At 58.9% G+C, this 112,665-nt stretch overlaps 4 protein-coding genes and 1 long non-coding RNA gene across 11 annotated transcripts; 3 read left to right on the plus strand and 2 right to left on the minus strand.

The window, feature by feature from the left end:
• The first annotated feature begins 4,430 nt into the window (after positions 1–4,430).
• CORO7 (coronin 7) lies at positions 4,431–62,896 on the plus strand. Its single transcript, XM_077141935.1, has 28 exons — positions 4,431–4,533; positions 6,629–6,725; positions 7,599–7,670; positions 14,250–14,320; positions 15,003–15,186; positions 16,879–16,955; positions 22,395–22,445; positions 28,968–29,054; positions 31,850–31,932; positions 50,815–50,869; positions 51,373–51,430; positions 51,521–51,666; positions 51,749–51,841; positions 54,753–54,878; positions 56,085–56,211; positions 56,835–57,010; positions 57,453–57,561; positions 57,646–57,732; positions 57,818–57,960; positions 58,034–58,138; positions 58,215–58,300; positions 59,155–59,296; positions 59,399–59,488; positions 60,000–60,116; positions 60,375–60,510; positions 60,876–60,967; positions 61,339–61,425; positions 61,513–62,896. The coding sequence occupies exons 1-28, from the start codon at positions 4,474–4,476 to the stop codon at positions 61,516–61,518; spliced, it is 2,763 nt and encodes a 920-aa protein (XP_076998050.1). The 5' UTR covers positions 4,431–4,473; the 3' UTR covers positions 61,519–62,896.
• Positions 35,192–46,065, minus strand: VASN (vasorin). The gene is made up of 2 exons (XM_077141936.1): positions 45,961–46,065; positions 35,192–38,799 (listed from the first exon to the last, which is right to left on the minus strand). The coding sequence occupies exon 2, from the start codon at positions 38,787–38,789 to the stop codon at positions 36,759–36,761; it is 2,031 nt and encodes a 676-aa protein (XP_076998051.1). The 5' UTR covers positions 38,790–38,799; positions 45,961–46,065; the 3' UTR covers positions 35,192–36,758.
• An 859-nt stretch (positions 62,897–63,755) lies between the features above and the next one.
• PAM16 (presequence translocase associated motor 16) lies at positions 63,756–73,208 on the plus strand. Of its 5 annotated transcripts, none has more exons than XM_077141960.1 (5): positions 63,756–63,883; positions 68,082–68,166; positions 68,936–69,072; positions 69,429–69,494; positions 70,832–73,208. In XM_077141960.1, the coding sequence occupies exons 1-5, from the start codon at positions 63,881–63,883 to the stop codon at positions 70,868–70,870; spliced, it is 330 nt and encodes a 109-aa protein (XP_076998075.1). In that variant the 5' UTR covers positions 63,756–63,880; the 3' UTR covers positions 70,871–73,208. The 5 variants fall into 5 exon arrangements, with proteins under 5 accessions (XP_076998075.1, XP_076998073.1, XP_076998074.1 ...); XM_077141958.1 differs by lacking the exon at positions 70,832–73,208 and adding an exon at positions 69,978–70,132 and having other exon boundaries at positions 63,756–63,938; XM_077141959.1 differs by lacking the exon at positions 70,832–73,208 and adding an exon at positions 69,974–70,132.
• On the minus strand, positions 70,114–89,548 carry GLIS2 (GLIS family zinc finger 2). 3 transcript variants are annotated; one of them, XM_077141937.1, is made up of 7 exons: positions 89,499–89,548; positions 76,054–76,291; positions 75,376–75,548; positions 75,110–75,286; positions 74,892–75,025; positions 74,675–74,793; positions 70,114–73,623 (listed from the first exon to the last, which is right to left on the minus strand). In XM_077141937.1, the coding sequence occupies exons 2-7, from the start codon at positions 76,223–76,225 to the stop codon at positions 72,824–72,826; spliced, it is 1,575 nt and encodes a 524-aa protein (XP_076998052.1). In that variant the 5' UTR covers positions 76,226–76,291; positions 89,499–89,548; the 3' UTR covers positions 70,114–72,823. The 3 variants fall into 3 exon arrangements, with proteins under 3 accessions (XP_076998052.1, XP_076998054.1, XP_076998053.1); XM_077141939.1 differs by lacking the exon at positions 89,499–89,548 and adding an exon at positions 85,889–87,278; XM_077141938.1 differs by lacking the exon at positions 89,499–89,548 and adding an exon at positions 78,388–78,899.
• A 4,938-nt stretch (positions 89,549–94,486) lies between these two features.
• Positions 94,487–99,239, plus strand: LOC143667586 (uncharacterized). The gene is made up of 3 exons (XR_013168104.1): positions 94,487–94,572; positions 95,143–95,611; positions 96,890–99,239. It is a non-coding gene; the product is annotated as an uncharacterized LOC143667586 (long non-coding RNA).
• The last annotated feature ends 13,426 nt before the right edge of the window (positions 99,240–112,665 follow it).

Genomic DNA, 112,665 nt, shown 5'->3' on the forward strand with positions numbered 1-112,665 from the left:
GCCCTTTGCAGCTGTGACAGCTGGCAGGGGAGTTAAGTATGGTCCTCTGGGGAGCCTGGCTCTGAGAGTAGGAGGGAAACAGGAGGATCAACTCTTGTATTGTCCTGCTGATGCCCACTATCTGAGGTGTAATGGGGCTGGCCAAGTCCATAGCTACTGCCCTCCCCATGTGAGTTAGGAGCCTTCCCAGGGCAGGCAGAGAGCCCTGAGCCAATCTCTTCTGAGGTGATAAAAGCTAGCTCAAGATTTCTGTACTTCTAGCATTTCCTTTCCTCAGGATTATGGCACAGTCCCAGGGGGGTATGGAATGTGTGATCCAGATGTTCCTGGGTGTTCTCCCTGCAGCAGGTGCCATTCCCTCTGGAAGAAGAAATTGTCACCTTGCCTCCATAGTGAGAACTGTGTTCTGATGATTTCCTAAAAGGCCCTTACAGAAACCACAGGTGGCTTTGGCTTGCCTCTCCATTATACCTTAACTAAAAAGGTGATATCTAGGTAATGCGTAAGAATAACCTCCAGGATAACCTCTCTACTCTGTTTGGAATCTCTCAGCCATTGACACTTTATTTTGTCTCATTTTGCTCTTCCCCCTTTTGGTTGAGAAGGTTTTCTCAATCCGTTGATGTTGAGTCCCAGCTCATTCTAGGATTTCTGTCCCACATTGCCAGGAAGGTCCATACCCCTGGGAGTCAAGTTCCATGTGGAGAGGGGGAGGGCAGTGAGTTTGCTTGTCGTGTTGGCTGAGAGAGAGAGAGAGGCCACATCTGAGAAACAGAAGAGGTTCTCTTAGGGGTGACTTTTAGGCCTAATTTTAAGTAGGCTTAGCCTATCCTTTTACGGGGTTAAGTTTCTTATGAACAAACCCCAAGATTGGGGGGTCAATCTATTGCTTTGGTTGTCCCCACTGCTTGTGAGAATATGAATTCTCCACTTAGGGAAGTTGAATTTTCCCCCTTTCTCACCATTCCTCCAAGGGGACTTTGCAAATACTTTTCTATTTACTGTTTAAATCATTCTGGGATTGAAAATGCCCTTTAGTTTTCAATGATCATGACAAAAATTAAATTATGCATTTATAACTGGGTAAAATATTTTCTGCTATTGTAAAAAAAATCAAAACAAATCACTAAGTGCAGTAAAACTTCAAACCTCCCACAAAAACATCAGTATATCTCTATTTGGGAAACAATAAAATAATAAAGCAAGGCACATTGCCAAGCTGGGAAGGGATACTGAGTGTTTTGCCCCAGTTTTGAAATTATTTTTGTTGCATAATCATTCATTTCCTGTACTGAGATAACTGAATGTGTCTTTCTGCACCAGCTCCTAAACATGGAGCAAGGCATGGTTTATGTGTAAAATGTTTTCAATGTGCATTTTAATAAACAATCATTTTGGGGGCAGAAAACTAGATGTTAGGAATTTGACATTGGCATCGAAGCTGGCCTCATCTATCCCTCACAAAATCTGTGATTTGTGGAAACTACTGAACTGGCTTCACAGAAGATTAAAGGCTTGATCTTACTGAGAACTTCTTTTCTTTGGCATCCAGTTTAAAGTTGGTTTGCATCATAAGGCCTTCTAAAACTTTTTGGCAGTGTTTTGTCCTCTTTTTCCCTGCTGGTCCCTTTCTGCTATTGTTCCTTCCTTCGTTAAGTGTAGAGTTTTCAGTTTTTCCCAATGAGGACTTTTCTACATTGCATTCCCAAATTCTAATTAGTTATCAATCATTCTTGAAAACAGGACTCTTGAAATCTAAATCATCACGCCAGGCTCCAAGCTAAGCAGACATCCTTATTTTGCTGAAATTTTCCTGCCTTTTAAGGCAGAGAGGTATCTTCCAGTATTCTTGGAGACGAACAGTGAAGTTAACTGCTTTACTAGGAGTTTAAGGAACAAAGCTGGTAATTCACAGGCTTATGGGAAGGGAGGAACCTCAGAGGCCCTCGGGTCCAACTTTGTAATTCACACAGTAATTTATTCTGTTCAAGTGTGCGGCAGCCTTAGGACTCTGAACTCTACCAGAACATTCCTTCCAGTCAGAGTGAATCTGGGAACACATAAGTTGGACAGTGATTCTCTGGGCCTTGATGTCCCTCTGTCCTTCCCCTCCTCCCTGTTCTGGAGCACAGGCTAATCACTGTGGGGATGGGAAAGATGAAATGTTTTTGCTCTGCTTACACACACACATCTTTGTTGAAACACAATCACATGACCCGGCAGAGCCAGCTCCTGGGAAAGGAGTTCACTTTTGTCTAGGCCAGCTGTCTTATACTCAGATGCCAGGGCTAGACAGGTAAAGTGTATGAGTGTGGTGGCCAGGTGTAAGGTGATGGGGGTCAGTGGGGTTGTGGCCAATAGGAGAGCACCTGCTTTAAGGGTGGCAGTTGCTATCCAGCTCCAGCCCACTGACAGCATGTGGGGATATAAAGAGCCCAGTGTTACCAAATCTTCCTGTTTTCCAAGAGAGGCTGAAATCCAAACTTTTATGATATTTCCCAATATTTAAAACACGTGAACCAAATAAAACATCATGCCAGATGTGGGTCAGATTTCGCCCATGGCATGTTCATTTGCTACCTCTGGTGGGCTGATGGCTTTCTTACTGCCTGACCAAACCCTCTAAGGCATCCAACCTTCTAATAGATTAAAAAAAAAAAAAAAAAAAAAAGCTAACCCAGGGATAACAATGAAATGACACCAAGGAAATTTAGGGAGGTTTACATGTTCCTTTGTATAAGAGTACAATTGATTTATCATTGGAACCATAATGCATAATGTCTGTATGTCCCCTCATTAGAAAGTTAGAGGTTGAGAAGCCATGGAGGTTTCCTGGAGGTTCCCTTGCTAAAAGCCTCCTTGGGGACTGAGTTGGTCTGGCTAATGATAGGGGCCAGTCAGTGTGTGACCAGGGAAGAGATGGAAGAAGGGACCTGAAACAACTCCAGGAGTTCACCTCTGTCCTTTGACAACTAGCAGAGGGGAGTGTGTTATTGTTGATGTAAATAAGGGTTCCTGCACTCAGTGGAATTTACCTAACAACCAAAAGCAACTAAACAATGATGGTGTTAAACTATCAGTAATCATGACTTATAAAGAAATCTGCTTTAACTGAGCATCACAATCAGCAAAAGGCAGCACTAATATTAGGCTCCTTTCCAAAATCTGCCAGAATTCCAGAGAGGAATTCTGTACAAGTGTGGCAGCCAGACTGCTTAGAATTCCAAATTCCAGGCCTCGGTCCACTCTAATGTTATCCTATTCTTAATTTAGGAAAATCACATCTAGCTGCCCTTATGTCCTTTAGTAGGATACTGGGCAGTAGCTCTAACTGTGAAAACCAATGAAATAATTAACATTTCCGGGTCCATTCGGGCCCATCAGGAGGCCAAACTTTCATTATCACCTTCTGGGCAGCGAACCTCGGCTGCTACTGTGGCCAGACCACCCATAGGGAATTTTCACAGCAGCTGACATTCCTCAGATCAAAGTGCATTCATTATTTTCCAACAAGCCTGAGCAGGTGTTCTGTGCGCTCTCAAGCAGGAAGTGTATTCTGGAATCACGGACTCAGTTTTCAAAGCTCAGAGAAGCGTTTGTGGAATGAATGGCCGGCAGCACAGTGAACCTGCTCTCTCGCCCAGCCAGGTGTGGCGGCGCTAAGCCAGGCAGCGCCCGTCGCGCAGATTCCTGGTTTCAGGGATTCTTGGTTGCGCTTACTTGCCTTTCCCCCGTTCCGCGTCTATGAATTACCCCAAAGATCTGCGGGGGTCCTGCCCCACCACATCTAGAACTGCCATACTATGAGGTTGCTGAGGACCCCTCCTCTCCCCACGAGCTCACCTGGGCTAAGGAGGGTGAGTGGGATGCAGAGAGGAAGAGGAAGTCGAGTAGGCCTCAACGGGCACGAATTTGTGGCTAAAGACCTCGGCTCCTGTTTGCGCTGTCATTTCCTAGGGGTGTGGCCTGGGCAGAGCGCCTTCTCACTCCTGGAGCCTCAGTTTCCAGTCTCTGAAAAGAGCTAATTAATCGCTGCCCTCCCTATCCCGCGGGGAGGCGGCCAGTGCGGGACGGCGCGCCTGCACCCCTGGAAACCTTCACGGGACAACTCCCCGCACACAAAACCCCCAAGGTTGAGTTCTGGTCCCCACGCGCCGTGGGGCCGTGGGCGGACTGACAGCCGCCCCACACGTGACCTCCCCACCCGCGCTTTCCGCCCCTCCGGATCAGGGCGTGGCCTTTCGGGGAGTGGCCTCGCGGCGATTGGCCGGCGGGCGGGGCCGCTGGCGCGCGCGCGGAAGAAGAGGGGCCGGGGGCGTGGCCACGAGGGCCGGAGGCGGCTGCGATTGGCCGGGGGGCGTCCCTGGGGGGTGGGGCCGTGCGGCGGGCGGGGCCCCGAGGCCGCGGGAGCGGCGGGCGCTCGCCGCGCACCTGATCGCCGCCGCCCGGGGCTTGGGAGCTGCGCCCGCCGCCATGCACCGCTTCAGGGTGTCCAAGTTCCGCCACACGGAGGTCCGGCCGCCCCGCCGCGAGGTGAGCCCGACCCGCGGGGCCCCGCGCTCGCCCTTGGCCCTCGTCGGCCGCCCCCATCCCTCCCTGGGCCCGCACGGGGACCCCCGAGCTCCGCGCCCCCGAGCCTCCCCTTCCCGGGCGCCCCCTCCGGGCCGGGCCGGCGTCCGCTGGCGGAGTCGGTAGTTTGCGTGACGCGTTCCGGCCGCTGGGGATCCCGGCGACCCGCTCCGCCCCACCCAACGACCCCGGAGCCGCGCAGCCCACCTCCCCACCCCCGCGCTCGCTGCCTGGGGCTGCCCGCCTCGCCGGCTTCCGGCGGCCGCGGCTCGGGGCTCTGCTGGCGCCCAGCAGCTCCTCCCTGCGGCCTTGGGGCGCCCCTGCCCGGGGCTGCGGCTGGCAGGGATGCCCGTCTCTGCCCTGGCCTCGGCGAGTCCCCGGGTGTCCGCGGAGAGGCGCGCCCCTCCCTCGGCTTCCGCCGGCGCTTCCTCCTCCCGCGTTTGGCTAAGCTCTTCTCCGACTCCTGCCGCCGCGATGCTGCCGAGCGGCTGGGTGTGGCCCGGGGACGCCCGGGCAGGTGGGGCCCAGAGGAGGACCCGAGCTGGGGTCGTGGGCGCGCCTCAGACCCCCGGAAGGGCAGCGATACGGCGAGGGCCGTGCTTCCGCGGTGATGTCTTCCCGGGTTTGCGGCTCCCTGGGTCACTCGGGAGGCTTGGGAGTGTCCTTGGATAACTGAGTCTACGAGCTGACCCCTAGTGACCCCATGACAGAGCGCGTCAGGGCAGGCCGGGGCAGGGCCCTCGTTTTCTTTCTCTTGACAGTATTTCCTGGGCACCTACGACGTGCTCTATACCCAGTGTTAGTCTCGGGAGGGGACAGCCACAAAGCAAACCAAAAGAGAAGGGTGCTTGCACGTTGTAATGAATGCACTAAAGAACACATGCAATCGGTAGCCACGGGGCAGGGGTGGAGAATGGGAAAGTGGGGGTTAGTGGCTGCTGCGAATGGGTGATTTTAAAGCATTTTAAAGGGTGGGAGTGTGCCAGCTGTGACCAGAGTGGGACAGGGGGAGCAACTTGTACAAAGCCCTGGGGCTGGGCTGTTCATAGCCTAAGGTCCCAGAGTTATTTTAAGGACAGTCGAGAGCCCTGGAAAGGCTGAAAGCAAGGGAGGGAGGTGTTCGGATTTGCATGAAGGCAACTTCTCTGAGAGCTGTGCATCCTTCTGGAAGGGGTCTGGAGAGTAGGTGAGGGGCTGCACTTGCTCCAGGTGGGTCTGGGACCACGAATTACAGGGAGTGCCTAGAAGAGTTTATGATAAGGAGGTGGAGTGGCAGGTGGTCTTTCTCTTTCAAAGATACTTAGAAGTGGGGTGGTGGGTGGAGTGGAGGCATAATGAATGTGGTAGTGACCCCCCCATTCATGGCAGGAGGACATTGAAATGGAAACCCTAGATGATTGGAGTGGTTTTTATGACTGTGGGTAGGGTGGACAGGGAGATACGTGTGCTTTGGTCATCACATAACAGGAAGGAACATTGCATGGCACATCCATGCCAAGAGAGAACACATCTGCTCCTCGGCCTGCCTGAGCAGTGAGGGGAGCGTGGGGTGTGCCCTGCACCTGCCTGTGGGGTTGTGTGGAAAGACACATGCTAGCGGGGCCAAGGCTCTGCATTTGGGATGTTTCTCCTGGTGCCCCTGGACTCAGCAGTACCACTGAGGAAGTCGTCTGGCTTCTGACTTTGGAGCTCACTTCTTCTTTTTTTGCTTTTTTCCCTCCCTCTGAACAAAAACAACACCCCTCCCCTCTGCCCCAGCTGCCTTCTAACAGCTTCCTCTGCTGCCTTCTGACAGCTTCCTCTCCCGTATTAGGGAACTGGTTTAATAAGTGAAATCACACCGTTAGTGACTGAGGTTATCGTTTCAAGAACTTTGCCTTTTCTAAGGGAGTGCATGAGCGGGGTTTGATTCAAAGGAAAAGATCTCTAATGGAGCAGACTGGAGACATGAGGGCACCTTGGGTGAATTTACCCCCCTGTCTACTTAGGCGCGAGTGAACATTTGTCCGTCATTGCCATAAAGACTCGTCTCTCACTGCCGCTTTCTGCTTTTTTCCAGGCCTGGATCAATGACATTAGAGCAGGGACCACCCCCTCGTGTGGGAACCATATCAGATCGAGCTGCAGCTTGATAGCGTTTAACTCCGACCGCCCAGGTAGAGGGGCTGGCCACAGGGGTGGCGGTGCAGACATTGTCACCATGGGTGGAAGGGGGGCAGGCTCATTGCAGGTGGGGGGCGTGGAGGAGCCTGGGGGTGCTCTGGTGGGAGCAGCCACCCCGAGCCCTAGAAGCCTGCAAGCTGATCAGGATGCAGTCATGAGGTTGATTTTGATCGGGCCATGGCTGTCCAGATGCCTAAAGTGGGTTAGTTGAGGTCTGTAAGAGCATGGCCGAGGGTGGAGGAGGGCAGGGCGTTCCGCCATCACCATGTCCCGATCTCCTTGTCTGTGGGCTCCGTGGTGGCGGGTGGGCAGGAACACAAAGCACTTGCAAAGCTCCAGTGGTCTGGGTGGGCCCTGCTGGTCGCAAGTGATATCTGAGACCTCAAGATGTCTTCAGCAGAAAGTGAATCCCTTTTTGGCTTCTATACCTAAAAATCCAGGGGTTTCAGGCAGAGCTATGTCCAGAGGCTCACACGCACTTTCTGTCCCACCCTCTGCTGCCTTTGGGTGTTGCCTGCCTTGTCAGTCCTCTCCACATGCGGGAAAAGTGGCACCTGGTGGTCCCAGCTGATCTTTTATGACCTGTGATCTAAGAGAGAGACAAGCTCTTTCCCCAGTGCCTTCTATACCTCTGATCTCATGGGAGGCTCTTGCAAGAAGTAAGACCCTAGCACTGGACTAACCCCCATGTCCAGAGCATGCCCTCTTACAATGGGCGGGAGCTCTGTGGTGGTCCTTGCCACTCCAGGAATCCAGGGTCATGTGCTGGTGCCGGCAGGGCCTGGAGTCCTTGGGGGGGAGGGGGGTGGATAAAGTAGATGTGCTCCAATAGGCCCAAAGTCAGTGCCCCTGTGTTTGTCTAACAGGTGTGCTGGGCATCGTGCCTCTGGAAGGCCAGGGAGAGAAGAGACGTGTGACCCACCTGGGCTGCCATTCGGGTGAGTGGGTGCTTTTCCTGGAGGCCTCAAGCCTGCTCCTCTGTCCCCTACTCGCCTGGTCCCCGTGGCATTCCAGTCCCCGCCCTCGTCCTCGCTGGGTGTTCTGATGGACATGGTCAGTCCCAGGCTCGGAATAGTCCAGCCTGGGCAGGGGGCGTCCTGGGTGCCCCGAATCATGGAGCCAGGAGGAGCAGAGGTGTGTACCTCGTGTCTTTCCTCCGGCCCCAGCCTCCAGGCTGAGGTTGGCTCCCTGCCGCTGTGGTGGGTCCTCCGAGGAGGCGGCTGGGCCGGGCTGCAGGCCCGAAGCCGGGGCCTCACAAAGAGCTTTTGTCTGCTGCAGCTGCTTCTGGGGGCGCCTGGCATCCTGCCTGCTCCCAGAGAACAGCTTGCTCTCCTCCGGCCGCCCTCCTGGCCTCGTCCCCTGTCCAGCTGCAGCAGCTGGAGGCCCAGCCCCTCCAGGGGCCTTGGGGCGAGGGGAAGGGGCTGGGTGGCCCAGTCCTTGGTCCTTTCCCAGTGGTGGCTATAGGGCTGCATCAGGCGCTCCCCGTCAGACACCCTGCCAACCACACTACCTGCCTTTCGCATCTCATCTTTTCTTAACTTTCTAAAACCACGTCAATCGTGGTGCCGTCTATGTACCCTTAAACGTTAACCTGTTTTAAGTGAACAGTTCAATGGTTTCTATTGAACTTACAGCTGTGCATCCACGCCGCAGTCTTTGGATATTGCTGTTGTCCCAAAAGGCCCCCTGCTGCCCCTTGGCAGTTAATCCTGCTGTCCACCGCCCGGCCCCGGCAGCCATCCCTTGGCTTCCAGCCCTGCAGCACCGCTGCCACGGGCCAGCTTGGCCTGCTGCCTGTGTGTGTGTGTGTGTGAAGAGTTTTGTGGGCTCACAGCCACATCTGATCATTTGCTTACTCGCCGCAGTGGCAGAGGTGAACATCTGTGACCGAGCCTGTGCGGCCCCCCGAGCCCCCCGTGTCTGCTCCCTGGTCCTTTCCAGGAAGCACGTGCTGCCCCCTGCCCCCTAGACGTGCTTTTTGTGGGCTTTTCATATAAATAGAAAAATAGGCTGTGTAGCCCTTTGAATCCAGCCTCTTTCAGTCTGCAAAATGAATTTGAGTTTCATCCACCTTGTAGCGAAGTCTGTAGAAGTTTGTCTTCTCATCTAATCCCACAACATTTTAAAGGAAGCTTTTAAATTACCCCTTAAAAAAATACACTTTATATTTCAGGGCAGCTTTAGGTTTATAGAAAAGATGCACAGAAAGAGAGAGAAAATGGAAAGACTTCCCACATATTCCCCTCCCCTGATACCTGTCCCCCAGGATTTCCTGTAATTAGGGTCTTACATGAGCATAAGACATCTGCTACATTGATGAACCAGTACGAATACGTTATTACTAACTGGTGCCTGCAGTTTTGTTAGCCTGTGCAGTGCTTTTCTGTGTTTTGACAAATGTGTTGTGTTGTGGGTCCATCGTGGCGGCATGGTTCAAAACGGCTTCCCTGCCCAAAAAATGCCCTGGGCTCTGCCGATTCAACCCTCTTCCCTGCATCGCTGGCAATCACTGATCTTTTCAGAAAAGCAGAACTTTCCTCTAGTTTTGCATTTCCTAGAATGTCATCTAGTTGGATTCATACACTATTTTGGCTTCTTTTGCTTAGCAGTATTCATTGACGGTTCCTCCATGTCTTTTTGTGGTTTGATAGCTCATTTCTTTTTTTTTTTTTTCAGAAAATCTTAAGCATTTTAGTAACAATACAAATGAAATACAAAGCAAGAAACAGTACAAAATCTCAAAGTCATCTACAGGCATAGTCTGTCCTAAGTCAAAATTCCTCTGGCTCTGGACCTGTAACACTCAAAGCAAGCTATTTCTGCCAACATGAAAGGAGGGACAGTCATAGGATAAATATCCCCATCTCCATAGGGAGAAAGTGGAAGGAACACAAGTCTCACCAGACCCATACAGTTCCCAAAACCTGAGAGGCAAACTTCACTAGATTTGAAAGACTGACAGTTATGTATCATTAGGGGATAGCTCATTTCTTTTTTGTTTTAAACTTAAATTTTTTTTTAATTAGGGAAGTTGTGGGTTTACAGAACAGTTGTGCATAAAATTCAGGATTCCCGTACACCAGCCCCCACATTGCATTGGTGTGGAATGTTTGTTACAATTGATGATAGCACTTTTTAGTAATTGTACTGTTAATTAAAGTGCATGGTTTAACTTAGGGTTCCCTGTGTGTAGTGTAGTTCCATGGAATTTTTTCAAATTTTTATTCTGTTACCATATATGCAATCTAACATCCCCCCTTTACTCACATCCAGGGATATAGTTCAGTGCTGTTGTGTTCAGTGTTGTGCTGCCATCACCACCATCCATTACCTAAATATCTCCATCATTCCAAAAAGGAACTCGGGGCATTTTAAGCCTTAATTTGTCATTCCTATCCCCACCTTGTCCTCTGTATTCTAGGTTCTGACTCTACGGGTTTGCTTATTTTAATTGTTTGAAGTAATTTAGGTCATACACTATTTGTCCTTTTGCGTCTGGCTTATTTCACTCAACAGGATGTCTTCAGGGTTCATCCATGTCGACACATGTGCACGTTATCAGGACTTCATTCTTTTACGGCTGAATAATATCCCATTGTATTTACAGATCACATTTTATTTATCCATTCATTGGTCGATGGATACTTGGGTTGCTTCCATCTTTTGGCAGTTTTGAATAATACTGCTATGGACATCGGTGTGCAAATGTACTAGTCCCTGCTTTTAAATCTTTGGGGTTTATCCGTAGAAGAGGAATTTCTGGGTCATATCATAGTTACATACTTAGCTTTCTGAGGAATCACCAAACTGCCTTCTGAAGTGGCTGCGTCATTTTACATTCCCACCTGTAATGAAGGCGTGTTCCTGTTTCTCCACATCCTGTCTGACACTTGTAGTGTCCTGTTTGTTCAATAGTGGCCATTCTAGTCGGTATGATGTTCTATCTCATTGTGGTTTCGATTTGCATTTCCCTGATGGCTAATGATGTACAGCATCGTTTCAAGTGTTTTCTGGCCATTTGTACATATTCTTTGGAGAAATGTCAGTTCAAAGCTTTTGCCCACTTTTGAAGTGGTTTATTTGTCGGCTTACTTCTTTTTATCCCTGTGTGATATTCCATTCTGTGGGTGGGTCACAATTTGTTTATTGATTCAAAACTACCCATTTTACTGATAAGAAAACTGAGTCCAGACTGGAACCAAAGTCTGCTGGCTGTTATGGTCTTAACTATTGAGTTATTGGCTTGTCGATACTGTTTGCTTGTGGTGAGGTCACCCCAGTTGATGGTGTTTGCAAGGTGGTATGCCCTGGGAGCTGGGGCTCCCTGAAGAGAAGCTGGAGCAGCTGCTGCTGGTGTGTTGCGGCCTCGGCTACTCACAGCCATGCCCCGTGGAGCCGCCTTGCCAGGAAGCTGCCGTTGGGGTATCTGAGCTCTGGCTCCCTTGGAAGTTGGAGGTACCAGGTAGCATCCTGCCCTCTGAGGTCCCCGGGCTTACAGGGGCACCTTCAGAGCCAGTCCAGGGGAGCAGAGGGGTGGAAGCCCTGGAGGGTGTTTGCACATGTCTAGGCTGTAGGGGTAGCAGCAGCCTATTCCCATTTGTGATGAGCAGATTGGCGTGGAGCTGAGGAGTGTGGGTTCTAGAGCCAGACCAGGGCCTGAGCCCCCTGGGCCTTTATGGTCCTGTACCCTCGGGACCTGGTGTCCTTGTCCTGCATGGGGGGCAGCACTCACGGCTCCACCCGCCCAGCCCTTGGGAGAGCCCAGGGAAATGCCGGAGCCTGAGGGGCCCTGCTGTCCTGCGCGGCCCCTGCTGAGCTCCTGGGTTGGGGCCTGTCACCCTGCTTGGCTGTGGGCTGCCATGCCATGTGGCTCGGGACCTGCCCTGCCCAGGGGGGCCTGCAAGGTGGGGGGACACGGTCTGGGCACCAGGCTAGTGTATCCCAGGGGTATGCCCATGGCCACCACCTTCCTTTTCCTTGTCTTGTCCCAGGGAGTCCCAGGGTCGGGGATTTGGGCCGGAAAGAAAATAAATCTGCTGAGTGAGCCCCACTAGGAGGCACATAGGAAGTATGGCAGCTGTGCTCCTCATTCTGTCCTGTCACCCACCCCCACCCCCAGCCTTCCATACTGCCAGCCATGGGACTGGCTCCAAGCCCCGTCTCTTCCCCCTAACCACAGCCTTGTTTTCACCCCTGGGCTCTGGCTCACTCTGTCGTCCCCCATGACCCCTGTCCCCCAGAGCTGAGCTCTTCAGGGTCTTTGGTCACAAAGAACTGAAACCAAGTCCAGCTATTTTAGCCAGAAAGGGATTTATTGGGAGAATCCTTGGAGCTTCCAGAACTGAAGGATGTGAGGCCTCGGGGGGCCAGCAGGCGGCTCTGGGGTCTTAGCCCCCTGCTGTGCACCAGCTCGGGCCCTGGGTGCCTGGTTTCTGGGCCCTCCCATCCCTGGTTTAAATCCCTTGGGAGGGAAGCCAGCTCATCGGGCTCGGCCAGCCCTGGCTAGGGTCACTTCCTCTACCCAGCCACAAGGGACAGGAAACAGGATCACTGCCGAGGGCCACAAGGAATCTTCTTGGTGTTCTGGAAATGCTCCCTATTTTAAGTGAACATTTGATGATCTTTACTGGAGTTATAGAGTTGTGCACCCCACTGTCCGGTTTTAGCACACTGGGCAAATATGCTCACTCATAGACTGCGTGCCTCCATAGGAAGAGGGGCTCACGGTCCCCCACTTACCTCCCCCTTGTTCCAGCCTTCCCTATCCTTCGGGGTCTGCCGTGCTCCTTCCATGAGGCCCTCCCTGACCCCCGGCTCTCCTCAGCCCTCCATGTCCAGGCTCTAGGGCTCTTATTCATCATTCCATAGCTACGTAGGGTGAGCCTCTGGAGGGCTGTGCCTGGCACTGGGAAGCGGGGGATGCAGGGGCTTGGGGATTCCGGGACCCCCTGCCTGTCTCCTTCCCTGCTGATCCCCCAAAGCCACCCTGGGCCATCCTGGGTTAGCTGGGCCCCCAGGCATGTGAGTCTCAGCGAGGGGCCGTGTTGCTGCTGCTGTGGTTTCCAGAGATGTCCTGGCCTTGGAGTTTCGGCCTGTGTGTGGAGCAGATACCACCCCAGAAGCCCGAGACCTGTGTTCTAGTCTGCTGGCTGCCGGAATGCAATATACCAGAAATGGAACAGCTTTTAAAAAGGGAATTTCTTAAGTTGCTAGATTACTGTTCTAAAGCCGAGAAAATGTCCCAATTAAAACAAGTCTACAGAAATGTCCAGTCAAAGGCATCCATCCAGGGAAAGATACCTTGGTTCAAGAAGGCCGATGAAGTTCAGGGTTTCTCTCTCAAGTGAGAAGGCACGTGGCGAACACGGCGTCATCTGCCAGCTTTCTTTCCTGGCTTCCTGTTTCATGAAGCTCCCTGGGAGGCCTTTTCCTTCTTCATCTCCAAAGGTCAGCTGGCTGGTGGACTCTGCTTCTCGTGGCTGTGTTGTTCTGCTCCTCTTTCTCTCTGAATCACCCATTCTCCAAAATGTTTCCTCTTTTATAGGACTCCAGTAAACCAATCAACCCACCCAAATGGATGGAGACACATCTCCCCTAATCCAGCTTACCAACCACTCTTGATTAAATCACATCTACAGTTTCAAACATACGATATTGAATAGGGATTAGAAGAAACAGCTGCTTTTACAAAATGGAATTAAGATTAAAACGTGGCTTTTCTAGGGTCCATACATCATTTCAAAGCAGCACACCCTGGCACTGTGGGTCAGGACTCTCAGAAATGAGCCAGGACCCAGCATCATGGGATTGAGAAAGCCTTCTTGACCAAAAGGGGGAAGAGGGAAATGAGATAAACTCAAGTCCCAGTAGCAAAGAGATTTCAAATAGAGTAGAGAGGTTATCCTGGAAGTTATTCTCACACATTATGTAGATATCCCTTTTTAGTTTATAGTGTGTTGGAGTGGCTGGAGAGAAGTACCTGAAACTGATTGGTTCAGTAGCCTAGATTCTTATATAACTGTATATAGCTTTTACAGTGTGACCAAGTGATTGTGAAAACCTTGTGTCTGAGGTTCCCTTTACTCAGGATATGGACAGATGAGTTTAAAAAAAAAAGATAATAAATAAATAAATAATGGTAGGGAAATGAAAGGTAAAAAAAAAATGGGTAGACTGATGTACCATGGGTCATTGAGAGAGAAGGATAAAGGGTATGGATGCATGGTTTTTTTCTTCTTTTTCTGGAGTAATGCAAATGTTCTAAAAATGATCATGGTGATGAGTACACAACTATGTGATGATATTGCAGCCGTTGATTATATACTTTGAAGGGACTGTATGGTGTATGAGGATAGCTCAATTAAAAAAAAAAACAAAGACCCCCCCTTTCCAGATAAGCTCACATTCACAGGATAGGGCGTCAGGACTCAGTGTCCTTTTGGGGGGGACAATTTATCCCATAACAAGCTCTCCAGGTGGGTACTTACTGGTCTGCACCAACCTCTCCTTCTTTGCAGACCTGGTCACAGACTTGGACTTTTCTCCCTTTGATGACTTCCTCCTGGCCACAGGCTCCGCTGACAGGACGGTGAGTGGTACCAGCTGGATGAGCTCAGCCCCATCCCAACCCGCCCCAGGCCCGTGACCTCTCTGCCGGCGCCCAGGGCTCTCTGGGGTGGGCCCGGTGGTTTCGAAGTTCCTCAGCCCACCCAGGCTCCCCTCGGCTGTCTGGAGCCCTGGTCGTGTTGTGGCTCCCTAAGGAAAGCAGGGCTGGGTGGTCTGGGGGGCACAGAGGTGACAGAGGGGGGCCCTCACTCTGCCTGCTTACATGACTTCCCTATCAGCCTCTAACCAGACCCTGCGATCCTTGAGTTGGGTGTCCTTTCCTTGAGCCAGATCTTGAGCCCTTTCCCTTCCCTGACCTGGGGTCCTGCAGCCCCCTCCCTTCCCTGACCTGGGGTCCTGCAGCCCCCTCCCTTTCCTGACCTGGGGTCCTGCAGCCCCCTCCCTTCCCCGACCTGAGGTCCTGCAGCCCCCTCCCTTCCCTGACCTGGGGTCCTGCTTCCCCTCCCTTCCCTGACCTGGGGTCCTGCAGCCCTTCCCTGCAGGATACTGCAGCTCCTAAGCCCCAGCAGCCACGCGGGCAGGACACCCACCAGCAGGGGGGGACAGCATTGTCCTTGTGGAGCCTCAGTCCACCGCAGGGCTTCGTTGGGGCAGTGCTGGCTGGAGTCCCAACCAGCCCTGGTCTGACATGGTCTCCCTGGCAGGTGAAGCTGTGGCGACTGCCAGCCCCTGGCCAGGCCCTGCCCGTGGGTCCCGGGCTGGTGCTGGGCCCCGAGGAGCACCCAGTAGATGTGCTGCAGTTCCACCCCACGGTGGACGGCATCCTGGTGAGCACGGCGGGCCTGGCCGCCACGGTCTGGGACGTGGCCAAGCAGCAGCCCCTCACAGGTATGGGCCTCCCCTTCCCGCGGCAGCCCCTCCACCCAGCTCAGTTGATGGTGTGTGGTTTTGGTAATAGGAATTTTTACATTTGTACCAAACTTCGCCATGTTTGTGGTATAAAAAGCCATAAATTCTACAAGGCTTAAAATAAAATAACACTTCACCTCTCTCCACTCCCCTTAGGCACCTATTTTAATCACCCTACACATTTTCTTCTGCTGTCTCACTCCATATTTCTAGATAACTTCCTGAGGATGTTATTTCTTGAAAAGTTTTTCAGTTTTCAAGGCTAACAATGGACTTGCCAACCTGGGAGCCGAGGATTTTACTTCCTTACGATGGCTCGTGCACACGCACGCATGCTTCTCCTCTCTTTTTCCCAGGACACCTGATTGCACATCTGGGGTCCGGGCACCCCATGTTTAAATGCCGGAAAATGCACGTGTTTGACCCACAGCTAGGCCACGTGGAGCTCATCACAAAACACAGTCCTTTCTGCTGGGGTCCCTCCTGGCATGCTCATCCCCTCTATTTATTTACTTGCATACTGTATGGTGGGGTCACATTTCATTCTTTTTCCATGTAGAATATCCCGTTATTGCAGCACCATTTGTTGAATTTTTTTTATTTTAATTTTTAATTTTTTTTTTTTTTGCTCATCCCCTTTTGAGAGATGAGGGCACTGGGCCCAGAAAGGTGAAGGCCCTGGGGTGTTGCCGAGTGCTGGCTGCTGCCTGAGCTCACTGCTGTTGGGAACGCACTGCACCCGGGGTACTGCAGGGCTCCTGCTGCAGCTGGGACCAGCCCAACCCTGGACGCTGTTTGTGGCTCGTTGGGGACCTGTAGCAGCTGCAGTGGCCTGTCCTCAAGGCGCGCCAGCCCTGCTGGCCCAGGAGGGTCTGTGACTTGGCTGGGACCACGGTTCCCACAGAGGGCAGAGCCAGGCTTCACCCCAGAGGAGTAGCCCCTGGCGCCGCGGTTTCCTATGGCTGCAGCACACATCACCCCCAGTTAGAGAGGCCTGAAACATTTTCTTGTAGTCTGAGGGCCGGAAACCGTGGAGCAGCTTAGCCGGGTGGCTGTGGATCGGGGTCTCGCAGGAGGTGGCAGCGAGCCATCGGCCAGGCCGGGGACCCCACTCCAGTGGTTTCTCGCTGCCCCACGCTGCCTCTTCCTCTCCCTGGAGTCTCCCCAAGGGAACGGTCCTAGCTGCGAACGCAGGGAGGAAGTGGCACTGTCTTTCGCGGCCTGGCCTTGTAAGTCAGGTTCCGTGGCTCCTGCCAGATTCTTTGTTAGAAGCAAGTCACCGGGTCCTGCCCACACTCAAGGGGAAGGGCAGTGGGTACCACGTTTTGAAGAAAGACGTGAGCTTGTGGGTGCATTTTAAACCCCATGGGGAAGGAGAATGGAGAAGGCAGGAGCAGAGGGCCCAGGAGGGAGTGAGTGTGGCATGGGGGGGTCACTGGAGGGGGCCTGGGTGGGCGACAAGAGCCAGGCCGAGGAGCAGGGAGCCTCAGATGGTGTTTGAAGGAAGCGTGTCCAAATGCAGGTTGGGTTGGAACAAGATTCAGGTGGGCTGTGGCGGGAGACAGCTGCTGCTTTTGGCCTCCCCTCCTGGAACTACAGCCTTTGCTACCCAGGCTGCCTGCATCCGCTTCCCTGGTAGGGGTCCCCCTGACCCTGGCTGCTTCTCCACAGAGCTGGTGGCCCACGGAGACCTGGTGCAGAGCGTGGCCTGGAGCAGGGATGGAGCCCTCGTGGGCACGGCGTGTAAGGTAGGCCTGCGGGTGCCCAGCCCTGGGGCCCTCGCTGCGCTCCTTATTCTCGCAGTGTTTGTGGGGGTGAAGGGCGAGCCGTCCTGGACCCCTCCCGCCCTCTGGCTGGGACCTACAACCTGGAAGCCTCCCCTGAGCCCTTCACGCCTGGGCTTGGGGTCCTGGTGAAGTGGGGACCTGAGTCGAGCTCCCCACCTCCTCCTCCTCATGCCCTGCCTGGGTATCCATGCGGCCTGCCCTTCCTTGAGGGTCTCGTGAAGCAGCCTCTGCCCACAGACTGGGCCCCACGCTGCAGGCGTGGCAGACACAGGCCATGGTTCCCATGGTGGAATACCGCGCACTTTGAGGGGTCTAGGGCTTGGAGCTGGCTAGAGAGGGCCTGCGGAATGGACAGAAAGCTGGCCCCGCATGCTGGGGGCGCTAAGTGGAAGGGGGCACGTGGGGCGGATGAGTGTGGGGAGAATGGGTCCACAAAGCCTGCACATAGGGCAGTGATCGAAAATGCTCCTAAAGCAAGTGAGACCTGGTGGTGGCGTGATGTGAGCAGATGTGCAGCTCGCAGACCCCCCTGAGCAGAGCATTGCAGGGCTGGGGCAGTGTCTGGAAATAATGCGGGGTACCCTGATAGGGATTGGGGGACACCCAACCTCTAGAGTTGCAACGTGCACTTGATGGTGGCTGTGCTCGGGCATGAGACTTCAGGCAGGTCCCAGGCCCTGGACTGGAGTTGGGGGCTGACACGGAGGCGTGCAAGTGACCATCCCCTGGAGCCACGGGTGGATCCAGGGCTCAGGAGGTGGGAAGACAGGCGTGGCACTTGCATCTGCTGTCCTCGTGGCAGAGCCACCAGGAGAGCCAGCGCAAGCCTGTGAGGGAGACAGACTCTGCGGTGCTGCAGGGAGCCGAGGTGGGATCGGGCCAGGGCCGAGGGTTCTCAGCAGCCCGTGGGCAGCACCGTGGCGCGGCCCACACCCGCCCAGACCCCAGGGATGTGGGTGTCCGTCAGCTGCCAGGGTCTTTAGGGTGGTATGCCTGGGGACGCATGTGAAGCACCGGTGGCAGGAGGGCCACCCCGAAGGGACAGGGCTGAGGGTGGGAGGCGGTGGGGTTGGAGGGCTGTGGTGTAGGAGCCCAGACACAGCTGGGCCCAGTGCTCTCCGGGCCATCGAGTGAGAACGTGGGGTCTCAGTGTTTGGAAGGTCTTCTTCCCAAGATTTCTGGGAAACACATTTCCCAGTCTTTATTAGCAACTATGTTGTTTTTGTTTTCTCTGTTGTGTTCGTTTATCAGTCAGTTCCAAGCCCTGGTCTGAGCCCCGGGGTCTGAGGTGGCTGCCCATGGGGGCCCGGCTTGGGTGGGTGGGGGTGGGGCAGTTACAGTAACTATGGTTGCAGTAAGGGGGCTTGGAGCTGGTACCCACAGGATGAGCCCTGACCCAGGAATGGGCCCAGCCCAGCCGATGCGCCTGGGAGTGACTCCCCCCAGGAGAGACCCCTGCCCTGGGTGTTGGGGGCCACCGCTCGAGGGAGGGAAGGAGCTGGAAAGAGGGCGTCCGGCATCGCTTATCATTACCAAGGTACAGCCCTCGGTGATAGTTTGGGAAATTTTGGAAAGCAGCATAAAAACGAAAGTAAAGAAGCAAAAAACTTAAAATCTTGCCACCCAGGCACAACTTCTGTCGCCATTTGACATCCTTTTCCATGTGCTTTCTTGGGGCTTTTTCTAAAATGCATTAAAATCATACAGAACATGGTCCTCTCCTGCATTGTTTGTTCACTACAATAAGTCCTTTCCCGCGATGCTTCAAAGGTCTCCCGCATGTCGGGGAGCGATTTGTCGCAGGGATGTGCCATTTACTCAGCCCTGTAGCTGGCTGTCAGGCTGCTGCTGCTTTGTGCTGCCGCTTTGTGCTGCCGGGCACTGCAACACCTGGGTGGCCTTGCCCGGACTTTTCTGTCTGCTTTTTGCCTTTTAGACGAGCCACTGAGGCTGCATGAGGGCTGGTCTGTGCAGGGACAGCAGTGCCTGTCTTTGGCCCCGTGGCCCTCCCAGCTGCCCTGACCTAGGCACATCCTTGGGTAACAGGTTAAGGCACTGGCCTGGCTGGGCTCCAGGAGAGCCGCTTCCCAAACCAGGGGCGTGGGCCAGCCGGGAAGGTGGCAGGAGGACGCCTTCCATTTCCGTGGTAGCAGGGCACCCCGGGCTGAGCTCAGCAGCATCCTCACGGCAGCCCGGATTTCCAGTCTCTGGAGCCAGAGGGCAGGTGTGGCCCCAAGCGCTCACAGGGGGCCCCAGCCCTAGCGTGGGGGTTCTGCTGCCTGGGTTGCCCTGTCCCCTGTCTGACAGTCGGGCAGTGGCTTGGCAGGGGGGTTCCTCAGGGAGTCGCCCTCAGCCCTGGCCTGTGTGGCTCCCCAGGTAGGCCGAGCAGGTGTGGAGCTGCACCTGGGCACACTTCAGGGACAGGTAGTGAGGCAGGAGCCACCAATGCAACCGCTTCTCCTGAGCTCGCCGCCCAGCAGGGACACACATGAGGTCCCCCCCACCCCCGCCGCCCTGGGACAGGTGCTGTCAGAAGCAGGGGTGAGGCGCCTCGGGAGCAGCCTTCCAGCAGGTCCGTGGCCGTGGGGCCTGGGCTCACCACAGAGGCGAGAGGCTTGAGCTCCCGGGGTGGGGGAGAGGGCCGGGTCAGAGTCTATGAAGGGGCTGTGGGACCTGCTGGCTGCCGTGGTGGGCGGGGGATGGGGGTGGAGTCCGGTGTGTGAGGTGCTGCCCAGTGGGTGGCAGGAGTGAAGTGGGCAGCGATGGCGCCCACAGAACCCTCACCAGTCCCTCGGCGCTGGCGCAGGCCCTGCAACGTCATGCCGTGTGACCGGGCCCAGCACTGACCAGCCCCAACTGGGGCTGGTCCTGGGTGGGGAGAGACCCGCCGGCACCCCAACAGTCAGCTCCGTCCAGCCCTGGGGCCGCTGGGGTTGCTTACCCCTTACAGCAAGCTCACCCCGGGGAGCAGGCTGTCCGGTGTCCGGGGTTCTGACAGAAGTAGCAGGGGCTGGGGAGGGCCGCCCCTACAGCCCACCCCCTCAGCAGGCCCTCCCGGCTCCTCCCGGCTCGCTCCTCCGCCACCAATGTCACCCAGAGCCCTTTCCCGCTGCTCCCTGGACCCTGGGGAAGGGCGTGGGCGGCCGCTAGAGGGCGCGCTGACCCTGCACTGCCCGCCGCCCGGCCTGGCCCGGGTTCCCAACTCCCAGCTCCCTCCGCCAGGTGGCACTGGCTTCCAGCCCCCTGCCCAGACCCACGGCCCCAGACCCCCAAGGCCCAGCCAGAGCGCTGGTCCAGAGCTACTTATCAAGTGCTGGCTGGCCCATGAGCCGTGCTGCAGTTCGGCTCCATCCCCCCCTACCCTGGAGGAGCCTGTCATCCTCAGTGGGTGACACTGCCCGAGGGCCCAAGACCCCAGTGATGGAGGCCGGTACAGGCCCAGGCCAGTCCCATCGTCCAGGGGAGCCCTCCAGGCACTTGGGGCTTCTCTCTCGCCCACCCCCACTTGCTGAGCTCTCTCATGCACCTGGAAGGGACAGAGCTTCTCTTAAGAGTCCCAGGCTCTCCCACACGTGGGGCTACCAGGGGAAGGAGAGGGAGAGTACAAGGACACCCGCGTCGGAGCCATTACCTCCCAGGGAGGCCCCCGCGCTAGGCAGCCCCTGGGAAGCGTCTGCTGTTCCCCCCTGATTTAGTCCCGAGTCAAGCAGGGGCCCCCCAGGCGCACACTTGGTCAGGGACTTCCCCAGGGATGTCCGAGTTTGCAGACTGACCTGCTTACCACGGGGCTGAGGGAGGATCGGGGCACCCTGGAGCCCCTCCCTGAGGACTTCCCTCTGCCACAGTCAAGTGGGGAGAGGGCTCTGTTCCTGGCCTCAGCAAGGAGGGGACAGAGCAGATGAGCTGCAGGTAGGCAGGCAAACTCTGTCTACGTCTCTCTGTCTCTCCCTGGTGTCTCTCTGCCTTTCGCTGTCTCTGTCAGTCTCTAAACGGCCTCTTGACCTCGAGGCTAGTGAGGGTGTTAGAGCTAAGCCCTACACAGTGCCTGCCCGGCTGCAGCAGGTGCTCAGTAGACTGCAGTTGGGAAGGATTCACCAGGAGTGGGCCTGTGAACTTGAGACCCGCTAAAGTGTGCCAGGAGGGCCTGGGGCTGACCGACCAAGGGGCCTGGCTTCTGGGGCCCTCTCTGGGCTGGCCCCTTCCCTCAGCTCCTCCCAGCTGTGTGCTTGCCCGGTGCCCCCTCCATGCCTGTCCCTCTCCCTCTGATAACCACCAGCTCCACCCATACTCCCAAGACCCCCACTCCCCACTATCCTCACACGGTCTTCTCTTCGCCTCCATGTCACCCGCAGGCAAGTCCCCTCCTCCACATCTTAGATCTTGTCGTTCCACCATGTGACTGCCTTTCCTTTCCCTTCCTGGTTCAGATCAGGTCGTTTCCTTCTCAAGTCTGTGACCGCTGAGCTTTAGGTGTCTCCCCCTCTTTTTGGTGGCAGCTGGACTGCATGCTCTTTGTGGTGTCCCCAGCACGAGGCCGGGCCAGGCTCACTGCAGGGACTCAGGTGGTCTTCCTCTATTATCTGAAGCCTGAGAAGGGTGCGTGCGAGTGATACAAGGTGAATCCGAGCTAAGATGCACAGAGGAAAAGCGAATGGCCCCATCCTGCTCCCCCGTGCTGCCAGACTGGTGGGGGCAGCTCAACACCCCCCTTCTTGCTCTGCAGACAAGCAAAAAGACTGGTCACACAAACTGGGTTTTGGTTTGTGGTCACCATGGGGGAATCACAGCACATCACATTCTTCTGCAGCTTCCTTTCGCGCCTAATAGTTTGTTGTGGCCAAGCCTAGAAATGCCCGTGGGGATGGGTCCTGCCTCATCTTTGCCCATGTTGTTATGGGTTTGTGTGCACACACAAGGGTTACGGACGCTAGGCCTTACGAGGGACCGGCGTTTTTAGTTTGGTCCTTTTCTTCCTCTTTGTTACTTCCATCCCTACCCTCGGTACTTGGAATCGCAGTGGCATGATGATGGGGGGTCATGTCTGAGCTCTCCCTGATTAGACGGGGAACTGGCATCCTCTGGGGTGCCCTCGGTACTGGCCCTGGCCCTGGCAGGACACCCGTCTAATTCAGAGATGGCGTTTGGTTCCAGGCCTCCATGCCCCTGTCCCTGCAGGATGGTCACAGTGACGGGTGGTTGGAAATGCGAGGTGGGGTCCTGCGGGACGCTGCCTGCCTGGAGCAGGTGCTCAGCAGGTGTGAACTGTCGCCAAGTTCTCCCTCCCAGATGGTGGGGCTTGGGAGGGGTCCCCCGATGGGGGGTTGGGCTTGGCCTTGGGGTGGTGGGTGCAGGCTGGCTCCTGGGCACCCTGACCTAGTTTCCTCCTGCTTGCTTTGCCAGGACAAGCAGCTGAGGGTCTTTGACCCCAGAGCGAAGCCCGAGGCTGCTCAGGTGAGTGGAGTGGGCCTGCTGGGGGTGGGGCCTCCTCAGGTGGAGGGGAGGCAGGCAGGTGGAGGTGGGGCAGGTAGGTGGAGGTGGGCTGTGAAGGTGGGGCTGGTGGAGGTGGGGCCGCTCAGCCCCACAGACATGTTCCTGGCAACAGGCTGTGCCCCAGCCCACAGCTCTGTGGTGAGGCCCAGGGGCACGTGGGGTCACCTGGGAGTCAGGAAGCCACTTCTGGGAAGGCTTTCTGGGTCCTGGAAGGCCTTGGCCCTGATCCCAGGGTGGGGCACAGCTGGGCTGCCTGCCGGCCTTCACAGAGGAGGAGGCCTGTGGCTTTGGGAAGCTAATTTGAGATTTTGACTTCCTCCCTCCTTTGGGACCCTGGCCCCCCACACTCCTTCCCGGGCACAGCCAGAAGGCCAGCCCTGGAGGAGCCAGCAGGCAACAGCAGGAAGCAGGATTGTGCCAGCCCCCTCCTCCCCCTTCCCGGGCCCTGTGGTCTCTGTAGGGCACAGAATCCACGTTTTGTTTGTTTGTTTAACAGTTTTATGCACACACCATACACTCCATCCAAAGTGCCTAATCAGTAGCTCTTGATATAAACAGAGTTATGCATTCAGCACCATAGTCAATGTGAGAACCTTCTCGTTACTCAAAAAAAAAAAAAAAGAAATCCCATACCCCTTACACCCACCTGTTATTGACACTTAGCTTCTCTATAGTACCTTTGTTACAACTGATGAAGGAATATGGCAACCCTACTGTTAAATGTAGTCCTTAGTTTGCATTAATTATATTTTTCCCATCATCAGCCTATTGTTAACACCTTGTAATAGTGGCCTACATTTGTTCTAGTTTTTGTAAGAACTTTTTTATATTTGTACAGTTAACCACAGCCATCGTCCACTCTAGGTTTTGCTGTCATACTGTTCCCTGACTTACCCTCTAGCCTTGCTTCAGGTGACATACACAGCTCTGGCCTCCCCCTTTCAGCCATTTTCACAGCAGCACTGTAAATTGCACTTGCAGTATTTTATCTCCTGGTAGCATTTACTCTAGATTTTAACTCCCAGAGTTTGCTCTCTATGCATCGTTCCTGTCAGTGAGACCGTACAGTGTGTGTCCTTTTGTGGCTGGCTTGTTTCCCTCACTCTGATATCCTCGAGGCTCATCCACGTTGTCGCGTACATCAGGACTTCGTTCCTCCTTACAGCTGAATCATATTCCATCCTGTGTTCACACCACATTTTGTTTATCCATTCATCAGTTCATGGGCGCTGGGGCTGTGTTCTGGTTTACTGACAGTGCCGGAAATGCAAGATACCAGAAATGGAGTGGCTTTTATAGAGGGGATTTATTAAGTTGCAAGTTACAGCTCTAAGGCCATAACAGTGTCCAGCTAAGGCATCCAGAGAAAGATGCCCTGGCTGAGGACAGGCCGATGGATCCAGAGCAGCTGCATCAGCTGGGAAGGCACGAGGCTGGCGTCAGCTGATCCTTTGGCTTTTGGTTTCAAACAGCTTCCCCAGGGGCATTTGCTTTCTGCATCTCCACCCGTCTGGGTCCCCTGTGGACTCTGTCCACTTCCCTGTGTGGTATTCCCCTCAGTGACAGCAGCTCGGGGCCCAGCCCTTGGGAGCCCTGGAGCTGAGGCCTGGGCACACAAAGGGAGCAAGTGCCATGGAGGGGGACATGTGGGTCCAGGGGCCGAGAAGGCTGGGGGGCCTGGGCTGTCCTGAGCACAGGGCCCTGTCGCCCCGACTGTGGGGAGCACCACAGAGCTATAATCAGCAGGTGAAATGAGGATGTGCAGTTTTGAAGAGAACTTTCTGGAAGCCGAGGAGCCTTCTTCCCCAGGGAAGGCGAAGCTTGGGGACCTGCACGCCTCACTACAGATGCCCCCTTCCCCCTCTCCTCGGACAGGGGCCTGGGGGGAGGTGAACAAGAAGCCTAAACCCACCCTGTGTGGAAGCAGCAGGATGTGGGGGATGGGGGAGAGGGGGTGGCGCTGAGCCACAGCCCACCCCACCCCCCGCCAAACCCCACTCTGTAGCGTGCTGAGGGTCCCATCTGTTCCCGTTGGGACCCACTGAAGGGCCAGCCCCGTCCTGACGTGTAGGCAGGGCCCACCCGGCAGCCCCTCCCGGAGATCAGCCGCCCCTGGGACAGGTGGGTCCTGGCTGCCGGGTGCCCAGACTGGGCAGGCTGACCTCAGCCACGCGCTTCCTTGGGCCAACCTCCAAGCTTTGCCCAGAAAGGGGGCTTCCAGGGGACTTTGCCCGCTGCGGCCACAGCTCCCCACGCTGGAGGTCCCGCCCCTCGCCCCTGCAGCGCGGGGGGGTTGGGGGGGGCGCAAGGGGTGCAGGGGGCGGCGGCTGGCCGAGGTAGAGATAGGGTGGCTGCGGTCCAAGGGGCTCTGAGTGCCTTGCAGAAGGAGGAGGAGGATCTGGTTCTGGGGGGAGCCCCCCTGGAGGGGCTGCTCGCCGAGGAGACCTGGGAAGAGCGGGGGTGGCTCTGTCCCCCAGCCGCGGGTGGGGGCGCACGCCTGGAATGCTGCCCTCCCAGCCGCCCTGCCCCCCCGCTTCCGCCCGGGGTATCTGGCCCACACCTGGCTTCCATTAGGAAAACCGCTGCTGGCGGCCGGGCCGGTGTAAGCCGAGGGGCCAGTTCCGGGGAGGGGCCTCCCCCTGGAGCACCTTCTCGGGAGAGCCTCCTTCCTGCTGGGGTGGGGGCGAACAGTGGGCACTGGGGGGTCCGGGAGGACACCCCGTCTCCCCCAGGCCTGCGAATCACCTCACCCGGCTCCTGACTCAGGCGGGTCCCAGGGTCTGGAGGAGGCGGCCGGTGAGAGGGGCTCCCTCCAGGCCTCTTTTGGGCCCTGCCTCTGGCCACCCAAGCCTAGAGCTGGCAGCCTCTGAGAGGCCCCTTCTTGTTCACATCCTCTACTCTGTTTTTTAATATTAAAATTGTTTTTAAACAGTAAACTTTATTTTTAGAGGAGTTTTAGCTTGACAGAAAAATTGCACAGAAAGTAGAGTTCCCCCCAGCCATGCCCCCTTCCCCCCAATTTCCCCATTTAACGTCTTTTCTTAATGTGCTGCGTTTCTTACAAGCAATGGGCCTGAAGTGATCCATTCTTAATAACTATAGCTCAAAGTTCACGTTGGAGTCTGCCCTTTGTATTGTATAGGTCTGTGGTTTTCCCTTTTATTTTTTATTAGGTAAGTTGTAGGTTTATAGGAAAATTGTGCAGAAAATACAGTTTTGCACTTACCCCTGTGGGTTTCTCCAAATGCTCAGTGTCCAGTTTCCACCATTGTGGTGTCATGAAGAAGAGTTTCTCAGCCCTCAGATGCCCTGTGCCCACCTGTTCAGCTGCCCCCCACCCCAACCCCAAGCCCCTGGCAGCTGCTGACCTTTTCACTGGCCTCATAGTTTTGCCTTTCCCACAACCTCCCATTCTCCCCTCCATGATGCCCCCAGCCCCTCAGCCATCCTGGAAAGGTGGTTTTTTGTTCTCCTGTCCTGCAGGAGGGGGCGCTGGGGGTCTGACCAGCCCAGTGGAGAGCCCAGGTCAACTCCACCTGGCCCACCCCAGCTCCTGCCCCCGGGTGGGTTGTTGTCCGAGCTTCTGGTCCCTGCCGTTTCAGCACCCAGGCTGGGCCGTCTGAGCCCTGGCCCCCCACCCTCACCATGCCAGGCCCGGGGAGGGTAGGTTGAGGTGCTGCACCTGGCCGTAGCCAGGAAGGGCAGCCCAGCAGCAGAGGGGACGCCCAGGGAAGAGGGGGCCTGGCACTGAGCCCACCGGCCTCTGCCTCCTGACCACGCTGTGGGGAGGTTGGGCCGGGCCTGGGGCCTGGGTGCCTGGAGCCCAGGACCAAGCCTGGCAGAGTAAGGGAAGCCCAGCAGCAGAGGGGACGCCCAGGGAAGAGGGGGCCTGGCACTGAGCCCACCGGCCTCTGCCTCCTGACCACGCTGTGGGGAGGTTGGGCCGGGCCTGGGGCCTGGGTGCCTGGAGCCCGGGACCAAGCCTGGCAGAGTAAGGGAGTGGGTGGGTCGCAGGGAACGTCTCGCTTTGGAGGCCGGGCAGGACTCTGCGTGCCGCCCAGCCGCCCGCCCCCCACAGGAAGCGTCGCCATGGGGACGGGGATCGCAGCACCGCAGCTGGAATGCAGGGTATGTGCCGCTGCCCTGCGGCTGGGCTGGCCCTGCTGGCGGTAGCCCCCCACTCCGTTCTGCGGCCAGGGGTCAGGGACCCCTTCCTGGGGTGCTTCTCTATGGGCAGGCTATCCCCTGCAGTACCCAGGGTGTCCTGCTCCCTGGCCTGGGCCTCTCCGTGGCTCCCTGGGGGCCTCTGTGACTGCAGGGCAATAGGCTGCCCAGACTGCTGCTTGCAAAAGAGGAGGGTCAGAGAGGTCAGGGAAGAACTTGTGAAAATATTTTTCGGACTGAGTATCACCCCAGTGACCTGGGTATAGTGGGGGTGGGAGGGGGTCAGTGGCCACCCCCTGGACAAACTGAGCTGGGCCCCCAAAGTGGGGGTGCAGTGGGGGCTGCTGTGGCCTGAGCTCTTGCCTGGGCTCAGTTTCCCCGAAGCTGCCCTGCCCGGGCTGAGGCTAGGATCAGGACCTGCGCCGCCCCTGCTGCCTGTGCCCAGGGCCTTGTTCTCTGCCCCAGGGTGAGGGCTTCCAGGAGGGCTGCTGGCAACCAGAGGTGCTGGGGAGAGGGGAGCGGAGAGAGGGGTGCTGCCCCCTACCCTGGCTGCTCTGAGCTGCAGGGCCTTATGCAGGCTGAGAATTACACAGGGGATCCCTCTGCAGGTGACCAGGCTTAGCTCCCCCGACCTGTCTTGCCAGGTGACTTTGGGCCGGTGACGTCCTCTGTCTGGGCCTCTGGTTCCTCCATGTGTGAAAGGGAAGGTGGGAGACACAGGCCTAGGTACCTTCCACCTCCATCCTGAGCCGGACCCAGGTAGCGTCCATCTCCAACCTCAGCTGTGGAGGGAAAAGGCTCGATTGCAGCCCCCGGGCACCGGCCTCCTTCAGGCTTTCCACCACCGCCTCTGCTGGCCACATGGCCTCTTCCTCTTCCAGTGCAGGGAACTGCCCTGGTTTTGAGACTCTGGAGGCATCAGACTCCGTGCACGTCCTGATGGCTGAACTACGGAGGGCTTTGTCCCGTCAGGACAGGGGGCACAGCCAGGCCTACTTTGCCCTTGGAACTGCAATCTTATCCTACCCTGCTCCTGCCCTTTTTAAAAACACACATCTGATGTGTGCCAGGCACGGTCCTGGCCCTGCCGAGTGTGAGCACTTTTACCTGCCTCCTCCCGAGCCCTCTTGAGTAGGGGCTGTTAGGTACTCATTTCACAGAGGAGGAAACTGAGGCACAGATACCTGGGCTGGCTCCCTGTGGGACAGGAGCTCCCCCTAGGCAGTCTGATGGCGAAGCTTGCATGCCTCACCTCTCCTTTACCACTTTGTGATGATGTGTAATGACATCATGATTTCTGGTGCATCTACCCTCCCCAGCTCCTATTTTCTGTGAGCTCGGGGACCTTTTCTGTCTCGGTTGCCGCTCTCCCAGGCTGGGGCACTTATGTTGCGAAAGCCCATTGCCTGCCCTTTACCCTGTACCTGGCCTAGGTGACACTGTCCAGTGCTGGGGACGGGCTGCCAGTGACCCATCCCTTTCTCTGACCCCACAGCCCCTCTTATGTGGGGCGAGGGGCCCAGGGTCCTGCTTCTCAGGCCCCGGCCCCGACTTCCTGTGCGATCCGAGGCGGGGCTGGGTGGGAAGTAGCAGTGAGAAAAGCCCCTTGAACGCCTAGGTCTCCCACGCTGGACTCGGCCTCCGCGGGGCTTCCAGGCCCCTTCCCGCCCTCATTCATTCCCAAGGAGGCCGTGGGAAGCTGGGAGGGAGTTGGCCACAGTTTGGGGTGAGCTATTTTTAGTAACAGGGTCCTTCCTCCCAGGCTCCAGGGGCCAGGGTTATGGGAGGGAGCCGTTCGCATTTCTTCCGGCCCCCTCTGCTCCCCCACCCACCCCCACCACCCTGGGGGGACAGGGCCACTTGGTGTGAACTCGCCTTCCCTCCCCGGGGTCAGTTTCCACCAGGCCTCCTGCCCGGGGCGGGGGTGGGGTGGGCTGAAGGGGCACTTCCCGGCCCTCCCTGTGGGGGCTGCCCCCCACTCCAGGCCTGGCAGTGGCCCCTCTGCAGCCAGTGGGTGGCGCCCAGGTCAGCTGTGCTCTCCCTAACGCCTCCGTGTGTCCCGTTTACAGGCAAGAGGAATGCAGACCAGAGAGAGGCTGGGGGCAGCTTCTGGGTGTGAGGCCTGGGAGCCGGACCTGGGGCTGCTGCAGAGGAGGGGGCTCAGAGCCCGGTTCAGGGACTCCTTGCTCCCCCCCCAGGCAACCTCGGGGGCTCCTGCCCTCTGGGGGCTCACAGCAGGCCGGCAGCAGGACTCCCCACCCAGGGGCCTCGTCCCTAGCAAGGACCGGAAGGTTGAGCCCTGTCTCTTGCCCCCTCCAGAGCACACTGGCCCACGAGAACAGCAGGGACGGCAAGCTGGCGTGGACGGGCGCCCGGGAGCACCTAGTGTCCACCGGCTTCAACCAGGTGGGTGCCTCCTGGGCACACAGCTGGGGGTGGGGGTGGGGAGGGCGTCCATGCCTTCGGCACCGGCACCCAGGGGCAGGGGGAGGTCCTTGTATAGGCCCAGCCGGTCAGAGCCCCAGGGGAGCAGCTGCCTCTGGGAACAGCACATTCCTTTTGCAGTAGCTAAGCCTGACCCTGGGAACTGTGGCGGCCCGCAGAGGACCAGGGTCCGTGGAGGGAACTGCCTCTTGTCCCCTGTCACCTAGCGGTTCTTTTTCTTTGTTTTTGTTTTTGTTTTCTTTCTTCATATTTTTTTTTATGGTATATTCATTGCCTTTTTTTTTCATTTTTTTATTAATTAACGGAAAAAAAGAAATTAACCCAACATTTAGAAATCATACCATTCTACATATGCAATCAGTAATTCTTAACATCATCACATAGATGCATGATCATCGTTTCTTAGTACATTTGCATCGGTTTAGAAGAACTAGCAACACAACAGAAAAAGATATAGAATGTTAATATAGAGAAAAGAAATAAAAGTAATAATAATAGTAAAAACAAACAAACAAACAAACAAACAAACAAAAAACCTATAGCTCAGATGCAGCTTCATTCAGTGTTTTAACATGATTACTTTACAATTAGGTATTATTGTGCTGTCCATTTTTGAGTTTTTGTATCTAGTCCTGTTGCACAGTCTGTATCCCTTCAGCTCCAATTACCCATTATCTTACCCTGTTTCTAACTCCTGCTGGACTCTGTTACCAATGACATATTTCAAGTTTATTCTCGAATGTCGGTTCACATCAGTGGGACCATACAGTATTTGTCCTTTAGTTTTTGGCTGGACTCACTCAGCATAATGTTCTCTAGGTCCATCCATGTTATTACATGCTTCATAAGTTTATTCTGTCTTAAAGCTGCATAATATTCTATCATATGTATATACCACAGTTTGTTTAGCCACTCGTCTGTTGATGGACATTTTGGCTGTTTCCATCTCTTTGCAATTGTAAATAACGCTGCTATAAACATTGGTGTGCAAATGTCTGTTTGTGTCTTTGCCCTTAAGTCCTTTGAGTAGATACCCAGCAATGGTATTGCTGGGTCGTATGGCAATTCTATATTCAGCTTTTTGAGGAACCGCCAAACTGCCTTCCACTCTTTCTTCATATTTTTATTAAGATATTTTCGCACACATACCATCCATCCAAAGTATACACTCCGTGGCTTACAGTGTCATCACACAGTTGTGTATTCATCACCATAATCATTTTTAGAACATTTGCCTCACTCCAGATAAAGGAAAAAAAAACATATCCTACACTCCTCACTCTTCCCTCTCACTGACCACTAGTTTTGCAATGTACCTGGGGTTTTTTTAACCCTTATTCCCCCCTATTATTTAATTATTTTAGTCCTTATGTTTTTACTCATCTGTCCATACCCTGGATAAAAGGAGCATCAAACACGAGGTTTTCACAATCACACTGTCACGCTGTAAAAGCTATGTAATTACACAATCATCTTCAAGAATCAAGGCTACTGGAACACAGCTCAACAGTTTCAGGTACTTCCCTCCAGCCACTCCAATACACCATAAACTAAAAAGGGAATATCTGTATAATGCATAAGAATAACCTCCAGGATAGCCTCTCAACTCTGTTTGAAATCTCTCAGCACTGAAACTTTATTTTGTCTCATTTCTCTCTTCCCTGTTTGGTGAAGAAAGCTTTCTCAATCCCACGATGTCAGGTCCTGGCTCATCCTGGGAGTCCTGTCCAACATAGAGGGGAGGGCAGTGGGCTCACCTATCGAGTTGGCTTAGAGAGAGAGAGAGCCCACATCTGAGCACAAAAGAGGTTCTCTGGGGGTGACTTTTAGGCCTAATTTTAAGTAGACTTAGTCTGTCCTTTGCAGGGATAAGTTTCATAGGAGCGAACCCCATGATTGAGGGCTTGGCCCATTGAATTGGTTGTCCCCACTTCTTGAGTGGATATCAGGTACTCTCCAGGTAGGGAAGTTTAATATTTCCTCCTTTCTCCCCAGTCCTCGAAGGGGACTTTGCAAATACTTTTTTATTCACTGCCCAAATTACTCTGGGATGTATCCGGGCATCACACTCCCTATTCAAGATTCCATGTAATTACAGTGTTCAAATAAACAGATCATACAAGTTAAATTAGATAGTGTGCTACCCAAATATAAAATTTGCACCAATTAAACATCCCTTCTTCTGGTCTCACATAGAAGTTGAAGTTTTAAAATAGGGACATATCATCCTTTACCCTGTATTCTAATCTACCTTAGTCCTTTCCAGATCAGCTTCATTCATACCTCTAGTTGAAGTCTGATCACCTTTCCAGTATTTTTTAACAGTTGCTCTACGTGGTAATACTTCAGGGCTCCAACTCTGAGTCTCGGGTGTCAAATACTGCAGGTCCAGGAAATGTCCAGGTTCCACACAGACAGCTCAGCATCTCAGAATTTAGATCTATGAGCTCTAGCTCCTGAACAGACGTGACTGCTTTGTAAGCGCTTACAGTCTAGGAGCCATTACCACACACACATGCCTTAACCTGATAACCTATGCCCTCGATTTCCTTTCTCTGAGTCTGTATATTATAGTTGGTCCATGAGTGAGCCATGAAAATATTTCTTTTTGTTTCTGACATCTCATCGAACATACCATCCTTGATTCATCCGTCTAGTTGCATGCCTCACACCTAAGGGCTCTTCGTGGTCTGTGCTCTGGGTCCCCGGGGCACCTAGGGACAGGCCTATGTGGGCCCCTGTGTGCCCCCCTACAGATGCGGGAGCGTGAAGTGAAGCTTTGGGACATCCGGCTCTTCTCCAGTGCCCTCGCCTCCCTCACCCTGGATACCGCGCCTGGGTAGGAGCCCCTGGGCACACTGGGCAGGGTAGGGTGGTCTGAGGGGGTGGGCGGGCATGCGGGTAAGCCCTGAGGCTGCCACGGGGCGGGCTGGTCCCTCCTGAGTTGCAGCCCCCACCCCCACCCGTGCAGCAGGAGGTGGGTGGCCTGCCCGGCACAGACTGGACAGAGGCAGCCGTGGTGAGGGTGCTCCCCTGGGACCTCGAGGCGGCTGCTCGGGGCATTTGGCATTTGGGGAAGGGCTTGTGACCAGGACGGAGTGTTACGGGAGGCACAGGAGAGCACGGGACTCTGTGGTGGCGTTTTGGTTAGGGCTGAGAAGGCCAGTGACATTGGGTAGCTGGGGACAGCCCAGCTGGTGGGCCCGGGGGCACGTGGCTGCTCCAAGGGGACCTCGGGTGCTGCTGCTGTGTGCCCTCACTCTGTACTTGTCACACGGCTGTCCCTGCCCACCGCCGCTGCACAGCCACTTCCCCCAGGCAGGGTGGGTGCCCCTCACATCCCAGCTGAGGGGTCTGAGGCTCGGACAGGTTCCAGGCATGGATTGTTCTCATTCCACAGCCTGACTCAGCCATGCTCAGGGACGGGGACTGTGTGGGGCTTTCCCAGACAGGGGATGGGGTGGGGGGGTCTGGGACCTGGACATGTGGGAGCTGAGTCTGGGCCCTGGAGACTCGCCCATTTCACAACTTAGGAGACTGAGTCATGGAGGACGCAGTGGCCTGTCCAAACCCCAGGAGCAGCAAGGGTGGGGCGTCCAGCAACTGGTGACCACGCAGGGGCTTCCTGGGACCCTCCCCAAAGGGGTCCACCTGAGGACCAGTCATTGCCGCAGCTGGGCCGCCCGCTCAGAGCCCCCTTTTAGGGGTTGCAGGGAGCAGTGGCCCCCTGTCCTCCCAGGGCCCAGCCTGAGGCTGGGAGACTGGCCAGGCCCAGCCTGCAGATGAGCACCTGCCCTAAGACCACTCCACGAGGGAGGGGCCGGAGGCTGGCCAGGCCCAGCCTGCAGATGAGACCTGCCCTAAGACCACTCCATGAGGGAGGGGCCGGAGGCTGGCCAGGCCCAGCCTGCAGATGAGTACCTGCCCTAAGACCACTCCACGAGGGAGGGGCCGGAGATTGGCCAGGCCCAGCCTCCAGATGAGCACCTGCCTAAGACCACTTCATGAGGGAGGGGCCGGTTGGGTTCTGCTCTCAGCCTGCTCTGGGCCCAGGGGCTTGGGGGAGCCCACTCTGGAGGAACTGGAAATTCCAGTGCACTCCGGCCCCAGGCCCATCCCTCTCTCAGGCCCTGATACTGAGCTGGTGCCCCAGCCTGCCTGCCTTCCTATGGTGCCGGCCCTCCCTCCAGGGCCCCCCAATGCGTTGTTGGGGTGAGCTGGCCAGCCCTGGCCCTCAGATGCTCCTTCGCCTACTGCTTACTGCCTTCCAGGCTCTGCCCTGCCCTGTGTGAGCCTGTGCCAGGCCCTCAGCCCACAGGGCAGGTCCTGGAGGACCGAGGAGATCTAACCCCACGGTGCCCCTAGCCAAGGCTGACCCTGTAATCACGGTTGTTGAGAACAGCCGCGTGGAGCCAACGAGGCCTGGAATTTCCCAGATCACTCCCAGATGGGTGGCCAGGCCCATCGCACACCCCAGGCCGATTCTGGTCCTGCCCTCCCCCCGAGGCTGGCAGTGTGACAGTGCAGCAGGCATCTCAGGCCCCCACAAAGCTCGCGATGCCAAGCCACGGATGCTCTGAATGGCGGTGCCTCCCTCCCCAGGCTCCCAGAAAGCCCCTTGCTGGCCCCTTTGCGTCCCGGGGCGGGGGTGGTGTGGGGTAAGTCTCGGCTGCCAGGGTGGGGGGGGAGGGAAGGACACAGCCCCGCTGCAGGCATGATCACAGGAGATCTGGCAGGCATCTCCCGCTCCGTCCACCTTCTTGACTGCGCCTCGTTCACAGACTTTCCCCTCGGCTTGGGCAGGATAGCTCTTGGAAGAGCGGGGGGGCAGGGGCAGGCACGTGTCCCAAGCCCCTGCCCCCAGGAGCCTCTGTGGCACCCACTGTGCCCACGGCCTGTCCCTTCACGCGTGCAGGGAGCATGCCCACCTCACCAGGAGATGCACTGCCCGGGACAGGGTCCACTGCCAGGCCCACCTCGGGTGCCCGCTTCCTCAGCTGGCACGGTGGGGGCATCCCTGGTGGTCCCCACAATCGATGTGCTAGGCCTGGTGCACGGCGTGGGGGTGGGCAGCTGGGGGTCTTGGACTGGAGTTGCAGCTCGTGCCCTGCTCTAGAGTGCGTGTGAGAGTGTGGGTGGGTGTGAGGGAGTGAGTGTGCAAGCATGCAGATGAGTATGAGTCTATGGAGTGCCGAGCAGCCGCCTTTTCCGCCTCGCCTGCTCTGAGCCCTGGGACCCACGTGGGGTGGATGGAGGGATCTTGATCCATTTTTCTGCAGAGGCAGCTGAGGCCCAGGTGACCCCAGCGAGCCCATGCAGGGTGGACTCCTGGCCCCGTCACCGGTGGGTCCCTGGAAGTGGGCGCCTGGGACAAGGGCCTTTTGCCTCTGGCCCTCATAAGTGCCCCAAACCCTCCCCCAAGACCAGCCCTTCCAGCCACGTCCCCTCCACCTCCCACGTGCTGCCTGAGCAGGTTGCCTCCCTGCCCCCCGTGAAGTGGGTTTGGTGGGGGACAGAAAGGAGAGGCTGTGTGTGGCCTGCAGGGCGTGGAGCCCGCTGCCGGGAGGGCATGGCGAGTGGGAGCAGGCACCCCAGGCCCCCTAGTCATGCTTGTCCTGGGTCGGGCACATCTTGGCCCTGCCCTGCGGGGCGCCCCCAGGCCCTTCCATGGGGGGCTGGTGTGAGCCTCCAGCCCCTTCGGGCCCACCGCCCCCCCACACACACACCCTGGCCTCCCACTGGGCCACATTTGGCTTTTCAGCGAAAACATTTATCCAGCCGCTGCCGTCTTCGCGGGGTGGGGGTGGGGGGTGCCCATGGCCCACAACAGCCCTTTTGACACAGCAGGGCTGGGGGGTGGGCAGCCCCACCCCAGCTGTGCCCCTCCCGGCACTCCACCTGGGCTGCGGCAGGGCGGAGGGGCCGCGCCGGTTGCCCCTTCCCCCTCCCCCACTCCCCACCCTGCCCTGTGCCTGCCAGCCCGCCCCACCCCACCCCCACACCAGGGCCTCAGGCCGCTAATGGGAGCCAGAGCCTCGTGTGGCTGCGCTGACATCACTGCCCCAAGCCACAGGGCCTGCTCCCCGCCTCCAGGCTGGAAGGGGGGGGGTGACCCATGGAGGGCAATGGCCTCGAGGATGCTCCCATCAGCCTTTGCTGTTTCACTGGGCCCCTCCACTGGCCCCAGAGCCCCCTCCTCCCAGAGTGGGGGTCACTGGAATGGGTGCTGTGTATCTGTGACTGCCCCCAAGACCCAGGGTACACCTCTGGCCCTGTCCCCTGCCCTGGCCTATGGCCTTCCTGGAAAACCCTCCTACTTCCGAGGTTTCTGGAAAGCCTGGGTACAGCCCATGCACAGGGGTCAAGTGGCACCACAGGGCCCAGGTCTGGCACCACCTGTAAGCCGACACAGGCCCTTGGTCCTCTCCCTGGGCTGCCTGCTCCCAGCCACCTGGGCTTGGCCACTGCCCACCCTACCCTAGAGGGTCCCTGCCTCCCCCAAGGCTCCTGTTCTACAGCAGGGGGTGGGGCAGGAGGCAGGGAGTAGGCGTTCCCTGCCTGAGCCCGAGCCGTGGGGCCATGCATATTGCCTGGCCAGCCTGAGAGCCTGCAGGAAGGTTCTAGAAGCCTCCTGGTCCCAGGACCTTCCAAGAGGGCCCTGGAAGGAGATGGGTAAAGCCTCCTCTTCCACAGAGGATGGTAGCACAGACTGACCATTAGACCTGCCCCGTGAGAGTGCTCTAGCCTGCCCCTGGGGATGCCAGAAGCACCACCCAGAGCTGGACCAGGGTTGGCCCCAACCTCTGCCAGCAGTAGACTGGCCTGGGCAGGGGGAGGCCACCCTAGCTGTGCCCATTTCCTACTGGAGGTAGCCTGGTGCCCAAACTCCGTTCCCATACTGAGAGGCAGGACCAGGCATCTCTGGGGTCAGGAAGCCTGGGCGGCCCCCTGTGGCCTGGCCTTCAGCAGCCCTCCACCGGCCCAGGGTTGCTGGCCAGGGCCTGGTATCACCAGGAGAGCCCAGCAGGGGCCCAGCCCTGCCTCCCTCCCCTCCTGGCCTCAGCACTCGCCAGGGCCCTGGCCTCCCCACCTCCCACTCCCTGTACCATGGGGCCATGTCCGAGAAAAATACTCTCATTTCATTTTTTTTTTCATGTTTCTTACAAAAGATCTTCATATCATTTGTCTTACAAAAGCCAAAGTCCTTGTCTTAGAGTTTGAAAAACATTTTCCCAGAATAAATGGGAAAGGATCACTTATAAATATATTTTTCTTTAAAAAAAAAAAAGCAAAACATGTTCCTAAAGCATCTTTCTTTCCAGTTTGTTTTGTTCCTTTGCTCCTGAGCAGGAGGCTGGGCGGCCCTGCCAAACCCCCCTCTCCCTCTTTATCTCTCCAGGGACTTCCTCTGGTAGCCCCCAGACTCGGGGTGGGGGGCAGGGCCTGGCCCTTGTGTTGCCAGCACACAGGTGGACCCAGACATGTGCCTGCAGATTGCACATTGCAGAGGACGGTGTGGCTCTGCGGCCCTCACGGATGAGGAGCCTGAGGTCCAGGGAGAGCCAGAGACTTGCCTGCAGCCAGGCAACTCCCACTCCTCGTGTGTCTGCCCCAGGCAACCGGGGGCTTGTGGGTGGGTGGGTAGGAGGCCCCGCTGCCTGGGGCTTAGGTATAGGCCTTGGAGAGGGGTGGCCCCTGGAGGCTGGGCCCGGGGTAGCCCATGAGCGGCACTTCGCACTCAGGCCCGCCCAGCGGGGCCTCCCCACCCACCTCAGCACCCTGGGGGCCTGACTCCAGGGGCACCTTCACACCCTCTAGCTCCAGGGGCCCAGACCCTGGCCCCACCTGCCCTTTGCCACGAGCCCCTGCGGCTGTGGCCCGCCCCCGCCGCACGCAGTAGGCCGTGCCCACAGCGGCCAGCGCAGCCAGGAGCAGGGCAGCCAGAGCAGGCGCGATGAGGAGGGGCAGGTGGCCTTCATAGGTCTGGGTGACGGGGGCATGGCTGGAGCGAGTGGCAGGGGGTGTTTGGGCCTCCCCACAGGCCTCCTCGCCCTCAGGCACCCACGCGGTCCCCAGGGGCTGGACGCAGATGGAGTAGGTGGCATTGGGCTGCAGCTGGGTGACTGTGTACTCGGCGAGCGAGGCAGGCAGCCGCAGCATTACCAGCCGCTTGTCAGGGCCGGACAGGTTGCGGTAGGTGAGGCGCAGGCTGCGGAGCGGCACGGGGCTCTGCAGGTAGCGTTGGAGCCCCACGCGCAGGGAGGTGGGACTGGCGGGCTCCACGCGGAGGGGCAGGGCGTGGGGCAGCCTGGGCGTGGCCGGGGCACGGGTGGGATGTGTGCCTGGCCCCTCCCGGCCCTCGCAGTACAGGCCCACGAGGCCCTCCGGGCACAGGCACTCCAGGTGTCCACGCGCACTCACGCTGCAGGTGCCCCCGTTGAGGCAGGTGGAGGCTGGGCAGTCCTGGGGCGGGGACGCGGGCCCTGTGGTGGGCTGGGTGGCGGGCGGAGGGCTGGGCGCCTCGGTGGCAGGCTCCGTGGGCTGGGGGGGTGTGGGCACTGCGCTGGTAGGTGGCGGCGTGGGCTCCCGGGCAGCGGGCCCCACAGTGGGCGCAGTGGCTGTGGTGGTGGTGGCCGGGCAGCCGAAGTCATGATAGTCGAGCTGCAGGAGCAGCCGACCGGCATTCTTGGGCGGGAAGTGGCAGCGCGTCTCCTCCGGGCTGGCCAGCGTGACGCGGCTCTCACGCACCCACTGGCCGAACCAACTCAGCGGGCACACGCAGTTGAAGGGGTTGCGGGCAGCGGCCAGCAGGCGCAGGCGGGGGAAGGGCCCGAAGAGCCCCGGCGGCAGGGCCTGCAGGCTGAGGTTGCTGAGGTCCAGCTCCTGGAGGGCCGCCAGGCCGGCCAGCTCCTCGGGCCGCAGCTGGGCGATGCGGGTGTTGCCGGCCAGCCGCAGGCGTGTCAGGCCCCGCAGAGCCCCGAGCACGGGCGGCACGTGCTCCAGCTGGTTGTCAGACACGTCCAGGTCGTGCAGGTTGTGCAGGTGGCCCAAGAGCCCATCATCGAGCCGGCGCAGCCCCAGGCCGGCCAGCCGGAGCGCCTCCACATTGGGGGTGTCCAGGACGCCCGGCTCCAGCCCCGAGAGGCTGTTGTGGCTGAGGTCGAGCAGCAGCAGGCGCGGCAGGTGCAGGGCGGGCAGGCCCCGCAGCTCGTTGTCCTGCAGCTTGAGCTCCAGGAGGCGGCCGAGCCCATCGAAGGCCCCTGGCTGGATGTGGCGGATGCGATTTTTGCCCAGGTAGAGGCGCTCGAGGCCCTGCAGGCTGCGGAAGGTCTCGTTGGTGACCTCGCGGAGCCTGTTGGCTGTCAGGTCCAGGTTGCTGAGGTTGGCGAGCGGCTGGAAGACCCCACGGGGCAGGCTGGCGAGCTGGTTCTGTGACAGGTCCAGGAGCTGCAGGCCGGGCAGGGCCACGAAGCTGTCCACCTCGAGCGTGGTGATCCCGTTCTCAAAGACGTAGAGGCCCACCGTGCTGGGCGGCAGGTCCCGGGGCAGCCTAGGGTCCCTGCGGGCTGCGCAGAAGACAGTCCCTGGCTGCTGGCACTGGCAGCCTGCCGGGCAGCCCCGCAGCACCCCGGGGCCCAGGGCCAACAGCGGTAGCAGCAGCGGCAGCAGCAGGGGCGGCAGGATCCTTGGGCACATCTTCCAGTCCCTGGTCGCGCAGAGGAGACAGAAGGAGAGACCGTGAGTCAGGGTCAAGGAACTGCCCCCACGTCCGGCCCAGCATGGGTACTAGGAGCCGAGTCCGACCCTCTGAGGCAGCCCGTGACTCCGGCCATGCTGAGGGTTGAGGCCTAGAGCAGTGGGCCCCAGTGACCCGCAAACCGCGTCGTTTTCACCCAGGTCCCCAACTGTCCTGGTGGGTCCTACCTGGCTTGAGCCTTAGGAGAAGCACATGGTCAAGTGTATCCAGCCTGTGGCCTCCCGGCCCCTAAAAAGGCTGTGCTGAGGTGGGCAGGGGAGGGAGAGTCCCGGGATCCCAGGAGAGGCCACCCCACCCTGCCGTGGCGGGTGTGCCGTCAGCCTGGCGTGTAAGCAGAGGAGCTGGCCACCCTGGCCAGCCGCCCCCAGGCCCCACGCCCGTCCTCCAAGCAAGGGGAGCCCGCAGCCAGCACAGCTTCACGGGGAATCGGTGTTTTTCCACTTGTGAAGTCAGACCTGCCTGGGGCGGGAGCTGGGGGCCTGCCAGGATGTGGCCAGCGGGAAGGCTCCTGGGGAGGGGCCGCAGAGGCCTCAAGCACTGGCCGGCTCCCTGTCCCTGCCCAGCAGGGAACCCTTGTCTTCAGAGACCCCTCATCTCCAGGGCAGTGACGGCAGACCCAAGGGTGAGGTCCCAGCCTCCCTGGGGAACCCAGGGCTCAGATCGGGGGATCCAGAGGCCTGGGAAGCTTCCTGGGCTCACTCGTGCCTTTAACATTTCTTGGGGTCTGCCCTGGGCCGGATGCAGAGACGGCCGAGCAGCAGCCCACCCCCGGGTTGCTGGCCATTACCACTGCTGGGAACAGGCTGAAGGTTTTACAGGCTTCTCACTTAGCGCCCCCGCAGCTGTTCCAGGTAGAAACTATTCTCAGTGTTCCCAGGTTAGCAAGCGAGGCTCCCTGGAGGGGCAGGACTGCTGCCGGCCGCAGAGAGTCTGGGAACCTGAGCCAGAGCCAGGCCTAGGTGCCATGCTGCCGGCCGTGGGGTCTGCACCCCCTCCCCACGCGGGGCCTGGAACTCCAGACCCGGGGAGTCCAGCCCCAAGGCAGGGCCCTCCCCCAGCCACGGCTACGGCTCTTGGCTAGAAAGTTTCATCAGACAGGAAGGGCCCAGGGCATGAGCCCCAGCCCCTTCACACAGGTTCCAGGGGTGCCTGGTGGCCATACCCAGGGGCAGTCCTCACCCTTTGGTGCCCCAGGCCCCAGAGCCCCTAGAGGTACCCGCCTGGCCCTGGGAGGCAGTCTCGCCCTGTGCCTGGCATCCCCTCCCCCCAGACTCCTGCTCACACAAGGGCCTTTTGTGCCGGGGCTCAGACCTTCCCCTCCCCCACACCGCCCATCCAGCAACGCAGGTGACACCGCCCCTGGCCCGGCCTGCATTCTGCCCCTGTGGCCCAGACTTGGGGAGAGCCCCCTGCCCCATCCCGGGCCCTCCACGACCGGGGAGGAGGAACCCGAGGCAGATGAGATGAGTAACTGGTGAGGCTTGTCACCTGGAGGCACGCTAGTGCAGCCCCTCACCCTGGGGAAGCCCTCAGGGAAGCCTTCCTCGACCCCAACCCCAGCCAGGCGCCCCCCCCCACCCTGCCCGCAGCTTGCTTGCCGGGGCTGACTTCTTCAAGGAGTGCTTCCCTTTATAAAAGTGCCAAGTAAGACCCTCTCCCGGGAGCCCAAGAACCCTCCTGCCCTGCCCCTGGCACCCCACAGCTCATCTTTGCTAAAGGAAGGGCCTGGCATTGAGCATCTGCTGAAAGTGGAAGCACGGGGTCTGTGAGGCTGGTCCAGGGGGCCCCTGTGCCCCCCCCCCAGCCTCCTCTCCTCCTGCCTTGTGATCTGCTCCTCTGACTCAGAAGCGCACGGGCGCGGCCTGGCCTCCAGATGTCGGCTCTGAGTGACCCCCGCCCCACCCCGCATCCAGCGGGGGGTGCGGCTGCCTGCCCCTGCGTCAGCCCTCCCGGCCCAGCCGGCTGAGGTCAGGGCGGGGGCAGCCTGGCTCCCGGCTGGGAGGGGGCTGCGCGTGGCCAGGGCTCACCCCCCGTGGCTCCGGGCTGGGAGGGAGCCACGCTTAAGGTCATAGTTAACAGCCCACGCCTGAGGCAGGCCACCCTGGGCTCAGAGTGTTTGCGTGGTGGGGCCTCAGTTTCTGCATCTGTAAACTGGGGGTAATTGTAGGAGGTGGGGGGCAATGTGTGCAGACCCCGCCGGCCGTCGGGCACCTGGGACCCGTGCTACTGGGTCTCCCCGTTCTCACCAGGGGCTGGGGGCTTGGCTAACCTCTTAGCCCCTTTAATCAGCAAAGTCATTAAATGGGGGAGGGGCCAGGGGCCCACAGGCTGATGTTTCACAAGCCAGGGAAGGTACCGTCATGGTGTGGGGAGGGCCTGGGCTGCCAGCCTGCTTTCCATCCCCAAGGTGCAGGAGGGGGGCTGGGGCAGGGGGGAGCACTGGGGCTTTGGGGAGCGGCCAGGCACCGGCACCGCACCAGGTCCAGCAACCCCAGGAGGGAACACAGAGGCTGCCTGTGGCGGGAGGATGGGCAGCAGGCGCAGGGGGGGCCGGGGCTGGAGCCAGGCCCCTAAGTAGCTTTGCAGCCACACTGGGCAACACCCTCCTTGACCACTGGGATGGGCGAGCAGCCTGCCCTCCCCACCCCCGGAGGTGCTCTGACAACCAGTGTTGTCACTGGCCTTGTTTTTGTCTGACTCTAAACAGGGAATTTACAGTCTGCCATCGGGGCGCCTGCCTGCGGGTGGCATCCTGGCTTTAAGGTCCCGGCCGCTGACCCACCTCTCCCGGAGGCTGGGGAGAGTTCTGGGGGCAACACTGAGGGCCAGGTCCCCTTCTCCCCCTTGCTCCTGCCCCGGGCTGGACTTAGGTGGCACCGACATGCCCTGGCCCATGGCTCTGCCCCAGCCTTGCTGTCTCCGCAGGATGGTGGCTGGGGTGGGGGCCACACTGGGCTGGCACCTGGTCCTTGGGGAGGTTTTGCTTGCACCCAGAGCTCATCCTGGGTGGTCAACAAATATCAGCTTGCAGCCTGTCCTCACAGGGTCAGCCGGTCATCGCGCCAGGGGGGCTCAGGGTCAAGGCCACTACTGAGGCAGCCCTCAGCCCTCTGGTGAGGGGGATGCAGGAAGAGGAGCTAGAGAGGGGGCCTGTGGGGTGGGAGCTGACCTCTCGCTCACCCTCTTCAGGACATGACCTTAGGGCTGGGCCAGGGCCCAGGGAGGGTGTTAGGAACTAGGAAGACTTCGGGCCTTCCTTGTCTCAGCTTTTCAGAGACCCCACCCACCACCCCAAGTGTGCTGGGGCAGGTGGGGAGTGGCGCGGCTGAGTGCAACCTCAGAGCTGCTCCAGCTCTTACTTCTGGGGAAGGCCACATGCCCGGCTGGGCGGGTGCTAGGCTCAGACAGACAGACAGACAGAGGAATGAGTACTGCAGGGCGCACCCCTGAGGCTCCGAGCCCTCTGGCTGAGCACCACGGGCCCGACCTGGCAGCTACTCAGCCCCAAAAGGCTGCCAATCCCCCACCCCACCCCAAGGCAGGGCGGGATGGCTGCCATCGGCCAGGAGGGCTGGCTCGGGTTTCGCTGACGTGTCCGAGGAGGCTTGGGCCCCTGGCTGAGTCTGCCCTGTCTCCCTTCCCGGGGCCATGCCGCCCCTAGTCCAGCAGGGCAGACTGGCAGAGGGACAAGGACAGGCAGAGGATGCTGGGCCTCAGCTCCTCCCAGCTGCCCTCAAGACCCTCTGTCTAGTAACCCTGACAAGCGATGAAGCTGCCCCCCACCCCATCTCCAACTCTGCTTGCTCCCCCTACAACCCCCCAGGAAGCCAGCCCTGCCCATTGTGCCGACAGCACCAGGACTATGAGTTCTGAACGGCACTCGCCTGGTGACAGCGTCCAAGGTCCTCTTCTCCCCTCTGGGCTCGCATATCCCACCAGGAATTCTAGAGTGTTCTCAACCCCAATGGTACATGACAATCACCCAGGATGCTTTCTAAAACTCCTGAGGCTCTGGGTCTCACCCCCGGGCCACTTAAGACAGAATTTCAGAGCCAAGGCTCAGGCAGGGTTCCGAACCCCTCCAGGGTTCCGAACGCAGGGTGAAGTAGCCACCAAAGGGAGGTCAGGACATCAGCTGTGGGTGCCTGTCCAGGTGAGGACCGGCTGGCAGCCAGGACCCACCTCCCTCTTCTACCCACACCGGCCAGCTGGCCGGGCCCAGGTGGGTCTGACAGCACCGTGGGTGACTTGGCAGCCGCCCGACCTGCCTGCCTAGGGCAGGGAGACCTGTGACTAAGGCCACTTTGCTGGCTCAGAGGAGCCCCAGGGCCGCAGACATGCCCATGTCAACCAGGAGAGGTGCCACCTGTTTGGGGAGGTGCCCCATGGTGGCTGCGGCCCGACCAGATTCCACCATCGGCACACGGCCGGCGTGACGCCGCCAGGGCTGGGCTGGGGCAGGCCCCCTGGGCAAAGCACCCACCTGGTGGGGCCCTCACCCTGCAATTAACCCTGCACTCACCACAGTCAGACTTTAGTCACCAGGAGGGGTGGCCCTCCAGCTCAGGCCACTGGGGCCCAGGCTGTCTGGGGCCCACTAGATGAGGTCAGGAAAGGGAGTGGCCCCAGCAGGGGGGTCTTGCCCGTCTCACTTTTATGATATTGCCAGCCCCCTGGAGCAGCTGGGGCCCTTCCTAGGGTCTGTGAGCCAAAGGATGGGTAGGTGGAATTGATGGAGAGAGCTCAGGGGCCCAGCTCCTGAGCCCCAGCCCGGCCCCCGCGGCTCCTCCTCGCCTCCAGCCTTCCCAGCCCACATCCTGCCCCTTCTCAGTACCAGCCAGCTCTCTCCTCCTGCCTTAATTAAATCTCTCAGGCAGCCTCCGAGGAATGTCAGAGGCTTATTGCATCGAGGGGGTGCTTTCCCCAACCTTGGAGAACTGGCCCCTCGCCGGCCCTCCCACCCTCCACCCAAGGTGGCCCGAGGGAGCCGCCCCCAGCCTCCTCACACCCAGGGAGGCTGGAATGAGGAAAGGCCTGGACGGACGGCTTATAGGGAGAAAGCAGTCCGGCTGTCTCTGGAATGTGGAACCCGATAAAAGGAAGGAGGCTGAGCCCCCCCCCGCCCCTCCCCAGTGCACACATCCCCACCACAGCACCCCCACTCCACCCCCAGACACACGGCCCTGCACCAGTCACGTGCACGCCCACGCCAGACACACGCCCCCTGGGCCGCGCTCCTGCCCGACACGCCCCCTCCCCCTTCTCCAAGAACTCACGCAAATTCCATAGCAGTGAGGGGAGCTGGTTTTCTTGGCAGCACGGAGCCTTGGGCTCCCCAGCCCAGGGAGGGGACTCAGAGGAGAGCTGAGGGGGCTCCAGGAGGGGCCGCTCGCCTTGAGGTGGCCTGGCTGTCTTTCTCTGGAGCTCAGGGCCTGCCACTGGGGAGGGGGCCTCCAGGCAGAGGCTCACCCAGCTTCTGTCTGGTCACCCAGGGGATGGACCAGCCGGCCTGCAAGGTGGGAGCTGCCGCCTGGGCCCGGCTAGGGCCTGCTTTTCTGCTCCCAGGGGCTGTCCAGCTTACAAGTCCCCATAAGGCCTTAACTCGCGTGACTCAGGACTTGCCCCAGATCCCCCAAGGCCTCAGTGGGGATGGCAGTGTCAGGAGTGGGAGCAAAGAACTGCAGAGCTATCTCTGTCCAGAGACCTCCCTGGCCCTGGAACTGCCTGTCCGAGCAGGGCTTCCTGGGGCGTGCATAGGTCTGGGCGGGAGGCTCAACAGGGGGCTCTGTGCACTGACCTGTCTTTTCCCATTTCAGAGATGGGAGAGGGTGGCACCTCAGGGCAAAGGCCCTAGGGCCCCAACTCCAACAGAGTGGCTGCTCAGGTACAGGCTGTGCCCAGGTCTCCAGCCTGGCACATGCACACTCACCCCCAACCCCTGGCCTGGAGTGAATCCAGCCGGGCTGCTCACCACCACAGCCCTCTTCCTGCTTCTGACACTCTGTTTACTGAGGCTCCTGGGCTGTCTCCCACAGGGAGAAGAGGGCAATGTGGGGGTTTCCCTCTCATCCCCCACCCCACAGGGCCCTGCCCACAGCTGGGCCACACTGGCCTTTATTGCCTGCCCACCAGGCTCAGGCGGACCCCCACTCTGAGGGCACCAGCCCAGGCCACTGCTCCCTGCCACCCACAGCCCAGCCTGCCCTTGTGGGGAGGGAACTTTGGAGGCTTACTCCAGTCCCCAAACCCCTCCCGGCAGAGGTTCTAGGTGTGTAGAGGGGCTCCGGGCCCTCTTTCTCCTTCCTACTCTAAAGGCAGCACCCTGAGCCCCCGCAGGAGAGCGGCCAGCAGTCCTGGGTGGTAATCGTTAACGAGTGGGGGCGAGGCAGAAGGCCTGGCACCAATCGGCCGGCCTGCCAGTGACCACAGGGGACCTCGGACACTCTCAGGCCCCAGGGCAGCCAGTCCAGGTACACAAAAGACTAAGCTGGCTCCAGGCCATGGTGCTCGCAGCCCTGAGCAAATCCCCTAGCTAGGCAGCGGCAGAGATGGGGGTCCTTCATACCGGGAGCGTCCAGCTCGGCCAGCCAAGGACTGCCCCCGCCTGAGAGCCGGGCCTCGGATACCTGCCAAGCACCCGCGCCCCCTGGCTGCACGAGTGACTGACGCCTGTGGCTGTCTGCTGTGGGGAGGTGGAGGCAGGCCCAGGGCCAGGGCTCTCCGACCCCAGAAGGGAAAAGTAACCCAAGACGCCCGCTCGGCCATCCCCTCAAAGAGATTTGATTCATAAAACTGGTCATGCCGGAGGGCCCAGCCGTGGGAGGAGGAAGCGAGGGAGGGATGTTTATTTTGTCTGCTCGCAGCCCGGCCGGCCGGGGAGTGCGGACACCCGCGGGGCTGGGGGCTGGGGGCTGCCGGCGCCCCGGGACACGCCGGGAAGCGGTCAAGCACGGGTGGGGGGTGGTGGCCAGGCGCCCGACGCGCGCCCCTGGGTGCGGGCGACGGCGCGGGGCTGGGGGCTGGGGGGCTGCGTGCCCCACCCGGGTGTGCGTGTGCGCGCGGGACACGGCGCGTGTGCCCCGGGTGCCCCCCACCCCGGCGGACACTCACCTGGAGGCGACGGCGGAGGGAGGCGGGCGGGGCAGGCGGCGGCCTCGGTGCTTCCCGCCGGCCGGCCCGAGGGGTCCTGGGTGCGGGAGGCAGCCGCGTCTGCCGTCTCCGCGCTCTGCGGCGTTTCCCCGCCCCGGGCTCCAGCTCCGAGTCGATTCGCGGGGGGCGGGGCGCGCTTGGGGGGGCGGGGTGGCGGGGCGGGGCGGCGCCCCATTGGCCGGTCGCGGAAGGGGCGGTACCGCGGGTGCCAGGCCCGCCCCCGCCCCGCCTCTCCGCCGAGGCTCGGCCGGCCCGGACGGGCGCAGAGACCCCCGGCTTCCTCGGCGTCCCGCGGTCCGCCGGGCCCCGGGAGTTGTGTCTGCCCTGCCCCGGTAGCTGTGTGACCTTGGGCAACTCGCCTCCCTCCCGGGGTCCCTGGGTTCCTGTGAACAGCCAGCGAATTTTGAGCAAGATCAAGAGCCAGGAGGCGCCCGGGCCGCACAGATGCAGAGGCCCCCAGCCGCGGGGAGACGCTCCCCGCGACCCGCACGCACCCGAGCCTTGGGCTTTCCAAGAAAAACTGGAAACCCCGAGTTTTAGGCAACATTTCCCAATGCGGTGGTGTCGACAACTAATTCCGATTTCACAAAATCCTGGGCAGGCCCCACGAAGCCCTTTGGGGAGCCTCCCAGCTCCAACCTGTGATGCGGAGTTTCGGACCTGGGGTCCCCTTACCCACGGCGGGGGGATGGGAACATCCTCGGCCCCTTTTCCGGGTGGCAGATGCGGGGAGAGTCACAGGAAGGGGGAGTAAGCGCTGCCCAAGGTCGCACAGTTACTGGCAGTTTCAAGGCCGGACCGTGCAGGGGGTGGGCGGTGGGAGTTGGGGCCTCACCCTGTGTGGGTGGGGCCTGGGCTGCAGCTAACTGTGGCCCTTGGTTGGACATGAGGGGCGGGGTACCGGGGCTGAGCTGGCCAGAAAAATCCCCTGCCTTGGAGGATTCCAGGAAAGCATCTGCCTCCCCCACCCCTCCCCCTCCACCCCTGCGTTTGTGGTCCGAATCGGGCCTCAGAGCCTCTGGGGACCAGCTGAGCTCTGGACTTCCAGAGGGCCCCAGGACACTGCCAGCCCCTTCTGCCCGGCCTGCAGCCAATCTCTCAGGCTAGGCTTGCCCTAGTCTTGGGGGTCCCTGGTGGCTTGTCCCAGGGGGCGGGGCCACACCATTGGGGGCTTGGTTAGTCTCTGGGGGACTTGCTGTCCTCCAGCAGGCTGCACAGCCTCCATGTCCGGCTGTGATCAGGGCTGAGGAGGCCGCCCTCTGCTCCCAGCCTGGGCCAGGCACCTTCTAGATGTTCCAGCTTGGTGCCGCAGCTGGCTCGGGCCCTCTCCAGGACAGGCAGCACCCAAACCCCACAGGCTTACCACGTTCGTTTCTCAGCATACGTGCACGCAGGGCTGAGGTTGCAAAGCAACTGCCTCTGAGCTGGACCTGGCCCCAGGTGGGCCTCACTTGGCCTACACATGAGCTTTTCAAATGCCTGAAGCAGTGGCTGATATTTAAGAAATCAGGTGGTTTCACCTTAAAACGGGGATTCCTGGCTTGAACAGGAATGCAGGGCCGGGCTGAGTTGCAGCTGCCCCCTCCAGCCACCCCAGACCCTGCCACCCACCGACATCTTACCCCGCTGCTGCTTCCCTCATGAGCGCTTCCTGCCTGGCCTTTGGAGCTCCTGCTCAGACTGCCCCTGGGCCCCTGTCCCTGGGGCCCTGTCCATGAGGCTCTCAGGAATGTGTGCAAATGCCCTGAAGCGAGGAGGCGGGAAGGGTGATCCGAGGACCTGCAGCCCAGCTTTCCCCAAAGAACAGAACTTGATCTCAGAGTCTCCCACCTTTTCGCCGGTTTTCACTACAGAGAGAACCTCCTTTTCTGAAGCCCTGACCCTGTGCCCTGGACTGACACTGGCCTTGTCCCCCAGAACCAGAGGTTCACGTTCAGGCTTGAGGCACCCAAATTCTTAAAACATAGAATCTCTATTAAGGTGGAGGTCCTTGATTGCTCAGCCTGGGTGACAGGGACAGATCCCAGGGACCTGGCCTGCCAGGAAGAGAGGGACTGGTGGGGAGGGCCAGGGATGAGGCATCTCGTAGCTGCTGCTCCCGGCAGGCACATCTGGTTGGGGGAGGGGGGTCTCCCACTGCATGCTTATTACAAGAGCACCAGGAGACCTAATGGGGTGCTTTAGCCCCCCCGCCACATGGCCCACTTGGTACCCCCACTCTCCTCCTCTTCTGGGACCTGAGCTGGGGTTGAAGGGCAGATCTGGGCTCTAGAACTTCCATGAATTTGGGCCTGGGCCCAGATCACCTCCCCACAGCAGGCATGATGCCCTCATGCCCTCCGCTGTGGTGTGGGGAGTGGCGTCTATGCCAGCCCTCGCCACCTCTGTCCTCTTCCAGGGCCAGCTCACCTACTGCATTCCAGACCCACACACGGCTTGGGTCTCTGTAGGAGGCCTGGGGTCAGGCCCGTGCCAGCTGTTGGCCAACCCTTGGGGCCAAGTGCCCTGACCCCATTTCCCCGTCCCTGCTGCAGCAGGCAGGATGCTCTTACCTGGCAGAGCTGCCCAGGTGGTTCTGCCCGAGGCAGGGAAGACTGGCTTGACCTGTTGGAGGAGCCAGCCCTGCCCTCCATGACTTCCTGCCCCTGCAGCCCCAGGCCTGAGTCAGTGGGCCCAAGGGCCAATTGGCAGAGGCCAGGGGAGGCCCAGCTGTGTATGGAGAACAGGGGAGCTCCCAATGCCAAGAGGGACCCCACAGTTCCCCAATTCTCACCAAGGCTAGGGAGGGACAGCAGGAGCCCCCCCCCCAATCCACCTGCCTCTCAGCCCCTACCCTGAGCCTCCACTCCTCCCCACAGCAGCCAGGGTAATCTCCCTTCAGCTTGAATCTGACCCTTTTCCTCTCTGTTTAAAGGGTATCATCGACTTCATTGCTCATGTGATGGTGCCCCGGGCCTCAGGAGCATTCGGGGCGGGGGGTGGGGGGGGGGCAGAGGGCAGACTGCTGCTCTGCCCACCCTACCGGCCCCTCCTGGAACCCCCCACCCAGCCAGCGTGTCACCATCTTCCTCCTTCCTCAAGTGCATGTCACCATCTTCCTCCTTTCTCAAGTGGGCTGTACACCCACCTGCCACTGGCCCTTTGCCTGTGCTGCTCTCCTTCTCTCAGGAACTCTCTCCCTTTGACAGGTTTGAGTCCACTTTAATGTTTAACTTATAGGGAAGCCCTCCTCTCCCCACAGTGGGGATCCCCACAAATCAGGACCCTGGAGACTTTTCCTTCATTTTTCTGTGGCACTATGTGATGGGCTGTTGTCTGTCTCTTTTTGGGGGGGGAACGTGCACGGGCCGAGAATCAAACCTGGGTCTCCTGCATGGCAGGCGAGCATTCTACCACTGAGTTGTCTTTCTCTTGCACTGGGCCATGAGCTCCTCGAGGACAGGGCAGGGCCTGCAGCACTCTCCACCGGTCACCATCTGGAGGCCCACCAAGGGAAAGATCATGAACAAATGAGCGAGTGAAAGGGACCTGCCAGCAGCAACGTGGAGGGCACACAGAGGTCACGCAGCACCGTCGTCCCCCGCCCCCGGCTGGCAGTGGGCAGGCCTGTCAGGAAGGGACCTGACCAAGCCTGGCTCACCCTGCCTGCCTGAGGGAATTAAAAGCCTGAGTTTCTCAAGGGTGACGGGCCCAGGACTTTCCAGGAAGCTGCGGAGATGCTGAGCCCCACGCAGCCTCCAGCCCCTACTCTGTCCTGGTGGGTGGGCAGGCGAGGGAGGGGACAAGCGAAGGGGGAGGCTGGGCCCTCAGTTGCCTGGGTGAGGGGCCAAGGCAGCTGCCACAGCTGGGTGACCTCTGACCACTGGCCCTGCAGTGGGGACGGGTTTTTGTCCAAGGGTGCGTATCGGTTTCAGGATAGGGGTCTGGGAAGGGTCTTGGGGATGTGACTCGTGGGCCAGGAACAAGAAACAGGAAAAGCCGCCTGTGAGCCTTCCCTCCTGGGCCCCTGCACCCCACCCCACCCCCAGACCCCAGGCAGGAGGTGACACTAGCAGGGAGGGCAGACAGTTGCATGGCCAGGCCTGGGCGAGTCCCAGGCCGAGAGGGCAGCTAGCCAAGGCTGAGACTGGCGAGAGTGGCAGGGGCTCCCGGGACCTGGCCTCTCACATCGCCCCAGCCGCCATCCCTTCCCACTAAGGGCACTACCTGGGGAGCAGGGAGGGGACACGAGATGCCGCCCACCAGCCCAGCCTGGCTGCAGCGGTGGAAGGGACAGGATGTAGAGCAGCCGAGGACGCCCGTCCTCCCAGGGTGCCTGGCTCAGGCTCGGGCACGGGGGCTCGGGTTGGAGCCTGCGCCTCTGTGTACCTAGGAAGCCACCACGACTGACGCGTAGCTCCTGGGCTCCGGTTAAATGACCGATCCCTGGACCCCACCCATAGAGAGGCAGCACGATGCGGGGTGGGGAGGGGGTTAGACCCACCCCCACCCCACCCTGTAACACTGACCGGGTGTCCAGGCTGGCCGCGATGGGTCTGGGGACAGAATGTTGTTGGGGTCTCCGCGGGATTGGGGCACCTGGGGCGGGTATCTGGCCTGGGGTGCAGGGCAGGAGGGACCTGGGGAGAGAGAGGGGCTGGCATGTGGGGATGTGGGCGTTGAGGCCCAGGAAGGGGAGGCTGGACGCAGGGGGAGGGGGCATCGCTCTGGCTCCCTGTGGGGCCTGCCCCAAACCTGGACTGGGGTCGTGGGCTCCCAGTCCTGCCCTCTCACCCAGGGTCGGGTAGCATCCCACCAACGGGCCTCTCCCCGCAGGTCTCTGATGCCCCTGCTGGACCCCGACTCCGGGCTCCTGGTTCTGGCCGGGAAGGTAAGTGAGAAGCTGGAGTGCCGCTCTCTGTGCTGGTGGCCAGCACCCCCACTTCTGCCTTCCTGTGCCCGGCCCCAACCTTCCATCCCACTAGCCTGCCAGGAAAGGGGAATGTGCAGGAACACTCACCCGCTCTGGGGGGAGGGACAGGAGCAGCCTGGCACAGAGAGCACCGTGCCCCAGCCTCACACCCCATGCCAGGCCTAGCGGCCTCTCATGGGGTGTCCCGTGGGGCCCAGAGAACCGCAGCCCCCAAGGTGTCAGGTTGACCAGGCCCAGCCGAGGAGCAGGCCTGGCTGTGTAGATGAGACCCCGGCTACCAGCCCCAGCCGCCTGCCCCCCGGTGCTGAGATGGTGGACGCTAGTGAGGTGGAAGCCGTGGGGGTGAGGTCAGGGCCTGGCAGGGCATGTGCTCAGTGGGGGGGGCGCCGAGACTCTTGGGCTGAGGTCCTCGGGGTGGGTTGGGTGTGGTTAGTGCGGAGCTCAGGCCGGGCTCATTCCAGGGCGAGAGTCAGCTGTCGTGCTACGAGGTGACCCTGCAGCAGCCGGCGCTGAGCCCTGGTGAGCCCCCACCCGTTCTGCCCTCCCCCACCACTCCCCCGAACCGCGCCCCCCTCTGACCGCCCCCTCCCCCCATGCTGTCCCTGCCAGTAAACCAGTGCGTCCTGGAGAATGTGCTGCGGGGCGCAGCCCTGGTGCCCCGGCGGGCGCTGGCCGTCTCCAGCTGCGAGGTGCTCCGTGTGCTGCAGCTGGGCGACACGGCCATCCTGCCCATCAGCTACCACGTACCCCGCAAGGTCAGGAGCCTGGTTGGGGTGAGGGGTGCTGGGGGGTTCTGGGGGCCCCAAGGCCTCACTGTCGCTGTCACTCTGCTCCCAGGCTGCAGAGTTCCATGAGGACCTGTTCCCCGACACCGCAGGCTGTGTGCCCGCCTCTGACCCCCAGGCCTGGTGGGCAGGGAGCAATCAGCAGGTAGGACCAAACCCTGGCTCGCGGCTCTCTGCCTCCTCCAGGAAGCCCTCTGGGCCTTGCTGGAGGCGCCGGTCAGCAGCTCCTAGCCCTGGCCCCACAGCCCAGCTCGGCGCTCACTCAGCCGGGCTACCAGACAAAGGCGGTGGAGGCTTTTGCCCAGAAACCCTCAAATGACTGATTCCTGAGACACTGGAGTTTCAAAGAGAGAAAAAGTTTATTGCTAAGCATCAAGCAGGAGATCAGATGGCCTGTGGGCTCCAAAACCTGTCTCCCTGAACTGCAGTGATTTTGATGGTTTTATAGTATCAAAAAGGTGAGCAGGCTTTAGGATAAATCAATATGATGTCAGAGGTGATGTAATTACTGAGCGTGCGCAGATTGATTACATGTCCAGTCATGGGACGTAAGTAAGAATGGTGGCCTTGATTTGAGGAGGGGCATGATTTTTAGGATTAAAATGAGGTCCAGGTGACCTGTAGGTTAAAGTCTAGGCTACTGCCCATGTCAGGCAGCCCCACTTTGGTTAGATCCAGTCCCGACTATGAAGATAACTTTGGACTTGGGTGGGTTAGTTCTGGCGGACTCAAGATTCTTCGTTAATAAACCCTTAGGGGCTGTCTAAGGTGATCACAAAAGTCTGAAGTTGAAAAACTACAAAATGGGTACAAGTGAAGTCACAAGGTTTTTATTGTCACAAGGGCTCAAGAGAAAGGCTATACAATCTTCATGAGAGATCAAGGCAGCTGGGTTACAGTTCAGAGATTTCAGATATTGGCTACTCCAACCTACCAGAAAGTGAAAAGGAATGTGTATATGATGATTCAGTAATCACAGTCACTCCTTAGATGGTGTATAGGAAGAAGTTCAGTCAATGCAAGCTAGGGTCTATAGTCAACAGTAATACTGTAATATGCTTCTACTGAATGTAACAAAGGCATTATGCCAAAACCAAATGTCAACAAGCAAGGTTGGGGGGTGGTGGGGGAGGCGTATGGCAGGGAGGCGTATGGATTCATCACAGAAGAAAAGGAAATGTCTTCATATAGATTATGGTGGCAGTGTTCAAGATTCGCAATGGATGGAGGTGGCCTAAGGGTACAAAGACAGGAATGGAAGGGGGACGTGTGGGGTATACACACAACAGACTACCGAGTGACTGCAAGAAGGAATGAAGTTGTGAGACGTGCAACTAGGTGAATGAACCTTAAGGATGGTATGTTGATTGTAATAGCAGAAACAGAAAGACAAATATTATCATGCCTCACTTATATGGACTAACTGTAATGTATAAACTCAGAGAATTGAAGTCAAGAGCATGGGTTATCAAGTTGGGGCCTACTGTAGAGGTTCCCAGACTGTGAGCTCTTACAGCAGTCATAGCTATTCAGGAGTTGTAGCTGACATTTCAAAATTCTGAGATGCTGAGCTATTTGTAAATGACCTGGTCGTTCGCTGAAACTTCAGGTATTTGTGTGACATCTGAGACTCAGAGTTGGAGTCCTGAGGCTACGAAAGTCAGCACTACCCCATACAGGAACTGTTTAAAAATGTTGAAAAGTGATCAAGACTTCAACTAGAGGTATGAATGAAGCTGATCTGAAAAGGACTAAGGTAGATCAGAAAACAGAGTAAAGGATGATATGGTCCTTATTTTAAAACTTCAACTTCTGTGTGAGACCAAAGGAAGGAATATTTATTTGGTACAAAAGTTATATTTTGGGTAGCACATTATCTAATTTAACTTGTATGATCAGTTTATTTTAACACCATAATGGAATCTTGAATAGGGCATGATAGCCTGTTGGTTTGTACAGGTCAGTGTGATGCCGCAATATATCCCAGAGTAATTTGGGTAGAGAATAAAAAGTATTTGCAAAGTCCTCTTGTGGGACTGAGGAGAAAGGAGGAAATATTAAACTTCCCTACCTGGGGAATTACTAATATTCTCTCAAGCAGTGGGGACCACCAATTCAATAGGCTGAGCCCTCCATCTGAGCCCTATGAATTTTCTCCTCCAAAGAACAGGCTAAGCCTACTTATAATTATGCCCAAGAGTCATCCCCAGAGAACCTCTTTTGTTGTTCAGATGTGCCCTCTGTCTCTAAGCCACCTCAGCAGGTGAACTCACTGCTCTGCCCTCCCCCCCCCAAAGTGGGACATGACTCCCAGGGGTATAAATCTCCCTGGCAAAGTGGAGAACACCCGGGATGAACTGGGACCCAGCATCATGGGATTGAGAAAGCCTTCTTGACCAAAAGGGGGGAGAGAAGTGAAACAAAATCTCAGTGGCTGAGAGATTTCAAATAGAGTCGAGAGGTTATCCTGGAGGTTATTCTTATGCATTATAGAGATATCCCCTTTTTAGTCTATGGTATATTGAAGAGGCTGGAGGGAAGTACCTGAAACTGTTGAACTGTGTTCCAGTAGCCTTGATTCTTGAAGATGACCATATAATTACATAGCTTTTATTATATAACTGTGTGATGTGAAAACCTTGTGTCTGATGCTCCTTTTATCCAGAATATGGACAGATGAGTGAAAAAATAAGGATAAGAAATAAAAATACCCCCCTTTAAATAAGGGGGGGGTAAAGGGTAAAAAAATTGGGTAGATTGAAATACTAGTGGTCAGTAAGAGGGAGGGGTAAGGAGTAGGGGATGTATGAGCTTTTTTTCTTTTTATTTCTTTTTCTGGAGTGATGCAAGTGTTCTAAAAATGATCATGGCGATGAATCCACAGCTGTGTGATGAAAAAAAAAATCATCCCTTAAATCCTAACTTCTCGGTCATAGCTGGGCCTTCCCTGTGGCCCCCCTCCCCGACGCTCCCTTCCCACAGGGCGGCCCAAGCGCCCCACTTCCCCAGAGCCCCACGCCCACTCCAGACTCCTAACTGCCCCCTTCTTTGCACAGGTGCAGCGCGTCAGCCTCCACCCAGCCCGCCGGCCTCACAGCAGCTTCACTTCCCGCCTGGTGCCCCCCACGGAGCCCTCCCCTACCCCAGCTGCAGGGACACCCGTGGGTGACACAGACCCAAGCGTAAGTGCCGAGACTGTCCCACCCACCCCACTACCCACAGAAGCACTGGGACCCCTCCAGAGTAGACAGTCGAGTGGGGGCCCCCCTTCTCCAACGCCAGGGTTTTGGGGGGGGGGGTGCCCGGGGCCATGCTGGCAGCAGCCTGCCGAATGGCTTTTTGGTTCTTTAGTTTTATCGTGGTGACAAAAAAAAAAGTGAAACTTCCCATTTTCGCCGTCTTTAAGTGTGCAATTCAATGGCACTCATTGCATTTACAGTGTGCTCCCATTGCCGCCCTCAGTTATGGTACCTTTTCCATCTCCCCCTGACAGAAACTCTGTCCCCACTCAGCAGCAGCCCCCCGTCCCCCTCCCCACCGCCCCTGGTAGCTTTCTGTCCCCGTGGTTTTGCCCAGTCTCAGTTTGTGCAAGTCAATCGTACAATATTTGTCCTTTTACGTCTGGCATCTTTCATTTAGCATAATGCTTTCAAGGTTCATCCAGCTTGTAGCATGTGTTAGAACTTCATTCATTCGTGTGGCTGAGTAACATTCCATTGTCTGGGTAAATTCCTCCTTGTGTTTCTCCATTCATCTGTTGACGGACACTTGGGTTGCTTCCACCCTTTGTCTACTGTGCATGACACTGCTGTGCACATTGGCATAAGAGTATCTGTTTTGAGTCCCTGTTTTCAGTTCCTGTGGGTCTGTACCTAGGAATGGAATTGTGGGGCCACACGGCAGTTCTGTGTTTAGCTTTCTGAGGATTGCCAAACCATTTCCTGCAGTGGTCAGTGTTTTTTTTTGGTTTTTTTTTTTTTTTCCACCTTTTGTAGTTGCCAAGTAACACAGAAACTCGGGAAACATAAAGAACCTATGGTATTTTTTTCAGTCGAGCAAATAGTTTAAAGGCAGGACTTTTGTATATAAAAATTGAGATTGCTGGATTCTGCTGAATACCGGATCTTACCTTGCTCCTGACCTCCCCAAAGCCAGGAGGAGCCAGCAGCCGCAGGCCCCCGTCTTCAGGCATTCACTTCCTCCATGCGGCGCCCCTCACCCATGTCTGGGTGGAGCCCCTGTCCTGCCCACGCCCCCTCCCTTGCCCCCCAGTGCAGGGTCCTGCCCGCCTCGTGTCCACAGCCCGCAGGAGCCCCAGAGGCCTGGGCCTGGGGTCTGGCCTGGTGCCCCAGGGCCTGCCTGCCTGACCTGGGGTGCTTCTCCCCCAGGAGGGCTTCTCCTCCCCTGCCAGCTCGCTGACGTCACCCTCCACGCCCTCCAGCCTGGACCCCTCGCTCTCTAGCACCAGTGGGGTCGGTACCAGCCCCAGCCAGAGGTCCCTGCAGAGCCTGCTGGGTAAGCGGGTCTGAATGGCGGCCAGCCCACTCGAGGCAGCCCTCTTGACCTATACCCCCAGCCCCAACCTGGATGGGACCCCTCTGCATCCCAAGCCCTGTGTCCCTACAGCCCTGCCTCCCACTGCCTTACCTCCCCCAAGCCCTGCCCCCCCAAGCCCCACCTCCCCAAGCCCCGCCTCCCACTGTCTTATCTGCCCATAAGCCCCGCCTCCCACCTGCCTTACCTTCCCTAAGCCCCGCCTCCCACTGCCTTACCTCCCGCAAGCCCCACCTCCTGCCTGCCTTACCTGCCCATAAGCCCCACCTCCAGCGGCCCCACACCTCCCCCAGCTCTCCTTGCCTTCCTTCCTGCACGGAGCCCTCAGGCAGGGCATCCCAGACTGCCCCAGGCTTGCGGCTCCTAGTGGAGCCATGGACTCTCTTTGAGAAGACAAGGAAGGCTCCTGGGCCTCAGCAGTCAAACTAGAGGGTGCCTGAACCAGTGGTTTTCAAGCTGTGTTCCCTGGAGCCCCGGGGTCCCCCGAGAAGCTCAGGAACACAGAGAGGATGAGGCTCTGCCAGCAGGGCCGGGGGACAGGCAAGGCTCCCTCAGCCAAGCTCTGTGTCCCTGCCACCCGCTAGGCCCCAGCTCCAAGTTCCGCCACACCCAGGGCACCGTGCTGCACCGAGACAGCCACATCACCAACCTCAAGGGGCTCAACCTCACCACCCCCGGCGAGAGTGACGGCTTCTGTGCCAACCGGCTGCGGGTGGCCGTACCCCTGCTCAGCAGCGGTGGGCAGGTGGCTGTGCTCGAGGTGAGGGCCCAGGCCCCCCGCTGCCCCTGGGGTCTCCGGGCAGCACAGGTGCTGAGGACCTACCTCGCAGCTGCCCCAGGCAGTGGGTGCCACTCTCACCCCCATTTTACAGATGGGGGCATTGAGGCACAGAGAGGTTTAGAGGCCTGCCCGAGGCCACACAGCCGTGTAAGTGGTGGAGCTGGGATTCACACCCAGGCACCAACAGTTCCGAGCCGAGCTCTGCCCACCATTGCACACTGCCCTTCCCCCACTTTTGGGCCTCACCTTTGGCACTTGGGGCTCAGGGCACAAGGCAGCTGAGGAGGGCACTTGGGTCACAGAGAGGTGGGGCCTGGGCTGCAGAGGGCGGGCGTCCAGGCATGCTGCCCCAGCTGCAGCCCCCCAGCTGCATTCTCCTGCCTGGTTCTGATGGGCTGCGGGCTGGGGGTCCCTCCCACAGCTGCGGAAGCCTGGCCGCCTGCCTGACACAGCACTGCCCACGCTACAGAACCGGGCAGCCGTGACCGATCTTGCCTGGGACCCCTTTGACCCTCATCGCCTGGCCATAGGTAAGGAGGGGGCTTCCGGGCTGGAGTGGGGTCTGAGCAGCTTGGGGCTCTTGGCCCAGGAGTGAAGGCAGGTGCTCCCTGCAGCTGGAGAGGATGCAAGGATCCGACTGTGGCGGGTGCCCCCAGAGGGTCTGGAGGAAGTGCTGACCACGCCCGAGGCCATCCTCTCAGGTCAGGGGCCAGGATGGGGCCGGGATGGGGGGTGTGCAGCAGTGACTCCCAAGGGGCTCAGAGTCCCCTGCTGCCTCTCCCCCAGGCCACGCGGAGAAGATCTATTCCCTGCGCTTCCACCCGCTGGCGGCTGATGTGCTGGCTTCCTCTTCCTATGACCTCACCGTTCGCATCTGGGACCTCCAGGCTGGAGCCGAGCGGCTGCGGCTGCAGGGCCACCGGGACCAGGTAGGACAGCTGCACGGACAGGGGCCTGACCGCGAGGTGAGTGGCCACCCTTCATGTCCCCGCCCACCCCCAGATCTTTGGCCTGGCCTGGAGTCCCGACGGGCAGCGGCTGGCCACTGTCTGCAAGGATGGGCGTGTGCGGGTCTATGAGCCCCGGAGTGGCCCTGAGCCCCTGCAGGTGAGTGAGTGTGGGCTGGGGGGACTGTCTGGCCTGCCTGGGGCCCCACTGGGCCTCACACGCTGTATCCCAACAGGAAGGTCCAGGGCCGGAGGGGGCCCGTGGAGCCCGGGTTGTCTGGGTGTGTGATGGTCACTGCCTGCTGGTGTCCGGCTTTGACAGGTGAGGGTTCAGAGCCCACTGTCCCCATCCCCCAGCTTCAGCAGCCACCTGCGTCCCCTTTCCCCAAACACACTTTTGCAGAAACTATCCCCACCTCACTTTTTGGATGAATGGATAGATGAGGCTTCGACGGGTGGACAGACAGACAAGGATGGATGGGTGGATGATGGGGAGGATTGATAATGGATAAGATGGGCAAACAAAATGGGTGGGTGGGTAAATGGATGGATGAAGGATGGGTGATGAATGAATGGATAAATGGATAGATGGCTGGTAGGAGGGAGGGCGGGAGGGTGGGAGGGAGGCAGGGATGGAGAGGGAGGTCACTGGAAACCCAGAGGGATGAGATCGAGGAGACGGCCTCATGAGGAATCAGGTGAGGTACAGGAAACAGCAGGCCGACTGGAGAGGACTGGGAGGTTAGTACTGGTCACTTCTGAGGAGGAATCAGGGAAGGCTGCCTGGTGGTGGTGTCTTCTGGGCTGTGCCACAAAGCAGGTGAGACTCAGACACCTAGAGGAGAGGGCATTTGAGTATGAATGGAAATCCTGATAGGAGCTGGGCAAGGTGAGAAAAGTCCAGGAAGGCCAAGTGGGGTCTCAGAGACCAGACTTAGGAGATGGGTCCTTGGGCCAGAAGCGTGCGGAGGAGGATGTGAGGACAGTAGAGGGGGCAGCAGCCAGGGAAGAGAGGCCAGAGGCAAGAAGGCTAGTTGGTTTGCTGCTGCACTGGGTGGGTAGCTCTGAGGGTAGGGGTGGCCTCTCCCAGCCCTGGGGCCCTTGGAGTCTTTGCCCTGCACCAGGCACCTCCAGCTCCAAGGACCTGCCTCTGCTCCCAACCCCCCAACCCTGCAGCCGAAGCGAGCGCCAGCTGCTCCTGTACGCGGCCGAGGCCCTGGCCACTGGCCCCCTGGCCGTGCTGGGCCTCGATGTGGCCCCTTCGACCCTGCTACCCAGCTACGACCCCGACACTGGCGTGGTGCTGCTCACGGGCAAGGTGGGCTGGGCTGGGCTGGGGGAGGACGGTGGGCAGGTGAGAGGGGGGAGGGAGGCCAGGGGCCCACTGTACTGTTGCCTGGCCCGTCCTCTGTCCCTCCAGGGTGACACCCGCGTGTTCCTGTACGAGCTACTCCCTGAGGCCCCTTTCTTCCTGGAGTGCAACAGCTTCACATCGCCAGACCCCCACAAGGTGAGCCCACATGGGCCCTTTGGCACCCCATCTGCTCCTGGGCACCCAGCCCATTCCCAGGCACCCAGCCTGCTGTCGATCACCCAGCCCGCTCCCAGGCCTGGGGTCCCTTGGCTGGACCGCAGCGCTCCCTCGCCCTCTCGTGGCCGTTTGGGGAAGTGCGTCCGCCAGAACTGGTTGTGAAGTTTCCAGGAATTTTGCAAGCTGGTTGTTAAAACTCAAACATTATTAATTACTAAATTATATCAAAGTAACTCATATAAACTTGCAATTAATTGAGTTATATTAGAAACAAAGGCAATAATCAAAGTTTATTGGTTCCCAGTCATCTAATCAGATTTTACTGTTTACCGGTTGTGGTCACGTACGTGCACTGCACAGCTTTCCCCAGCTCCGCACTCAGGCAGGCTCCTGGGTGACTGAAACCGGCCATGCTGGGAGTGTTTACACCACGGAAACGTGCGCATGCTTCAAAGCAGGGCTCTGGCTCTGACCACCCGCCTCTCCTCAGGGCTTCATTCTCCTGCCCAAGACCGAGTGTGACGTGCGGGAAGTGGAGTTTGCCCGATGCCTCCGGCTCCGCCAGAACTCCCTGGAGCCTGTCGCTTTCCGGCTGCCCCGTGTCAGGGTGAGGTTGGGGGCCAAGGGCTCCCACGCATAACCCCCCCTTCCCCAGGCCGGGCAGGGACTTTGGGCCCTGTCTGGCCTTGTCCCCAAACCTCCCCACTCAGTGCTCGTCAGAGCTGTTGTTTATCCTGCTGAGATTCTGCAGCTCCCAGGCTGCGGGGAGGGTCCCAGCTCTCCCCACCGCCCTGGCCTAGTGGGGGCAGTGTGCTCCGGGCCCCTAGGTGCTGCTTCAGGACGGCCCTCTCCTCCCTCCCTGCAGAAAGAGTTCTTCCAGGATGACATGTTCCCAGCCACAGCGGTGAGCTGGGAGCCGGTGCTCAGCGCTGAGGCCTGGTTCGGGGGCGCCAATGGGCAGCCCCGGCTCCTTGACCTGCAGCCCCCTGGCATGACCCCAGGTGGGAGGAGAGGCTGGGGGCGGGGAGCAGGGGGTCGGTGGGGGGGTGGAAAGGGGAGGTGGCAGGCCCAAGTCCACCCCTCTGGCCCGGCCAACACACAGAAGCTTCTGGCACCCGACTCACCCTCTGAGCCCTTGGAGCTTCCATCACATCCCTCCAGTGCAGACACACGCGCGTGCACTCACAGCACACACATGCACAACCACGGGCCCACAGCAGGCCCATAGCAGGGTCCACTTGCTGTTGGTGCTGCCCCTTGGGTCTCTGTCATGGAATCCCCTGGGGGCTGACACCCAGAGCTTGGGCAGGAAGCCCCCCTACCCCAGGCAGGGGCCCTGCTGATGTCTGGCCTCGCCCTACCACAGTGAGCCAGGCCCCCCGCGAGGCCCCCGCCCGGCGGGCCCCGTCCTTAGCGCTCTTCCTGGAAGAGAAGTCAGACCAACAGAAGAAGGAGGAGGTAGGTGTGGGGCTGGGTTGGCAGCGTAGAGGGGAGCCCGGGGGTCCTAGTGATACCCCTCGGCTCTCCCTGACTCCTGGCCTGGGGCAGGGCTGCCACCTGCCACTACCCTCAGATGGGGGCTTGGGAGACCCTCCCCATTCCAACCCCAATGAAGCCAGAGGTCTTGAACCCACGTCTTTGGGGATGGCTCTGTGTCTCTGCCTCCCGCCATCTCTGGTTTTCAGTGAAAACCCATCAGCTTTGCCAGGGTGCTAACCAAAACGGCTTTTCTCCTAACCTTATCCCTGTGGGGTAAGCTGCAGGCCCCGAGGCCTGGGGGCAGTAGCATCCCATCAGCCCTTCCCCTCCCCTGTGCACCCCTCCCCCAGCTGCTCAACGCCATGGTGGCCAAGCTGGGCAACCGGGAGGACCCACTTCCGCAGGACTCCTTTGAAGGTGTGGACGAGGACGAGTGGGTGAGTGGACATATAGCCCGACATCCTCCTCCCCTCTCCCCCGCCCTCCCAGCTCCCCCCACTGCATGCCCTGGTTTATCTCCCCAGGACTAGCCCGCCTGCCATTCCCCTGTGGCCTGGCCTGCAGCCCCCTCTGGAACTGCCCTGCGCCCTCTGCACATCTCGCACCTCATCCTCGAACCAGACGCCACCTCTTGGGCCCTGGCCTGCCTCACCCCCAGAAGCCTGGCACCCACTGGGCCTTGGGCACTTCCATGGTTTCGTGGCCAGGCCAGCTGCTCCTCCATGGCTGCCCACTCGCATGGGGAGCCAGGGCCATGGGGCAGGGTCGGTCAGCATGTCCCTGGGCTGGCCCGGGCCTGTCTCCCCTGTCCTTTCCACTGGCCTGGGTGGCCTTTCCCAGCACTGTCTGTACTACCTGCCAGCCATTCTTGCCTGCTGCCCCAATTCCGTCAAGGGCCTGGGGGCCGGCCCCCCACCGGGCCCTTTGGAGCAGCACCAACCTCAGGGGCTTGGGACCGGCGGGTCCTGCAACCCAGGCCGGAAGCCAGGAGAAGGGGTCATCACAGGGCATATGGCCCACCGAGGTGGGGAGCCCCGCAGGGACGGGCCTGCACGTGCCACGATGTTTCTGGCAATTAAACTTTCTCAGCTGGCCTCCTCTTGTGCTGCTCTGGCCTCTGTGCCATCTGGACAGGGGAATGGGGCAGGAAACTGGGTGAGGGCTGTTTGGCCCTCAGCTCCCCTCCTTGTGCACATGCCTCACGCTGCTCCTAAGGCCTTTTCAGCCCACTTGGGAGCTCATTCATTCTTTCTGCACATCGGTACATGCTGTGGCAGAGGCTGGCAGTGAATAGGAGAGACAAGGTCTTTTAAGAAGCTTGTTACAGCCTACCAGAACGAGCTATGTAAACAAGCGAGTAGCTGGCAAGTGTGCAGAGAGCTGTAAAGAAGAAAAGGAGTGAGTGGCTTGGATGCAGGGGTAAGCAGCATATTTAGGTATTTGAGAAGGTGACATAAGTTGAGACATAGAGCTGATAGGCTAAAAAACAGCCAGCCACGGAGAGAGCCAAGAGACCTTTCAGACAAAAGGAAGGACGGTGTGGGAACAAAATGAAAAAAGCATTTCGAGATTGCAGGATAGGAAGGGCAGGCAGAGGCCTGGAGAATGGTCCAAGGCTTCCAGGTGTTCCAAGGTGAAGAAAAGAGGTGAAAATCCTGCCCCCGCCCCCCCCAAATTCGCATTCTACTGGGAAAAAGCAGATAATAAACAATAGACATGAATTCCTGAAAACACAATTACTATTTGACCCAGCAATTCTACTCTTAGGTATATGCCCCAAAGAACTGAAAGCAAAGACTCAAAACAGTTACATGCCCACCAGTGTTTGTTCCAGTTTGCTAGCTGCCAGAATGTAACATACCAGAGATGGACTGGCTTTTAATAAAAGGGAATTTATTTCGTTAAAAATGTGTAGTTCTTCAAACGAAAGGCAGCTAACTTTCATCTGAGGTTCCTTCTTATGTGGAAAGGCACAGGGTGATCTCTGCTGGCCTTCTCACCAGGCCTCTGGGTTCCAACAACTTTCCCTGGGGTGATTCCTTTCTGCATCTCCAAAGGCCTGGGCTGAGCTGTGAGTGCTGAGATGAGGTATTGAGCTCTCTCAATTAAGCACCAGCCAATTAAATAAAACATCATTCATTGCAGCAGGCATGCCTCCTAGCCGACTGCAGATGTAATCAGCAACAGATGAGGTTCACATACCATTGACGCATGTCCACAGCAGTAGAACTAGGCACCATCACCTGGCCAAGTTAACACCTGAACCTAACTACCAGTGTTCATAGCAGGGTTATTCATGGGAAGGTGAATAGAACCCAAGTGTCCCACAGATGATTGGTGAAACAAATGTCCAGCTATACAGTGGAATGTTGCTCAGCCGTGAAAAAGAAGTTCTGATACAGGCTGCAAAGTGCCTTAACCTTGAAGACGGTGAAGTAAGCCAGACACAAAAGCCCACATACTGTATGATCCTATTTTCATGAAATGTGCAGAAAATGCAAATCCACAGAGGCAGAACCTAGATCAGTGGTTGCCCAGGCTGGGGAGGGGAGAATGGGGAGGCACTGCTAATGGTCAGTGAGGAGAGGAAACTGCCTCACCTTTCAACCAGCTGCTCCTTGTCCTCCCGGGACTAAGCGCCACGGCCATGCGGTCCTGGACACCAACCTCCCGTCCCCCGCCCGCCGGCAGAGCCCGCAGTATGCCCCGCCCTCTGCGTCACAGCCGGCGCCCCGCCCCCCCGGGCCGATACAGTGCGCATGCCCGGAGCGGTCTCGCGCACGCGCTCTCCGCAGCTGCCTTTGACCTCTGACCCACCTCCTGCCCTTCAGCCGGGTCGCCGGGCCACGGAAGCCGAGCCCGCGTCGGGGTCTCCGAGGCGAAGCGGCCGCCATGGTGAGGTCTGAGGCGGGCGCTGTCTAGGGAAGGGGGCGGCGAGCTCCGGGCCGGGGTGAGCGAGTCGTGGGCCCCTGCGCTGTCGGGCGGGAAATGGGGCCTCACTGCGCGGCACCCGGAGGCCGAGGCCGGCGGGGGCGGCACGCGGGCAGGGAAGGGCGCTTGGCTTGAAGGCAGGGCCGACCTGGCTGGTCGGAAATACCCGGCAAAGACGGTCGCGCGTGTGCGCCGCGTGTACCAGTCCCTGTACGAGCCGCCGCGGGCAGCCAAAGACGAGCGAGCACCTACTCTGTCTCGGAGCTTTGCCTCCGCAAGGTCCCTGTTTGAAAGTTGACAGAATGGGGCAGAATGGGCACTTAAATCTAGCCCCGTGATGCTGAAAACTGAACATCTCTACAGCAGTACACCGTGGGCGTCTAGTGCAGTGTATTGTTGGCACCTACGACCTGTGCATCGGCCCGAACCTCACTGGCCATCTTGGCATGCCCCAGGAACCTATAAAAATACGGGTTCTCTAGCTCTATGTCTAGGGATTCTTTGTATATTTATAAGGTCCCCACGCGATTCTGATCCAGCTTGTTTGAAGAAGCTGATACTTTACATTCCATTCCTTAATGAGCACTAATAAAGAAAATATTCATAGCTTACACTTCTTGACAGCGTATAGGTGCCAAGCTTTGGACTTTTTGTGGATTCTTCATTTAGTTCTTATGAACCAGGTACTGCCATGCCCCCATTTTACAAGACTGAGCCTGAAACTTAGAGAGCTTAAATAACTCATTTAAGGTCACACAGTATTGTGGGCAGTGGGGTGGTGGCGGTGAGGGGTGTAGCTAGAGCCCTGCTTTGGCAGAGGGGGCAGGGGCTTTTGGAAACTCTATCCTGAGCCATAGAGCTTATAAGATTCCAACTCTGGCCAAAGCGAGGCTGGCAGTGACTTGGCTGATTCCTGGACGGTTGCATTCGATCAGTATGTGTTAAGCATTTACTGTGGGTGTGGGAACCCGGTGGCAGAAGTGAGTTGTCCTCACCTCCTTCCAGGCTAGTTGTGTTCCAGACTAGTTGTGGTGCCAGCAACTGTGTTCCAGGGCCCTGGGGGAAAGAGCACTCTTCCTAGCTCATTGTGTCCTCCAGAAGAGGGTGATTCTCAGAGGTGGACCCTGCTCACCCCCGAGGGCCAGGAACAATGTGCTGAAGGGAGCATTGCATGGCAACCTGTGAAAGCTGGGGTCCTTTCTGAATAGGCTTAATGCAGGGTAAACCACATTGCTGAGTCCCACTGCCCCACACTGTCCTTGGCTCCAGTAGCAGGACCTTGAGCCTTCATTTTACTACATGGATGCTTCTGGCAGCAAGCCCAGGGCCATGTAATTCCCAGGTGAGAAAGCAATCGTGCCGTCCTCTTTGGGCCCAGGGTAGAGTCCTGTGGCACTGACCTCTGCTTCTTGACCATCAGCTTGGCTTGAAGTTTGATGCCGTGTCAGCTGGTTGCTCTTACTGGGGGCCTTTGGGCCTGGGTTTCAGGGGGCTTTCTGCAAGAGGCTTCATCTGGGAGTCTCCAGGCATCAGGCTTGGCTGTAGCTGGCTGAGCCCTGCTCCCCACAGGCATCTCAGCTCTGAGCAGAGGCCTGACCTGCAGCTGGTGCTCAGGGTGCACTGCCTGGTCTCTAGACCCTTAAGCACCGAGCAGCTTCTCTTCCAGAAGCAGAGGAGAAAACCGAGGTTCAGCGAGTTTGAATATGATTTGTCCAGGGCCACACAGCTAACAAGAAGCTAAGCTGGGATGCCACTCCAAGTCGGTCCAACTCCAGAACAATGTTCTTGCTCTTCTCCCATGCTGTTTCTTGGGATTGTAGCCAGCTTGTTGTAGCTTTCCCCATAGAAGGAGCTGAGGTCTCTGGCCAATAAGTTGGTGTATTGGAAGATGCTTTGGAATTCCATGGTGCCTGGCCATTGTCAAGTTTTGTCGAACGAAACAGGTGGTGAGCCCAGTGCTTACCATGACCACCACACCTGCTACCTCCTGGAAGGGCTTCCCCTAGCCATGGGGTTCTGGACATTTGGGAGCCATTGGGGCCCTAGTGCTCCTTAGGTTTGAAGCCTGAAGGGGTATGGTTTGGGGAGTATTGTAGGTACAAGCTCAGCTCTTAAGTTCATAATGTAGCAACAGTCACTAACCTCAGCAGAAAAGTAAACAGGTGATCACAGAGCAGTGTGACAAGGTTGTGCATGATGTGTGTGGCCACAGAGGTGGGGAGGCTGTGGGAGGAAGTCTCCTGGTCTGGCAGTCTCTCTACCAACTGTCCATCCCTGAGTCTCTCTCCTGCCCTGTAGCAGCTTTAGGCAAGCACATCTGTTATTTCTCTTTACACCTGCAGCCCAGCTTGCTGCAGTCCTAGCCCTTGACTTTGATCATAGGAGCATAGGAGGAGGTCTTAACTGGGCTTTTGTTTTCTGGTGTGAAACATAAGGCTTATGAAGTTGACCCCCTACTTGTGAAATACAAAGCCACTTCCATTTATAAATTCTCCCTAAAGCCTGGAATCCAAGCCCCACCAGTAGAGCCGGGCAGGTTGTTTGAGGGCAATACAAGGGCAGTCTGGGAGTCTGGGTAGCCATCCTTCTGTCTTTCCACACGAGTCTGGTTGGTGAGCTCCTCTCTGGCCTTGGCGTTCAGTCCCTGGTCCATGTTGGGTTGGTTGGCCTCCACCTCCACAGTCCAGGATCTTTGCAGCCTGGGGACACCGTGGCTCATGGTGCCAGCTTGAGGCTTCCAGCCCAAATGCCCCTGGATTTGCTATGTGAGGGGACTGGTCACTTAACCCCTTTGCACTCAAAGTCTCAGATCATCTGGATTCAGTGGCACAGTGCCTGGCACCCAGACTCAGGTGATGCTTGTTGACTGGTAGAAAATTGAACTGCAGAACAGTGTAGAGATGAAGGGGACATGACTCGAACAACCTGCCAGAGCACCGGGAGCCTGCGGGGAAGCATCCTACCCAGCTTTTCTATGTACCCACATTTTTACAGCCTCACAATCATGTGATCATTTTAATTCATTCTGTCCTGTCTTCATTCACGATACGGTCTGCACATTTTTCCTCCTCACCCACCTTCCTGGGCTGATGTTTGACTCCTTCACAAGTTCCCTGAGCTGTGTGCAGCCCAGACTAAGGGATATTCCAGGACATCCCTTACTCTTTCTTTCCGCTCATCTTGGCCCACCCTGGTCTCTCTGCCTGGAACACTTGATATTCCCATCCTGATTCCACCTGCCCTTTGAAATGCAGCCCCATAGAGATACTGTCTTCTTCCAGAATCTCCCTTTCATCCCTGATTTTTCCCTCTGTTGATTTCTCAAGCCCCTGTTCACGTCTTAATCCCTGTATGCTTCAGTAGCACACTGAATTTGCAGTCCAAGAGGTACGAAACTGGCTCTCCAGTATTGTGGAGAGTGCCCTGCCAGGCCCGTTCGATCAGTGTGTGCTTAAGGCAGAGACTGTGCTCTGGGGAACTTTGTACTCCAAGTGCTGTGTAGAGAGCAGAGTTGAATGAATGAATGGACCAACGGATGAACAAATGAACTAGCCCTACTTTGCCTTATCATCTGGTCCTTTGTGCATTTGTCTAACTAATCTCCCAGTGGGCTTTTGGTTCCTTGAAGGTAGAGGATGCTTTGCTCTAAATCGACCCATGGTGACCTTCTGTGCTGCTGACTGGAATGAACTCAAAATCATAGGATTCTAATGGTATTAGAAGAATTTGAATGGGTCTTATTTTCCCACCTGTGCAGTGGGAGAAGAAGCGCGATCATCAGTCCAGGGTCACGGAAGGAGTTAGTGGCTGAACTGGGAGAGGGCCGGGGTGCTGACTCTCAGGCCAAAGCCCTTCTTTTTGAAGCCAGTGGTCTCTGTCCCCTGCAGGCCACTTGGCCTTGGTGCCTCTTTGCCTGCCTCTGGGGATTTTATCAGGATTTGCCCTTTGGCCTATCATCCCAGGAGACCATTCTGAAACCATCCAAAGCCAAAGCTTTTTATCAGGGTAATTTGGAGCAAAGTGGCTTGTTTCTGCTGCTGTGCATAATTCCCTCAGAGTTCCTGCAGCCTTGCTGCTCGGCAGCCATTTGCAGCCCGTCTGTGTGTCTGCACGGGGTTCCCAGGAATGTGGCCCACTAACTAGATGCCTGCTTTGCCCCCAGGCCAAGTACCTGGCCCAGATCATTGTGATGGGGGTGCAGGTGGTGGGCAGGGCCTTCGCCCGGGCCCTGCGGCAGGAGTTTGCAGGTAAGCTGGGGCCCCTGTCTCCCCCTGGGCCAGGAATCCCTGCCCAGGTCAGACTTCCCTCTAGTTATGGGCTGGCGAGGTAGGAAATGCAGGGATCCCTCTGTAGGTGGGGTTCTGGGCACTAGGTGACCTGGGGCACTTTCCCATGGTGGAGGGCAGTGCTGGACTTAGGGAAATTCCCATGTAAGATAGAAGTTGTTTCCCTTGCCCCCATGTTTATCTTCAGTGAAACCTGGTTATAAGGAGTATCCAGGGCAGGGGTTGGCAAATTGGACTGCTTGGCCCCCACTTTTTTGTAAATAAAGTTTTATTGGAATGTAGCCATACTCTTTGTTTACATATTGTGTGGCTGCTTTGGTGGCAGAAACCAGTTGGTCTAAAATCTTTACTATCTGGCCCTTTCAGAAAACGGCTACTGGCTCCTGATTCTAGGGTCATTCATAGGGCAGAGGTCCCCATGGCCAAAAGCTCAGGCAGCTTAGGTGACATTGGGTAGCCAGGTCCTGGTAGAGCTGTTGCTGCCTGCCTCTGCCTGCAGAGGGACTCTCTGGTCCCCAGAGCAGCTTAAAGCTCCCCAGTTTGCTCTACCCCAGGGATGAGGGAAGGAGGGACTGGGTCATCCACAGTCTAGGTAGGGGGCCCAGCAGTGTGATGGCCAGAGCCTGCCCTTATCCTCCAGGGGGGCATGTCTGTCCTCACTTCACTGCCCCTAGAGAAGAGACACTGGCCACCTAGGGAAAGTCAAGCGCTCACCAGCATATCCACACAGCCAGCCGGGCAGCAGCTGACGCCCGGGGACGCGCCGGACACCAGTCTGCAGCCGCATCCAATCTCTCCGGCCTCAGCCTTCAGGAGGCACAGCAGATCCTCAACATCTCCAAACTGAGCCCCGAGGAGATCCAGAAGGTGCCTTGCCTTTGGCTGGGGGGAGTGCGGGGGTGGGGGGCCAGCCACCGGGGCCCGGACAAGTTAAGGGAGACCGGGCAGAGGGTGGAGCTCTGGCTGCAGCAAGTTTGGACTCCAGCTGGGTAAGAGTGACAGTCACTTGTTAATTTTTAAGGTAGAAGCAGAGACAGGAACGTTGATGGTAACGGACAAACCCTCCCTCTGTGGGCACCTGTCCAGCCCTCTGCCCCTCACAGCATGGGGCACAGGGTGGTGGGGTGGGAGCCTTCAGCTTTCCTTCGTCATCTTTTAGCTTCCACCCTGCTTCCGTAGTCAGGAGACTGCACACCTCTCACCTCACCTCCTTTCCTCTGCAGAACTATGAGCATTTATTTAAGGTGAACGATAAATCTGTGGGTGGCTCCTTCTACCTGCAGTCGAAGGTGAGTTGATTCTGGGAAGAGCTTAAACCATGGACCTCTTTTCTTCTCTTGGGGGTCCCTTATTTCCAGGCAGTTAGAAAGGTGTGCCAGGTCTTCTGATAACCTCAGCCTCAACAACAGCTGCCTCTGCCAGGCCCTATCTGTCTGGGCCCTGCCCGACTGTGACCCTGGACAGTGGCTTTTCCAGGAGCTAGGACCATGAAAGAACAGCACCATTAGCTAGTGGTGTGCTAGAGCCAGCTCTCAGCTCCTGGAAGTCAGGAAGCCCATTCCTGGCAGCTCTGAGCTGTCTGTTCCTGTGAAGGAGATACTGGCCCCTGGGCCACTCCTTTCCACATCCAGGAGGCATCTGTATTCTACTGCTGTTGCCTCAGACTGCAGAGCGGCATGCAGTCCCCTGGGGAGTGCAGCCTGGCGTGAAACCTGGAAGGGGAAGAGGCTTACAGTCTAGCCTCGTCGTTTATAACCCCCTCTCCCAGGTAGTCCGAGCGAAGGAGCGCCTTGACAAAGAACTCAGCATCCAGGCCCAAGAGGAAAGACAGAAGCCCAAAACGTGACCATTCAACTCCTCTCCACCCCACCCCACCCCACCCCACCCACCTCTAATTTATAGCTTGGGAATAAATGTCTTTTCTGTAGCTCTTGTGTATGCATCCACATTCCAGAAGACAGGTCATTCCTGCCAGCTGTGGGCTGTGTACACCCCAGGAGAAGCACCAAGTGTGTTTCCCCTGCAACCCACCTCCAGTAGCCCAGCAGGGACAGGACTCTACTGGGCTGGCGAGGGGCTGACCTGACATAGTACCAGCACCTTATCACCCTCTTGTGGCATCCTGCCAACCTTCAGCTTTGGGTCACGGTCCTCAAATTGGCCCCTGCTCTCACCACAAAGTGAAGGGGCCTTTGGGCCCCAAAGTTCTGCCACAGGCCCATCCACCTCTTCCTGGGCCGAGTTTGAATTGAGCATCTCAGTCTTCTGTGGGTAGAATGTAGCATGCCCTTAGTGGAAGGGTAGCTTTTGTCAGCCTCTCGTTTGCCTGTGGGGCAGGGGAGCAGGGCCCAGGGGCTGAGCCAAGGTCCCAGCTCTAGGACACATGCTCCCTCAGCAGCAGGACCAGGGAGGAAGCCCCAGAACAGGGCTTCTGGGAGCTGCAGTCTGTGAGGCGGGGAGCCCCAACCTGGGCAGGGGCAGGGGCCGTTTGTTAGGCATGTCCAAGGCACAGAAACCATCTTTGCAACTCACTTTTATTGTTTCTTTATAAACTTCCTCTCTCACCTGGAGGAATATATTGTTATAGTCATTAGCTTATCTCTTTTTTAAAACTCTATGCTAACAGCAATGGAGCCAAGAGGAGGAAAATCATAAGCTACAATAGAAAGGCACTTAGAACCTGTTAAAATACTGATATCTTGGAATGTGCAACAACAAACCGACAACAACAAGAAGTACACCGGCCCTTTAAAGCCTGGTCTATCACCGTATCACATGCTGAGCTAAGGTTAGCCTTCCAGTGCCCCAGTCCTCTGCTCCTGGGCTCAAGTCTCAAACCCGTGAACCCGGCCAGCTACTTAAGGCCTGCAGCCCTTCACTGGCGGGGAGGAGGGTTCTGGGGCTGGGGAGGGGCCTGAAGAAAAGAGACCAGCTCCCTCTTCCTTTGCTCACAGCCCCTTGGAGGGGCAGAGCCAGCACTGCCAGCCCTGTTGATGGCTGGGATCCTGAGCCCAGCAGCAGGAGGGCCAGGTCAGGGTAACCCTTCTGGGACAGAAGGGCAGTCCAGGAGGGGATAGGGTCAACAGAGCTGCTTGGTAGAACTGCAGGGGACCCTGGAACCACAGGGCACCAGAGACCCCTACAGTCCCATCAGACCCCTTTTTCTAATGGGGAAGTGGAGTGCTCTGGTCACCCTGCAGCTCAGGGGCAAAGCAGCACAAGCAGCAGAGCCCCAACTGCCGGCCAGCGCTTCCCAAACCACCACAAGCTACCTTAGGGAAGGGGCAGCCAGATTCCTCAGTCTGGGCAGTGGGCACGTAGGTCCCCAGCATGCTGAGCTTATTCCAGCTCAGCCACAGGCCCTCTGAATAGCACAGACCCTGGGGGAGCCAGGCAGGCTGTGGGAACCAAGCGGGGTGCTTCTAGGACAGGGCTCTGCTGGGAAAAGCAGAAGGAAGCAACTGGGGCACAGGCCCAGGCTCCTCCCTCCAGCCTCCCCTTCCCAGCTGCAGGGCTGCCTGCCTGTGGCCAGCCTTTGTCCACAGCCCCCAGAGGCTCCCTTGTACAGGATGGGCCTAGAGTCTTCCCTCCCCTCAGCAACCCCCACCCTGTGCCTAGAACAGGATCCCTGTCCCAGCCTGGGGTCTTCCCCATCAGCCTCCACCTCCCAGGGCTCCTGAAGATCTGACAGGGCCCTAGCCCTCTCTGCAGGGTGGCCTCGCCCCAGGCCAGGCCCAGCCAGGGTGGGGATGAGGAAAACGGAGCTCAGAGCACAGGCTCGGCCCGGCCCCACCTGTTCCCTGAGCAGTGGCTGGGCCAGAGACTGGATTCACTGAGAGCCACCACTGCTGTCCCTCCCCACCCTTCCCACCCTCCCAGGGTTCCCTGAAAGGCTGAGGGTGGAGGCCCCAGAGGCAGAGGGGGCAGTTAAGATGGTCAGGTGTGTCCCCTTTGGATAGAAGTGGGGCTGACCCAGGGCAGTCAGGCTGAGTTGGGTTAGGGTGGGAACAAGTAACAGCGGCAGAGCGGGCCTCCCTTCCAAGCTGGAGGCACCTTGTCAGGGGTGGGTAGGGGCAACAACGGCCTCTCTCTGTGGCTTTGCCGCGGCCTGCGTCTGTCTTGCTCTCCCTCCAGAGGATGGGTTAGAGGGAAAGGGGTCCTGGAGCCTGGGAGCAGGGTGGTCTGAGGCTAGCTGTCTCAGGTCACAAAAGGGCTGGGGGCACGCCCCACAGCAATCCTCTGCCTGTCCCGGGGGCTAGCAAGTGGAAGGGCAGGGAAGCAACAGCCTGCCAGGGTCAGCCCTGGGTGGGGAAGCCAGGGAGTTCCAGGGTGGGGAACTGAGGGACACTGTGGGTTAGTGGAGGTCCAGGGTGGGCCAAGGGCCACCTGATAGCCGTAGGCACAGGAGAGCCACTGGTCAGTGAGCCCTTAGCACCCACCCAGGAGCACAGCTCCCTGGACGGCAGGTCCAGGTCCTCACTCGGGAGCCTGGGAAGCCCACCTAGCACCATCCCTGTTGCCCAGCCTGTTGGGCCCTGTGGGCAGAACATTATTGCTATTTCGCAGAAGAGTTCTGTTCGTCGGGGGGTAGGGCCTGGAGCTGCTGTCCTGGGCAGGCTCAGTTCACCACGGCCGGTTTGAGCAGCACGGAGCCAGGGGGGATGACCACCCAGCCAGGAGCGAGTGCCTCAGGGCTGCTGGCAGCTGAGTTGACACCAGTGGAGAGGTCGAGCACAGTGCCCGGGAGCAGGGGCAGTCCGTCGGGGCTGGGCCGGGGGCGGCCGCTCTCAGTCCTTTCAAGGGGCGTCTTGCGGCCCTCCATGCCCAGGACCCTTGCCGGCCCCGACCCACGCCCCTTCTCTCCCTCAGCCTTGCCGCCAGCGGAGCCAGCGAGGAGAGAGACCACGGGCAGGCCCAGTCCACCAGCCCCAAAGGGCGAGGGCAGCAAGGGGTTCTTGGCCAAGTTGAGGGGCAGGACAGGGCCCGGCAGCCCGGGGCCCATGCCTCCCCCACCCCCGCTGCCCCCACCATTGCCACAGGCCAGCGTGCTGAGGTCAAGCGGGCCTGGGGCCAGGGGCAGGGGCAGGCCAGGCAGGCCAGGCCCCCCAAAGAGGGCAGCAGGGTTGGGGATGATGATCTGGGCCCCATTGACATAGGGGCCGCCGTCAGGGGCGGACAGGGGTGGTTTGGGGGGTGGGCGCAGCTGCAGGAGCTCCTGCTGCTCGGGAGACACAAAGTGGCCGTGGGCCTTGATGTGCTTGCGCAGCGAGCTGGGGTCTGTGTAGCGCTTGTGGCAGCCGAGCATCTTGCAGTAGTAGGGCTTGTCCACGTAGTGGGTGCGCGTGTGCTTGAAGCGGTCGCTCGAGTTGGAGTAGCGCTTGCTGCAGCCCTCGTAGGGGCAGACGTAGGGCTTCTCGCCTGCGGGGCAGGCCCACGTCAAGGACTCTCCCATCTCCTGGGTGCCCTCAGCCCCATTTCCTTCTCCCACCCCACCGCCCCACCTCCCCCAGGCCCTAAACCCAGACCAACAGCTTCTCAAGAGCGGGTGTACCCCCAGTGCCTGGCATGAGGCCTGACCCCCGTGGCCTTGCCCTTGAGAAGCCAGTCTCATGCACCCTGGCTGGGGCCTGGCTCTGGGCCTCAGGTTCCTCAGCTGTAAACTGGGGGGTGATGAGAATCACTCCAGCGGTTGGAATGATGGTCATGGAGATTATATCATTTCCATAAAGCACCTCGGGCAGGGCCTGACCAAAGTGAGTGCTGACTACTCTTTTGTTTGGTCTTCTTTCCACAAATTGGCTCCAGATTGACTAAGCGTCTGCTACCACGTGGAGCCACGAGCCAAGTGTGGCCCCTTGGCCCTAAAAATGAGGCCGGTCCAAACTGAGTGTGAAATGCACACCGATCACATAAGATGAAGAACTGCAGTCTCGTTAATGCTTGTTAAATAGTGGAAAGATAACGCTTTGGATGTATTGGGCTCAATCAAATGTATTATTACAGTTCATTTCACTGGTTGCTCTTTACCTTTTTTAATGCAGCAATTAGATGATTTAAAATTACACATGCAGTTTGCATTCTATTTCTGCCGCCCACACTGGTTCAGTACATGCGAAGCGTACAGCGTGGAGCAAAGCAGACCCAGTCTCTGCCATCCCCAAGCATGCAGCCCAGAAGGGGAGACGCATGCCAGTCAAATGATCACACAAACTGATGATGCTGAGCACATGTCGGGTATCTGACCCACCGGGAAAGCTCCCAGAGCGAGTCATAACCGAAAAGGAACCGCCAAGCACAGGGAGCCAGCTGCCCCTAATCCCTAAATGCCCAGTCCGTATGGGCCCCTGTCCCTTAGATGCCACCTCCCCGACTGCCCCAAGTGGAGTTCCCCGTCCCTGCCCCGCCCAGCCCCGCCCAGAGGACAGCTGGGCCTCCCTCCCTCCCTCCTGGACCAGCCCCACCCTCTCACCTGTGTGTGACCGATTGTGGATCTTGAGGTTCTCCAGGCGGGAGAAGCTCTTGTTGCAGGTGGGGCAGCGGTGTGGCTTCTCGTTGGTGTGTGTGCGGATGTGGATGAGCATCTTGTACCTGCTCCAGGGTGGGCGCCGGGGACACAGGTCAGCCCCTGCCCTCCTTGCACTGTCCCCCACACCCACTCCCTGAGGCCCCGGGCTGGCCTCCCTCACCTGGCATTGAAGCCGCGCCCATGGCGGGCACAGCCCTCCCAGTGGCAGCAGTAGCCCGCATCCTTCTCAGGCTTGACGTGGTAGTCGTTGACGTGGTCCACCAGGTCTTGTAGGAGCTCAAAAAGCTGGTTACACTGCGGGGGGTGGGGCAGAGTTCTGAGTCCACGTGGTGCCACCGCTCGCCACCCCACCCTCTGCTCTGCCTAGCCCCCATTTACCTTGGCCCAGCGACACACCAGCTGCTTGGGCACGGGCAGCTCGGGCGAGAGGCACTTGTCCTTGGGGGGGCTGAGAAAGGAGGAGGCAGGAAGGTGCAGGGCACCCCCAGAGCCCAGGGGCAGGAAGAACTGGAAGGAGCTGGGGACACCGTCCAAATAGCGCAGTGGCTGGAAGTCCTGGAGTGAGAGGGGAAGGGGGCAGCCGGTCACCTGACTGGGCCAGCACACTTGGACCCCCTCTCCAGACCCCTCAGCCCCCTCCTCACCGGGGCAGTTGGCACTGGAGGCAGGTCCCCGTGGCCTGGGCGCTCAGGGGACAGTGAGCTGCTGCCGTTGGGGGAGTCCAGCCCGGATGGCGGTGACAAGCTGAGGTCCACAAGAGGGGCTGCTGAAAAGCGTCCCTCCACCTTCTCAGGGAACTTGGGGTTCAGCAGGAAGCCTAAGGAAGAGGCACAACTCAGGGAGTGCTGGAACTAGGAGCCCTGCAAGGGCTCTCTGAGTCCTCTACTAGGACTTTGGAAGCAGACACCAGCCACATAGCCCTGGACCACCCTGGGATTTCATGGTCTGAGGAGCAGCCTGCACAGTTGACAAATGTGATATTAACAGACTTTCTCCACCATGAGAGCCAGCGATTGGGTTGGATGGGGCGTAGGAAGTGTACGTCTTATAGAGGAGGGCTGAGTACGCAATGTGGGAATTAGAACCCAGGACCCCTGGCTCCCATCATCCCAGGCAGAGACCTTTCTGACTTTTCCCAGTCCCCTTCCTGTCTCAGTGTACCCTTCTGTTAAATGAGTATGTCTGAGCTGGACTGGTCCTGAGTCTCCTAGCTCAGATGTCTAAATCTGGCTTTCAGGGCTCATGCAGAGCCAAATCAGAGCAGAAGGGTGAACGCCACGCTGGGCCTGAGCCCCCAGCCTGCCCCACACAGGGTGGAGTACCTGAGGGCGGGGAGCTGGGGGAGCCCGGGATGGGGCTGTCATCCACCAGGCCGAGCTCCCTGTGCAGAACACGGGGCCGGGCCACCCCCATGGTCCTCTCCCGTTTCTCTCTCGCCGCCCGGAGCTTGCTAATGCTCAGCTTCAGGTCAAGCGGCTCGTCCAAGGAGTGCATGGTGATGGGGGCTGGGTCAGGCAGCAGCAGGCAGGGGTACTCCCAGGCTTGTCTTCAAACAGGAACCTAGGGGTAGGATGAAAGCTGAGCTGTGACACTGTGACCCCAGACTCCTCTTCAGGTGGCACCTGTCATGGATAAAACCACCTGCCCCCTAGTGGCTCCTCATCCACTTCCTACAAGTCTTTTCTGGGAGGCAGTGCTACCAGGTTCAAGGCCAGATTTCCCTAGCACTGGTCACCTTAGCCTAGTCGTTTCTGACTGAGTGGGAGGCCATGTCTGGGACTCATGCCCAGTTTGGTTCCAGGAGACTCTGGAATCAGGCCAGAAGAGCAAAGAGTGGGGCTCAACTACTGATTAGCATGCCTTCTGAGCATCAGGCCCCATGCATGTGAACATGCAAGAAAGGGAGGCAGGCACTTGTGCTTGCAAAGCCTGGGTGGTAACTGCCCCCCATCTGATACCCACCCCACCACGGGGTGAGGCCTGAAGGAATGGTACCCAGGGGCGTTAGGGAGGCAGAGGGCCCTGGGCTGCCACTGCCACCAGGGGGCAGGTGGGGACTGTGGCTGGGCCTGGTCAGCAGGAACGCTGAGGTGAATGGCTCTGGTGTTCCTCTAATACCCCTTGTATTTCGTGCCCTAGTATCTTGTGGCTCATCTGTCTCCCCGGACAAGATCCACTCCTGCCAAGACCCTCTAAGTTCATGGCGCAAACGGAGCTCTGCCCCACCCAGGTGCACACAAAGAATAAGACAGCCCCCTCCCTTTGGTGACATACCCTAAGAGCCCCCAGCCCAGCGTGGCTAACCCAGGAGCCTGAGCTCAGGGGGGCTGTGCACCTGCCCAGAGCTGGGTCATCTGCAGGAGGGCGGCCACGCTGAGCCCTGTGGCCATGCCCCCCAGGCCATGCATGGGCCAGGGGCTCCCATGATGCAAGGGAGCCCGGGGCCAGACCGTCACCTCCAGCCCCTCAGGAGCCCTGACCCAGGCCAGCAGGTAGGCGGGGACAGTGAGGGATGGACATGGCCCCTCCCTTCTTCCTCCTCTGCAAGGGCAGTGGGTTGCCCTCTGCCTGACCCCACCCCCGCCCCCCATAGTTATGTCCGTCGGTCTGTGTGTCAGCCTGTCCCTCCACCTGTTTATTTTTAGACATTGGCCCAGTCTAACCTCCCCGAAGCTCCTCAGTGCTGGGAGCCTGGAAGGGGAGGAAGGAAGTAAATATTTATGCTGATTAAGAATTCAGGAGCCAGGAAGGGCTGGTGGCCTGGTCCCTTGCTGGCCCAGGGCCACTGGTCTCCCAGCAGCTTCCACCCCCTAATCCGACCTTTCGGAGAAGGACCCACGAGGCCGGCATGGTTTGAGAACTGGGAATTCAGATGGACTCTGACCCCCACCAGCAAGGCTGCCCCGGTACATACTTTGGCATCTGCCCCACCCCACCCCCAGGCCAGAGAGTAACTGAGGAGGAGTCCAGAGCCCAGGAGGACCTTATTCTTAAGATCCACAGGGAACATGGCCGAGAAGTGGGGAGGGCCCAGGAGTAGCCTGTCTCCCAGGGTGGGGCCCAGGCAAGACAGGAAGGGGGCCTCCAGGCCACCCTCTTCTCCATCAGCAGGCCTAGTCCCCAGAGACCTCACCCCACCCCCCACTTCCTGCCACTGGGTTCTGCCCAAGGAGGCAGGGGCTCATTCCCAAGGAAGCCAGAGCCAGCCGGGGGCCCGACCTCCCCTCTCCTAGGAAAGGAGGAAGGAACCACAGGAAAAGCCCACAGCTCCCAGCACCCCCACCCAAGGCTGGCCCCACCACCCCACTCCCTGGAGAAGACCGCCTGTGACCCCCCACTCTTGCTTTGACCTTGGCCAACCTCAAAGTGTGCCGCCCACCCCCCTCCCGGCCGGCAGCAGCCAGTTCTGGGCTCCTGGCTGGGCGAGGAGGGGGCGGCAGAAGCCAGGTTCCCACTCTCCCCGCAGGCTCCGCTGGACTGCCAAGCCCCTGCGGAGTCCCAGCCACGCCAGCGCTCCATGCGGTGCGGTGCTGTGCCGGCCATGGTGGGGACACGAGGGTTCCACAGAGAGTGATGCCAGAAGGTGAGACCGCGTCCCAGCCCAGGGTGCAGGTAACTCGGCCACGGGCCAGGGCGGGCTTCCAAACCCTGCACACCTGGCATGCGCTGAGACTGCAGGCCAGTGACTTCACCAATGGGGAACCCCCACACCAGCCCCTTTAGTTTCCCTCGGAGATTCGGCCCTTGGCTTGCTGACAGCTTTGGGCAGTAAGGTGGGGGTCCCGGCATCCGGGAACTAGGTCTACTTCACAGCCCCCTCGCACAGTCCAGGGCCCAGCATCCAGCAGGAGCGCGCCAGTTGCTGCACAGCGTCAGGTGACCCGGTGCGCGGACTGCCTGGCGTCCATCGCTTCCTTCTAGGAGTCTTGCTGCGGAACCGCCCCGTGCCTCAGTTTCCCCGCTGGTGAAACGGCCAGCAGACGTGCTGGGCTGTTGCGCGATCAGAGATAAAGGGGCGCGTCTCTCCCAAGTGGTCAGCACGGGAAGTGCTGAACGCGCCGCCCCGGCCCCGGCCTGCGGGGTGGGGAGACCTGCTGCGCGCGGCTCCTCCCGCCGCAAAAGGAACTAATTAGAGCAGAGGGAGCTGAGGAAGTGGCGGCGGCGAGGGAAGCGCGCGCGGGGGCGGCCGCGGGACCACCGGAGCTGCCGGGGGAGGGAGACGCCGCTCGGGCCTCCCCTGCTCCCCGGGGCGGGGGTCACCCGGAGGGTGGGCTGGGCTGTCCCCTGCAGGGCCCCGGCCACCGCCCCCCCGCCCGGCCGTGCCAGACAATGGCTGCTATTGTGCGCGCCCGCCCCGCCGCCCCGAGCCGGCCCCAGCTGCAGCGCCCGGCGCGGAGCCCCTGCCCCGGCAGGTAGCGCCAGCGAGCCGACCCTAGCCCCCTCCGTCCCCCGCGCCCCGATGGGGGGCCCCCGCAGCGGCTCAGGGCACTCGGGGAAATTGAGCCCCAGACAGACGCATGGAATCCTCCCCCATCGGGTAGGGTGGAACCCGATTCAGATGGGGGAGAGATGCTCATCCGTTAAACACCTACCACTGTCCATCCACGAATTCACTGAACCCTCTAAAAATCCTGCTGGGAGTGAATGCTGTCATTTTCCTTGTGGGTTCAGATGGGGAAACTGAGGCTGGAGGGCAGGAGCCAGTGGGAGCCAGAGCTTGCAGGAATTCCGCCTCTGGTTAAAGCCCCGCCTTCCCTGCCTGGGGAGGGCAACTGGCTAGTGGGAACCTGGAGAGATGGGGGGGCGTGGGCTGGGCATGCCCACTCTGGGGACCACACCCCACCCCTGTCTTCTTAGCAGATGTAGCACAAAGTCAGGGTCCTCTGTAAGATGGGGCTGCCATCCCTGCCTACCCCACACCAGTCTGACAACTGTTGTCAAGGACACGCCAGGGACCCCCTTATTTCCAGGGTAGTCCTGACTGGGGACAGGGGCCCAAGATGCAGCTCTTAACAGTCCAGCTGCTGGCAGTGAAAGTAGCACAGCTTTGTAAATGTCATTAATGCCATTGAATTGTACACTTCAAAATGGTTAAAATGGCCAATTTTATGGTCTACATACAAGTTACCACAATAAAACAAAAATTTTATGTTTCGAGTCCATGTGACTTTCTTGATACCAAATGGAAAGGGGAAGCGAGTCCCTGGCCTCCCCTGCCCCACCTGCTCAAGCCTGCTCTGTGCAGACGTCAGTGGCTGGTGGCTGGCTCTACAAAAGGGGACACTGAGGGCCACAGCAGGAGGTGGTCACCCCAGGTTGCACAAGCAAGTAACAGGGCGGGAACCAGGACCAGGGGCGACAGAACGTCCACGGTCAGTCGTCCGGAGCCCTGCGACACGCTGGCCTCACTGAGGGGGTGCAGCTTTACCCCACGTTACAGATGCGGACACCAAGGTCCGGGGGACTGAGTGACTGTCCAAGATCACACGACTAGTCTGCACCGGGCCCGGGTTTCCAGCCCAGGTGTTGAGTCCAGAAGCCCAGTTCACCCCTGGCACCTCCTGGCCCGTGGGCGCAGGCAGGAACGGCGCTGGGGTCTGAAACCCCCCTCCCTGCCCAGGGGCTTGCAGGGACTAGAAGCAGGTCTAGGAGGGGCAGCAGGCAGTGGGTGGGCGCTGGAGGGGCTGGAGGGGCCGGAGGGGCCGGAGGGGGTGAGGGCAGAAGGCTTGGAGAGCCGAGGCCAGAGCCGCTGCCAAAGCAAACGGCCCCACAGCCCCGCATTCCTGGGAACACGCCGTGGCTCCAGCCTGGGCCAAGAGCTCCACCCTCCCCGGCGGCCCAGAGGCGGGCCCGGGGCAGGGGTGAGGCCCACGGGGGCCCAGACAGCCTCGGCCTCTCCCGGGCCCGGCTTCCTGAGCAGGCAGCAGGCGGCTCCAAACGTGGGCTGGACCTCCTGGGTCCCTCTGGCTCGGCCACTTCCTGCCCAGGAGACCTGGGGGCAAGTCACCTGCTCTGAGCCTCATCATCCTCGTCCCTTAAAATGAGAATGATGGTGACAGTAACTGCACCCACGACCGGATTTGGGGAGTAATCAATGAAATAATGCCCACCCTACCCTTCCTTCATGTCTCCCACTAGGACGTCACATTCAGCACCTAGAACAGTGCCCCACACAGAGTAGGTGCTGGACAAAGGTCATGCGACTGTCCCCTTTGGCTGGACCCGGGCCCCTGAGGACAGTGAGTGGGAACTGGCCCACAGCCCTGCGGCCTCACTCAGAATTGGGGACAGCCTCACGACCCTGGGACGTGAGACAGCCTGTGCTCCTCACAAAGCCATGGGGCTCCTTTCCACCCCCAAGTGACCACAGGGTCCCCACCCACCTTCTAGAACCTGACACCCGCAAAGAAAGCAGCGGGAGGCCCAGGAGAGGCCCCACAGAGTCGGCTGCCAGCTGCCTCCTACCAGTGGCAGAGGAGGGTGTCGCTGAGGTCCTGGCCTTGCAGGTCCCAGTAGGACACCCTGGGCAGCACCTCTGGGAACAGCCAGTCTCACCTTCCCTGGGAACCGCGTGCTCAGCAGGGGGCCCTTTCCCCACCCCAAGATGGGCACTCAGCCAGGACCTGGGGCCTCCCCAGACCCCTTGGGAAATGTAGGAAGGAAGAGGGGCCCCAGTGACCCGAGCAGGGCGGGGCGCTGTGCTCTGAGCAGCACCCAAGGAGGGGTGCTGGGGGGCCCACTGGGGGGCCGCCAGAGCCCTCTGGAGTCAGGCTACCCTGTTCCTGGGGCTGCCCCTGGCTGTGGGGTCCCCAGTGGGGCCTTGATGTCTTCTTTGAGCCTCGATTGCCCCATTGGTAATCCAGGCACCATGATAAGGGCCCAGCTCAAATTTGGGGTAAGCTTGGCCCGATTCTGGCACACAAAAAGTGCCAGTAACTGATAGCCCTGAGGGCTGGTGTTCCCGGCTCCAGGCGGGAGGTGCCCCACACAGCAGCTGGGCCTGCCAAGGTCACCAGGAAGCTGGGAGGCAAACCAGTGGGCTCCCCCCAAGCCCCTTGCCACCCCTGGCTCCCCCGGAAATGCTGTGCCTGTACTGCATCCCCCAGAGCCAGCAGGGTACCAGGCCCTGGGGAGCAGCTCATACGTGCGCCCCAGCACACACATGCACACTCACATAGACGTGCAAGCCCGTCCAGCTGCAGGGGCCAGCCTGGCACAGGGGGCCTCCCTTCCTCCTGGTGGCTCTGGTCCCCCTTGCGGCCCCCGCCCCCGCTGCCTGCCTGCAGCCACCTTTGCACAACTATGTCTGGTATTTTCCTGTCTGCCCAGCTTGGGGGGTTGGGGGGGCCTGTGCATGGGGCCATGAGCACTGCCTGAACCTGGGCCTCAGCCAGAGGGGAGCCCGCCAAGCAGCCCCCATGCTGCACCCCCCGGACTGGGAGGGGAGGGAAGGGCTGGGTCCAGGCCGCCCAAATCCCTGGGAGGGGCCAGCACCAGGGGAGCCAGACAGGGGCGCGGGCCCAGCAAGGCCCAGGCAGAGGTGGCCCCGAGAGCATGGGGAGGGCCAGGCTCTCTTCCAAGGGAGCACTTGGGCCAGCAGAGGCCTCGGCCAGGGTGCTGCACGATGTGGAGGACACCCACAGGCCCCCAGATGCACAGACATGTGCATGCATCTCACACCTGTGCACAAACAGCCCAGGGCCCAGCAGTTCTCAGCTTATGGGTGGCGTGGGTCTGAGTCCCAGTCCCCAAGGGGAAGGGAACACTGGGTTCCCCAAACCAAGCCCAGCTGCAATTTCCTTCCATGCCCCAGAGCCTATACCCACTGCCCACCTTCCCCATGTCCCTGGGCACAGGCCCCCAGTCCTGCATGGCACAGCACCGGCCAGCCCTGAGAGCAGGAGAGGGGCAGGGTGGGCTCTGGACCTCAGCCCTTCCTTCCCCACCTCCAGAGCCATTCACCCACTTACTCATTCTGGGGGGCCGGCGGAGGAATGAGGCAGAATCCCGGCCCTCGAAGGAGAACCACGGTGGGCAAAGGATCAGTGGTAGGGGGTGGGCTGCTCCTGGGGAGCCTGTGGTGGGGGGATGTCAGATCCGGCTTAGCCACGTGGACATGGAAGAGTCTCGGAGAAAGGAGCAGCGGGTCCAAACAAGCCCTGCGGTGGGGCCAGGCTCGCCTCCCCTCCCCTCCCAGCCACTGGCTCAGTTCATCCTCCCACACTGTGAATTAGATACCAGTATCCCCATTTTCCAGATGTGGAAACTGAGGCTCAGAGCAGTTTAGTTACCTGCCACAGTCACAGAGCTCCTAAGTGGCACTGCTGGGATTCACCACCGGTTGCTCAGACTCCAAAGCCCACACTCTTTTCTGGACCCAGTTCCAGGAGCCAGGAGGTTTGCCCACCCTCCCATTTTGAACCACAGGAAACCTGCCTGTCCTTCCCGAGAGGATGAGAGAGAGTGAAGAGACCAAATAGGGAGGTTGAGCCAGGACCTAGAGAGCACTGAGGAGCCATGGAGTGTTCTATACAGAAGACAGTGCCATCTTCCTTTTCAGACCAGATTTTCCCACCCCAGGCTCTCCCCTTCAGCACGTCCCCTCTCAGGATCCATTCCAGTTTGACATTCCCACGTTCTCCACTTCCTCAGTGCCCGCCCCCCATCCCCTCCTCCAGGAAGTCTTCTCTGATTAACCTGTTCCAAACCTCAGCTTCCTGCAGCTGCCTGAAAGCCTCCTATGAGCAGAGGACGTCCTTCAGTCCCTGCACTCCTGGGGGCAGGAGGGGACCCATGGACCCTGCCTGCTACCCTCCTCCCGGGGCCACAGCCTCAGGAATGCGTTACCAGTACCACCAGCACTTACCAGCTCCTGAGTAGGGTCTGGGTGCTAGTTCTCTGACCAGCCCTTCTGCCCCGCCCCTGACCTTCGGAGCTCCTCACCAAGAAGAGGGCCCTAGACAGGCAGGGGTATCTCTGGGGTCCCAGGCAGGCTCTGAGCCCCTCGGGGGGTGTGGAGGAGAAGGCATCTCCGAGCAAGCATGACACCATTACCTGGGGCCCCTGGATCTGAACCCCCTCCCCCCACTGGAGGAGACCACCCAACATGCTAAGCTGTCCCAATTCATTGAGTGCTTCAGGGCAAGCCTCTGTGCCTCAGTTTCCCCACTTGTGAATGGAGGAGGGCCGGCCTGGGATGGAACCGGAGCTCGGGCATCCTAACTGCTCCCTTCACGTGACATCATCACACGTGCCCTTGGATTTTCCCAAATGCTTAGTGCCCAGGGTGTTTGTTGAGAGAATGAATGAGTGGGTAATGGAATGAAACCATTTGCTGTGCCCACTGCACACCTGAGGTGGGCAGGTATAGAGGCACTTGAGGCCCAAAGAGGGAAATGGGGAGCTCAGGGTCAAGTGCAGGCTAGGGCCTGGTTCCCTGGCGCTCTAGGGTGAGGGACCCAGCAGCACACCTGGAGGAGGCAGGGGCGGCCTGGCAGCGGGGCGGAAGGGCCTGGAGGCTCCCACTTCCCCTCCTGTCGCTCTCCGCCCAGCCCTGGCCTGACCGGGCCCAGTGGTGGCAATGCACGGGCTGGGGCCTCTCCTTGCCCACTGCGGGCAGGACAGCAAGCCCAGGATGGCGGCAGCATCCCAACCCATCGGCGTCCTTTCCTTCCAGAGGCGAACACCCACCTGGCAGGGCCCTGCCAGACCTGGACTGCCCGAGGCCTTAGGGGCCAAGGGGAATAACCTCGGGGTGTCCTGGGGGGTAGAGGACCTGGAGGCCGTGGCCTAGGTGAGGGTGGTGCTGGCAGGCAGACAATCAGCAGCAGTGGGGACTAGGGGTAGGGGTGGGGAGGAAAACTCTAGAACAGGGCAGGACAAGGGACGGCTCCACAGCCTTTGGAGGGAGGGCCTTCATGAATTGGTATCGGTCAGCGTAAAAGTGTGGGGATGGAGTTGGGGGAGGAGCGAGTGGCCCCGGGGAGCACCTGGCTTAGACAGGCAGGGACTTGCCAGGCAGACCCAGGTGGACGATGGGGGGGAAGGGAGGGAGGCTCCCCTAGACATATCTGCCCCCACATTACACATTGCATGGACAGGGGTGGCGGAGCAGAGCTGGGGGGCTCCCTGGCTGAAACGGCACTTCAGGGACCAAGGCCACACAGCCCCGAGCTCCAGTCCCCCCAAGTCCCTCTCTGACCCCAGCTGATCTCGGGCCCAGCCCCCACATCTCTGAGCCTCAGCCCCCTACCCGCCAGTCCCTGACAGCCCCCTTATTCCAGGATCCGAGTGAGGGTCCAATTGTTTTCCGGAGCCTCCCGGCCCGGGGCTGACTCGGGCTGTTCGGCAGAAACGTCTCCTGGGACCTCCGCCGGCTTCCCACCCGCCCTTGGCCACGACCGGAGGAGGGGGCCGGCTGGCTGGCTGTGCGTCCCCTCGTGGGCGGCCATCTGCCAGGCGGGAGTGCATGTGCCGCGGAGCGCTCGGCCGCCTGCCCGAGGGAGGGGCTACCTGGCCTCCCAGGCGGCCCAGACAAAGGGCGGCCCCCAGCCTCCGAGGTTCGCAGCCCCGCCGGCCCATCCCCCAGCAGGGGCATCTGTAGCAGATGGGAAGGTCCCCCTCCTGCACGTCCCCCCCCCCCCCACCCAGCCACTGGCCCCCCCAGGCTCCTCCCAGCCTGGCCACCAGCAACCAAAACCTCCTCCCATCTGATCTGGGGAGCGGGGAGGGGGCCTTGGAAGGCCAGAGGCCCCTGACGTGGGGGTCCCCACACCTGCCCACCCCAGGGGGGGGCTTAGAGGGGAGGGCTTGGCCAGGACTGCAGAGAGAAAGGGCCTCATACTCCACTCAGGTCGGTCCTTTGGGGCCCCCTGGGGAGAGGCTATGTGGGAGGTTGCTGGCACTGCCTGCCCCCTTGGCCTGGAGGGTCCCCCGAACCCCCAGGGTGGGGAGAGGGAGGGGGCCGGGCTTGGCCTCCTGCAGACCCAGCCAGGCTCAGATGTCTCCCAGGACAGCATCCCAGCCCAGGGCCCAAACAGGCGAGGGGTGCAAAGAGTCTGCAAAGCCTACAGGCGCTGGAAGGCACCTGTGCCGACGTGGCTTTTTCGGGGGTATGGAAGGCGTTCCCGCCCACCTCGCCACCCTTGCCCCACCTACCGGGGGACCCTGGCGCTGTCATCAGCTGGAGAGACCCAGTGCTTACAGTAGTCTGTCAGCATCAAGACAGGGGCCCAGTCTCCTCGAAGCTGGGTGCCCCCACTCCAAGCAAGTCTTTTCCTGTTGTGGGATCAAAGCAAAGGCCCCAATCCTGGATGAATAGGGAGGTACTAGCGTTGCAGTCAAGGGGCTGATGCGGAAGCCCCTTGGGGGGACCCTCCAGGCCAGGTCCCCTTTGAGAGGCCCCTCCAGGCCAAGGGGTGCAGGTGTCCCAGGCCAGGGCGGTGGGGGGAGCCCCATCCCCACCCATCCCAGCATTCTTAGAGGAAAGCATTCTACTCTTGGCCCATCTCTGGGGCCTTTTCATGCCCCTGGGGCAGGGTGGGGGGCAAAGCAGACAAGGGTGGGGCTCAGACATCATTCTGGCTGGCCTCAGAGTCCCAAGCAGCAGCCAGGGTAGGGTCCTCAGCACCCACCCCCCAGCACCTTCTGGGGGTCAGCCCTCTGGCCTCGATCACCTGCTATGAAACCCCTCAAACAGAGGACAAGGGTACAGGGGAGACTTTCCTCCATGGGCTCAGAAAAGGCAGCCGCCCCCCCCCCCTTTCCACCCAGCTTGGAGTCTTCCAGAACCCCCGCCCCCACACCCGGGCTCCAGGAACCTACAGAGGCCTCCTGAGCTGGAAGGCTGGAAGGGGAGGGTGGGCATAGGGGTACCCCCATCAGCACATGTCTCCCCCACCAACCCCCCGGGCCCCCACAGGCAGGAATGCCAGGGCCAGGGCCCCACTCCAAACCCCTCCCAAAGGGCTCAACTCCAGGCCCCAGCCCCAACATCTGGGCCCCCCCAGCCACAGCTGTCGCCTCCCTGCCTCGGCATGGGACTGCCCCAAACTCTGCCCAGCACCACCCTCCCCCCACCTCGCCCAAGTGGGAAATTTGGATTCCAGGCGAGTTGTGGTAGATGGAAATGCACATGGGAAAATCGTCAGAAAAACACATTCTTCCTTCCATACGGCAGCACAAACCCAGGGAGGATTAGGTGGCAAGAGGACACGCCCACCGCCCGGGGCCAAGGCCAGGCCGGGCGGGTGGAGGGGAGCACCGGGGCCCCTGCGGTGGGGTGCAGGGCTCCAGGCCTTCCCTCCAGACCTGGAGGAGGGACCCTGGCAGACCTCTGTCTTCCTGTAGGCCCCTTGCCACCCCCTCAGCACCCCTGCACTCCCACCGAGGCCAGGAAGAAATCTCTGCTCTGTGGTTACCCATTTGCAGCTGGGCTTTTTAGAAGCAACAAAAGCGTTGTGGAGACGCGGTTCACACGATTGTTTAAAATGAGGTTTTTGGATCATCTGCGGCATCCAGTTATTCATACCGGCTCCACCCACGGATAATTGAGAGTTGGCTTTTTGTTGCACTTAGGGCCCCCTCCTCCCCCATGCCCCAGTCCCCCACTCTTCTTATAGACTTTGGAGCTCCAAGAGGAGATCAGACCTTGTCTGATCCTGATCCCTTGGTTTTATAGATGGGGAAACTGAGGTGCACAAAGGGGAACTGGGAGTTGGTGGCCAAGCCAAGAGCAGCAGCCATCAGATTCCCAGGCCTGGATATTTTTCTCCCTTGTCCTCCAGGCTGCGGCTCAGCTCCAGCAAATCCCCCAAAGCCACGGCCCCCCAAATCACCAGATGCCTGGAAGCCGAGTGACTCACTGACTTCCGGGGCAGGCACCCCCTCTCCATCGCTGAGGGAGGGACTGGCAGGTGTCCCCTAATAGAGAGCCAGGAGCAGGGAGAGGCCCCCCAGGGGGCCTGGGCCAGGGTCACTCAGGGGCCAAAGAGCCCCAGCTGGAGGGATTTAACACCAAGGGTCAAAGGTCACAGACGGAGCCAAGCAGGCAGGCCTGGGGGGGTCAGCGGGTCAGCACTAATGGCAGCTCCAGAAAGATGGGGGGGAGGGGCAAAGGAAAATAGGGCTGCTTCCAAGGGCTCCCCTCGCCCTCTGAGAAGGGGTGCCCCAGGACCCTGGCGCTGCCTCCAGCCTGGCTGGCTGCAACCCGGTCAAGATGGGCTGGGTGGGAATGGATTGTGAGATAGACTGGGCTGGAGCTCAGCAGGGGTGTCCAGGGAGGGCCCCCAGGTGCAGCCCCTCCCCCAGTGCAGGGTAGGGCCAGCTGGGAGGCCCAGGCCCAGCCCAGAGGAGAAAAGAGTGGGGGGAGGAGCAGGGGGGAGGCCCCGAGGTCACCAGGGAGGGAAGGCCGGGTGGCTGGACTGGAACAGCTGTGGGGCTGTGACACTCGGGCGGGGCTTGGGGAGGGGTGCGGGGTTAAGGGACAGATCGAAGGGGCCAGGGTCTCTTCTTCCCTGAGCTGGGGGGAGAGGGATACACTGAGGAAGGTCCCCAGAGAGGCTAAGAACCTCCCGACTCCTGGGCTGTCTGCCCCAGCTGCTGACTAAGCCCCACCTCCCCTGCGGGATGCCAGGGCCTGGTCTGGGAACCCTCAGGCAGCTCCCAGGGTGGGGTGGCAGCCTTCGAGGACCCTGCTCAGGCCCTGGCCTAGCACAAGCGCCATGGAAGTTCAGGCCTTGGCCAGATCCTGGGCTGGCCTGGCTGCCCCCTCCGTGTCAAGCGTTCGCTCCAGAGCCAAGATCCTGGGCTGTGATGGCCGGGAGCCCAGGCCTCCTCCCTTCACCCCTTCCCGCTTCCCAGACCCCAGGGCAGGGCCGGTGGGTCCCTGCAAACCTCCCTGCCTGACCCCCAGGGACCCTGCCAACTGGGCCCTTCTGGGCAGGCTGCAGACTGCCCTGGGGTGGCTGGAGGACCGGGCCGGGCAGGGCAGCGCGCCAAGGCCTCCAGGTGCCAGCTTGGCTCCCAACCCCATCCCAGGGGGCTGCGGGGGGTGGGGGTAGGGGTAGAGGGCCAGGCCGCCCTCCCTGGGGATGCACCTGCCTCAGCCTCCTCTCGGCTGAACCTCCCCAGGCCAGCCGGGATGCCCCTGCCTGTTCCCACTAAGCCCACAGGGGAGGAACAAATGCTGGGCAGCAGTCCCGAGGCGCCAGTACCCCCTGCCCTGACCCCCAGGGGCGCCCCTTCCTCGGGTCCAAGGAAAGGCTGGGGCTGGCCAGAGGAGCAGGGAGAGACTTTCCCGGACTAGGGAGGAGTCACCTTTCGCCCCCCTTGCTAGAAACAGGCGTGGCGAGGGGGCAAATGCCCCCGACAACTTCGTGCCCGGCTCGGGTGCCCTCCGGAGGGGCCCCCCAGTGCGCCCCCACCGCGGCCGCCCAACTTCCCCGCCGAAGTTTGCGCGCCCGCCCCGGCCCGGGTCGCGGCTCCAGCCGGGTCCGGGCAGGCAGGAGGAAAGGAGGAAAGAGAAAGGCAGAGAGACCGAGCGCCGGGGCCGGAGCCGGCGAGGGAGGGAGCGCGCGAGGCCGCCAGGGAGGGAGCGAGCGCAGGGGCCGCGGCGAGAGCTCACAATGGCCCGGGGCGAGGCGCGGACGCGGGAGGGGGGAGGCGACCCTCGGGACCCCGCGGTCCCCGCGCGACCGGCGCGACTCCCCTCGCCCCCCCCACCGCCCTTTCCCCGGTCCCCCTCGGCGCGACACCCCAGGCTGCCTACCTCAGCGACGGGGGCGGGCGGGCTCGGCGCTGCGGGCTCCGGCGGTCGGGGGGCGGCGGCGGCGGCGGCGGGGGGGAAAGCGCGCGGGGGAGGGGGCCGGGGCGGGCGGGGGCCGGGGCGCGGGGCTCACGGGGCGCGGGCTCCCCTGGCACGGCCGCCCGGCGCCCGGCCGCTCCGCCACATCTGCAGCTCCGGCAGGGAAGGTGGCCGCGGCGGCCGGGCCGTGCGGGGATGTCTTAGGGAGGGAGGGAGGAGGGAGGCGGCGGGGGGAGGGCCCGGCGGACCGAGGAGGAGGGAGAAGAGGAGGGGCGCGGGGGGCGGCCTCCCTCCCTCGCTCCCTCCCTCCCTCCCAGCAAACCCCTCTCGCCGCCGCGGCCCCAGGCCCGGGGCGCCAGCTGCCAGGCGGGGCGTGCGCGTCGGGGGGGCGGGGGCGGCCGCGAGCCGGAGCCGGGCCGGGGGAGGGGCGGGAAGGAGGGCGGCGGGAGCGGGCACGGGCAGGGAGGGGTTGCCGGGCCGCGCGCGTGCTCCTCGGCCCCATCCTCGTCCCCCCCCCTCCGCGGCCCCGCCCCCGGCCCGAGGGCAGCGCTAGGACACGGCCCGGAGGTGGCCCGGGGGTGGCGCGTGGGGGGGGTACGTCCCGCCCTCGGGGAAGCCCGCGGAGGGGGGTGTGTGCGCGCGGAGAACCGGAGAGAGGACGGGCGGGCCCAGAGAAAAAGCCCCCGAGCCCGCGAAGATGGAAGAGGTCGCGGCGGCCGGGGGGCGGGGGGGGGCTGGGGGCCCGTCGCCTCCCTCCCGCGGGGTCACCTTGGCCCAGGCCCCCCGTGGCCCAGGGCGGCCGGGAAGACGGCAGGAAAGCCTGTCCGCGGGCCCGGGTTTCTCCAGCCAGCCCAGCTTCGGGAACGCGCGGGCAGAGTCCCGGGCTCCGGATTCCGGGCCGCGTAAACCCGGGTTCGAGGCCCGGCTCAGCCATTTGCTCGGCCTCAGTTTCCATAACCGTGGAATAAGGACGAGGCCCGTCCCGGGGCAGTCTGGCTCCCGGCAGTTGGGACCACCTGCATCCCCTAGCCTGAGCGCCTCGGGGCCCTTGGGCGCGCTGGGACCCTCGGCCTGCAGCTCGCGGCCCGCGAGTGTCGGGCTAAGCTGCGTTCCCCCTCCTGATGGTGAACCACAGACTCGCGTTCCCGAGTGTGTTTTGTTTGGGCCTCTGCAGAGCCCCCGCCCAGCTATTTCCTTGCCGCCCGGCTGTCTTGGGGTAGATCGTGGTTCCAAAATAACCCTCCCGCCGCTCGCCGGGCCCGCCACCTCGCAGTTGGCCCGAAGGGGTCCAGGAAAAGACATCTTAGAAATTAGCATCCTCTCCTGGGTGAGACATCTGACTCGCATTGTCACTCGCCTTCTTGCGTGTGCGGCGTGCCTCGGCCCTCCGGTCTTGATCACGCGCTTTCCCAGTGCCCGGGACGGCCCTCGGCACACAGGAGGTGCTCGTGGCTCGGTGCGTGGACACATAGTAGGTGCTCATGCCCAGTCGAGTGGAACACGACAGTGATCTAGAAAGGCCTATTTGCCTCTAGCAAAATCCCAGAAGATGTCCATTGGGAAGCGACCCGTCCCCAGCCCCAACTCCACCCGGGTACCCGAGTGTGGACGATGTGGAGTGCGGCCGATTTAGGCATTAGCCTGCAGACGGGCCCCGGGGAAGGCCAGCCTCGGGACCGAGCAGCGTGTTCGCGGAGGGAACCTTTGCAGGGCGGCTGGCGGCGGGCCGCGGACGGCTGGGGACCCTAGAGCGCCCCCTCCCGGCGCCTGGAATCGCTGCGGTTCAGCGCGCACGTGGTCGGTTCGCGGTGGGGCGGGACCCCAGCCAGGGAGAATCCAGGGGCGTGGGTACAAAGTGCACACCGGGGGCTAGTTCGGTATCTGTTAGCAGAAACGATTGCCGAGCCCTTGCAGGGTGCCAGGCACTGCGCAAGAGCCCCAGCAAAGGAGTGGGGATGGGGGGCGCCCCCTCCGGGATTTTCCCATCCAGTTGGACTGGGGTCAAGCGACCAGGAGGGCTAATGACCCCCGCCCCATAAGGAGGACTGGGCCAGAAGAAACATCACCCTCGAGGGACCTTTCTCTCCACACACCCCTTTTCATGGACAAGCACACTGGGTGAAAGGGACTCAGGACCTGTGCCCTCTGCCCCCTTGGGCCGCCCACTCGAGGATGGTGAGGTTCATGGTCATTAACACATTAGCCATCACTGCTAAGTGTCAGTATGGCCCAGGGCTTACCAATTCCAGGACCCCCCTGGATCCCCTTAGCTTCCTGTAAACCCCTAAATTGATCCGTTTGGCTCCTGAACATCCAACCTGAGTGAAGAACTCGATTCTTTCTCAGCACCAGACACTTGACCTTCAGTATAGTCTCAGATTCCCCGCAGGTGGGTGCGATTTCCATTCCCATGGTACAGAGGAGGAAACTGAGGCATAGAGAGATTATGTAACCTGGCCAAGGTTTTGGAAACTAGTATAAAAGTTTATAGAGATTGCAATCTCTGTGGGGCTGACCGGCTCTAACCTGCCTGGGGCGTCCAATAACTGGCAGGGTGGGGGTGGAGGACATCCGAGAGGGCCGGGCTCTGAGCTGGTTTCTGGTTTGGGGGGCCCTGCTTTTCCTGGAAACAGCACCTGCCTTAGCAGTCAGGCCAGGCCTGGCTTCCTCCTTCTGAGCAAAAGGTGGACGAGAAGGGCTGCCCTCCTGCCTAGAGGACTCCCCAGCTTCCTCTCTCCCATCCAAGACTGCATTCTGAGCAGGGATGCTTCACTACATCGGTTCCCGCATACTATGTGCCATGCAATGACTTTGTAAGAGGAGCGTTTTTCTCTTTGCCACTCCCCACACAGTGAGCTGCACAAGGCCTGGCAATGATAAATGTTTCATGGGTATTGCTGATTGACATATCGCTGGGGCGATATGTCTGAACCTGGAGCTCTAAGCTGTCACCATACACGTTTATTGAACATTTCCTGGGTTTTCACTCATTCGACAGATTCTTACTAGGCTCTTAGTATGTGTTTAATAACCAAAGGCCCACTGTGCGTACTGGCACTGAATGCCACCACTCCACATCTCCAAGGAGCTCCCTCCATCTACAAGGGACCATTCACCTCTGCAGACTTATGCATAGGTGCTTTTAAATTTACCCAGGGTGCTGGGCCCAGTAGGGAACTCAGGAGTCTATAAGCAAGATTCATCTTCCAGATCCTTTAGTTTACTCAAGGAGCTCAGAACCAAGAATAATACAAGACAGTGCAGCAAAGAAGTAGACTTGAAGGCCAGCATCACAGACATAGGAGAGAAGACAGAAATAAGAACCCCCATCCAGCCCTTGCTTGACCTTGGCCAAGCCATCTGACTTCTCTGAGCCTCAGTTTCCCCGTCTGTGAAATGGCAGTCCTCGGAGTGCCTGTCACAGGTTGCATGTCTCAGTGGGTGGCATGCACAGTGCTTCATGGGGAGGAGGAGTGCCACAAATGGTGGCTACTCTTATTATGAACGAGCCTGCACCCCTCTGCAAGTGACCTGGGCACCGGGCAGGAAGGATGGAGGCCCAAGGTCAGGGTGACTTATTACCTGGCTCTAGCCTGTCCTACCTGCTGGGCCGTGGTTGCCTGTGGGTGAGGGTGTTCATTCTGGGAAGTGGCCTTCGCCGATCCAACCAATGCGAGTCAGAACTTAGGTTTCCAAGCCAGGGCCACCTGCCAGCACAGGCTCAGGGCGGAGCAGGCCCCGGAGGCATAACTTCACAGGCTGGGCTGACTCCATTCAGGTTTGGGCACACCTCCCTGTGGGACACCCCTGACACCCCAGGAAACCTGTTCTGCACAGTTTTTGGGTGGGTGGGTAAGGGTTGGATCCTGGGCTGGGGGGGCGGAGGTGATGTTGGGGATGGAAAAAGCCACACTGGTTGCTCTGGCCCTTAAAAGACCCTCCCAACCTCCTTTCATCAAGGCCAGCTTGTCAGACATGCCATCCTGCAGATGCACAGGCCTCCCTGCTTAGAAGGACCCCCCCAGCTTGACTCAGTTGAATGCTCTGCTGACCCTGTATTGACATTCTTAATCATTTTGAACAAGGGGCTGCGCATTTTCATTTTGCACAGCCCCCCCCCCCCCCATTATGGTCCTACCTTCCTGTTTTGCTTTCCCCCAATGTGTGGCTTCTCCCTGGCATCCGGGTCATTCAGATCTGCCCCTTGGTCAGTCCCAGCCAGCAGAGCAGGCCTTTGGTCAGGCTCCTGCCCCGGAAGGGAGGATTGGGGGGGTGGGTAGTGGGAAGTACCTGCCCCGACCCCAAGGCTTCAGGGTCATGCTTCTCAGATCCGAGGTCCAAGGAAATTTCAGGCCTGATTAAAAATCCCTGCTCTGCCCCCTGTGGGCTGTGGGACCTTGGGGAAGGCCCTCAACCCTTCTGAGCCTTTGCGTCTGATAGTTACACTTCTCTCGGCTGGACTGTCGCCAGAGTTAAAGGAGGGGATCTCATAGGGCACGGGGCCTGCCACGGAATAAGCGCTCAGTAAGTTAGAGCTATTACTATGTTTGAAAAATGCTGATTCTTAGGAGGTAATGTAGAGGGGGGGCCCGCCCCCCATCCCTGGGGGCCTACCAGCTGGCCCTCCCCGGCCTTGCCCCTCGTTTCTTCCGAGGGGGGGATCCCCCTCCAGGGCAGGGACGAGGGGGCGGAGGAGCGGGAGCGACACATTTTTGAGTCGTGACCAAGTGGAAACTCCCTCCCCGAGGCGGAAGCCGGGGGCGCCCCTCTGGGGCCAGAGCCTCCGCCGGGGCGGGGCGCCCCCTCACCCGCCTCGTGAATATGAATGAGCAGGCGGGGGCGGAGCGGAAGTGGGAGGTGGCCCGGGCGTTCCCGCCCCGCCACCGGCGCTCGGCCCTGTGGGCGTGGCCTGCCGCGACGCCCCGCCCCGCCCCGCCCGCCCCGCGCTGGGCCTCCTTCCGGCCGACGCGCCCGGGACGTGACCTCGGCCGCGGCGCGCCCGGTTGGCCCTCCGGGAGGCGCCCGCGGCCGCGCACAGGTAGGGCCGCGCTTTGTCTCCTGGGCGCCGCCCTCCCGAGGGTCCGGACCCCGCAACCCGGGCCTAGCGGCCTCGCGATATCTCCTGCCCGAGTCCCCAGGCCCTCTCCCGGCCAGGATCCAGCTTCCCTCCGCAACGCCCGAGCCCGCGTCAGAATCATTCATTCATTCTTCCCGTATTTGCGGAGCCTCTTCTCCGTGCGAGGCGCTGGGGTTACAGGAGGGAAGATGGCGCAAAAGCCCTGCCCTCCTGGAGCCTGCTTCCAGGGCGGGAGAGGGGCGGCCAGGAGTAGTATCTCATGTCAGCAGAAGGGCGGCAAGTAGGGTGGCCAGGGAGATGACCTGGAAGGTGACTTTGAGTCAAGACTTGAAAGAAGCGAGGGAATGAGCCAGGCAGGGAATGGAAGAGCCTTCCGGGCCCACGAGTCGGCTGGCCTGAGAAGGCGCGGGGCGTGGCTGCAGTGGGAGGAGGAGGAGGGGGATAGAAAGCGTGTGTAGCGATGATGAGGGCTCACGGTTTTGAGCAGGGGCTGGGGCTGGGCCGTGCTAGGCACTTTCTGTGTTCTTTCAGGCCTCAGGACCCCTCGGCCAGCTGAGTATGTGGAGGAAATCAGGCCCAGAGAAGCTGAATAACTTGCCAAGGTCAACCAGCTTGCAAGAGGCCAAACGCTTGGGAATTGGAACCCACCCGCGGAGACTGAACTTAGTGCAGGCTGGTGAGGTGATCATGACCTTGAACAAAGGGGCCTGCCTCTCTGTACCTCAGTTTCCTTCACATGCTGCGGCTGGGAGACAGGAGGTGACCGACCTCCCAGAGCAAAGGACAGACGGGGCAGGGCCCTTTTTGCTAACTGTCGCCTAGAAACCAGCCTACGGTAGTGCAGACCCAGGGATGGGTGTGTGTTTGTGCAAGGCAGTCCCCACCCATAACCGGGGCACAGGACCAGCCTGTAGCGGGAGCTTCGTGGATATGTGTGCTCCAGGGTGGTGCTGCTTTTGTTGTCTGGGAAGCACTTGTCACCCCTTCAGCTCTGAAGCAGGTACAGGGGACCTGGGGAGGGTGGGTAGAAGGGTGGGAACTGGGAAGAGGTTGCTGCTGGGAAGAGGTGGGGGCCGGGATGGCTGAGTGCTCCCGCCAGCGACTGCAGATCAAGCACACTCACCTAAATGGCCCCCTACACACACACACACACACACCCTACACACACACACACACACACACACACACACCATCCCTCTCTGACTGCACTCTGCTTGCTGTGCTCATGGCTTCTTAGCTGCAGGAAGGGGGCATGTTTGGGGACCCCTGTGACCACCTGTCGGTGCCTCTGCTCCCAGGCGCTGAAGGCCTGTGGTTTTCCAATGGGGGCAGGGATGGAATCTTCTGGAATTCGTTCCCTTCTCCAGCTCCCCTCTCCAGCCTTTAGGACATGTTATGAAATGCAAAAAGATATGGTATGAAATGTGTTAGGAGCAGGGCTAGGAAAGCAGCCTGCACTCCACTCACTGGGCAGCCTGCAGTACTGGTGGTTCCAGACTGTGGGGGGCTCATATGCCCTAGAAGTCCGGCCCTGCCCCCGCACCCCTCTCCCGGGGCTGATGCACCCCCACCAAGGTGGCGTACTTTGCCTTTGGCCAAATGTTTTCCAAATGGGTCCCTTATTTGGAGACCCCCCACACACTCTGTGGGGACTTAGGGAGAGTTGAGGGGTGGTGACCAAGGGGGACCTACGAGACTTTCTTCTACTCTGTCTTCTTGGCCACTCTGTGCTAGGGGTGGGGGAGGGTGCTTTTCCCCAGGCCTTTGCATCTAAGCTGAATTGGTCAGCCCCTTCTCAGGGTGGGAGTGGAGATCTGGAGCCCCAGGCACTGTAGGGGCATTAGCAGTGTCACCCCAACACTGGCTTTTCTGTGTGTAGGGTCAGGCTCCAATATGCCCTTTGTCTTAGAACTAGGATCCCTGGCATGCCCTGGGGTGCATCATTCCACTTGGCTGCCTGGGATCCGCCTGCAGACCCCGACTGCACAGAAGGGGTGCAGCCAGAGCTATGGTCACTGGGCGAGTGGGGCAGGAGTGCGGTGGGCACTGTGTGGGGCAGAGACCCCTGAGGCTGCACACGGGTCTTGGGACAGTGCATAGGATGCTGGAGAGAGCTGGTTCCCTCTCCAGTGACCGGGCTGGGCCAGGGCCTGTGGCAGACGGTCACCCTGTATCTGTGGTTGTGTGTTGGTCTGGTCCCCGTCAGGAGTCCAGGCTGATTCCTGAGCTGGGCCCAGGAATCTGCATTTTGATAGGCTCCCCAACTTATCTTATGCAGGTGGCCCTCTGTCCTCAACCCTCCTGCCAGGTAGCCATGTGAAGAAGCCCTTCTGGAGCCTTCTAGCAGCCGTTGGGAATCGGGAATCAGAGCCCTGGGTGTGTAATAGTCTCCTGTGATTGACTTTAAACACATTCCAGTCTCTGTTGGAGCTCTGTCATCAGCTGATCATCTCTCTTCTTTACATAAATTCCCAAGCTACGGCCCTGTCTCTAACCCCGCAGCACCAAGCTTCTCAAAAGAGAGGCGACCCAACATCCCCCACTTGCATCAGAGCTCCAGGCTGGCTTTCCTTCCCCTTGCCCTGCACTTCACACGGGGGCCCCCCTCTGCTGCTTTTCCAACAACCAAAGTGACCTTTCTGTCCTGGTTCTGCTGACCACCCCCCCCGAAGTTCTCCTGGCATCTCCACTCTGTGCCTCATCTGCCCGTGGCCCCTGCAACTGGATGTACTGTAAGGGCCTGTCCTGGGGCCTCTTGTGTTTGATGCTTTTCCTCAGGTGAAGAGACAAAGGTGATGGGGACCTGTCTTCTCAATTCAGAAGAGCCCCCCATATTTGGACCTAGTGGGCTGCCTCCTGGGACCCTCTGCTGCGGGCCATTTTGAGGCAGGACCCCCACCCTATTCCAATTCATTGAGTTCACTCTCCATTATCTGTGGATATCCCCATTCACAGGGGCCTGTCTCCGCCCGGGCTTAGGAAAGGAAGGACCCCAGAGGAGCCAGATGTGGTTGTTGAGGCCAAAAGGTGCGAGAACTCTGCATTTGCACCTGGCCCCGGCGCTGTTTGCTGAGCCAGTGGGGCATTAAAACTTAGCCTGCCTCACCAGGGACCTGCAAATCAAAGCCCCAATGTGGTGCCACCCCACAACCCTCCAGGATGGCTATTGTAGAAAAAGACAGACAATAACAAGTGCTGGTGAGGATGTGGAGAAATTGGAACCCTCATTGGCCAGTGATGGGAGTGCAAATGTGCAGCCGTTTTGAGAGTCTGGTCATTCCCCAAAAGGTTAAGTGTAGGTTTTGATGCAGTAATTCCACTGTTAGGGATAAATTCAAGAGAACTGAAAACATTCGTCCACGTAAACACACATGTATGAATGTCCATGGCAGTGTTATTCATAATAGCCAAAAGGTGGAAGCACCCCAAGTGTCCTTCAGCTAATGAATGAATAAAGGAAATGCATCTGTCCATAGAAAAGAGTATTATTCAGCAGCAAGAAGGAATGGAGTTTGGTACATGCTGTGTGACATGGATGAACCTTGAAAACCTTTTGCTGAGTGAAAGAAACCAAACACATCAGGCCGTATATTGTTTGATTCCATTTATATGAAATGTCCAGAACAGGGAAATCTTTAAAGGCACGAAGTAGACCGATGGTTACTAGGGAACCAGGAACTGCGTGTGTGTGTGTGCGTGCACGTGTGTGTGCATGTGTGTGTGCACATACACGGTTGCAGGGAAGGAAACGGAGTGAGGGTAGGGAGTTTCTTTGGGGGTGATGAAATGTTCTAAAGTTGGTGATGGTTGTACAACTCTGAGAATATATTTTAAAAACCCACTGACTTGTACACCCTAAGTGGGTGAATTGTACGATTGGTTCATTATAGAGCAATAAAAAAATAACAGTGCTAGCTGGCCTTCCCAGCTCCAATGCTGATGAAAGGTGCAAGGAAAGGGACTCAGGGACTTCCTGAATGATGGGGGAAGGACAGAACTCTGACCTTGGAAGAGACCCTCTGGAGGGGTTTCTATTCACCCTTCAGACCTCAACTTCCACTTCACTCCCTGCCTCCCCTGCCCACATTCCAGACCTGCCTCTCCGCCCCCCACCCCAGAACTGCCTCCCCCTTGTCACTTTGTCATGTGTCTCAGTCCCTTTCTTCTTTTGTGCCTGTGGCCTTGATTTGGTCTGGCTCTCACTGGCCTGTGCGTCCCACGAGGGCAGAGCTTGACTGCCTGCCTGTCTACCACCCACTGGGTGTGCAGCCAGTGCCCCTGAGCACTGAGCTCCTAAGCCCCGGGAGGAGCACTGAGCACCTGAGCTCCTGAGCCCCGGGAGGAGCACTGAGCACCTGAGCTCCTGAGCCCTGGGAGGTGAGCTGGGGCACGGGACCTGCTGGGAGGCTCAGCGCCTGGGGCGGGGGCTGGAAAGAGCAGGCCGTGGGGTGTCTCCTGGCCCTGCAGCTTGCACTCGCGGTCCGGGTACTAGGACGATGCCTCTTTTTTTTTTACATGGGCAGGCATCAGGAATCGAACCCGGGTCCTCGGGCATGGCAGGCAAGCATTCTTGCCTGCTGAGCCACCTTGGCCCGCCCAGGACGATGCCTCTTGAAAGGAAGCCCAAAGAAAGCCTACGCTGGCGGAGGTGGGGGGGGGGGGTGCGCGGGGGCTCCGGGGCCCCGGTCGGGGAGGAAGTGTGCAGCAGACCGCGAGGGTGTGGCCCAGGCCTCGGCACCTTCGGAATGCAGCTGATTCAGCCCCAGGGAGCCCTGTGGCCCCCACCACTGCCGCCACCGCCGCCTGGGCCCCAACATCTGGAAGGCAGAGTTCCAGGAGGAGAGAGACATTCCTGCATGCAGATGCCAACAGTGAAGGTCAAATGGAACGATGGCGATGCTGCTGCAGGAGGAGAGCGAGAGGGTCCTATGCCCCCTCTGCGCCCCTAACCACCCCACCCCCCAGGGACCCAGGTGGTACCTGGGGACAGGTGAGCCCCCAGCCTTTGTCCCCAGCCCCTGAGCTACCCTTTCTGGGGACTGCAGGGAATTAACATGAGCTCTGCAGTCAGCCCTGGGTAAAAGGCAGTTATTTAGGGCTCGTAGGATTGCAGAGGCCCAGGGCATAGCAGGGCCCAGCGCTCCGCAGTGTCACCGTGACACTGACTGGTATCCCACAGTGACTGTCCCCTGTTCTCCCATACTCCCAGGCCAGCATCCTGCGACCTCCCAGTTGCTTACCAGCCCAGAAGGGGTCAGTATGCCCCAGGTGGCCGGGTGAGGGTCCCGGTGGAGCCACGTGTACGACGCAGGGGCAGGGTGGTCCCCAGATGTCCTGGCGAGGGTGAGAACAGTCAGTGCCTCGGCCTGACGGGGGTGGGAACAGTCAGTGCCTCGACTCGGCCGGCCCTGTGCTGGCTCTGCGAGCTGTCACTGCCAACTGTCACTCTGGCCCTCAGGAGCTCATTTTCACCATCTCTGAGACCTAGGATGGTTTTAGGGATCGAATGACAGTGTGTGTGTGCGAATCCCTTCCACAAGCCTGGTCTGGAGAGGCAGGGTGGCCCCAGGGCCCCCTTTTCCTCCCCTCTCTGGGTCCTGTATGATCTGCCTAGTGGGCTGGAGGGACCCGAGGTGGTGGGGACGGATGGGGGAGCAGCATGGGCCGCAGCCCCCTATTATTTCCCTTGTCCCCTGAGAGGGTGAGGGGCTGCACAGGACAGATGGGGAGACAGGAAGGGCTGGAAAGGGCTGGACAGTGAACTTGCTTCCCAGCCTGTGGGCCTCCGCTAGCCCCTGGGAGTCACCTTCCTGTCCCCTCAGCTCCCCTTGGGGCTCCTGGAGGAGGGGCTGAGGGGGGTTTAGTCTCTGTCCTTCCCCTGCCCCCCAGCAAGGGTGCTGCTCAGCTGACATTGTGTGTATGTGTGCGGGGTCCCCTGAATCAGTCTTGTTGAGCAATGTATTCTGCCTCCTGGAGCCCTGAGGGGGCAGGGGAGAAGAGGAAGGGCCCCCCCCTGAAACCTAGGGGTCCTCAAAAGAGGACACACTGTGTTCCCAGACTTGGGGCCTCTTGGAGGCCCTGGGAGAACCCTGACGCCTTTGGGAGTGCAGGCCAGCCTCATTTTAAGCTTTTACAGCTATTTGTAAACCAAAGTAAAGCACCTCCTAGGATTTGCTGGGGCGTCAGCGACCCCTGGGCTCAGCCCCCTTCCGTCATGCCAGCCCTGCTCGGTGCTCACACCTCTGAGCCACCACAGCTTCCATGGACACATGCCCTGCCCTCCTCTGCCAAACACCTCAAGCCCTGCGGTTCTCAGCTCACACCTCCTCTGTGCAGCCTTTCCAGCCGGGCCATGGCTGTTCTCTCGGAGGCCACGGGCTCTGGCCCTGCCCACCCCATTGGTCGGGGCTCTGCTGGACTCCTGGCCATCCAGCTGCCCACTGGGGTCCTGCAGGCCCTGGGCCCCCCTGGTTCCCCAGAGTCTGCAGGGCCTCACTGGTTCCGGCTGTTAACCCTTCTGTGCTGTGTGCATCCTGTGCCCCCCCCCCCCAACCCCGCCACCCGCCAGGCTCCCTGAGGTTGCAGGACCCAGTAATGAGAGCTGAGTTTTCTGAGTGCCTTTTAAAACATTCAGAAAATAATTCACTTCCCGTAAAACTCATCCTTGTAAAGTGGACAATTTGTTGGCTTTTAGTACATTCTCAGAGTTGTGCAACGATCACCACTGTCTAATTCCAGAATGTTTTCATCACCCCCAAAGGAAACCATTAGCTGTGACCCCCACTGCCAGTCCTCCCCCCCTACCCCTGGCAACTGCTGGTTTACCTTCTGTGTCTATGATTTGACTGTTTCCACATATTTGATATAAGTGAAACCAGACAATATGTGGTCTTAAATTTGTCTCTAAGCATAATATCTTCAAGGTTCATCCATGTCATAGCATGTATCAACACTTCATTCCTTTTAAGCCCGAATAATAGTCCACTGTAAGGATAGACCCCATTGTGTTTATGTGTCCATCAGTCAACAGACATTTGGGTTGTTTCCCCTTTTGGGTATCATGAATAGTGCTGCTAGGAATGTTTGTGCACAGGTTTTTGGGAAGATGTAGGTTTCAATCCAAGTGCTTTGGACAAACACCTGGTTTAATCATTAAGTAATCTTGCAGCGGAGGTGCTGGCATCACCTGCCCTATCTGCAGATGAGGACACTGAGGCTCAGAGAGGGCCACACCACACCGAGTGGTGGAGCTGAGCTCCGGCCCTTAGCTGCCAGGCTAGGTGGCTTCCTGTGGCACCTGCTCAGGTGTTTCTGTTTATTGTTAGGAGAGCCTTGCCGAGTGCTCAGCCACAAGGATGCTGTTGACTCTGCAAGCAAGGGCTGTCCGTGTAAGCCTCAAACCCCAGAAACACCCGTGATCTGCCAAGGTGAGCACCAGCCACCTGCTCAGTGGCGATTCTTCAGTCCCAGGGGACACGCTTCAGAGGGTCAGGGTGCTTCCCTGGAGGCTGTTTTCAGCCTGTACCTCCCTGCAGGGCAGCGAACCCCACACATGACTGCCCCCCCCTTTTTTTTTGGCAGGGGCAGGCACTGGGAATCGAACCCGGGTCTCCAGCATGGCAGGTGAGAACTCTGCCTGCTGAGCCACCGTGGTCCACCCAACTGCCCCCTTTTGTTTGCCCAGAATGGCTCTTTCTGGTCTCCAGCACTGCCCTCCGTTTCTTGCCTTCTTGGATTTTGGCACACAGGCCTGCCTCCACTGGGAGACTTGACCCATATCCCCTCTGGGCCTTTGCTTCTTCCATTTTTCTGCATGCTTTGGTAGGGAAGTGCCAAGTCCTGCCATCAGACGAACCTGGACTCTACTCAGCTTTGCTGCTTTCTGGCTGTGTGGCCTTTGGGCAAATTTCTGAAACTCTCTGATCCTCTGATTCCTCACTTATAAACTATGGATTTCAGCAGAAGTACTTACCTGATGGTTAGACTCATGTGTCAACTCGGCTGGCGTATAATACCCAGTTGTTCAATCAACAATGAAGCTCGGTATTGCTAGGAAGGTATTTTGTGGATGTGATTAACATCTATAATCAGCTGACTTTGAGTAAAGAAAATTACCCTTGATAACGGGGGTAGGGTGGTGGTGGGGTCACATCTAATCAGTGGAAGGCCTTAACCAGCAAAAACCAAAGTTTCAAGAAATCCTGCCTCAACACTGCAGCCTGGACTCTGGCCTCAGTTTCCAGCCTGCCAGCCCCGCCTATTGAAATCTTGCCAGCTCCCACAATTTCAGGAGCCAATTCCTTAAAATAAATCTCTTCATATGTGTGTGTGTGTGAATGCGTATATGTGTATGCCTGTATGTTTAGTATATGAATATGTGTACATACATGCATGTGTGTGTATGTGCAAATGGACCTCCTTCTGGTTCTTTTCTCCAGTCACGCTGCCTGACCCACAACCCACCTGGTGGTTGCCGGGTCACTAAGAGCGGGATGTGATGTGCTCACACAGCACCCACCACCTCACAGGCATATGGCGGAAAGCCTCGTGTGTTCATTCGGCCCTTCCTGGATTCCCTTAGTCCTTGTGCAAAGGCTGGCGCCCAGGTCCGGGCAGAACCCCTGCCTCTTTCCCTGTCCCTGGAGAAGAGGGAGGTTCTTTGGCTGGAAAGCATCCTAGGACTCTGTCCTGCCCCAAGTGGGGGCAGTCAAGCCCCAGCCTCTGAGTTTGGAACCCTGTGGTCCCCCCTGTCCCCACCCCTCCCCTGCAGTTCTCCAGGCTTCCTTCTGCCTGGCCTTCCCGCCCAGTGCTCCCGGCAAAGGCTGGCAGGGCCCAGGACTCTGCTGGTTCCCTGGCGCAGCCCTCTGCCCCTTCCCTGATCTGCAGGATGGACCTGCTGCCTGTGGCTGGAGGGCTTGGATGCTGCCCATGACATCGACCACCCTAGGCCGGTGCCTGGCCCACGACTTGACCGGGAGGGGCAGCCGCGTGGGTGGGAGGTGGGCCAAAGGGTGGGGGCCAGCAGCCGCCCTGGCAGACAGAGGCGCTCTCTCCTGCCCGGGGAGCCCGCTCTGCTCCCAAGGCCTCTCTGGCGTCTCACATTTCAGCTTCTGAGTTACTGGCACCGCGGCATGCTGCTGCTGAGGCTGCTGCACCAGACAGATGTTAACCCCAGATGTGCCGGGGGCGGCAGCTGTGAGACCGGAAAGGGGCGGCGGGCAGTCTTCGGGGAGGAGCCAAAGGTCCTGAAATCATCCCCTTCGCTCCAGCCTGGTTCTCCATTCTAGAATGCTCACATCGCCTCCTTCCTCTCCACTTGCCAAAACTTGAAGCCACAACCTGGAGGCCAGCCTGCCCTGATCCCAATGCATTGGGCACTGACCGTGAGACCACAGAGCAGGGATTAATGTCACCGTGTCTGAGACCTCATCACTGCACACAGGGGCACTTTTACTCCCTCCAGACCCCTCATGGCACCCAACAGGTCTCCTACACCTGGCCTTAACTTGGCCAGGATGGGGACCCAGCACCCAAGTGAGCTCATGAGTGCCAAGGCTCCTCTGGAAGCTGACTGCAGGGTGGCAGCACGGGGGTCCTTAGGACACCAAAGCAGGTTCGAATCCAGGTGTTGGCATTGACTTGCCGTCGTCATTTTGGGCAAGTCATCTGGATACAGTAATGGGACTTCCAAGGAGGATCCCTTAAGGGCTGCATGCAAAGCTGCCCACACGGCATCTGGCACACAGAGGGCACCCCACCATGAGTACCCCAACCCTCCTGGACACGCACTGGGACTCCCCAGCCCCCTCCGCAGGTGTCAGATCATTCTGTACTTTCCTAGCTGGCTCTTCCCCCTGCAGCCTGCCCAGGTCTGCTCTCCCTCAGGCCCCTCCCTTCCAACCCCACACATGGGACTCGGTGTCCTGCCTCTTCTCCCCACTCTGCCCACGGGGCTGGAAGAGACATGGCTGCCCAGAGCCACACAGGAGACTGCCCCTCTCTGAGGGCAGCGGCATTTCCCATGTCCCTCTGCTTCCTATGCAAGGAACTTCCCCTTGATCCTTCTGACGTCCCCCTTTTATATTACCCAGAGGCCAGAGGCTCTGTCCACCTGGGGCCCCGTCCTCTCCTCCCCTCATTCTCGGTGGAAAAGCCCAGACCCTGCCAGCCTCCTTGGGTCTGGCTGCTCTTTGCCGGCCAACATCCTTCAGCTGTTTTCAGCCAGGTCCTGGCCAGGCTGGTGCAGGTGTGGTGCCCTGTCTGCTCTCCAGGAACCGATGGAGGGCGGTATGGGACAGCCACATCCACGTGAAACAGAAATGGCCCGGCCAGGTTGGTTTTTGTAACATTGAGGTTTTTATAAAAGGAATCATGCACCTAATGGAAACAGACCCTGTGCCAGGCTCCTCCTTGGGGCACGCTGGAAAGCAGAGACGCGTTTCCCAAAGGGAAAAGTCCCAACGGGCAGAGCAGGGCTGACCCCCCTCCCAGGGCATGTTAGGAGGAGCTGAGGGCCGCAGGCTGCTTGGATGGAGGGGAGAGCGAGAGGCAAAGGCAGGGGCTCGTGGGGGCGGGGCCTGACCGGGGGTGGGGGACGGGATGGGGACCCTCCAGCCCGGCCACCCAAGCTACGGAGGGCGGGCGTGAGGGTTTACTTAAGACCCAGGGGAATCAGAGCCCGCAGGTCCCCTAGATGAGCCCGGTATTGCCTGGTCTGCAGGGCCTTGGGGGTGCTGGGGGGGAGGAGTGTGCCCCAAAGGTTCACCCACACTTGCCCACAGAGCATTGTGTGTGTCGGGCGCCCCCTCGTGGATGGGGGGGACCCCAGTCTGGTCGGCCCGAGGACTCGGCAACTGGGGCCGGGCAGGGGGGTGTGCGGAGTTGGGGGGCAGGGGGGATACTGGGCTTTGCCACAAACCCCAGCAGGGGCGTCTCAGCCCTACTCTGCTTTCCTGGGAGCATTTGGGGCCCTCTCAGAAGCAGAGACATTTTGCATCTCCAGGGCCCTCAATTTGGCTCCTACAGGTGGGGGAACCTCTCTCCTCTCCCCCTGCTCCCCAAACAGGCTCTGAAAGACCATCTGGTCCATCCCCCTGCGAATGGCATAAAAACCTGGAATTAAAGTTGGGGACAAAGATCCACATATAGGTTCTGGCTCCAGTTCACTGTATGCCCTTGAAGGACCTTTGGCATCCTCTGTGGCTCCTTTGGGGTCTCCCTCTGACCCCCAGGACCCCTTGCCCTGGTCCCAGCCCTTCCCGTTGACTGTGGGCGGGGCCTGTGAATCTGGTCTCACTCCCTGACATGAGCTGACAAGGGCGATCTTAAGACAGGGACATTGTACAGGTGGGCCATGCCCCATCGCAGGAGCCCTTTAGAAGCAGAGGGTTTTGCCTAACAGGGAGCAGAAGAGGCAGACAGAGTCTGAGATTCCCAGCGTGACAGAGGGAGGGTCTCCATTGCTGGCTGCTGGGATGTGGAGTCGGGGGGACATGGAGCAAGGACCTAGTAGCCGAGGGTGGGACCTCTGTCCTACCACCTTAGGGAATTGGATTCCACCCAGGCCCCATGAGTCTGGAACAGGCCCCTGAGCCCCAGAAGAAATTCTCGGCCATGGCAGACAACTTCATTTCAGCCCGTGAGATCCCAAGCGGGGAACCCAGCATTTGTCCTGAGAAGGATGGAAGAAAACTACTCTGGAACTCACTGCTGTAGGGGATCCCTGTGTTTTCCGGTGGCCCCCTGGACTTTGGGCATCTTTAGGGTGAATAAGTCTTTTTTCGAGATATAATTCACATAGTATACAATTCACCCATTTAAATTTTTAGTGTATTCACAGAGTTGTGCAGCCATTGCCAAATCAATTTTAGAACATTTTCATCACCCCAAAGGAAATCCTACACCCATCAGCATCCCCCCCTCCATTTCCACCCAATTCGCCTAACCCTGGGCAATCACTGATCTTATTTCTGTCTCAATGGGTTTCCCTGGACATTTCATATAAATGGAATCACTCAACACGAGGTCTTTGGCCCGTGGCTTCTTTCACCCAGCATGATGTTTTCAAGATTCAGCCGTGTTGCAGCATGTCAGAACTCCACTCCTTTTCATGACCAAATAATATTTCATTGTCTGGGTAGACCACATTTTGTGTATCCATCCCTCAACAAGGCCTTTTGATGACTCTCCTTACCTGGGATTTGATGATCCCCCTTTGGGACCTGGGGGAGAACGGGGAGCAGTGAGGGGAAGGCAGGGGCCGGAGAGTCTCTGGTTTTGCCAGGTAGAGGTGGAGGGGCAGCCTCAGAGTGGGTTAACATCCTCAGCCCGTCCCACTGGGCGACATTTGCAGGTGTCCCCGCGGCGTTGGGCCCTCCCCTCTGCCCCCAGCCCGAGGCCTGGCCCCACACCTGCTCCTGGAGCCGACTCTGCCCCACGATCTCCAGACCGAGTCCAGCTGCAGGTGGGCCCCGCTCTGCGCTCTTTTAATAGACAATCATCCGTATTTCTACTGAAGATCACACACGGGCAGTTATTTCACTTACAAAAGCACTCTCTACAGAGACCCACCTTTTAAGCGGCAGGTGGTCTTGGGGGCTGATTTTCACTCTGCCTGACCCTCCCTGAGGGGTGCCTCTGCCCGGGCACAGATGCACGCCAGGTTCAACAGCAAAGGGCCTGGAGGACAGGCCAGCTCCCTTTCGCTTCTGGCAAGCGATCGCAGGGAAGAGGGAGGCGTGGCCGCTCCGCTGTCCCTCTCCTGCACAGAACAGAGCCCCGTCACTCTCCAAGGGCCAGCTCCTCCCCCCGCCACCACGGTGCAGGGCGCTCAGAAGCAGGCAGCACCAGCTGGTGCCAGTGCGTCTCACCCCAGCCCCGCAGGCTGGGGGCTTCAGGTGGCAGGCCAGGAAGCCGAATCAGGCTAAGGAACTCGCTTGAGCTGACCCAAGTGGAACTGGAGTTGGGGTTCAGGCAAAACCTGGATTCCGCACCCCAGTGCACGGCTTCTAGACCTCTCTGGAAGTCCGTTGTCTAAGGACCAGGGAGCGAGTGTAGAGGGCAGAAACCCAAAGGCTGAACTGGCGGGGGTCCCAGAGGCCAGGCAAAGGGAGAATTTCAAGAAGGTCAGATGCCACGAAGACTGAAAACAGACCCCTCGGCTTAGTACTGTGGAGGTTTTGAAGGAACGAGTAGGAAATAAGGGGGAACAGTGAGTGTAAGCACCCCAAAAGGTGTTTCACTGTAAAGGGAAGCAGAGAAAAGAGTTGTGGTTGGAAGGGGATATAGGAACAAGGTTTTGTTTTCTTCCTGGTGGAGAATAATGCCAGGTTGTTTTGTGGTGATGGGCATTCTCCAATCGTTGATGATGCAGGAACAGAGGCTGTGCGCTGGTTTGAAAGTATTCTGTACCCCAGAAAAGCCATGTTTTAATCCTGTTCCAATTTTATGGGAGCAGCCATTTCTTTTAATCCTAATTCAGTACTGTAGGTTGGAATGTTTTGATTAGATTATCTCCAGGAAGGTGTGACACACCCGATTGTGGGTGTGATCTTTTGGCTAAGTGGAGATGTGACTCCATCCATTCCAGGTGGGTCTTGATTTGCTTTCTGGAATCCTTTAAAAGAGGAAACATTTTGGAGAGAGTCAGAAGCGACAGAAGCCTCAGAGCCAACAGAGAGAGCAGATGTAGATGCTTGGAGAGCAGTTGCTTCAGAGAACAGAGACACAGATGTTTAGGGATGCTTGGAGCCCAGCAGACATCACCACGAGATGTGAAGCAAGCCAGAACCTGGAGAGAGCCCAGGGAAGCCAAGAGAGGAAAGCCAGCCCCAGAGAAGCAAAGGGAGGAGCCCCCACACGGACAGAGATTGAAAGCAACAGAGCCCAGGAGCAGGGGACAAGCACATGCCAGCCACATGGCTTCCCAGCTGATAGAGGTGTTCCTGACCCATTGGTCTTTTGTGTGAAGGTAACCTCTTATTGGTGCCTTAATTTGGACCCTTTCACTTCCTTAGAACTGTAAACTTGTAACTTATTAAATTCCCCTTTTTAAAAGCTGTCCTAGTTCTGGTATATCGCATTCTGGCAGCCAGCAAGCTAACACAGGCTGGCACAACATCTTTGAAGAGCCTAAAAGGGCTGGCACCTGGGCACAGGCAGAGGTGTCCATCTTAAACAGTGGTCTGACCACAGCACGGACAGACATGATGGACAGCAGAATCCAGGGGCAGGGGCTGGCAGGGAGGCAGAGGTGATGATAGGAGCATGTGCAAGTTCACTTTGGATTGCTTCTGTTTCTCAGAGAAACAGAAGTGAGGTCATCAGCTGAGAGTGAGGATGGGGAGAGGGTGGTGGAGGTTTGAGGAGAGAGGGAAAGATGTGAAAGGGTCCTCGGAGAATAGGAGAGAGGCAGAATCACCCGCAGCCCAACGGGCCCTTGGTGGCTCTTAGTCCTGCATTTAAAAGTTGGGTCTGCGAGCCTATGGATTCTCTTTTTCCATCCCTGTCCAGCTTGCAGGGGGCAGGGTAGAGCAGTCAGAGTTGGATTTAACCAAGTTAGAGTTGGAGGGAATAGACAGCTTGTGCAAGGGGTGACATTGTGTGTGTGTGTGGGGCATGAACTCTAAGGGGGCTAAAGGCTTGGTTGGGTGAGTGGGGTTGACAGACTGTGGCCTGCAGGCCATATCCAGCCCTCTGCCCAGTCCTGTACATCTGGGAGCCAAAATGGTATGCTAGGCAGACTAGTGGGCCCTCAAAGATGTCAGCTTCCTCATCCCCAGAACCTATGGATATGGTACTTTACGTGGCAAAAGGGACTCTGAAGGCGTGATTAAGTTAAGGATAGTGAGATAAGGGCATTTGTCCTGGATTATCTGGGTGGGTCCCATGTAATCTCAGGGGTCCCCATGAGAGAACAATGGGAGAGTTGGAGTCAGCAAAAGGGATGTGATGATGGAAGAGAGAGATTGGAAGATGCTATGTTGGAGGAAGAGGCCACAGCCAAGGAATGCAGGTGGCCTCTAGAAGCTGGAAAAGGCCCAGAAACAGATCCTCTGCCAGAGCCTTCAGAAGGAATACAGCCCAGCTGACATGGTGATTTTAGCCGGATGAAACCCCATTTGGACTTCTGACCTCCCGAATTAAGTAGCCACTCAGCTGTTCTAAGATGGTGGTGATTTGTTACAGTAGCAGCAGGAAACTAATACAAATACTTTTTACATTTTAAATAGTTGAAATAAAACCAAAAGCATATTGGGTGACCCATGAAAATTCAATGAAACTCAATTTGTGTCCATCAATAAGATTTTGTGGAAACCCAGAGATGCCCACTCTTTCCATATCACCCATGGCGGTTTGGGTGCTACAACAGCAAGTTTACCGGTTGCGGAGGAGTCTGTTTGGTCCACGAAGCCTGGGGCCACAGTCTGTCAACCCCACTGACCCTCCCAAGCCTTCAGCCCCCTTAGAGTTCATGCCCCCCACACACAATGTCACCCCTTGCACAAGCTGTCTACTTCCTCCCAACTCTAACTTGGTTAAATCCAACTCTGGGATATTTATTGTCTGGTCCTTTATGGGAAAGTTTGCTGACTCCTGATTTAGAGCAAGAAGGGAATGTCACAGGGGAAGAGGTCGTGAAAGTAAGGGACTTTGCCAGGCAGTTACCCACGACTCCAGAGGGTTCAGTGGAAGGGACCCAGGAGTCGGAGGGGGTGGGAGAAGGGTCCAACTCAGGGATGTGCAGTGCCTCATAACCTGGATTTGGGGATTTCTTGCATCAACCACCATAAAGAGGGATCAAGCGATGGGAGAAAGGTGGGGTGGTGGTGGTGGAGGGGTAGTGGTGGGCTTCAGGCCTTGGGGCAGGAGTGGGCTGAGGGGGCTCAGAGGTCTTTGTGTGTGTGTATCCATGATGTCCGAGGGGCACTGGCTGGGGTACGGCAGGACAAGCTCATTGGGCACCAGGCCCAGTTGAGGCAGTTCCTGCAGACCCAGGAAGAGCAAGAGGCAGACACACTTGTCCCGGCTCTCATTCATTCATTCATTCATTCGGGCACTGAAGAAGTTGCTCAGCGTATCCTGCCTGTCTATTGTGTGGCTCTTTATCATGTGTTGCTCCCCCAAATGTCATTGTGTCCTGAGTCCATTCTCTGTCCCCACAGTGAAGCTGAGAGCTCCTTGAGGGTGGCATGTCTGTTTGATTTCTGTGTTCCCTACTCAGGACAGGGAGAGGCAGCACTGGCCAACTGGACAAGGGGATTTGCTTCCTGGTGAGGTAAAGGCTCCTGCCTCCCTCTCCAGCGCTTTGCAAGCGATGCCCAGTGCCCCCTGGGACCTGGAAGAGGCCCGAGGAGGCAGATGGACAGCCCTGATCCTGCCACCTCCTGGCCACCCAGCATGGGACGTTCAGCAGACAGCGTGCTACAGGCCCAGGCTGCGGGGAGCACTGCAGGACAGGGGATAGAGTGAGGCAAGAGAGGCACTCGCCTAGGGCAGAAATGTAGGGGAGGTGGTGTCCCAAAACTCAGTAATCCAGAAAACCATTACTTTAATGCACTATTTTAAAAAAATGAAAATAAATGCAAAAAATCCATGATGAACAAATAGAATTTAAAAGAGAGACAGGATCAGCAGTATGCCAGGCTCCTCCCTGGAGCCTGAGGGCAAGTGATGCTGCCTTTAACATTTTGGATATTTTGTTCATGGTGGAGTTTTTTTTTTTTTTTGCATTCATTTTCATTTTTTAAAATATTGCATTGACATGTCAAATTGTGCAATCTCCTCTCACTCACCTGGCCACAGTCCCAGCCCTGGGAACCAGGGTCTATGTCGGCATGGAAATGACTTCCAAGATAAATAATAAAGCAGCTCTCTCCAATCCCCTAGCCAGGACCTAAAATGCCACTTCTTCTGGGGAGGCTTCCTGGATTCACCAGCAGAGAAAGGGCTGCTGCCCTTTACCTAGCTCAGTCTGGTTCCCTGGTCTCCTCAAACCCTGTGTGCTCTGATGCTCCGAGCCAGCCAATGCCATGCATGTGTCTCTGAGTGTGTACACACATGCACCAGGGTCTCCTCTCCCTGCAGAGGCTGTCTCCAAGGACACTGTTGCCCCATCCAGGGAGGGACCCCAGGGACATGAGCTGAGTTCAGGTCACTCCCTTCCATTCAGATGTGTGTGCCCAGCTTGGTGCCCAAGCCTGGAAGAGAGAGAGAAGGGAAGAAAGCACAGTTCCTGTTTAGGAAATTCACTCTTCTCTAGGAGGCCAAACGGCCCAGGGGGACATCTAGGGAACAATTTAAGCCACATGTAAATAGCTAAATGTGATAGAATGGTGTACGGGTGGCTGCCTAGGACAAAAGCACAAAACAAGGTCTCCATCGTGGAGGGGAGGGAGCAGTGGGATATAAAGTGTATGGGCTGTGGGCACTCCGGTGGGCATTCGGGTGTGCGTGTGTGTTGAGGGGGGGTGGACCGTGCACCAATGTCTTCACCTCTGTGAGCCTCGGTCTCCTCACCTGCAAAATGGGGCTGCCCCAGAATCACCTGCTCCTTACCATGGTCCAGGAGATTTTGATCCAGTAGGTCGGGGTGGGAGGGGCGGGAGGGCAAGGATGCTGCGTTTTTAAATTAGTCCCGGGTCTTTGACATGAATGGGTCTGGGATGTGAAGGTAGAGAAAGTTTGCCTAAGAGGTTGGTTTTGAGGATTGGAGAACATGAATGCAAAACTGCCTGGCATCTACAAGTTGTCTGCGACCTCCACTAACAATACTATTTATTAATAACCACAGCAATCACTGTTATTAGTAGGAGTATTTTAACGAGGAGGTGCGACTTGGGTGGACCGTCTAAGGCGGATGGGATTGGGAAAGGCGGTGGGCAGGGGTGAGGATATTCCAAGGCAGGCGTGGGCTTCCTGCGCCAGGAGCCAACCCTCCAGGAGCCAGCCAGCCGGCCGGAAGGTGGCGGGGACGGAAGCTCGCCGCCACGGTGCCCCCTCCCTTCCCGCACCCCACCCCCGCTCGCGAGCGCACCCTGGCGGAAGAGCAAGTCC

The sequence above is a fragment of the Tamandua tetradactyla genome, chromosome 23 (genome assembly GCF_023851605.1).
Source record: "Tamandua tetradactyla isolate mTamTet1 chromosome 23, mTamTet1.pri, whole genome shotgun sequence".
Classification (NCBI taxonomy): Eukaryota; Metazoa; Chordata; class Mammalia; order Pilosa; family Myrmecophagidae; genus Tamandua; species Tamandua tetradactyla.

Bases quoted from the DNA above. Each gene is read 5' to 3' on its own strand.
- CORO7 (XM_077141935.1), top strand. From the start codon at position 4,474: ATGCACCGCTTCAGGGTGTCCAAGTTCCGCCACACGGAGGTCCGGCCG. The intron at 7,671-14,249 runs GTGAGTGGGTGC...CCTTCTTTGCAG, and splicing joins CCACCTGGGCTGCCATTCGG to ACCTGGTCACAGACTTGGAC. The intron at 58,301-59,154 runs GTGAGGGTTCAG...CCAACCCTGCAG, and splicing joins CTGGTGTCCGGCTTTGACAG to CCGAAGCGAGCGCCAGCTGC.
- VASN (XM_077141936.1), bottom strand. From the start codon at position 38,789: ATGTGCCCAAGGATCCTGCCGCCCCTGCTGCTGCCGCTGCTGCTACCG.
- PAM16 (XM_077141957.1), top strand. The intron at 69,073-69,428 runs GTGCCTTGCCTT...TTTCCTCTGCAG, and splicing joins GCCCCGAGGAGATCCAGAAG to AACTATGAGCATTTATTTAA. The intron at 69,495-69,977 runs GTGAGTTGATTC...TCTCCCAGGTAG, and splicing joins CCTTCTACCTGCAGTCGAAG to TCCGAGCGAAGGAGCGCCTT.
- GLIS2 (XM_077141937.1), bottom strand. From the start codon at position 76,225: ATGCACTCCTTGGACGAGCCGCTTGACCTGAAGCTGAGCATTAGCAAG. The intron at 75,287-75,375 runs GTGAGGAGGGGG...CTCTCACTCCAG, and splicing joins CTCCAGTGCCAACTGCCCCG to GACTTCCAGCCACTGCGCTA. The intron at 75,026-75,109 runs GTAAATGGGGGC...CACCCCCCGCAG, and splicing joins TGGTGTGTCGCTGGGCCAAG to TGTAACCAGCTTTTTGAGCT.